The sequence below is a fragment of the Bos mutus genome, chromosome 10 (assembly GCF_027580195.1).
Source record: "Bos mutus isolate GX-2022 chromosome 10, NWIPB_WYAK_1.1, whole genome shotgun sequence".
NCBI classification, from domain to species: domain Eukaryota; kingdom Metazoa; phylum Chordata; class Mammalia; order Artiodactyla; family Bovidae; genus Bos; species Bos mutus.
In genome coordinates this window covers 38,084,305-38,195,004 of record NC_091626.1, presented here as the reverse complement: position 1 = coordinate 38,195,004, position 110,700 = coordinate 38,084,305, and the positions used below count along the sequence as shown (strand labels likewise).

General features: G+C 36.4%; 2 protein-coding genes and 1 non-coding gene across 7 annotated transcripts; 2 read left to right on the top strand and 1 right to left on the bottom strand.

Moving 5' to 3' along the window:
• Nucleotides 1–228: 228 nt before the first annotated feature.
• Nucleotides 229–301, bottom strand: TRNAK-CUU (transfer RNA lysine (anticodon CUU)). Its single transcript has one exon. It is a non-coding gene; the product is annotated as a tRNA-Lys (tRNA).
• Nucleotides 302–4,202: 3,901 nt separating this feature from the next.
• Nucleotides 4,203–29,553, top strand: PSMA3 (proteasome 20S subunit alpha 3). 2 transcript variants are annotated; one of them, XM_005900863.3, is made up of 11 exons: nucleotides 4,203–4,361; nucleotides 6,992–7,074; nucleotides 15,294–15,417; nucleotides 18,134–18,238; nucleotides 18,314–18,387; nucleotides 19,723–19,795; nucleotides 21,206–21,271; nucleotides 24,112–24,158; nucleotides 26,210–26,277; nucleotides 28,956–29,020; nucleotides 29,413–29,553. In XM_005900863.3, the coding sequence occupies exons 1-11, from the start codon at nucleotides 4,341–4,343 to the stop codon at nucleotides 29,455–29,457; spliced, it is 771 nt and encodes a 256-aa protein (XP_005900925.2). In that variant the 5' UTR covers nucleotides 4,203–4,340; the 3' UTR covers nucleotides 29,458–29,553. The 2 variants fall into 2 exon arrangements, with proteins under 2 accessions (XP_005900925.2, XP_070233877.1); XM_070377776.1 differs by lacking the exon at nucleotides 4,203–4,361 and adding an exon at nucleotides 5,001–5,069.
• A 16,367-nt stretch (nucleotides 29,554–45,920) lies between these two features.
• ARID4A (AT-rich interaction domain 4A) lies at nucleotides 45,921–109,610 on the top strand. 4 transcript variants are annotated; one of them, XM_070377771.1, is made up of 24 exons: nucleotides 45,921–46,059; nucleotides 47,162–47,218; nucleotides 49,003–49,113; nucleotides 51,375–51,440; nucleotides 52,448–52,538; nucleotides 60,184–60,263; nucleotides 60,353–60,447; nucleotides 61,891–62,023; nucleotides 65,223–65,302; nucleotides 66,221–66,297; nucleotides 66,683–66,849; nucleotides 76,906–76,978; nucleotides 78,119–78,213; nucleotides 78,367–78,464; nucleotides 79,174–79,405; nucleotides 84,041–84,291; nucleotides 86,745–86,942; nucleotides 90,772–90,856; nucleotides 91,675–91,876; nucleotides 93,954–95,096; nucleotides 95,404–95,508; nucleotides 100,416–100,622; nucleotides 101,243–101,389; nucleotides 105,977–109,609. In XM_070377771.1, the coding sequence occupies exons 2-24, from the start codon at nucleotides 47,213–47,215 to the stop codon at nucleotides 106,078–106,080; spliced, it is 3,846 nt and encodes a 1,281-aa protein (XP_070233872.1). In that variant the 5' UTR covers nucleotides 45,921–46,059; nucleotides 47,162–47,212; the 3' UTR covers nucleotides 106,081–109,609. The 4 variants fall into 4 exon arrangements, with proteins under 4 accessions (XP_070233872.1, XP_070233876.1, XP_070233873.1 ...); XM_070377775.1 differs by having other exon boundaries at nucleotides 91,675–91,816; nucleotides 105,977–109,602; XM_070377772.1 differs by having other exon boundaries at nucleotides 45,924–46,063; nucleotides 105,977–109,610.
• Nucleotides 109,611–110,700: the final 1,090 nt, after the last annotated feature.

The following is a 110,700-nucleotide window of genomic DNA, read 5'->3' as shown; positions in this document are numbered from 1 at the left end:
CAGTGAAGGAGGAGCTAGGAGAGGGATAGGAGAAAGGAATAGGAACGTGTGCTTTTAAGTACGCAAGCGCAATTTGAGAACTAATTTGCAAACTCGTCTTTTTCCCAGAGATTTGGTTAATATTGACAGTATCTAAAATCGGTTTAAAAACACAACCCTCGTGTGTTAAAATGCTGTAGAGAGAACTCGGAATGTTAAAGCAAAGTAAAAAACCGAAAATGCTACATGCGCCCAACGTGGGGCTCGAACCCACGACCCTGGGATTAAGAGTCCCATGCTCTACCGACTGAGCTAGCCGGGCACCTGGATAAGAAGGTTGATTTTTCTGCTCTTAAAGTGTCTAACTATATTTGCTTTTGTTTTCTTATACTTCTTTATTGGTATAAAAAAAAATATGCCATGCTATGAGATGTTAACTTCCAAACTGGTTTTGAAAATTCTTTAAAACAATTCTTTAACTGTACTTATATTTAGCAATTTTTAGCGTGGGCGTATCACAAGAGCACTGAAAAGCTACGTGTCTGTCATTACAGAATCACTGAATCTTTTTTCTGAAGTGTTTTAGAATATTTACTACCCGATAAGTTGTCTTCTTTACATAAACACGTATCAAGGCTGTTCACTTTCTTTAGAATGTCACAATGGATTCCTACCATTCTGGACACAGCAAAAATACAAAGTTTTTAATGAAGTTAGTTGTACGCGGAAGAACAGTGGAGCTTAGTTATTTCCCTTTAATATGATCAAGTCACGGAAAGCTAAATTGAGGAAGAGGAAACCGGTTCAGTTAAAATTAGCCCTCTTTCTCCTAATTGCTTGACAATTCAGAGATAGGACCTTCAGAGGTTCTTATTACACATCCATCCATCACAAAAGACAGGCCGAGAGGAAAGGATTGTAGAGTTTGAGTTTTATGGTAAAGAATTAATTCTAGGAGAAAAAAACTAATTTTGATCAAATTATGACAAGCTGAGATAATGGAATAATCTACAGAAATGTATATATTCTGAGATACTAGTGCAGTTCTCTAGATAAGGAAATCTGCAGATTTCTGTGATGGGAGTGGTATCTATTCTACTGCTCAGAACAGCAAAATAAAACCTTATTGTAAACCTGGGCGTCACAAAGAATTCTTAGGAATAATAATTTCTGAAACCCTAAAACACAGTATTTACAAGTTAAACACATTGGGCATCATGTTTCCAGGGCTATTTTAATTAAAACAGAGTCATAAAGTATGGCATAAATTATGTTTAGATTCCTCAAAGTGCCCTAGGATTTAAGTAGAATATTTAGAATTCTCAAGCTTGAAATATTAATGCAATTATTCACCAACAATTTTTTTTTCTTGCAGTTGCAAAGTCTGGTGTATTGTAACTATTTTATAACTTGGCAGAATGTACTTGGGGAGTGAATTTGTATTTATTTGCATTTTCAACATAATTATTAAGTACCTACCATGTGCAAAGCACTATTCCAATAGATGGAAGTATAAACAGACTCTGATAACCTCAAAAGCCTTATCACCCTATAAGAAAGATATATGCATAGATTACATACTGATTTTATATGCACTATTTCCAAAAGTAACTTAAAATACTTAAAACACATCCATACTCCATACTCACACCTTTTAAGTTTTATAATGAATCAGGCAAATAATCATGAACCTTAAGACCATAAACTCAATGCATTTTTCCAAGGTACAAGATAAATCAACAATCCAGCCCCCACATAAACAGTTCATCTGATAATGGGTTCAGAAAGAGCTCCAAATTCATAATTGTTAATGAATATACAGTAGGCCCTAGACACTCAAATTGTGTTTATCACACACAAACAGGAAAGTTAATTAAGGGTTTCACTGGATCCTTAAACAAGTTCGGAGTACTAATTTACCTTCAAGGTGAACCCTCCTAGGACTATACTCTAGCTTTCTTCAGCATTTTCTTGGCCTCAAACTTGCATCTGTCTCCTGCATTGGTAGGCGAGTTCCTTACCACTAGTAACACCTGGGAAGAAGTCCTTTCTTGGCCTACAGTGGTCTAACTCAGGACTCTTCATGAAAAAATTGCAACTAGGATATTTCAGTGAGGGTTAGGCAAATTAAACTGCTAGTCTTCCAAGTATATCCATATCCTTTTTATCCATTTATTCACGAATAAATACTTTTAATTATAATGCTTCATTAACAGGAAGAAGCAATTGAATTTCCTTTTCCCTTTACTTTCTACGTTTAATTTTTCAGCAAGCCTACATATCTAAAATCCATCCACATATTTCCACCTCCACTGCGACGATTCTACTCACTCTCCATTACTGCTTGCACACTGGACTGCAAGATTTCCAACTAGTCTCTGTATTTCTATTCTTCCCTGTATTTATCTTTCTCCACACAGAAGCAAGAGACTTCATTTAATAATCATATCATTCTGCTTAAAAAACTGCTAGTGATCTCATAGTATAATGCCAATAAAGCACGGAAGTCTCTGTGCTTCTAGTCTTTCTTCTATAGTATAATGCCAATAAAGCATAGAAGTCTTTGTGCTTCTACTCTTTCATATATTTATCATTCTCCATATAGAAGCAAGAGACTTCATTTAATAATTATATCATTCTGCTTACAAAACTGTGATGATCTCATAGTATAAAGCCAAAAGGAAAGAGAAAAATTAGAAAATCACCATTTGGAAACCATTATCATAAGAATCATCGGATACTATAATTAGTGGGTAAAAGGTGGAGGAATAGCAGGATATTTACATAGTCTCCAGGTAGTTTTGTATAAGATATTTATAAATTACAAAGGGCAAAACTGAAACTACAGTGGAGAAATCTAAAGCAAGAGATCAAAGTTAACATCACTAGTGGAACAAATTGACACAATGTGCCTCCTAACATAAGGTTTAATATGAATAGATGGTTACTTTTGTCGCATTCCTGACAAAAATGCATTTATCCAAATTGAATCATGAAAAAACATCATACAAACCTAAACTGTGGAATATCTTATAAAGTAAATGTTTTTTTTGTCAATAGTGTTAATACCATGAAATCTAAAGAAATATTAAGAAAGTATTTTCCACATTAAAAGAGACTAGAGACATGACAACTGAATACAACATGTGATCTTGTATTTTCTTTGGCTGTGAAGGGCATTATTGAGGGATTTGCCAAAATCTGTAAACAAAGTCTGTAGATTAAAAAAAAAAAAAAAAATGGTACTTTTCTGATTTTCACAGTTATAGTGTGGATATTTAAAATGATGTTCTTTTGGGGAAATACACACCGAAGTATTTAGCAGTTTAAAAAATGCTGACGGCTTTCCACTTAAAATCAGATTAAAATTCGAACTATTATGAAATCTGATTCCATATCCACCTCTGATTTCATTTCCTGTCACTCTCCCCCGCTTAAGGGCATACTGACCTGACAGTTACTATAACAAGCCAAGCTTACACTGAGATAACAATCCAAATTTCAATTTAAGTATCACCCATTCGGAAAGTCATTCCTTAAGTAACAGGATTAAAGTTCAAACTTCCATTGTCTCTTTTTTTTTACCAAAAGGTGCAACTATTTGCCTATTTACTCTCTGTTGCCTGTTTCTTCCCATTGAGTGTAAAGGATGAGGTGCTCTTTCATCGTTTCATCAGCAGGGTGTAACTTGAGTACTTGGGACATAGAGGTCAACAAATAATATTTAATCAAGCTTATCCTTAATTCTACTAGAGTTATACAAAGGGTACTAATCCTGTAAAATTCCGACCTAAGCCCAGAGGTGATACCCTTAGAATGCAAGAATGCAACTTTCTTCCTTCTTGTTAGAATAGGTGGATGATAGGGTTGCCTCAATATATTGGGTTAGAACCAGGCCGCCAATGGTGGAGGGAGACCTCTCCCTTACCGTTTTCTCTGGCCTTTGTAAGAGTATAAGAACATCTCTCCGTGTTGCTTTAAAAAAAAAAAATAAGGAAGCGAAAAAGAAGGATAAAAGATAAATAATAATTCCAGGAAAAGGACTGGCGCAGCTTCTCAAGCAACCAGAAGACAGAACGAATCTACGAACCCAAAACGAAGACGAAACAACCAGGAGCCTACCTAACCCCAGTGAGATTGCTTTTGTACATGCGCGTTACTAGCCAGGTGCATTTCCCCACCCCCCACCCCCCTTTTCCCACAATCCTCTGTTCCGTGGACCAACGCTCCAGGAACGAGCTACAGAAAAGGCTATTGGTTGGAAGAATAGTCAATAAGAGAGCTTGTTACTAGTTTCTTGCTGTGGTGCTGGGGGATCGCTTTAGGCCTGAAGCCGTAAGAGTCCCAGTGATTTTAGCACTATGAGCTCAATCGGCACCGGGGTAAGTTCTTTATTTCTCTGTGTGATAGTCTAAGGATTAGCGTAGAAGGGAACGCGGACAGACCGCGGTGGGTGCGCGGACTCGGGGTCCTCTGGGACTGCCTGGGGCAGGTGGGCCGCTTCTAGTTGTGCGGTGCCGGGAGGTCTAGGCCCGCGCCTGCGGTGACCGTGACTTGACGCTTCTCAGCTCAGGTGTAACGGGCTTGGCCGCGCAGTAGTGAGATTTGGAGCCGCTTTAGGTTGCTGAGTCACTTTCTTTAGCCACTTAGGGAAACCGAAAGTGGAAACTCTTGAGGCCTGAAATGGTGTGTGTGCACGCGCTGTGAAGGACTTGGGCAACAATTAAGCTCTTGAGCACCACTGAGGCAAGGCGGCTCGAGAGTCCAAAGTTTGTGACTCCGCTTTCCAAGAACCTCTCCCCCCCCCTCCCCACCCTTGAACTTCCTGGGGTGCTTCTGACTCCCGGGGATTCTCTGCCTTAGTTTCGAGGGTACCGATGGACCTCTCTTTATGAGTCCCTGGAACCTTCTGAGAACTGATAAGGAAAATAGTCTAAAAAGCGGAATCTGAAGAATCTTTTCCATTTTTCCGTTGTCCCAGCTTTTCTTGTAGAGAAATAACAGCAGTGTGAGGTCTCAGTACCGTCAGCGTTTTAATGATTTGCTACGGACTTAACCGCTTCTTTGAACAGACTGTCCCGGATTTTGGAGTAAGATTTGTTAACTTGTTCGGCCTACTAACTTTCCTTTGTTAAACATACTGCATATATACAATCTTCGGCTTGCTCCTTTTATGTATTTCCCCATATAGAAAACATAGTGTTTAGAAATATTTATTGATTGGTTCCACTGGAGGCATTGGGTAATGGGTTTCTCAGTTCATCTACTCCCATTGTGCATAAGATTTTGATTCTCACCATTAGGCCCAAATACTGGTTTTCCAAGTTGGATAATAGGCAATTTATACCAAGGTTGTCATCCCGTTTTTGAATTAGTTGATGCTCAGTATTGCATGTTGTAGCAAATTGACTTTGCAACTACATTAGTATTACCCTAGATTAATAGTGTTCTGAAGGGTTCTACAAACCTTTTAAAAATATTTGATAATATAAATAGGTGAGAAATTTTGAGTATTACGGTGGTAAAGATCTTCGTTTAGCAGACCAACAGACCAACTACCCTAGATTAATAGTGTTCTGAAAGGTTCTACAAACCCTTTAAAAACGTTTGATAATATAAATAGGTGAGATGTTTCGGTATTAAGCTGGTAGAGTTAAAGATCTTCCTTTAACAGACCAACAAGCTGAGAAGCAGGAAGCACCACTATTGAAGACTTAATACCTGTCTTGTCCCAAGAACTCCAGATGCGAAGACCTGTCTTGACATTTCTCTCCACTTGTTTGATAAGCGTTTCAAATGACACGTCCAGAGTAGATCTCTGGGTTTTCTTCTTCCGTTGCCATTTTGCATCTCCTACAATTTACATTTCAGTGAATGGTTCCATTTTAGTCGCTTAAATGAAAAAAAAAATCTATGATGCACTTCTGAGTTCTTTTTTACTGTACTCCTAAAGCCAATCCATTAGCAAGGTTTTTTTGACTGCGCCCTCAAAGGATAACACCTTCCATGTCTTTCTCTCTGGTCTAAGACACTCCGTTTGGAATACCCTATCTCTGCTTCCACTTTTGTTTTCTCTATAATTCATTTACCAGATGAACAGCATTTAAAAAAAAAAAATTAGAACCTCTTCCCCTCACCCCACCCAAACTCCAGTGACTTTCTATTGCATTTAGAATAAAATTTAAACTTCCTACTCCAGCCTAAAATAAAAGACTTAGCATAACTTGGCCCTTATATGCCTCTAAAATAGTTTACTCTTCTGTTTACCATTTGTGGTGCTCAAGATCTCAGTGGCATTATTTCCTTTTTCTTAATTTTGCTCCTCTTATTTCTACCCTGAGGTCTTTTATGCCAGATGCCAGGACACTCCTCCATATTCTAAATGAGTAGTTACTTGTCTTTTAGGTCTGGCTCAGTTTAAATAACATAAATATAATTTCCGTAGCAATGCCTTCCCTGATCAGGTAGTCTGTGGTATTCCCTGAGACCATAAGTTCACTTTGTCTTATTTTTCGTTGTAGAACCTTTTATCTCCAGCACCTGGATCTGTTTGAGGTCTGATTTGAAAATGAAGGACTTTAAGAATGAGTAGTCTTTGTATTTTCTCATAGTGCCTGACATATAGTAGATGCTTATTAAATATCTGAATGCTAAATGATGTATCCAAGCTCCTTTAATTCATTACTGCCACAGCTATGAGAAGCTGTGGTGCTAAAGAGAAGCCAGTGTTGTTTCTACCTTGGTAATTTTTTCAGAAATGAGCCATGTTCTGTGTGGGAAAAGTTCTGACTTTACCCAGGACTTCGTTCATTGCTTGTCAATAGCAGAAATCTAAAGTGTGTAACTTTCTCTTAGCTGCTGTTCCTGCTCTGACATGCTTTCCCTTTCTCTTCAAAGCAAAATCTTCACTGAGATTGAACACACATTTCTGATGTGTAAGCCATTTAGGAAAAAATTGTTATTACTGCCAAAGGTGCATCCTTCTAAGCTTGTTATTGCATTTTTCTTGTAGTATGATCTGTCAGCTTCAACATTCTCTCCGGATGGAAGAGTTTTTCAAGTTGAATATGCTATGAAGGCTGTGGAAAATAGTAGGTAAGAAACAATGTTTTACTTGAAATTAGTGTGTTTTAGCCAGATATTAAATGTCTCCTTCTCTTTGTTTTTGGTAATTAGGCTTTGTTATGTTACTTTGGCACAAATAATACATGCCCCAAAATAATCTCAATTTATTAGTCATTTCCAGATTTCTCTTTAGGCCAGCTCTTTCCATGTGACTATATTTCCAGTTGACTCCAGAATTACACACTTAAACATTCTACCATGTCTCAAGTGTGTAAAGCCAAATTCATCAACATCTTTGCTAGCCCCTTTTCCCTTTTTCAGATTCTTGACTTATATCGTTGGTTTCCTTGGCCAATAGGTTTGTAACTTTATTGTCTAATCTTTTATTTCCTTGTGTTTTCAGTGCCCTGTGCAGTTGGTCACATGATCATCTCAGCAGGGATATTTTTTATTTTTCTCTTCTGCTGCCATACTCCAAAAGGTGTAGGACCACCAAGATATTTTCCTGCTGGATTACTTCCTTCACTCTTTTTTTTTTTTTGGTCTTAAACAGTAATCTTTATTTTTACACAAAGCGTACAAAATGAAGCAGTTCCTTAAAGGGTGACTTGGAGCTAGAAAATCCACCCTGAGTGTGAAAGTGTTAGTGTTAGTCTCTCAGTCGTGTCCTACTCTTTGCAACCCCATGGACTGTAACCCACCAGGCTCCTCTGTCCATGGGGTTTCCCAGACAAGAATATTGCAGTGGGTTACCTACCATTTTTTTCTCCACAATCTGTCTTTTTTGTTTAGAGTAATTCACTAAAATGACCACTATAATATCTTAGTTGAATTACTGGCTTGTTGACAAATTCTGAGTCTTATATTGAACAATTTTTATAATCAATTGTATGATCATTTTAAAAAATCACTTCTAGTGGTCATTTAAAAAAATCACTTCTAATTGAATAGTCTGCCAAGACAGGTTTCATTCTTAATTTTTTTATTGAAGTATAGTTGATTTATAATGTAGTTTCAAGTGTATAGCACAGTGATTGAGTTATACATGTATCTATATAATATATATATAAGTAATCATTGTACTTTTGAATATAAAGCAGCTTTGGTATGAGATAAAAGATTTAAAAATTTTTCTTTCATGTCATTCAGATCTCTTGAAAAAATTTTTTTAGGGCTACTAAATAAGCTGTGTTGATGTTTGAGCTCAGTGTTTTGAATGTAATGAAAAGTTGCATAGTAGGAAAATGTTTTAAGAATATTAGAAAAGCCCATGTGTAGATGTAGTTTTCTCACTTTCTACTAATACCTTCAATATTCAATTATGGAATTTTCATGAGGTTATAGATAGTAACTGGTCTTTGCATGTGCTGGCGCATAGCCCTCTGTGTGTGCATACTAAGTTGCTTCAGTCGTGTCCGATTCTTTGTGATCCTATGGACTGTAGCCCGCCAGGCTCCTCCGTCCATGGGATTTTCCAGGCAAGAATACTGGAGTGGGTGGCCATGCTGTTCTCCAGGGGGATCTTCCTGACCCAGGGATTGAACTCGAGTCTCTTAGGTCTCCTGCATTGGCAGGCAATTCTTTACCACTAGTACCACCTGGGAAGCCTCATAGCCCTCAGTAGATACTGAATAAATAGATGTTCATTTTTTGTGTGCCATTTTCTTGGTGGTAGAAAGAAGATGTATAGATTTCTAATGATTTATGAAATAGTATTTTAAAATTTTTGAACAAAAATACATTGAGTCTTCTTATGGGATTTGTTAGTGAAGCTAGTTGATTTTGTGTTTAAATGTATTTTTATAGATATAAGTACTTACAAACTGTTAGTATCTGATAATACAGTAGAAGTGAGGCTGTTAAGAATTTTAGGTTGAACTGTATTTGTCATTGTGTACAAGGCCTGAAAGAGTTCAAAAGAGAGTCAAATTCAAGAAAAGTTGACATTTTTTCCCCCGTTGATGAAAGAAGATAGGCTCTTTGGCCAATGAGTTGAAGAAAGATTGAGGAAGTTTATTGTTTTTCTTTTCCTCCTTTGCGTCTTTGCATTTTCATTGGTGTAAAAAAACTGGTGGGAGATGTCTTGACTAAGAAGAACTGGAGATACATTTTGAAACCATCTGTAACTGAGAAAACTGAGATTAGGCTGTGAGATCTGTGTATTTTAGCAATTTGTTTTCTATAAATTATTTCTAAATATGACTTTAAACAGTTATATTTAATTTTGGGAAGGTCATGTGAACAGTTTCATTTAAGCAAACTTAAATATAATTTTAAAAACTGGAAACATTAAAAATGAATATTTTTTTACATAAAGAAAAACTACTTGGAAAGTTCCTTTTTTAAAGGGACATATGTCACCTGGTATGATAGAATATTGGATGAGGATCAGAAGATGTGAATTTTCCTGCTAACTGCTGCCAAATGGTAATAATATATAAGGTTCCAGTATTCAGTCCCCTGAGTGTCACTTTTTTGTCTGTAAAACTGGGGTGTGGACATCTAATCTAACTGCTTCCCATGCCTTACCAGAAAAATGAAATTGGAAAATTTTTAAGTGTTTTGTGAACTTGAAAAAGTGAATGTGAAAGTTGCTCAGTTGTGTCCGACTCTTTGCAACCCAATGGACTATACTGTCCATGGAATTCTCCAGGCCAAATACTAGAGTGGGTAGCCGTTCCCTAAGTGGAAAATAGAAAAATAAGATGTGAATCTTCTTAAGAGTGAAACATATAGACTGATGAAAACATTTAACCAAATAATTTTAAGTAAGATTCTATACCTGAATTGAAAGGAGATAAATTATTTTTTAGTTAATCATTATTTTTGCTATTTAGTTGGAGTGTAGTTTAGTGGCTTTACAATGTTGTGTTGGTTTCTGCTATACTGCAAAGTGAATCAGCCACATGTATACATATATCCTCTCTTCTTTGGATTTCCTTCCTAATTAGGTCATCACAGAGCCCTGAGTAGAGTTTTTTGGGCTGTACAATTTGTTCTTTTTTTTTTTTTTTTTTTTTTAAACTTTACAATATTGTATTAGTTTTGCCAAATATCGAAATGAATCCACCACAGACAATTTGTTCTCATTAGTTATCTATTTTATTCTTCAGTTCAGTTCAGTCGCTCAGTCATGTCTGACTCTTTGCGACCCCATGAACCACAGCATGCCAGGCCACCTTGTCCATCACCAAGTCCAGAGTCCACCCATACTCATGTCCATTGAGTCGGTGATGCCATCCAACCATGTCATTCACTGTCGTCCCCTTCTGCCTTCAATCTTTCCCAATATCAGGGTCTTTTCAAATGAGTCAGCTCTTCGCATCAGGTGGCCAAAATATTGGAGTTTCAGCTTCAACATCTGACCTTCCAATGAACACCCAAGACTGATTTCCTTTAGAATGGACTAGTTGGATCTCCTTGCAGTCCAAGGGACTTTCAAGAGTCTTCTCCAACACCACAGTTCAAAAGCATCAATTCTTCAGCGCTCAGCTCTTTATAGTCCAACTCTCACATCCATGCATGACTACTGGAAAAACCATAGCCTTGACTTAGACGGACCTTTGTTGGCAAAGTAATGTCTCTGCTTTTTAATATGCTGTCTAGGTTGGTCATAACTTTCCTTTCAAGGAATAAGTGTTTTTTAATTTCATGGCTGCAGTCACCATCTGCAGTGATTTTGGAGCCCAGAATAATAAAGCCTGACACTGTTTCCACTGTTGCCCCATCTATTTGCCATGAAGTGGTGGGACCAGATGCCATGATCTTAGTTTTCTGAATGTTGAGCTTTAAGCCAACTTTTTCACTCTCTTTCACTTTCATCAAGGGGCTCTTTAGTTCTTCTTCACTTTCTGCCATAAGGGTGGTGTCATCTCCATATCTGAGGTTATTGATATTTCTCCCGGCAGTCTTGATTCCAGCTTGTGCTTCCTCCAGCCTGGCATATCTCATGATGTACTCTGCATATAAGTTAAATAAGCAGGGTGACAACATACAGCCTTGATGTACTCCTTTCCTGGAACCAGTCTATTGTTCCATGTCCAGTTCTAACTGTTGCTTCTTGACCTGCATACAGGTTTCTCAAGAGGCAGGTCAGGTCAGGTGGTCTGGTATTCCCATCTCTTTCAGAACCTTCCACAGTTTATTGTGATCCACACAGTCAAAGGCTTTGGCGTAGTCAATAAAGCAGAAATAGATGTTTTTCTGAAACTCTGTTGCTTCTTAGTAGTGTACATATGTAAATCCTAATCCACCACATTTCCCCCTTTCCCCCCTTGATATCCATTTATTTGTACTCCATATTTGTGTCCCTATTTTTGCTTTGCAGGTAAATTCATCTATACTATTTTTCTAGCTTTTCATGGACGGGGGGCCTGGTGGGCTGCAGTCCATGCAGTTGCTAGGAGTCGGACACGACTGAGCGACTTCACTTTATTTTTTCACTTTCATGCATTGGAGAAGGAAATGGCAACCCACTCCAGTGTTCTTGCCTGGAGAATCCCAGGGACGGGGGAGCCTGGTGGGCTGCCGTCTATGGGGTCGCACAGAGTCGGACACGATTGAAGCGACTTAGCAGCAGCAGCAGCAGCAGCAGCAGCAGCTTTCACTAGAAAACATTATATGTATGCATTAATATATGATAACTTATTTTTCTCTTTCTGACTTCACTCTGTGTGACAATCTCTAGGTCCATCTATGTGTCTGCAAATGGCACAATTTCATTCCTATTTATGGCTAAGTGATATTCCATTGTATGTATGTATATACCACATTTTCTTTTTCCATTCCTCTGTTGATGGACATTTAGGTTACTTCCATGTCCTTTCTATTGTAAATAGTGCTGCCGTGAACATTGGAGTGCATGTATCTTTTTGAGTTATGATTTTCTTTAGGTATATCCCAGGAGTGGGATTGCTTAGTCATGTGGTAGTTACATTTTTAGTTTTTTAAGGCACCTCTATACTCTTCTTCTTAGTGGCTATACCAGTTTACAGTCCTATCAACAGTGTAAGAGGGTTCCCTTTTCTCCACACCTTCTCCAGCATTTACTCTTTGTGGAATTTTTGTTGATGGCCATTCTGACTGGTGTGAGGTGATATGTCATTATAGTTTTGATTTGCATTTATTTAATAACTAATGATGAACATTTTTTCATGTGTTTGTTGGCCATCTTTATGTCTCCTTTGGAGAAATTTCTATTTAGGTCTTATGCCCATTTTTTGGTTGGGTTGTTTGTTTTTTGATATTGAGCTGCATGAGTGTTTGTATAGTTTCGAGATTAATTTGTTGTCATTGCTTCCTTTGCAGATTATTTTCTCCCATTCTGAGAGTTGTCTTTTCATCTTGTTTATGGTTTCCTTTGCTGTGTAAAAGCTTTTAAGCTTCATTAGGACCCATTTGTTTATTTTTATCTTTATTTTCATTATTTATTATTATTTTTTGGCCGCATCTGTACAGCATGCGAGATCTTAGTTCCCCAACCAGGAATCAAACCTGTGTGCCCTGAAGTGTAAGTGGGAAGTCTTAACCACTGGACCACCAGGAAGTCCTAGAGATCAGTTCTTTCAAAGAAAGAAATTCAATCTTGGGGATTTAAAAGTTAAATATTTTTGAGTACCTGTTTTGTTAGGGACAGGAACTACCAAAACAAATAATTAAGAACATATAAAAGGATACTTAAAACACTATTTAAAAAAACCTATATATGATGATCATAACTATTTTATAAAAGGATGCCCCTAGAAGGTAATATGCAAAAGAAAAAAAGGAGTTAAATTATAATTTTTCGGTTTATCCTCATTGAGGGGACAAGATATGAAAGGAAGATTGTGCAACATAATTGTGAGGCTAGATTGTTTAGAACAAAAATGTACACAAAATTGTGGTCTTAGGACATCCTTATACTTGAAAAAAAATCATTAGAACCTTGATGAATATTTAATTAAGTAGGCTCTTAGGTTCTATAAGTATTTACCATAATGCTCACCCCAAAGAGCATTTATTTATGCGGTTATTGGTTCATCAGTATTTACTGTATTTGAAATTAAAACCAAAAAATAAAAAATACTTCTAAATTTATTTAAATAACAGTGATAAAATTGCATGTTAACAAATAATTACATTAACATTTATTAAAATACTTAAGTAACAATAACATTTTTAATGAAAATTACTTTTCCAAAGCATGGAAAAAAAGTGTGGTGAGAAGAATTGCGTTGTTTTACATTCTTGAAAATCTCAGTGATTAATTGAATCTTAATAAAAGGCAGAGTCTCATAGTTGCTGCTGCTTCAGTACATTGTAACTTTTGTTGAAGTTTGTGCAACACCAAATCAGGCTTCATATACATACGTGGTTGGAAAAGAGAGGAGTCATTTAATAACCTTATGCATGTTGTTTATTTATACTGTACCATACTGGACAGATTTTAGTTTCGTAAAGGTTAGTTGCAGTGTGGAGTCTGAAAACATAATAATGAACCGTTTGTACTACTATTAAAGTCTATTGCACTGTCTTGTACTTTGCATGTTTTATCCATGCATGATTTGTAACATTGTATGTTGGTCATTTGGAAAATACTGGTTCACTGAGTTATAACAAACCTTCCAAAGTAGACATATTTCATTATAAACTGTTAGAAACATCACATTTTGTAATATCACCACCAATATGTTTTCCAAAACCCCAGTTTGTGTTTGAAAACTCAGATTTTATCACTGGCAAGAAAATACTCTCTTTTGTTTTCCTTGAAGTGACAGGCTTGTTTTGTTCATTTTAGAGAAGAGTCTGCCACATACCTAAGTGGAAATAACCATAGTTATTATTCTTTGATGGTAAAAACAGATGTTCCATGAAAAACTTCACACCTGAAAGCAGTTTATCAGTGCTTTTTCCTGTAGGCAACCATCATATTTTGATGTGCAGCAGAAGAACTTTGGCTAACTTGCTTTTTGTTAGGATAATAAAAAGATACTTAAGGATTAATGTCTAATAAAATTAACTACAACTTTATCAGGGACATTCTTAACTAAAAATGTTAAAAAAACAAAACTGAGCATAGCAATAAAGAATACAACGAGTGGTATTTACTGCTACCGTTTATTGTCAGCCAGTAGCATTGGTGCAAACATCCACACAATGGAGAAAGTCAAATGATGTTTCTGTATTTTTATAAAAATAATTTTGACCTGACAGACGACACTTTGAGAACTTTTGATTTAGGGAAAGGGACATTTTAGATTCTGAAAAATGAGGAAGATGAGAAATTGTAATAACTGGGAAAGGCTGTCTGAGACTATTCAAGTAAACTTGTGAAAGTTTGTGGAAATTTATTTAAATGTGCTGTGGTGAGGAGGAAGTGTATTCTGATGCCCAGGATAACTTCAATAAAGACTGGAAAGCAAAAATGGTGTTTGAGGGACGACAATGAGGTTGAATTCAGTAGAGCACAGAATTTATAATATGAAATTGAATTAGCTAGATGGGCTTTGCAGATTCTTGGGAGTTAGGAAATTTGGACCAAGGAATTTAAACTTGAAAAGGTACCTGAAGTGTGGGGGAAGGAGTGTCTGAAATTCTTTATAAAATTTGTGCATGTGGCTCAATTCATTTTTCTGGTTGTTTCTGATAGAATTCTCTTTGTTAAAAGAATTATTAGAGTTAAAGTAATTGTTTTTTCTTGAAATGGCGGTATATAATTTCTCCACATTTTACTTGTTTTTTTGATCAATTTTGTTTTAAACAGTTGAACAGAATGTTTATTCTTTTACACTTACTGTAAGCAACACATTGTTAATGCAGAAAAAGCAAAAGGAGGGAAAATAATTATAATATTCCCACCCAGATTAGAAACTGTTAACTTTTTATTTTGTATGTAGCCTATCATTTATATGCATGTTATGTATCATTTTTAATGGACATGACTAGTCAGCATTTGTCATAAGAGAGCCAGCATATTGCTAGATACTGTGCCACTAGTTACGCATTTTGTTAGCATCTTTTTTCATTTGTGTATTATCTTTCCGTGTCATGATACGAAATTTTTTTTGTTTTGGTCACATGATTATTTGTATGGATCTAATTCATCACACTTTAGGATGTTTGCCCTTTCTAGTTTTCAAATGTATTTGCTTTAAAAACTTGATATATTCTAAGAAACAGATTTGCCTGTTTTTTGTTTTTTTAACTTGAGTTTACAAAGTTTCTTTTATTTTCAGTTTAAAAAATTGATTTTTTTCTACTTGTTTCAGTACAGCTATTGGAATCAGATGTAAAGACGGCGTTGTCTTTGGGGTAGAAAAATTAGTCCTGTCTAAACTTTATGAAGAAGGTTCCAACAAACGACTTTTTAATGTTGATCGACATGTTGGAATGGTAAGGTCACATTTAAAAATGTTCCTTTTTGCCTTGTCCAGTTTCTTGTGATGTAATTAACTGGAATATATAAAAATTTAATTATAAGAACCTATTTATTACTTTAGCATTGAGGCAAAAACAGATCAGAGAGCAGCCATAGAAATAATCAGAAAGACTGGTTTGTGAACAGTTCACTGTCTAAAAGAAAGGTGCGTGCATACATGCTCAGTTGCTCAGTCATGTCCAGCTCTTTGTGACTCCATGGACTGTAGCCCACCATGCTCCTCTGCCCATGGAATTTTCCAGGAAGAATACTGGTAGAATTCTTATAATCCAGTTGGAGATACATACGAAAAACCAAGTTGAAGAAAATGAGGAGGGGAGAGGAGTGAGAAGCTTGGGTAAAAAATCTTGGCAGCATAGATCGCCAATCAAGGCACATGCTTGAGAGGCAATAAGTCTTTAGTTTTTTGTATCCTTTCTGGGGATAACTGTCAAACTGAAGATGTTATCAGAAAGAAAATACCTTTATAGTAAGGTGGAGTATCAGGAAAGGATGTCTGACGAAAGGAAAAGTGAGCACATCTTTTTTAGTAGCTTCATAAGCATCACTATATTTATTTCATGCAGCTGGTATGGCATAAATAAGATTACTGAGGTATACTGAAGTCATCCTATATAAATATCAGACTTTATTCAGTAAGTATAACAGTCCAGAAAAAAGAGAAAAGTAATTTTAACCCTGCTTTCTGAAAAGTCAAGGAAGAAAAGGGAATACATATTCTGTGTGCTAGGTACTATGCCAGAAGTTCTTTACATCAATTATCTCATGTAATCTTGACAAACCAGTGAAAGTAATATTAATCCCATTTTTACAGATGAAGAAACACTCAGCTGGTAACGAAATGTGCTGGGATTCGTACTTGGGTCTCCATGGTCTGTGTGTTACTCTAGAGCCCATTCTTCAGGGTGAGATTCTGTAGGATCCACTCATTCTGCTGAAGTATTGGTAGCTTTGTTATTAGTATTTCTAAATAAGATGTGTTACACACAACACAGAAAGGACTAGCAAAATATAACCAGTAATCTACAAAGCTACAGATACATTTTTTTTCCTTCAGTTATTTTTCTGAATCTGTTTTCCCTCCTGAACAAATTTATTACTACCAATGAAACTGGTATGTTTTCCTGAAACTTGGCCAGATTGTAACCTAACTGATAGAAGGGAATTAGTGAATTCTGCTTTCTTTTACTTAGTAAAAAAAAATCATATATGCTTGTAGGTAGTTCAGTGGTGGAAAGATTTTCCTAGTATTTTCAAATTTGTCCCATTTGTTATTAAAAACTGATGGCATTCCTTGCAACTGGAAATTGGCAAAACATTAGACATTGAAGAAGGTTGGAGAAAAAAAGAAGGATTGATAGTCTGTCTCCACGATTGTCATCTTCAAGTAATTTGACAGATTATTAAACTTCACAGTGAGTTTTATCCAAAGCAATGGAAGATTATTTAAATCATGAAAATTACTACCTGGGTTACTCTAAACTCCAGTTTCCTCACCTGCAAAACTATGGTGGTAATAGTGCCTGTCCTCATGTGTAATTATGTAAAATGCTTAGCATGTTATGAGTGGATCAATAATGGATTAAGGATTTTCATAATCATTACTATTACTAGGTAGCAGTAGAAGAAAAGGCTGTTAAAATTTTTGATAACATTTATTCTGAAAATCTTATGTCAGTGGTTTCCAGTACTTGTAACTGTTCCAACATTTCTGTTTTCATGGCTTCCCTAGACCAAAAGAAATGCCCAGTGGTTCTGTGTATTATATATGTAGGTCTAAATAACTAGTTATGTTCTAACAACTTAGTAGCTATAAAAACAAAACCTCACCATATGACAGGAAGATAAAAATGTTTTTATTTTCAAACAACTACAACTACTAATGTGTACTCTGCAGTTTCTTAAAGTTTGGAATTGGATTCGATGCTATGCCCCACCCCACCCTGCTTCCTGTTTCACAATGATTTTTGCACAGTGCTTATTTTCTATCACGGCAGCCCCAGCTTCTCAGTGACCCGATGGCATTGAAGGGAATGTGGAATGATCTGATGTTGAAACTGAACTACTTCAATATGTGTTTCCCCCAAAACTTAAAACACCCCACAACTCTGAGTTTACTGTAGTTCCCTGGGATATCTCAGTGTGTGGTTTGGTAATTGCAGTTCTAAGCCACTAGATTTGTGGTTTGTCATGTTTTGCTTTGGCATTACAATTTATTAGTACACTGAAATAGAAAGGAGGTTTGAGGTTATGCCTTTTAAATAAAAACTTTTAATAACTTTTTAAACATAGAATGGCTTTAAATTAAAAACCAGTTCTAACCAAAACCCATGGTTTTTTTCTTCTTTGTGGTTGTTTTAGTCTTTATAATGAAGTGGGAATTAGGGAGACATGGAATTTTTTTTAATGTGGTCATTTGACAAAAGAATGAAGTCACAGTTAGGAAATTTCCAAATTGTTATCCCATACTCAAGCATCGAAATTCCAGAATGCCTTGCAAAGATGGTGGTTTAGTCACGAAGTTGTGTCTGATTCTTGCAAAGACCTTTAAGCCAAACTAATTTATTCTAATGATGATGCTTGTTAAAAATATCAAGTAAGCCTATCATAGTCACATACTTTTCCTTCATTTGTGATAGGAATGTTAATTGGTACTTTTTTTTTTTCCAGGCAGTAGCAGGTTTGTTGGCAGACGCTCGTTCTTTAGCAGCAGACATTGCAAGAGAAGAGGCTTCCAACTTTAGATCTAACTTTGGATATAACATTCCACTAAAAGTAAGTTGATAACAGTTGAGCCTCTGGAACAGCAAGAGAAGAGTCTTAATAAACTCTTCTGTTTTACCCCCACAGCATCTTGCAGATAGAGTGGCCATGTATGTACACGCGTATACACTCTACAGTGCTGTTAGACCTTTTGGCTGCAGGTATGAAATTTAGTGAGATATTCAGTAATATCTGTACTACAGTTATCTGTTTTCCCAGCATCTTATTAGCCTTTTATACCCTTAAGAAATGAACTTTCATCAAGAAGTAGTTGAACTTTTTTTATTGTATCTATGTGAGATGATGGATATTACCTAAACCTGTGGTAATCATTGCATTTCACAGTGTATATAAATCAAACCTTTATGCTGTATACCTTAATGTAGTGATGCATGTCAATTATTTATTAATAAAACTTGGGGGGGGGAGGAATCTCTGAAATTAGATCCAGACATTTTCAGGAAGTTGCAAACTGATTTTATTAAAAATTTAAAAAAATTTTTATTTTTGGGTCTTTGTTGCTGTGCAGGCTTTTCTCTAGTTGTGGAGAGCAGGGGCTACTCTCTAGTTGTGGTGCGTGGGCTTCTCACTGTGGTGGCTTCTCTTGTTGAGCACAGGCTGTACGGTGCATGGCCTTCCACAGTTGTGGATCCTGGGCTCTAGAGCACAGGTTCCATAGTTGTGGTCATGGGCTCATCTGCAGTATGTGAGATGTTCCCAGATAAGGGATCGAACCTGTGTCTCCTGCACTGGTAGGCAGACTCTTCACCACTGAGCCACCAGGGAAGCCCCGCAAACTGATTTTAAATAGAGTTCATTTGTTGTTATTACGTAGTCAACTGTACTGACATCTCAGTTTTTTCATTAGTTTCTGTCTTATCTTCTGTAAGCAACAGGTAAAATGCTCTTAATGGGAATTGGTTGTTATGGTATTCTGCCCATGAAGTAGTAATATAAGATGAGGCTGGTTTCTATTTATAATTTCAAAAAAATCAGTAATTCATATGATTGTTCAGTACCCTAATTTTAATTTTGTTGTACATAAAAAATGCATTGAATCAATTTGGGTTACTGCAGAAAAGTAATTGGAGGAATATTCGGGAATAGCCAAGAAAGAATGAAGGGTGGAACAAGAGTTTGAGGTAGCTTCAGTGTGTTCATAGCAAGAATTTTGTTCCCTTGGCTTTTTCATGTTTATGCCTTTAGCTCTTGGGCCCTCATGTTATGTCTATCTATCAGTACTCCTTTCCCTGCAGTGCTATCCTCGCAGGAAAGGTTGATTAGAAAGTTTAATACTAAACCAAGGCACATGAATTTTGAACGTTTTCAAGTATATACTAGTTTTTATCCAAACTATATTATCAAAGTGCTTACTGTCAGTTATATGGGTATTAGTCAATGTTTATCTTAGAAAGAAAATTGCATTTTTATCACTGTACTTTTTAATACTTTTCTGGTATTAAGAACCACGGTTTAAAAGTATTACTTTTGTGCAGTTTCATGTTAGGGTCTTACAGTGTGAATGACGGTGCACAGCTCTACATGATTGACCCATCGGGTGTTTCATATGTGAGTTAATTTTGAATCTTCTGAAATTCTATTCCAGTTTAATGGTCTCTCACTTAAATCATATATTCAGATTATATGATGTTTCTTTAATATTCATTTAACATTTTCTTATTTAACATTAATAACAAGAACCTTATGGGTATGAGACAGAGCGAAGATTTGTGACCTTTTTTTGGACTGTGCCACATGGCATGAGGGATCTTAGTGAACTGACTAGGGATTGAACTTGTGCCCTGTGTGTTAGGAGTGTGCATTCTTAACCACTAGACCACCAGAGAAGTCCCAGATTTGTGGCTTTTAATATGCTACTGTAGAAACTGCATGGTTTGGTCACTGAGTCATGTCCAACTCTTGTGACCCCAAGGACTGTAGCCTGCCAGGCTCCTCTGTCCCTGGGATTCTCCAGACAGGAATACTGGAGTGGGTTGCCATGCAGAAACTGCATAGTCAACATAAAATTTTGAATATGTGCTATTTTATTACCATAAATATTAGCAGTGTCTTTAAAAGGAATATAATGCCCTCCCTTTTTAAGTCTTTTGGGTTTTTTGATGATGTTTTGGGTTTTTGTTTTGTTTTTCTGGTTGCACCACATGGCTTGTGGGATCTAAGTTTCCCGAACAGGGTTCAACCAGGGATCTAACCCAGGTCCATGACAGTGAAAGCCTGTGTCCTAACTGTTGAACTGCCAGGGAATTCCCCAGTACAAAGGATTTTAAGTGGGATTTCTTGGATCTTTCTCTAATAATCTTTTCTTAAAGTGTCTTCTGAGATTTTAATGGTTTTTATACTCATTAACAAAATTAAGGCTCTTTAGGTTTTGTCATTATATACGAATATAGTTATACAAGTATGAATGGGCATACTTAATTAAAAAAAAAAAACCTTTACAATATAAATTAGAGAATTCCCTGGTGGTCCATGGGTTAGGACTCCATGCTCTCACTGCCTGCTGGTTGGGAAACTGAAAATTCCACAAGCTGCACTGGTGCTGCCAAAAAACGTGTATATATACATTAAGAAGGCTTAGAGTACTTAACTCTTAGGAATGATTTCTCTCAAAAGTCATTTCAGTTCATAAAGCTAATTTCTTTTCTATTTCCAGCCTCAGATATACCTCTAGCTCATGGTCTCTGTGTGTGTGTGTAAAATGATATAATTTGTTTTCCTTGGGATATTTCTTGAAAATAATCCAGGTTATTTTATACTTAAGTTTGATATTTTAAACTTTTTGAGTCCCTTGTTATTCATTTTAGTAAATGTCTTTTTACTGTATTTCTCCATATGTGCTTTTGAATGTCATTTAGCATCCTTTTATTAATCTTTAAATAGAAACAGTAGTCATTAATAACTTATGATAGTATATTTAATAATACTTTTTTTTTTTTGGTGTGTGTTCTTTTTAAATAGGGTTATTGGGGCTGTGCCATTGGCAAAGCAAGGCAGGCTGCAAAGACAGAAATTGAAAAGCTTCAGGTAATAATTTTTATTGTTTAAAATTCTGCTATACCATTATTCTCAAGTGATTCTGCTATACTGTTATTCTCATGTGATTCTGCTATACCATTATTCTCATGTGGTTAAGTTTCATCACCACAGACTAAAGCTTTTAGTCCAAGTGTGGTCTGCCATTTTGAGTCAAGCTTTCTGAAGCTACTAGATTAGTTGAGCAGGAAAGCTGGCAGCATATTATCTTTAGAGTTGTGTCATGGGTCCTTTTATGATTTTTATGGCTGTCTAATCTTAAAAAAAAAAAAATTTCATATAATTTCACAAAATCCTTGAGACCCATTCACCGAACCCTGTGCCCCTTAGGTTCAGAACTTTGGTCTTTTACTGTATCATTTCTTTCAACTAGAAAACAGCTTTTGTCTGAAGTCTTACACATTAAAGTCTGCGCTCCTTTGCTTCTCTTTCCTTTGTTCCCAACGTCTATTAGTGTGGAAAAAGTTTCTTAAAAATTTGCTGGCTTTCCTTTTAGCTATAAATTGATCAACTTGACATTGAAATAGTACCCACCAACTCTTCATTGCTTATCAGAAACTTCCTTAAAAGACAGGCATATGATTTAGCAGTATTTTGGTAAATTACAGTGACAAAATCTTCTTGTACATTTAATGTTAATGCTATACTGGAACCTTGCTCAACTAATTCACTTATTCAGCTTTTTTAATGCTAGGCTTTTAGTGCTTAGAATTTAACACCAAGACCTAATTTATGTTTGGTATTTTAGGATTGATAAAATTGACAAAAGGACCTTAGAGATCACTTAGCCCAAGTCCAACCCTCGGTTAAAACACACTGGCTAGAGTCATAGACTATTGCTTACAAACAATCCAAGACCTTGTAACTCTTAGACTAGTGGTCTTTTCTGTCATATATTCTTTCTACTAGGGGCTTATAGGATATTGAGTGTAGTTCATTGTGCTATACAGTAGGACCTTGTTTATCCATTCTATATATGTAATAGCTTACATCTGCTAACCCCAACGTCCTGCTCCATCCCTCCACTAGCTCCCTTCTCCCTTCTCCTTTGCAGCTACAACTCTGTTGTCTGAGAGTCTGGTTTTGTTTCATAATTAAGTTCATTTGTGTCATATATTAGATTCCACATACTTGTTTTTCTCTTTCTGACTTGACTTTGTATGATAATCCCTAGTTGCGATGCTTTTTACAGTTTTATTGGAACATAGCCATATTCAGTCGCTGGCTGCTTTTGCTCTAGTACAACAGTGGAGTTTAGTAGTTGGAATGGAGACCGAAAACCTTATCCCTATGATGAAAGTCTAAAATATTTACTACTTGGCCCTTTAACAGAGTTTGCCAGCCCCTGCTCTCAATCATTACTCTGGTCTGCTTTTCTACTTGTGTTCTGTTTACCAAGAACATAATTTTATAAAGTAAATTTTACCAACATATGTAAAAATGTATTTGACATTTAAGATGTATCGCTTCAAGTTTAAGTTTACCTTTGTATGTTACACTTAATCTACTAAATATAGAACTTAACTTGTAAGGGTAAAAATATGAATATCGGTATTTTCCTTTTCTTCACCCCCAATTTGCCATGAAAAAATTTAATCAGAAATTCAATCAGAAAAAATACCATAAAATAAACATCTCTGTCTAGATTGAACAGTTGTTGCTTTCCAGTATTTTTCCTACTTCTATCAGCTGGGGCATCAAGATTTGTAAATATTAAAAAAACACAAAAAATAAAATATTAATGAGCCCAATTTAGAGATGCAGTAGTTAAACTACCTCAAGTTTGGATTGCTGTATGACTGTTCATTATTTTTTCACTGTTTTCCATCCTCCACATATTCAGAATATGAACACCAGGTTTGCGCATTTTAAAAAATTTTGTCAAATGTGTTCAGAAACACATATACTTAAAAAAATTTCTGCACTGGTTACTTGCAGTACCTTTAGTATAACAGACTTTTCTGCCAGGCATCTAAAGGCTGTTTTTCTGCCTTGATTTCCATATGTTCACTTTTGCAGTTAATTTATCTTCCTTATAATCAAATCAGATAAATCTGTGTTCTAAGACTCTACTCAGATCTTGGTTCTTCAGAGCTTTCCCTTACATTTTGCAGTTTTGTCTTGAACAGTTTCATGAGGGATAATTTATTCCTATTTATCTAGCATATAGAAGTATTTGGGAGAAGGCAATGGCACCCCACTCCAATACTCTTGCCTGGAAAATCCCATGGATGGAGGAGCTTGGAAGGCTGCAGTCCATGGGGTCGCTGAGGGTCGGACACGACTGAGCAACTTCACTTTCACTTTTCTGCACTGGAGAAGGAAATGGCCACCCACTCCAGTGTTCTTGCCTGGAGAATCCCAGGGACGGCAGAGCCTGGTGGGCTGCCACCTATGGGGTCAAAGAGTCGGACACGACTGAAGTGACTTAGCAGCAGCAGCAGAAGTATTTGTGGTTTGTTTGCTTTTTATTATCCTGAATTCACTATAAAGAAAAAAAACATTTCTTGGTAATCTTTTAAGTGTCAGAGTCTGCCTGTGAATAAATTCATAAAGGAGTCTAGATTTTTATAAACTTTAATATATTTCACAAAATTATTGGTGCCCAAGGCTTTTTTTGAATAATCATTAAAAAACATTAAACAATAAAAAACTTAGGTTCTGGTCTTTTTGAATTTCAGGTTATTTTCCTTGGTTTTATGTTTAAGAATCTTATCTCAAGAGCATAGGTTACTGATAAAAGTTGCAAAAAGAATCTGAAAAGTTACACAAGTGGAAAGTGTTCTTCCTTTGACTCATAACATAATGAATATATATTTTATTTTCTGTAGATGAAAGAAATGACCTGCCGTGATGTTGTTAAAGAAGTTGCAAAGATGTAAGTTGCAATTTTCATTAGTACTGACAAATATTTTACTTGACCTTACCTTATACATTAATCCTAAGAGGCTGTTTTGTTTGTAAATTAGTTATTGCATTAATTTTAAGAAGGTGAATCCAACATTCTGAGAGGCTTCATTTTAAGTGACAGTGAATAGGATGGGAAAAAATAGCTTTTGATAAAATATACTCCTGTTCCATTGACAGAATTCAAGATTTGGAGGATATGGTCAACCTCTAGACTTCTTGCTAGCTCCCGACTTCTTCAATCTCACAAGTCCCAATAATATTAACCTTAGCTTACAACTTTAAGGTCTACAGCTGAAGTTCTTATAACAAGATGAATAGAGAAGTATTTCAGAACATCTAGAAATAGCTTAAGAAAGCCTGAAGTAGTTTATGTTACAGATACCTAGGGTAGAAAGCTGTGTAACAGTAGTAGTAAGCAACAACAATGCCAGTAAAATCTCAGTGACCATGCTTCAAAATACATTATTTTTTTAGATCAAAGAATGCAGGCATTTAGTATTTCAAAAAATCTAATAAAATGCTGGTTTTATAGTCAGCTTTTCAGAGTTAAAGAGTAATAAATGTAATATTCCAGAGAATTCATAACACCTCTGTTCCACATTAGAACTACGTCATCATGGTCGAGTCAGCAGGTTTTACATCTAATAATACATGCAAGGGGAAAAAATGTCCAGGATGGTCTATCATCTGATGATAAACCTATTATTTGAATGATACTCTTAATCTCTGTACTGATAGTTGTAACAAAATATTAAAATCACAAGTATTTTATAATTTTATACCAATCTATCACTCCTGCTACTGACACCCTCCTTCCCCACTGCCTTTTACCATGAGACCCTTGCCCTTTCTTGTGAAGGGGAATCCATTCCATTCTGTGATTGTCATTTATTAATAACGACAACCTAGAGGACACTGGCAACTAACATATAATAGAACTAATAAAAAGTAAATAATCATTGAATTGTGCAACAGTTTTTTTCCTTCATCGAGAACTTGTCTGGGTATCAGTTGTTATAACAGCTTTTATTTTTATATTGTTCTGTGTAGGAAAGCCATCCTTTCATCATTTAATAAAATGAAGTACTATGCATCTTTTAGTTCTGGAAAGTTTAAGATGCTTTCTTATGTTACAGCTGTTATAGCAAGGCTTTAGGAATATCCTCCAAATTACTTTTGCTACTTTGTTGTGGGAGATGGTAAAATATAAAATTTTAAAAAAAAAGCTTTGCTAATACTTGTTTTTACTTTTACTTTTTAAAAATAATTTTATTTTTGGCTGTGCTGGGTCTTTATTGCTGCTCAGGCTTTTCTCTTCTTGTGCAAAGGCTCCTCATTGTGGCCTGGTAGCTTCAGCAGTTGCAACTCCCAGGCTCTTAAGAGCACAGGTTCAGTAGTTGGGGCCCATAGTATAGTTGCTCTGCAGCAAGTGGGATCTTCTGGGATCAGGGATGAAACCCATCTGCTGCATTGGCAGGCAGATTCTTTACCACTGAGTCACGAGGGAAGCCTTGTTTTTACTTCTACTTTTAATATTGTGTGACACTGCTTCCTGGTTTGCTGCAGTTTGTCTTGTACTGTTTAAAGGCCAGGTTTAGGGACATCCAGAATAGTAAAGGGGTTTAAAAATATTCCTGCCAAGAAAATGCAGAATGAAGACTAATTGTAAACTAATAAATTAGTTTTTGTTTAAAAATCAGTTAATGAATGGAAAATACTGAATATCCTGGAAAGGCACAGATAATACCTTTCTCCCATTTGAATCTTATGAGACATCTTAGTTCTGTCTCTGAAAGAATGTATCAAAGTAAACAGCTTGGGTTGTATAAAGGTGTAAGGTATAGTGAATCCTTTGTAGTGTTTAATTTTTTATCAGTCCTAGTTAATTTTCATAATATAGACTATACTGTGTGTATAATTTTATAAATCCTTATATTAGGAAGGGGTGTTGATTTGCTGAGTGGGTGCATGAACTATGTTTGTAGATGGCCAGATGTTAATTTCTTCTTTCTTTTCTAGAATTTACATAGTACACGATGAAGTTAAGGATAAAGCTTTTGAACTAGAGCTCAGCTGGGTTGGTGAAAGTAAGTGATTACTCTGTACTTATTTGCTCTCAGAGTCATCTGTACCAAGCCTAATTTACTATAAGTGCCATTTTTTTTTCAATCTTAAAAAAGAATTAGTAATAGCCTGTACCCACAGAAAAGTACACAAACAACAAACAGCATGGATACATTAGTGTAAACTCTAATTTGGTCAACAAGTAGACCAGCCTGCCAAATTACCCTTCAGTTTTCAGTTCAGTAACTTCAGTCGTGTCTGACTCTTTGCGACCCCATGAACCACAGCACACCAGGCCTCCCTGTCCCTCACCAACTCCTGGAGTCCACCCAAACACATGTCCATTGTGTCAGTGATGCCATCCAACCATCTGATCCTCTGTCGTCCCCTTCTTCTCCTGCCCTCAATCTTTCCCAACATCAGGGTCTTTTCAAATGAGTCAGCTCTTCGCATCAGGTGGCCAAAGTATTGGAGTTTCAGCCTCAACATCAGTCCTTCCAATGAACACCCAGGACTGATCTCCTTTAGGATGGACTGGTTGAATCTCCGTGTAGTCCAAGGGACTCTCAAGAGTCTTCTCCAACACCACAGTTCAAAAGCATCAATTCTTCGGCGCTCAGCTTTCTTTATAGTCCACTCTCACATCCATACATGACTACTGGAAAAACCATAGCCTTGACTAGATGGACCTTTGTTGGCAAAGTAATGTCTCTGCTTTTTAATATGCTGTCTAGGTTGGTCATAACTTCTCTTCCAAGGAGCAAGTGTCTGTTAATTTTGTGGCTGCAATCACCATCTGCAGTGATTTTGAAACCCCCAAAATAATTCAGCCACTGTTTCCCCATCTATTTGCCATGAAGTGATGGGACCAGATGCCATGATCTTAGTTTTCCGAATGTTGAGCTTTAAGCCAACTTGTTCACTCTCCTCTTTCACTTTCATCAAGAGGCTCTTTAGTTATTCTTCCCTTTCAGCCAGAAGGGTGGTGTCATCTGCATATCTGAGGTTACTGATATTTCTCCAGGCATTCTTGATTCCAGCTTGTACTTTTTCCAGCCTAGCGTTTCTCATGCATATACGTTAAATAAGCAGGGTGACAATATACAGCCTTGAGGTACTCTTTTCCCAATTTGGAACCAGTCTATTGTTCCATGTCCAGTTCTGACTGTTGCTTCCTGACCTGCATACAGGTTTCTCAAGAGGCAGGTCAGGTGGTCTGGTATTCCCATCTCTTTTCAGAATTTTCTGCAGTTTATTGTGATCCACACAGTCAAAGGCTTTGGCATAGTCAATAAAGTCAATAGATGTTTTTCTGGAACTCTCTTTTTTGATGATCCAGCGGATGTTGGCCATTTGATTTCTGGTTCTTCTGCCTTTTCTAAACCAGCTATCTGGAAGTTCACAGTTCACGTATTGCTGAAGCCTGGCTTGGAGAATTTTGAGCATTAGTTTTACTAGCATGTGAAATGAGTGCAATTGTGTGGTAGTTTGAGCATTCTTTGGCATTGCCTTTCTTTGGGATTGGAATGAAAACTGACCTTTTCCAGTCCTATGGCCACTGCTGAGTTTTCCAAATTTGCTGACATATTGAGTGCAGCACTTTCATAGCATTATATTTTAGGATTTAAATTGCCTAACCCTTAGGCCTCTATTAAGTCAACAACCCTTACCTTCTCCACAAAGGTAAGCACTGTCTTGAATTTCAATAGACAACTGGGCCCTTTCCAGTGTTTACGGAAAGGGATAATGCAGCTGTGGATGTCCTTTACATCTACTGTGGCATGCATATGTAGTAGCATTTTAGAAATATATGTTAAGAGTGGAATTGCTGGATTATGAAATAAGCATTCATTCAATTGCAGTATTGGCCACAATGTGTTCTGACTGCTTTTCTAATACAAACAAAGCTAGAATAAATTTAGGAGGTACTGATGGAAAAATTCTGCTTAATAAGAGACTATATAAAGTTGTGAGTAGTTTACTTTGAAACATCCATTGCATACAGTATTATTGGGAAGTAACCTTTTTCTATTAAGGCAACCATAGGGCTTCAGGGACAGATTTTAAAATCTAATCATGCTGTGAATAAATTGTTCATTCGCTAACTCATGAATCTTTGCAACCCCATGGACTGCAGTATACTAGGCTCCTCTGTTCTCCACTGTCTCCTAGAATTTGCTCAAATTCATGTCCATTGAGTTAGTGATGCCTGTGCAACCATTTCATCCTCTGCTGCCCTCTTTTCATTTTGCTTTCAACCTTTCCTAGCATTAGGTCTTTTCCATGTCGTTGGCTCTTCACATCAGATAGCCAGAGTATTGGAGCTTTGGCTTTAGCATCAGTCCTTCCAATGAATATTCAGGGTTGACTTCCTTTAGGATTGAATGGTTTGATTTCCTTTAGGATTGAATGGTTTGATTTCCTTGCAGTCCAAAGGACTCTCAAGAGTCTTCTCCAGCACAATTCAAAAGCATCATCAGTTCTTTGGCACTCAGCCTTCTTTATGGTCCACCTGTAACATCGGCACGATTTCTGGAAAAACCATAGTATAATTTCTTTATTTTAAGTGCTTATGTAGGGGAAGGAAAAAGATGAGGTCAAAGAACCTGGTATTACCTATGGATTGGCTAGATTGTTTAGTCTTTTCAAATCACAGTGATTCTCATTTTTAATTCATTTAAATATATGGCTTAATTTACAGTAACTAATGGAAGACATGAAATAGTTCCTAAAGATGTAAGGGAAGAGGCAGAGAAATATGCCAAGGTAAGCCATAGCATGAAAACAGCTCAAGGTAAAAGCATCATGGTAATATGTTGAATTGTATTAAATAACACTTCTGAGTTGAGCTGAACTAAAAGAAACTTTCTAGGTTATCCTCAATGGGGATAAAGTTGCCCTGGTTCCAAAAAAACTTTTTTGTGCATGTGAAAATGGCAAGGTTTTTTGAGAACATTTAATGCTTTCATACTGTGTGTATCCTATCAAGAATATTGTCATTGATAGAGCAGGATGTACTTAAGACATTCAAGTAAAATCTAACATTCTAAACCAGCATTCCAGTTTACTTATAAAGAATTTTGAATGACAGGCACTGAGATTCAGGTTGTTATAGCAGTGCTAAAAATTGATTTTAAACACTGTTTTTCTCTTACCAGGAATCTTTGAAGGAAGAAGATGAATCAGATGATGATAACATGTAACATTTGTATATTAAATTTCTAATACAGTCCCATGTAACTATTTAGCCCCTTGGATTATTACTTACCAATTTTCATTAAATTTTTGTCTTATAACGATTCAAGTTTGGTTAATATTTGCCTGACAAAACTGGTGGGGGTAATTGAGCACTTGTTTATTCAGCATTAAGATGTAGCTTTATGCCTGTTGTAAAATTCCTTAGTTAAACTACTGTAGACAGAGGCTTTGGAATCAGATTAATTTAAAACCCCATCGCTCATCTGTATCATATCCTGCTGGACTGACATGTTTTGCATCTACCAGCTTCATAGGTAATTGATGCCACTGCTCTTTTTGTGTTTAGTGACGTAATTGTTGGTTAACAGCCACTGTTAACCTTTAGAATTTTATTTTTATTTTGAGGAGTGGATTTAAGGATTCACAAAGTCCCTATTGTGTCACTTAAAAAATTTCTTGATCTGTAAGTTCAAACTTAAAAAGCCATATTTTATGCTTAAAAATAGAATGCATATGTAAGTGCTTTGTAAACAAGCTGTTATTGAGTGGAATAATCAGTTTTGTTGCCTTCAAGGAACAGTAGCACTTGGAGGAGGAACAATCTGAACTCAGGCCAAGTATCCTAGGTATACATACACCCTAATTGGCCTCATGCCAGTATCACTCCATTCAACTGTCATACTTTCCTGAGGTCAGAGTTTGGCAGTAGGGTGTTGCTGGACTTTGAGCATTTGTATAGTTCAAACAGCAAATCATGTGAGAATAGTTAACTACTATACAAACAACTGAAAACCAATTCTCATTATCATGGCTGCTTTTATGTAAAATTATCTGCTACATTTTACAACTCATGTATTTAACTGAGAATGACCCCAGTGGCCTTGGAGAAACACCTAAAGAACATTAAATTGGGTAATAAGCTTAATAACCTAAGCCAGTGTCTGACCATTCTATACTTCCTACTTCCAAGTATGAATGGCACATGTATCTTCTATTTTCATCATACTGTTGAGTACATCTGTTCTTAAATTCACACTGGAATAGCCAATCAGATCAGTTCAGTTCAGTCACTCAGTCATGTCCAACTCTTTGCGACCCCATGAATCACAGCACGCCAGGCCTCCCTGTCCACCACCAACTCCAGGAGTTCACTCAGTGGTTCTAATGAAATTTAAATTTGAGCAGTTAAGCCACCTCAAAACATAATCAGATAAATCTAAAACCAAGCACATGTATCTAGCTATATATACTATACAGAGGATTAATAAATAATCTAGGTACAACTGCATGGGCACTTTGTAACTGAGGTATAACCAGTCTTGGGGAGAGAAAAAATGGCAGGTACATTTTGCTTTCACAAGGTTACTAATTTATTTTCAGGAATCTCGATACTGGTATTAAAAAAAAAAAAAAAAAACCGTTTTAAAGAATACAGTTTCGGTTTACAGATTACAAATACTGGATTGGCCAGAAAGGTCCTTCAATTTTTAAGTTTAAAAAAAAAAAAAGACACATTTTTTCATTTTCACCAAGAACTTTATTGAAGAATGTAGTCACTGTTTTATTCCACTATCTTCTGACATTTTTTAGGCAACTTTTTAATTCCAGCTTACGAAAACTTTTGAGCAAAGAACTGTTCACTTGCCTTTTACAGTCTTCCAGGGAATTGAAATTTTTTCCATTAAGATAATTTTTTAAAGACCAAACTAAATATAAATCTGAAGGCTTACTATCTGGAGAATATGGAAAATGAATCAACTTACCAGCCAAGCTAAGACAGTTTTTGCCTGGTCATCAAACATTGAGTCTTGTATTATCCTGACGGAAGACTGTGCTTTTTCTATTGATTAATTACAGACACTTTTCATCAAATTTTAGCTAGTTTAAGTGGGAGCATCATCCCGTGAGAAATCTCCAGTATGAAACTTTGCAAACCACTTGCAAGATGTTCAATCAGTCACAGCACCATCTCCATACACTGCACAAATCTTTGTTTCAGTAGCATTTTTACCTTTCTTGAAATAAAAAGGCACAATATACTGAAAATGTTTTTCTTCTTCCATCTTCAATATTAAAATAGCTACACAAAAATTCACCCATTTTTTTAACATTTTTTAAAGTGCATGCTGATATGCCAGCTGTCGTGATACAATGTAATAAGATTGTTTCAAATAAAGATTACTACTAGAGCCATCTTATGGAAAAAATCAAATACATTTAGACTCAAAATACACTTATCTGATAAGACTATCCATTCACTTTCATTTCTATCATTCACAAGGGAATCTGAAAAATAAGAAAAATTAAGTTGTAAATCCTCAATATATTTAACTTATTGAAACATTAGAATATTCAAGATTTGAAGAGCAAATTCAGATTACAAATTAATTCTCATTAATACATTTATCAAAATGCTGTTAAGTCAGAGGAAATCTACAATTGCAAAAAATCAAGTCTTAATGTAAAAACTCAAATATTGTTCCTCACCTTTTGAAATGAAACTCACACTGAACCTTTTTTACTTTCCTACACTGTATGACACCATATTGTATTTATCATGCCTAGGTTATTTATTAGAGAAGGCAATGGCACCCCACTCCAGTACTCTTCCCTGGAAAATCCCATGGACAGAGGAGCCTGGTAGGCTGTGGTCCATGGGGTCGATAGGAGTCAGACAAGACTGAGCAACTTCACTTTCACTTTTCGCTTTCATGCATCGGAGAAGGAAATGGCAACCCACTCCAGTGTTCTTGCCTGGAGAGTCCCGGGGACGGCAGAGCCAGGTGGGCTGCTGTCTCTGGGGTCGCACAGAGTCCGGACACGACTGAAGTGACTTAGCAGAGGTTATTTATTAACTGGTCTTTCCTAATGATTCCCCATCAAGTGTAAAAGCAATCCTTATGAAATGATTGACAGATTTCTCCCTCTCAAAGCCCTTTACATGTTTTCCACTTAATTTTCAAATTATTTTTTAAAAGGAATTCTAAAACATGAAACAAGAGTACAGCTACTCTTAATTGCAACCAAGTACAAGCTTTTGTTCCATCACTGACCATGTGTATGTATTTATTACAGTGTTTACTATAATACTACAATAAATGTATTCCTCCCCACCTAGCCTCCCATGGGAGTTGTTCAAGAAATCATCTTTGTATCTGTACTGGTGAGCACACGGTAGGCATTCAAATGCTAAGGGTATGTATTTTTAAAAATGAAATAATTCATACTAGTTAACTACAGGGTAAGATATACTTAAAAACACTAGTTCACAACTGTACTGATCAGAGGCTTCTAAATTAAGACAACCATGGTTTATGATCTGAGCAGATCTGGAAAACCTAAACTCAGGAAATCCATAAACTCTGGAGGAATCATACCTGCATGGTAATGGGGTTTTTCTTGCCATAAAACTAGGGCTTCCTCTCTGCCACCACTATAACCATGATTTCAGAATAAGCAAACCAGTATCATAATGAAAACCAGGGTAGTGGTTTATAACCTAATGTAGGTTTCATAGTGGCTTTTCCACTTCAGCTTGGGCAAGTTACTTATTCCCTCATCTATAAAATAATTATACCCACTTACAATAACATCGAAAACAGGGATACTAAGGTATAAATTTAAATTTGTACAAGATTTTGTGTTGGAAATTAAAAATGCTGGTGAGAAAATGAACTAAAGTTATGGGAAGACTCAGTATTGTCAGTTCTCTCTAAAATGATTTATAGATTTAATGTAAAACCCAATTAAATTTGCAAGTGGTTTATTTGGGGAGTGTATGTGTGGGGTGTGTGTAAAGGAATCAACAAGCTATTGCTAACATTTACTTGGGAAAAGAAATTAGAACAGCAAAAACATTTTCTAAAAAGAAAAAGTTACAAGGCCTATGCCATCTGATTTCAAGACTTACTATAAATTTAATGTAATATTATTAATGGAAAAGAAAAGTCTAAAATAGACTCATTAAATACATGGTTGATTGTGACAGAGGTGAAAAGACACATCAATGGAGAACAACAGTGCTTTTCCACAAACGGTGCTGGAGCAACGAGGACATCGGTATACAAAAAGAAACTAACACCAGAAACCAAACCACACCTTGTACCACATATGGAAATTAACTGAAAGTGATGGGAAGTCAAAATGTACCTCAAAGTCTAAAACTGCTGGATGAAAAAAAAATCTTTGTGACCCTGGTTTAAAAAAGCGTTTTCAGATACTATAATACACCAAAAGGATGAAACATAAATGAAAAAAACTGACAAACTGAATTTCACCCAAATTAAAAGCTTCTGCTCTCCTTTAAGAGGATGAAAAGGAAAAGACTCTAGAGAAAATAAATCACATCTGACAAAGGATACCTGACCACAATGTATAAAAACTCTGAAAATTTAACAACCCAATTTTAAAAAATGGGAAAAAGACTCAAATTTGTATTACAAATAAAACTGATGTTCCTTCTTTAACCATCCTAACACAAGAGGTAATCACCATATTATATATACACACACACAGACACACACCTTTCCAGTCAACAAATAACAATTCTTAAAGTAAATGCTGGTGTAATTATAAAGACTGTTACCGAGCAAGGGCCCTTGAGTTTGTGTTTGACGTGTATGATTGGAATTTGATTTTTTACTATGTGGAACCATGAAGTGGAATTTTAGGAAAAATCATTTAAATGAGTTCAACTATACAATCAATATGGAATTTAATAAAAACTTAATTTTTGGGGAAAAGTCAATAGGCTTTAAGGCTAATGTAATATGGGAAAATCTGACATAGAAAAACAATAACCCACCTTTAGTAGACTGGGTTTAAGAGTCAGCAGCAATCAAGTGACAGCACAGTAAAGATTCAATGTAAATATTTAGATGTCTACAATATATTGCCAGGAAAAATTAAAAATAAAACTAAGTATTATGCAATTCTTCCCCCTTTGGGAAAAAGACCTTTAAAAATCACTAGCAAGATATATTAGAAATACATGTGCATGTATTATTATGTCCACACAGCCAGTATGTATATACTGACCTCCAAAAGTGTGTGCTTTGGGAAGGTGAAGTGATAAATCCTGACAAATAAGGAAAGGAATCTTGGACTGTTTCCCGGATATCTGGTGGAGAAACTCTTCAATCACTGAGTTTAGGAGAAAAACTAAGGATGTCAACAATTAATAGGAAAAAACTGAGATGTCAATAATAGAAACAAAGTAAAAAGAATATTTCATGTAAGAATATGAAGAAGACATAATAAATGGTACATGCAGCAGATTACTGTTTCTCCATCTGGTTAAGAGACCACCTGCATAGTAATTCTCCAAAGAAGTGAATTCATGAAATCTGAATTGAGTCCCATGAATCTATTTTGAACAAGTACCTGATGTAATGCTACTGAATACACTAAAATGTGAGAATCATTGATTTGCATACAGCTTAAAAAAGAATATGGCAACAAATGGTTATTAAAGAGTTTTAAGAGATTAGATTTCTGATGTATAGCAAAATGGAGGATGAAGCTGTAGGGCATGATGGGTACTTGGGAAAACTTTTTTCCACTGGATTTTAAAGTAACAATTTTCAGAAATAGGAGCACCAAACTAGATGAAAAAAAGAAATATCTGGTAGAAACTTTATAATAGATGGTTTCTAATATCTCATTGATTCAACATCAGCTGAACATCTTCAACATGAAGAGGGACAGAGCCAGGTAGCTGGTAAGGAAAAAAAAAATGCGTAAGAGTTCAGAGATTAAAAAGCAACTTAAAAAAAAGAGCATCTTTTATATTTTACGAACAGGTCAAGAGAGAAAAACAGCTCTGATTTAAAACAGGCAAGGTCAATACAGTCAAAGAAAATTTTACATGTGGGCTCAGTTCTGCCGTTGCAAAGAACCTGAACACAAGACTCCCTTACCAGCAATATAAAGGGATTCAGGTTTACACTGAAAGCATCTTCTACTGACATGTTCTATTAACACCTAATTTGAAGTTCAATTCATAGGATAAAAATGTTACTGCTATTTAGTCACTAAGTCGTATCTGACTCTTTTGCAACCCTATGGACTGCAGCCCACCAGGCTCCTCTGTCCATGGAATTTCTCAGCCAAGAATACTGGAGTGGGTTGCCATTTCCTTTTCCAGGGGATCTTCCTGACCTAGGCATCAAACCTGCATCCCCTATGTTGGCAAGTGGATTCTTTACCACTGAGCTATCTGGATAAAGAATAAGTGACAGATAATTCTATTTACATAAATGTTGTTTATTATTTTAACAAGAGATTAACATCATTTTATGGCAACCTTTTCCCCAAAGATATTCAATATTCACAAGGTAGCCCATTTCAATTAATCACTGTTTGATCCTTCACCTGTCCCTACTGTAAATGGAATAAATGTGGCTGAATGCAGTTCTTACATATTTCTAGAGGAAAGGTCTACTAGAAATGAACACAGATAAAACTTCCTTCACAGGCAATACAATGAATTCACTCAACAGACTGAAACACGTTTGACATGGAAAGCCTAACAGGCAAGTCACCAGTGCTGGCAAGTTTATACTTTAGCAATTACTTCTGACAACAAAGTTTTTCTTCCTTGTTGGCAACCCTCTCATGATAAGCCAAATGAAGCTTTCTGACAAATGACTTCATGTGAAGACAGGACGTGCCATCCCCTTTCCCCCAATCTAGGTATTTGGACAGCTTTCAAAATGAGTTTCAGAAGATATGCTTTCAGGCTTGTCTACTCTAAATCCATTCTTTTCCCTAAATGGAAATCTGACAAAACAGGAAGTACTTGGCAGCATAGAGAAGCAAGTCTTGCGGCTTCAGTTTTTACTGGTAACAGACTAAGTTCTTCGTGACTGTGTAATAAAATGCAGAACTACAAATTTGAGAAGAAAACAACAAAACCCTGCCTTGGTTACCAAGCTTCCCTTGGCATTTTAAAGGTCTTAAAAAGACAGTATCACATGATACATAGAGAAATAAGAAACAGGAAGATGGTTTTCCTTTTGTTATGTTACTTCATTTAAGAATCCCCCTCCTTACCCTGTCTGACCAAAAGCTAAGCCACCAAAACTATACAAACACTGAAAGGAGTTTTATGTCTGGATCTAAAGACTAAGAAATACAAAGACTCATGCTAACTACAAATAAATATACACCCTTAAATGGGCTGTTAGGATTAGCAGAATCAATAACACACTATCAAACATACCGTAAGTAAAAAAGAATCCTCCCCCATGATTTCAAGTTGCCACCCTCTACACCCCATTTCACTGCTGCTGAAAACAACTAGAAGCATTTTCAGGTAACAGTTTGTACCTTCACTTTTAAGCTGTCACACTTAAGGGTACAGCAATATCTCAAAGTGCCTTGTAAATGTTAAAACCTACCAAATAAATGTAAACCATTGTTAGGTCCATTTTTCTACTCCTCAAAAGCAGGTTCACATCTGTAGGTTATAAAATTAATTTGCCGGTCACAACAGAGTTTTTTAAAAAGTGAACTACAGGAGAAAAAAACTAGGAGTGCACTGTACTTTCATTTGTTGGGTGTATGAGAAGTACACACACACACACAGAACAGAAACATCACTACAATGAAATTAATCAACGACCTTGCTTAGCTATAATTCCAAGAATCTGTTTTGTCAGAACACTTGTGAGATATAAAGCAGTGAAACTGGGTAAGGACATTAAAGCTTCTGTCAATTTGAACCCATTCAGCAGGAATAGCAAAATTCTTAAAGTGCTAAAATTATCAAGTCAATGTCTGATACTTCTGATTTTCAGGGGTTGTTAAGTATCAGTTAACCTTTTAGGGATATAAATACTATCTCACCCAGTTCCTATTTTCAGCCTACTCCTCCTTTCATGTCTAGAGGCATTATGGTATTATGCTAAGAAAAATGTACTTGGAGAGAGAGATTATGGGTTCAATAACTGACTGAGTCAGGTCATTTGTATATTGTTACTGGCAGCAAATGTACCCTTAATCCTGGCCAAACTTTTCACAAATTTGGACCACTGAAAATGAGGAAGATTGGTGGGCAGGCAGACCTGTGAAAATTTGGTTGTCAGAAAAACAATCCCTCTGGTGGTTAATTAGACATACTAGCCTTTATAAAGCAATAGGAAATCATTCTTACGAAAATCCTTGACCTGTGGATAGTCCCCAGAGTCATCTAGCCCACTATACATTCTGGAATCTGACCCAATTCCTAAACCTCAAGTGATCTCATTTTAAGTAACTCATCAGGCAGGTTGTTCCTAGTGTACAAAAACTGACAAAGCACATTTTTACTGGGATGCATTCTCCATTAACTATCACCTTTTACCTTGCTATATTTTTTATAAACTGTTACTCCATAAATGAGTGCCTTCTAAGTGCCAAGGCCTGTGACAGGTTCTAAACCTACAAAGGTGAATAAGGTGCAATTCTAAGATATCATAACTTATGAAGGACATTTAAGTAGACAAAAAGGTAATAAAGCAATATAGAAAGTGGTATAAATTATGCAAAAGGAAATACATGAAATTCATATGGACACATTACCTATAGCTGCAGAAATACCAAGAAAGCATCACTTAAAAAAGAAGCTTTTGAATATTTGACAATAGGGCAACACTGTAGATGGTGAGAAAAGTATGAATAAAAACAAAGAACTGGGAAAATACAGAGCTTATGTAGGATAGCCACGATAATTTTAGTGTGACTGTAGCAAGTAATACCTGAAGGGAGGAAGTATGAAGTTTTGAGAGAGGTTGATATGATCTTCAGGAAGCGGAGACAAAAGAGTCTAGATGCTTTATTTCTGTATATAAATGTAAAATTCTCTTGGAATGACAAACGTTATGTAACAGGACACACACACTACCACCACCACCTAATATCTAGCATCATTATAAGTACTTTACATCTATTAACTCATTCAATACTAATCTTAACCAAGTCAGCTCTATTACTATCCCTATCATATAGCTGAGGCAGAGGTTAAGAAATCTACTCTAAACCACCCATCCCCACAAAAAGCCTGGCCACATCTATATATTCCAAAGCTTAAGTATCTTCTTTGCTATTCCTGAATAATTTTAAAAATTGTAATTCTAGTGGGGATACTGGGGAGACCTAAATCTTCTAAGTAACTAAAGTGATTTAGTCTTTGAAATATACAAAATAAATATTTTAATTTTTTTCAAAAATGAAAACTATGATAGCTAGAATTACCAATTTTCAATGTACTCATTTTGAAATATATAGAAATATCGAATCACTATGCTGTGTACCAGAAACCAACACACAGTAGTTTGTCAATTATACTTCAAAACAAACAAAGACATCAGATTTGTGGTCACCAGAGGTGGGGAGTATGAGGAGGGGGAATTAGATAAGGGTAGTCAAAAGGCACAAACTGCCAGTTATGAGTACTTGAGATATAATGTACATGTTACCTTTCTTAGTTCAAGAATCATCCGTTTTTCCTCCGTTTATTTTACTTAATAAGCCACTTCAACTTTGCTTTCCAAGTTGTACTTTAAAACTCAGAACTAAGAAAGCCCTAATAAAAGCACCAAAACATCTAATGCAATAATGGAATTAAAAGTCAGAATACAGGGAACTCCCTGGAGGTCCAGTGGTTAGCACTCCTCACTTTCACTGGTTGGGGAAGTAAGATCCCACAGGCTGCATCACACGGCCAGAAAGTCAGAATACAGAAAACAATACAAGGTCCAGCATGTGCCTTAAAGGAAGAACACACACTTCCTGTTCAAGCTCTAACTAGCAGGTTTAAAACCGATTTCACCTTCCTTACCAACCAGTAGTCTCTTCTGCCTTTCCAAGTTTATTAACGGCACCATCTATTTCCCACTTTTTAGAATCTTGAGGTTTTTTTCCTTCTTGTTTACTTCTGTCATCAACTGGAAATCAAATGCTATCCACTCTCTTTCTCACAATCTTGTGCTCACCTATTCTTCTCTCCAGGCCCTCCTCACTCTAGTTTCACCTCATACTGACACCCCCACAAGAGTATCTTCATGGTTTCTCTACCTGCAATTCCTGTGTCACTTCTCTAGTCATACTGGATACTGTTTCCAAGTAATTTTCCAATTATACATTTTGTATCTACTCAAAAACCCTCAACAAAAATAATGAAATCAAAAGGGAAATCTTTATGCAAAAGTATCTGCAGCAACTTACTACTAAACATATAATGAAATCAAAAGAATTAGGGAACAAAATATCAAAACTCTAAAATATATAAATGAACAAAAGCCTTGAAAAGACAACTTGTCCATTGCTAATAATCAGTAAGTGAAATTATGGATAAAGGTCCCATTTCATTAGCTAACAACAAAAATATTAGAAAGAGTTCAACATATTTTGTACCTATTGAATCAGCAAAAATGATTATAATTAAAGGCAACCCACTCCAGTACTTTTGCCTGGAAAATCCCATGGACGGAGGAGCCTGGTGGGCTGCAGTCCATGGGGTTGCTAAGAGTCGGACACAACCGAGCGACTTCACTTTCACTCTTCACTTTCATGCATTGGAGAAGGAAATGGCAACCCACTCCAGTGTTCTTGCCTGGAGAATCCCAGGGACGGGGGAGCCTGGTGGGCTGTCGCCTATGGGGTCGCACAGAGTTAGACACGACTGAAGTGACTTGGCACGACTGAAGGAAATGGCAACCCACTCCAGTATTCTTGCCTGGAGAATCCCAGGGACTGGGGAGCCTGGTGGGCTGTCGCCTATGGGGTCGCACAGAGTTGGACACGACTGAAGTGACTTAGCAGCAGCAAGGCTGGTAGTTAAACTCACAGGAAAGGTGACAATGTAAATTATAACTCATTTCGGAAAACAACATGGCAACATTTCAAAGAGTCATAAAAATGTTCACACATTTTTATGCCATGAATTAAACCCTTTAAATCAATCCTAAAAGAACAGTGCAAAAGACAGAAAATACTCTATGTGCACAGATGATAATTATAGCACAATTTTTCTATGGGTAAGCAATAGAAAAATAAAGTTAGACATAAAACTGTTTGACAGAAAACTTTCAGACATTAAAATTACTGTGAAGGCTGTGCAGTCATATTGAATACCTATTACAATATTAAGGAATGAAGAAAAACAAAAATTTCTCTAAGTCTAAAAAAAATATATGCGCAAAGACTGGAAGAAGCAAATTAAAAAATCTAATGTTAGGGTGGAATTAGAAGTAATTTTTAAATTCCATCTTTATTTGTAAAATCTGAAAATAAAACAAAAACATAATCACTTTCTGCTCACGACCCAGCTCTCAAGGCCCTCTAGAAGTTTCCAAACCTATACAACACAACAAGCACTATATAAAATTCTGATGTGCAACTAATTCTAGAAACCTTGACTAGTGGGCTTCACACAATATTCCCAAGGTAATCTTTAATCAGCCATCCTTTCCAAACTGGTTTCTCGTTGTCCCAAACACAGCTTTTCTTAAGTACTGCATCCTTGTTCACAACCTTCATCAGCTTAGAAAGACTTCCTTTCTTCTAATTCTACATACTACATATCATTAACCTTGAAAAGTCTTCAATGATGGCTAAAAATATTTCTTTTTGTTCTGTACTATAAAACCAAGTTGTTGCAAAAAACAATTAGATTTAACTATACACTGAACTTTGACAAATCTATTTTTCTCATACGCCATGATTTAAATCAAAATAAGACATCTACTAGGGCAAAAGACCATATAGTTTTACGAAGGCTGCTTTGGCTGCAAATAAGCCAATTTAGTAACTTTTCAAAAAATAAGGACACCATTAGGAAAGCAGCTACACTCAACACAGCAATTTGCTCTATGACATTCAGAGATAACTGTACAGTGGAACAAATTCTATCATTTTTAAAGAGACAGATATATAATAGTAACACACCCCATCTTGATTACTAAAGAATATTTAAGTAAAATTGCATACCAGAAATATAATTTCAACAGATAGCAGATCCAGGTCTTTTAAAAACTGGAACACCTTTCCATTTTTCCAGAGTGAGGCTCCCTCTAGAAGACAAAAGGCTTTTTTGAGTATGTTATATAGCCCCCACACACAGAATAGACTGTTTTGCTTCATTTCTAAACACTTTTCCTGATGAGACCTTTGTATGTCAAGTGTTTTACCATAGGTTAAAAAAAAAAAAAAAAAACAAAACATTCACTGTGCTCTGTCATTAAAAATTCAGAAGTGGGAACACCACCAATGGGTAAAAAAAAATTCATAGGGATGTTCTAATTTTGAGATTTCAGTCTAAAATATCACATGTGCGTGCTCAGTCCCTTCAGTCGTGTCTGACTCTTTCCAACCCTACGGACTGTAGTCTGTAGCCCACCAGACTCTGTCCATGGGATTCTCCAGCCAAGAATACTGGAGTGGGTTGCCATGCCCTCCTCCAGGGGATATTTCTGACCCAGGGATATCAAACCTGCAACTCACGTGCTGCAGATGGATTCTTTACCACTGAGGCACTGGGGAAGCCCCTAAGATATCATGACCATGAAGCTGATTTTATACCCTCGTTTGAATCCTTGACCAAATAAATAAAATATTCTGCTTTCAAAATAGTTTTTCTTCATAAAACCATTATTAAAAACTTGACAATTTTGATTCTGTAGAAACATTAGTCTAACAATTTGGGCTCACTGAAATAGATTACAAAACCCAATTCTATCAAAATTAATTTTCTTTCATTTATTCCTAAGAGATAATTTGTAAGTGTTCAGTTAATATTCACCTCTAGTTACCTTCCACTAAAGTATCATAAAATCTTAAAAAAAAAAAAGACAAATGTCATGAATTTGTCTATTAAACTATTCTTAATGGTTCTCTAAATCTTTATTACATGAGCAATTACAATTCAACTCAGTACTAAATCAAGTATTTGAAACATTAAAAAAATTTGAAAGTTAAGCTGGCACTGGTGAAATACAAATTTTCAGAAGAGAATTACTGTTAAAGAAAACATAAGTCTGCTTATTTCACGTTTTCTATATAAAAGTACATAAAGATTCATAAGAAATAGTGATAGCATACATACAATATATCAGGTAGGGTAACCTAACAGTGATTAAACATGATGAGAGAGGCACACAGAGGGTCCTATGAGTACAAAAGCACCTGGGAATGACCCCAGTTCAATTCCTGGATCACGATCTCCTGGAGAAGGGATAGGCTATTCACTCCAGTAGTCTTGGGCTTCCCTGGTGGCTCAGCTGGTAAAGAATCTGCTTACAATGAGAAAGAGACCAGGGTTCAATCCCTGGGTTGGGAAGACCCCCTGGAGAAGGTAATGGCTACCCACTCCAGTATTCTGGCCTGAAGAATTCCATGCCATGGACTGTATAGTCCATGGGGTTGCAAAGAGTTGGATACAACTACGACTTTCACTTCACCTTCAGGAAGGTTACATGGAAACATAGTTAATCTCAACCAACTCTACCATAAAAATAATTTGTTTTTAGTAACTAGAAATGTCACTTTTGCCTAACAAAATGTTTCACTGTACAAACGCCTAACTGTACTGGAGCAAAAAAACAAATTTTAAGAATATACTCCTAAGGTCCAAAAAATTCTCATTTATTTTACTATATGGGTGACACAAAAGACTTGATAATTTTACCTGACTAAACAGAGACCCAGGAGATAAAGCTCAAAAATAAAGCTAAATTATATAAAGAAAAGGGGGGCAGGAGAGGAAAGAGAATAATGAAAGGAAAAAGTACAAGAAAAAAAGTAAGAGCAAACGCTTTGAAGGACAGTGGTATGGTTTCTTTGCCCTTTTATTTCCACTTCTAGAAATTTATTCTGAAGAAATAATCGGGCATGTCAGGAAATACCTAGATGCGTAGAAATTTTAGTCATAGACACCAGTTCTCAGAGAATATCTTTTGTAAAACACGCACAAGGATATTCAGACATATTATTGCTACTACAAAAATTAAGAGATCTGGTTACATAAAATATGGCATATTTATCCTACAGAACACTACGCAACCATGAACGCATATGTTCCCAGTATTTCCCACAAAGAAAAAACTTGAATGACAAAATGAGCACGACTAGAATGACCTTTATTTTGTAAAACAAAACCAGAGAAAAAGAGAAATCTCTCTGAATAATATATAAGTACAGTATAAACTGCAATCACCTCTTGGTGGTGGTGATACAAGACACTTCACTTTTTTTCCTCCTTTGTTTTTTTGGTAATTTCCAAATGCCCACTGACAGGCATTATTCGGATCAGATAATAAGTTTTAAGTCAGTGGCATTACAGGTGATTACCCCCTGGGGAAGTTGAATAGTACTACATATTCCATAATTTGCTTAAAAAAAAAAAAAAAAAAAGGTTAACTTCCAAATTCTTACTGAAACATCTTTTCTATATGCCACATTTTTAAATATGGAGAGAAAAAAATCATTAAAATTGCCATATTATTCCTTGATAAAAGTATTAAGTACTTAATATTCTAAAAATGAGAACAGCATGAGTGGGTAAACATATTCATGTGTGTCCTAACTCTAAGACTTCCTTCTAAAGTATCACTGTCAGGAAGGGAATTACAGTTTCATTTGAACCCTTGACCAAAGACTTTTTAAACTACCACTCTTTGATTTTGTTATTTATGGCTTTACTTATTGATCCATAAAAAACTTTCCAGGCACTCTCCCCAATTGCAAACATTTTTACAGACATTCGAACTCACCTCAGGAACACTTGCAGATGTCTGTCACTGAGCTGTTCTGTTTTCTTCAGACTAACTGCTAAAAAAGCCCAAATAAATCATTAAATTACTCGATCATTTTCTAGTCTGGAGCCCCACCAATACAACAATAGGGTTCAAAACAAGTATTACGAGGATCATTTTAAGCAGCTATTCAAATCAGTGTAATTAGGTGACTCAATAAAAATACTAATAAGCATTACATTTTCTTAACAAATAATTCTGAAAAAAACTATTGCGAGTGAAAAATTGATTTAGTTTTAGTAAAGATGTCCTCGAGTAAATTTAGTCAACGTGGATTACTGTCTATATTTTACATTTCCTTAATTATTTCAATCTTTAAAATAACTTAACCAATAATACTCTATTCCTACCATTTCAAATGAGAGTTTTCTGAAACAGAGCACAAGATCTTACTCATGGAGCAAAATCAATAGCTGCCCTAATAAAGTCTTATCGGGGAAGTCCTTTAATTTAATGTGTTTTCAGTCCCTGCAAATCCACTGCTCTTTCCTTTCGAAAAGCAGCGTGAGCCCCGTGCACTGTGGCACTACCATTCTTCTGTGGTTAGAGAAGCAGAGTCGTGCTAACAAGGGAATTCGAATTCCTCAGCACCCAAACTCAGCGTTTCCTTCGGTCTCCTCATTGCTTAACCTCGTGAGGAGCACGCGGAAACACCTTCCCACGCAGGATGGGACTAAGAACCCTTCCCTCCCCATCTTAACTGGTGAGGAACCTTCAGTCGGTGGCCTTGGTCGCAGAACATGACAAGCTGCCGAAACCACTTCCAAAGGGAGGACGCAATGCTCTGAGATGAGCAGAATCCCGAAAATCCCTCACCCTCCCCAAAGGAGCCCAAAGGAGTCAGTCCGGAGAAGGAGACGTGCACGTCCCCTCCGCCTCTTTCTCTGAGGCCGCGGGAGACGAAGCCTCGCCCCCTTTCAGCCCGTCCCCCGCCCCGCCCGCGACCAGCTCCCCACCCCGGCGCAGGGAGATCTCTGCTATGGCCGCCGCGCGGCCCCCTCACTTCCGGTGCCGGTGCCGCTAGAGCTGCGCCATCCCCCAGTCTACCGGACAACCACCGCTTTCAACTGACCTTTCTGAGAGATCCGGACTCCTCCGACCTTCACTAGGTGCTGTCCTGAAGGAACCGGCGGATGACTGCCGCAGTTAAATGAATTCACGGGATAAAGATTCCGCTCTCCTCTCGCCAGAAACATAAAATGCGATACAGCTGCGGCCACCTCTGCCCAGACAAAATGGCGCCGAGAAGCTGGTTCAGCGCAGGCGCCTTGAAAGACCCTGCCCCGCCCCCGTGTAAGTCCTGGCCGCAGCTCCGGGTTCGGTTTCCATGGGACACTCCACCGCCAATCCTCGTGCCGCACTGCTCTTCCTGACCCCTCAATTGACCAATCAGTGCTCAGCCGAGCACATCCGTAGTCGTCTTTACCAATCATTTTTCAGGACTTGCTTACTCAATACCTGATTCTCCAGTAACGTTAGTCTTCGGGGACAGCCAATCATAAGTGGAAGATGTCCTACCTGCTGTTTTTCGCACCAATCCGTGAAGTTTCAGAGCTACATCCAATGAGGACGGCAGGTAGCGAACTCCAATCCGAAACTCTTCGGCGTCATGAGCAGCCAATAGGAGTTCGTGTAGAAGCGAGTCTGCTCAACAGCTTGTTATTTGGTGGATTGTGGCAGTAAATCGGGCGAGTGGGGAACCCGGCGCAGGAACTGCCGCCGCGGCCGGGAGTGGTGCTTCCCGGACGGGGGCCCACGGGGGTCAGCGAGGCGGAGGACTCAGGAGCTGACAAGCGATCACTTCACTCACAGTTGGTAGGTGAGGAGAAGGGAAGCGAGGGTACTGAGTGGACGAAGCGGCACTAGCAGCTGGCGCTACTGCCCGGGGTCCCGGTGCAGTTGGAAGCTTAGGAGGTGGGGAGGGGGATGCTTGGCAAGCGGGGCGGTGAGAACCGGGGAAGGGGCAAGTCGTAGAGCAGCGGCAGCAACTGCAAGAACAGCCTCCGCAGCAACCTCCTCGGCCGCTTCCCCAGGTTCCCCGGGAAAATGGCTGTGGGGCTGGTCGCGCCGCTAAGTTTGCTTCCGCGAGGCGAGAAGCGGACTGATTAGGGGCGCCGGCCCCCAACTCCGCGGTGCGTCCTCCCGGGTGGAGTCCGTGGCAGGACCCGAGGGGCTGGTGGCTGGTACCGCTCTGGGCTGTACAAAAAGTTGAGGCGGGCGCGGGGAGGAGGCGGTGGCTGCCGCTGTGCAGCTCCCCTCCCCTCCCACACCCTGTCCGGGCCACCTCCCCTCCTCCTCTCCGCCCCCCCCCCCCGCCCCCAGCCCTCTCTCCCTCGCGGGTCTGCCCTCCCTCGCGCGCCTCCAGGCTGAAGGCCACGGCCCCTGCCCCATTGGGTGAAGAAGCGCTTCTCCTTCCTGACATGGTGCAGAGCGGAGGAAGGAGAGCAATGGCGCCGTGACACTCCGCTGCCGCCACCGCGGGCCCGGGGCGGGCCGAGGGGGCCGAGCGGCGGAGGCGGGGCGCGGGCCGAAGTCGGGGTATCCGGGGGGCGGCCGAGAGAAGGTTGGGCGACCGCGCCTGCTAGGGGCCCGGAGAAGCCCAAACGGTGCTCTGCCCTTCTCCGGAGCAACCCGTCCGGGGGCACTGAGTTGAGCATTCCGGGTCAAAGTGGCTAGCGAGGCGGGGGCGCGGTGGGCCGCTGGCGAACTCCGTGGTGGAACCCGCTGCCCTTTGGCGCCGGTGGGGTTCTCGCCGCCCTCTCGGCTCCTGCGTCCTGGGTGCCCTCGGAGGGGATCTTATCCCTTCCCTGGTGAGGGTTCTGCCCCTCCCCGCTGGCGTTTGTTTACTTTCTTTCCCCGGGTCGCTCCCCTCCGTTGACTGATTCTGTGCCTGTCTTTCTCCTCCCCTTGGTTATAGCGACGGAGAAGATAGCTCGTTGAGCTGGAACCCCACAGATCGCCAGTGAAAATGAAGGTAAGTGGAGTCGACGCTGCTCGGAACCTCGTGCCCTGCACACTGCCTGTCGTGAGGCTGGTGCTGTGGAATGTCATTTTTTTGGCTACTCAAAATTGATTCCTCTACTAAGCAGAGCTTTCTGAAAATGAGGACGTGTTGAATGGGTAAGACATGATCATCGTGTCTAAATGCGGTCAGTTTGGCCCCTCTCCGAAGCAGTTAGCACTTTGGAAAGGCTGCTGCAGCCTTTCCATTGTTGTCCATTGGGCTAGTATTTTTAAACACTTCCTGTGTTGGCAGCAACCTTTGCAGAAGTAAAGCTTTTGTCCTGCTTTGGTTCTTTGGGGGATTTTTTGAATTTTTTTTCTTCCCCAGTGCCAATGAGATTTTCTAAAGAAGAAATGTGTGTATTGTGTTAGAGACATATCATTTCTTCTGGGGATAAAGTGAAATTTTGTGGCTAGAATATATTTGAAGGTGAAGGAAAACTAAATTTTGTATATTATTATCATAACTAATAACACTTAATTTCTGTTCAGTACATATAGTAAATATTTTAAACATACACCCAACCTAAAAAAAAATTCTTCGGAAGACAACTGATATTGCAGACATCCTGTGATGTTTAAAGGGAAAGGTAGGTATATCAACCTGTAGTTCTGAGTCATTGAATGTTTCAGGTCAGATAGTTATTTGCAAAAAGTATTTCTCATCAATTTGCATTATTCATAAATGCACTAACTTTAAATTTGATTTCTTACTCATTTACTGTTTCAGTGTATTGAACTCTGAAATACAGTATTTTCCCAAACTTCCTCTTGCTTTGGTATCTCCTTCAAGTTTTGAAGTGACAGTGTACCTTCTTTAATGTTAGTTGGGAAAATGGAATGAAAAATCATTTTCTACTTGAAAGTATTTCTCTAAACTGTACACTGTCACCGTTGCACTTAGCAATGTTGAATTGAATTTGTATGCATATACTTAACTTTTGAAAAAAGTTGGTTAAGTGACAGATTGAGATAGCAATTATTCTGTTACTATCAAGATTAAAATGAATGGAGGAATGATATTTCTCACATCTTTCAATGTATCATTCTGATCATGACCATTTTCTGAAAGCAGATATTTCTTTCTGAAACTTAAAAAAAAATACCAAGATTAGTGTAATAAACTTGGTACTACTACCATCAGTTCACATCTCTGCATTAATCAGATAATTTAGACTTGAAGCTCTAAAATGCAGCACTTAGCCCTTGATTTTTCTAAATAATGCTCTCTTTGTCAAAAAGATTGGCTTCATTAATTATCTATATTGTTATAGTGTATCTAAGATGTTGCCTTTATGTAACTATATTAAACATTTAATTATGTACTTGTTAGTATTAATTTTAATAGCATATTTCTTTTGATTTGAAAATAAAATTTTCAGGAGGCCATAAGTGAATAACTTAAAATTTTATGAGACAATATAAATAGACTTTTTCTGGATTTTTAAATTTTTTCATTTCTTAAATATATTATAAAATTGTTGAATCATTTTGTACCTGGGTGAGAAAACATTGTATTTCCCTACTGATACTGAATAGTTACAATTTAAAATGTTTTATGTTATCAAGATACAGTTTATTAAGTAAAGGATCGCTAATAAAGTGCTTCAGGAATATTTTTCAAATTATTAATGATACTAATAAGCAAATAATGTTAACGTTCCTACTACTTGAAATATAGAACTTTTCAATGAGACTTGGGGTGGAGTTGGGGAAAACAGTAGTGACTTTCATCTTTCATCTTTCTTCCATCAGGCGGCGGATGAGCCTGCCTACCTGACAGTGGGAACTGATGTCAGTGCCAAGTACCGAGGTGCCTTCTGTGAGGCAAAAATTAAGACTGTGAAAAGGCTGGTAAAGGTTAAGGTAATTTTTCTTTTTAATGCAACAGCTTTATTAACTCAATTGAAGAGAATTAGGGGTAAGGAGACTGCAAATCAACACTTTATTTATTGAATCATTACTTCACTTACTAAATCATTAGTATGTTAATAACATAGATAAAACTGTAGGAAAGGCACACTAGGAACTGGGAAATAAAGAACTCAAAATGAGAAATTATTCCAAACTGCTGCTATGAAAATACTGTACTCATGGTACTTCCCATTATTTGGATCTTTCCTGTTTGTGGTGGCTATAATCTGTTGTCTTTCCTTTCTTATTATTTGGGTAGAGGCGATTTCAAGTGGTTAGAAAAAGCAATAGATTACTAAAAACAAAACCGTGGAAATTATAATTTCAAGACAGCATTAAAAATGATTTAAGAATTCTATTTTTAAGATGCTTTTATGGCCAGAAAAACACTTATTCCTGTACAGTATTTGGAAATATAGAAAAGTACCGAGGGAGTAAAACCAATAGTTTACCTCAGAAATACTAGTATCATTTTTATGTTTCCCCCAAGTAATTTTTTTATATAAATGTTTTTAATAATCTTAGTTATTTAGACTACAAAAGTAATCCATGCTTATTATAAACATTTTTAACAGTCTAGAGCTGTATAATAAAATTCATAGAAGTCCTTTTTGATAGTATGCCAAAGAGATTTGATGTGTTCTAGATTTGGGGCTGTGCCTTTCAATAACAAGTGTTGTTATTACTATTATTCATTGGATCATGCTCTACTTTCAATTTTGTGATTTGCTTTCCTACAAAAATTAAGCACTGTGAAAGGAGAAATTGTCTTGTTCTGTTTGAATACCTAGATTAGTGCCTTCTACATAGTGGGTGCTTAAAATGTGTTGAATAAATGAAATGTTGAATAATGAATGAACAGTGGGTTCAGGACCAGCATTATCAGCCTCGCCTAAGAACTTGTTTAAAATGCAAATTCTCAGGTCCCTATCCCTAACATACTGAATCGAAAACTCTGAGGGTGGGGTCCAATGATTGTGTCATAACAAGCCCCCAGGTGTTTTTGATGCATGTTAAAGTTTGAGAACCATTGAACTAGAGGAATGAGATTTGTGTGGTGGGCAAATAGATTTATCTATGATTATTATAAACTTACTGTTTAAATTTTGATCTGATGGTGAAACTTTTCTCAAATATTGTTAGGATATCATTTGACATTCATTAATTTCTTGTTTCATTATATCCTTTTTTACAATATCAGCTATCCATGATCTGCTTACCAAATATTTGCTTGGAATTCTTTTGAGAATTTTAACTTTTTGTTAGCATCATAGCTCTTTATAGATTAACTTACTGAATATAAAATCAATACCATGCTTGTTCCAGGAGGTCTTATCATACATAAATTACCTAGAATTTGAAGTTTCTCCTTATTGGGTACTTCTCCCCTTTCAGTTTCCCTCTCCCATCAACCCTCTCTGTTAATGTGCTGTGCTTAGAGGCTCAGTTGTGTCCAACTCTTTGTGACTCCATGGACTGTAGCCTGCCAGGCTACTCTGTCCAGGACATTCTCCAGGCAAGAATACTGGAGTGGGTGACCATGCCCTCCTTCAGGGACTCTTCCCAACCAAGGGATCGAACCCAGATCTCCTGCATGTCTCTCATATTGCAGGCAGATTCCTTACTGTCTGAGCCATCAGGGAAGTCCCTCTCTTAATAGAACAAGTTATATATGTAGGATGATCTGTAGTAGAAGGAAACACTTAGTTGTGACTAAATTGCTTATCATATTACTATTTAGGTTTATTTTATAAAGGACCAGAAAATGTCTGTTTTTAATTTGTTTACTTTGCATAGAAGGGATAAAATTTGATACTGTTTTTATTTTTTGGGGTAATAAACTTGGTGATATGAACTTTTATGACTTGTTGATAAAAAGAAATGAAGGCAGTTTTAAGGTTTTACTGTAATCACTACAGATTATAAATCTTGTATAGTTAATTCTGCAAATATTTATTAAGTGCTTATGATATGCATTGATACTTGCCAACTGCTGTAGATACAGTGATGAAAGAGGATTCTAGCCCTCAAGGAGCTCACGGTTAATGGGAGAGACAATAAACACAAACATGAGACAATGTGATAAGTATCATACCAGAGGTAACCACAGGATGCTAAGAAAGCATAGATTAAAGACATTTTTGTTACAGTGTTACCGTAAATACATTATTTTAAAAGTAACATGTGAACTGTTGTGCAAAAATGTTTTTTAGGTACTCCTGAAACAGGATAATACTACACAATTGGTGCAAGATGACCAAGTAAAAGGTCCTTTAAGAGTACGTATTTTGTACAGTTTAAAATCTAAAATGATTAGTCATAAATTCATACAGTGATTTATTGAATTTTACATCTGTAAATATACTTTTAAATGTTAATTAGAAAACAGCAATACAAATGAGGTGTTGTATAGTTAATATAAATTATGACATTAACAGTGTCTGTATGCTTAGCTTAAGAATGTTGAGAGTCTTTAAGAAGAGTATTTTAATACATATGAATATGAGTTTCACTGCTTTTTGTTTTGATTTCCTGGATTGAATACTTTATTTTGTTTTTCATATTGTTACCACAGAGGTTTAACTTGTTAAGTGTGCTATACTAATATAAGTCTGAATGTTCTTTTGTTCAGACTTAGCAAGTAAACTATGTTGACTTAATAATTCAATTTAATGAATGCCTACATTATGTTTTCCATCCATGTCTGGCCATTTGTTTATGTTATAAATCTTTGTTATGTCAAAGTACCACTTCAGTTAATATCTGATATACAAAGGTCTAGAAGCTGAAAGAAGTTCAACTGGTCCATCTCTCTGTATCCAGGTGAAACTTTATCTAAAAGGTCCCTTAAATATAAATGCTGAATCCAATAGTCAACATTGCTATGAAGGAAAATTGAAGTTATTTTTGTTGTCTTTATGGTTTTTGGTTCTCATACTCCACAATTTTCTTATAGGCAATATGATACAGTAAAAAAAAAGCTCTGAAATAAGACTTAAAAGACTGGGTTCTCATCCTGGATTCTTTGCAGATTATTTTCTCTTCCTGAGCCACAATTTCCAATGTATAAAATGGGGTAATAATAACTATCTTACATAAGCCTCAGTGTTTTGGGGCTGGAATTGCATGATAAATGTTAGAGCGCTATAAATGATAAAGATCTCTGGGAATGTATGGTAGACTTACCATAAACAGATATATTTTTTTACCTAGGTCATATGGTTGGTAGGAGTGATTTAGTTTATTTATTTAAATTTGATGATGAAATTTTGATTTTATGTTTTAGGTTGGAGCTATTGTTGAAACAAGGACATCTGATGGATCCTTTCAGGAAGCTGTTATCAGCAAGTTGACAGATGCTAGTTGGTATACTGTGGGTAAGTAATTAGGTAATTTAATAGAAAGGATTTAATTTGGGGGGTTTCATATATATACATCTGTTTTGTAAATACATTGAAACATTATGTTGGCAGAGAAATACGTACTTTTTCTTGTCAATTTACTTGATATAGATGGGTAAAATTTTAATGACACCTTGATGGTAATTATCAATTATCTCTTTACAGTAACTTGGCCACTTAGGGTTATTTCATCCAAGAGTGTACTCCTTTTTTAGGTTATCTTGGTATTTCCCTTCAAGAAAGTTAAATTTTATGGTTATTTTTCTTCCTTTAGAAAAGTCAGTACAACTTAGTCATCAGACTTTTAAACTGTTTCTGGAATTAAAATTGCATAGTTGCAGTCTTTTATTGTATTGCTGCCTGTTTTATATAAGGGTAATACAGATGTTACCACAGAATTCACAGATTGAAAAAGTCCTGGCCAGAGTAGATTCAAGCCTAGATGATCATAGCTTAATTTTTGATTTTCAGTGTAGTCAGAACTCTTAACACCTTTCAAAAAAGATATATATGCTGCTGGGTCATTCCCTGCCAGTAAAGAATCTGCCTGCCAGTATGGGAGACACAGGTTCGATCCCGTGGTCGGAAAGATCCCTCGAAGTAGGAAATGGCAACCCACTCTGGTATTCCTGGCTGGGAGATCCCATGGACAGAGGAGCCTGGTGGGCTACAGTCCATGGGGTCGTAAAAGAGTTGGACACAACTTAGCAACTAAACAACAACAATATATGCTGCTAATGTACATACATTCTTAACATTTCATGCTTATGCTGACTTTAAAAAAGTTGTTAGTGAGTAGCAACAAGTGTCACAATACGTATAAATGCAAACCTAAATATAGTACCTACATAGTTACTGTCATTGTGCTGATGAGAATAACAACAATTAGTATTTCCAAGTCTCCTTTCAGTACTTTGAAACTACACAGTCCTGCAGATACCATCCAATCCTTGGCTTCACACTGAACATCTATGGCATTATGTGGTTTATACATGTATGTCTTGGTATAAAAGATGTAATTACAATATTGTGGTTTCTCTGCAGAAGGAAAAGAAATGACCCTTTAGATTTATTTTTAGTTAACTTGATTTGTTGCTTTGGATAAAAATCATTCATCTCTAGTTGATGCTCAGAGATGTGAAGAACAGTCTTTACTTGCAAATTGTACTTCCTGTGTCTTATACTGTGGCTTCTATTAATAGTAGCAATCTTCTCTATGTATCTATTATTTTCTAACCATTTTTATTGTTAGACCTCCTAGAAGTTGATATTGGTTCACAATGGTGCTATTATTCTGAACTATATGTTTTTAGGAGGGTTGGTTGTGGCCATTGATAGTTGTTAGAGATTTAAAACTAAGCTTAAAGTTAACTCTTATAGATTCAGTTCAGTTCAGTCACTCAGGTAGATGCAATTTTGCTGTATTAAATAAAGCAGTGGTAAAAATTAAAGGAGTTGATATGTGCAGAAGCATGGGACATTATATGATGCATGTTCAGATACTAATATACATCCTATTTGGTAGTTAATATCAAGGTTACATTCACAGTGCTTGTGAAGTTTTAATGATATAATGCTCAGCTTTTACAGAAGCAATACTTTTTTTCCGGTTTTCGCATTTTGGACTTCTGCTCCCCAGAATAATACTTCAATTATGAATAGTTATTTCTATCCTCTACATGAATGGCATTTTAGTATTAATACTTAAAAAAACTAGTTGATACTGAGCATTCTCTGTGGTGATTTTCTATGACAGGTAATTACAGAAGAAATTATATAATTTTTTTCCTCCAAGAGCTTAGAATCTTAATTGCATATGATTCATGCATTAAATGGTGTACATAAGACTCACATGGTGCTAGTTTAAAAAAAATGAGAAGTTGAGGACCCCAGGTCTCTCCAATTTAGCAGGTCTACGATGGCAACCCAAGAATTTCTTTTATAAGTGCATTGGGTGAACCTAATGCAGGTAGTACACAGTACGAAAACAGGCCACGTTTGTTAATACAGAAACTAATTTGGGATAAAAATGCAAAATAAGATTTTTGCATCTGTGTAGTGAGAGTGATCAAAAAATTTTAGGACGATAAGAGGTACTGTTCTTTTAAGGAGACTCAGTGTAGCACTCTGCTATAAAGAGTGTTTAGATATTGAAGGATACAGACCACATAAATAAAGATCGGAGTTAGAAGATGGCAAAATAAAATGTGTGATCTCTCATGGATCACAGACTTCCTGTATTTATAATTGGGTGCCTACTTATCTGTTGGATTTAAATTCCCCTTTTGTAATTTTTCTTGATTTCTGATTCCTAGCAAAGTGTTAATGTAGGTAGAATCAGAAAGTTATACAAAAGTGTTATTAGTGTTCTCAATGATACTTTTGGTTTTAAAAGAACTTGAAATTATGTCAAACTACTAAAAAACGAAACCAAAGGGCATACCACACTACTAGTTTGGATAAAATAGGAGTTATAATCATTAGTTATCAAAAAGTTATCTGAGAAGGTAATATTAACTATATAATACAGGTATTAATTTTTCCTATTATAACAATAAATTTTTAAAGAGATTATGGATCTACCATAACTCAATTTAAAAATGTAATATTACCTTGCCCTCTAAGTGTTGAATGATGAATAACACCAGTTCATGGATTTTGGGGATGAGGGAGTTTGAGACTTGGAAATATCTCCTCTTCCTATAATAAGACACTGCCTTTATAGTATAGTTCATTCATTTGGCAGTTCTTATCCTTGCATTAAAGATGAGAAATGTATGTGATTGTACTGTTAATCTGTCCAGTCATCAAAAATCCTGCCAAATACAACTGTCAGTGAGACATTCTTTAACTGTTCCTTTGCTTTTTTAGAATATAAAAATAACACACTGTATTTGAAAAATAAGGAAAATGTGAGGGAAACAGTGAAAAATAAGGAAAATGTAAAGGAATTAGTTGCTGTTTGCTTTAATTTATATATAAATGTACGTAGGTCATATATCAAGTTTAACACTAAAGTCTTTTTAACCATATATTTTTGTAACAAATGTTTTTTGAGATTTGGGATTTTTTTGTACTTTGTACTTGTTGTTCTGCATATCAGTTTTATCATATCTCATGGAAATTCTAAGTTAAAGAAGTAGAGGAGGGTTAAGATTAAACCGGTGAATGAACTGACTTTTATAGAATGTTCTCTAGGCTTAAGAGGCTTTTAATTTGATTAGAACCTCTTATGACAAGGCTTCCTTGGTGGCTCAGCTGGAGCCTGCAATGCAGGAGACCTGGGTTCGATCCCTGGGTTAGGAAGATCCACTGGAGCAGGGAAAGGCTACCCACTCCAGTATTCTGGCGTGGAGAATTCCATGGACTGCATAGTCCATGGGGATTGCAAAGAGTCGGACACAACTGAGTGACTTTCACTTCACTTATGACAAATTTGTTACAACCAAAGTCAACAACAAAATGTTTTCAAAGCCAAGTGGTTATTTTACTGACTAGAAAAGTTTCACTAACAAAAAAAAAAGTACTAAGTAACACCTCTCTTCAGTCCTGTGATAGGCTTTAACCCATTGTTTAAATATCCTTTTCTGAGACTTAGCATTCCCATGATATTTTATTAATATAGTTATACATTTGAACATTAATATCTTAGGTTTCCAGATTCATTAATTTTTTTATATTAGCTGCTGAATGACATCTGTAGTTATCACAAATGATTTTATGAGTAATAGAACTATTGTTTTTACCAAGAATGTCCATAATTTTAAAGTATTTATTATGTGAAATGTTTTGTTAATTGTAACTGCTAAGTCTCTTCAGTTGTGTCCAACTCTGGGGACTGTAGGCTGCCCAGTTCCTCTGTCATGAGATTCTCCAGGCAAGAATACTGGAGTGGGTTGCCATGCCCTCCTCCAGGGGATTTTCCTGACCCAGGGATCAAACCTGCCTCTCTTGCATCTCCTGCATTGGCAGGTGGGTTCTTTAGCACTGTGCTACCTGGGAAGCCCATGTGTATATATATGTATATATTTTTATATTCTTCTGCATTGTGGTTTATCACAGGATATTGAACATAGTACCCAGTGCTATACAGTAGGACTTTGTTATTTATCAGAGTCAGAATTCTTAACTTCCTTCCCAGTGTTCATTTTATGCCTCTGCTTCGTACCTATTTATTATCATTTCGATCCCCTCCTTAACTAAATTGTAGCTCATAGATTAACCTTCTAATTCTCGACTTCTTTATAAAGGAAGACAGTGATGCCTACTCTGCTGAGGCTGCTGTGTGATTAGGACATAGTGAAAGATTAATAAGTAATAGCCAATTGTATCTTTGAATAGATAAAGTTAATTTACTGTTTTTGTTATCAGTTATTCTCCATCATCTAACAGTGCTGTGATAACAGGTAGATCTTTTATATTTAGTAGTTAGATTGGATCCCTGTTGCTTTTGTTTCTTTGAATTCTAACAATTTAGGGTTAGGCTTTGTATGCTTTTGCATTAGCTTTATTTTGTCTAGTGTGATTAAGGTTATCAAGTCTTAGCTTTGTTACTGTCATCAACTTAGGTTTTAGTATTTATATAAAATACACTGACATATAATTTTTGTACTGTTCTCTTGCACTCAATCATTAATATATTTGCATGCCATTTTTGGCAAGTGTAAGACATTTTGTGCCATGTGATTACTAAATCTTATACTCTTTTTTTCTCTTGGCACGCTGTAATATCCATCTCGAACCAAAAATAAACTAAATTTACTATATACACCAGTTAATTATTTCACTCTTATCAAAGTGCCAGAGTCAGTCTTTAGTGTCTTTAAATTACGTGTTCTTTTAGATGATACTTGTAACATGGAAGTTACAGAGAAAACTTCATATGGATGGAACTTCTTCATGATTTTTATAATCAAGGATGTCCTGATTAAATAGGTCCACTATATTGCTGGGTTTTCTATTTGTCTTTTAGAACATCTTGAGAAATTACGTGGCTCAACAGACTTGTATAAAGTACTCAAACACATATCTTTGTATAGTTTTATGAATTAAAAACAGTTCTTAAACTGCTTCTCTTTCTCCCTTGAAGTTGGAAGGGTTCCTAGGTAAAACCATACCCTGGTTGTTTGTAGCACTGTTGTCTTTGGTTTTTATGTCATTTCTAACCATGATAAAGTATGCTGAAGTGGAAGTAATTTTTTTTCTTTAAAAATTAGATAGATTTCAAAGTGAATATAAAAAAGAACTCATAATATTAAATTGTTAAAATTTCTCATCAGGGCATTTTGATTTGGGGCTGCTGTTGATTGATAATAAAAATTGTGAAAAAGATTTTGTTGCGTAAATTTGATATTAGTGATTGGTCTTAAACCCACATTTTCCTTCCTCACACCTCTGTGTCTTAAATGTGGTATATATTAGTGTATATGTGTGTGTCCATTGTCATCATTTTTGCTACTGTATTATATGGTTGGCATTAAGGAAAATTGGAACTTTTAGGTTTTATTCTTTAGCATACTTACATTAATAATAACATGAATTATTTTAAGTTTGATATAATTTCATGATTTTAAATTTTTAAAAGTGCAGTGGTTTATTTATCAGACTTGATACCATATGAATCATAATTGTAATATAAATGTTTAGAGCACTGTTCATCAAGTGTAGAATATTTTTTATCTTGTCATTGTATCTGCAGGCAGTCATTAATTTATGCATCATTGACAGTATATAACACAGATGATTTTATGTAATCATTGAAAGTGAAAGTGAAAGTCACTCAGTTGTGTCCGACTCTTTGCGACCCCATGGACTATACGGTCCATGGAATTCTCCAGGCCAGAATACTGGAGTGGGCAGCCGTTCCTTTCTCCAGAGGATCTTCCCAACCCAGGAATCAAACCCAGGTCTCCCACATTGCAGACGGATTCTTTACCAGTTAAGCTACAAGGGAAGCCCTTGTAATCATTATGGTTCTTTAAATATGTGTATCAGAAGTTTTTAATTTTCTTATTTTCTCCTGAGTGTAAGAGAATCTAAAACTAGGTATCTTTAGTCTAAGAGGAAGAACTGACTGAGGTAGATAAATATTAAAGAAGTTGAGCTCTCTTATATAATTATGCTTCTAGCATGAAAAAAATAAGTTTATGATTTGAAGGCAGAGTGTTTACTAATAAAACAACCCTTCAAGAAAAATTCAGGATTTCAGTTACATAGATAGCATGGTAAAGATTCTAAGATGTTATTAAATTAAGATGATGTAGAATTTTCCTTTCTTAACATTAATCTATTGTGTCAAAATAGAAAAAAATTTTTTTTTTTTTAGAAAATAGAAAAATTCTATTTTTCTAAATAGAAATTCTATTTCTATTTATCTATAATTTTATAGAATTACAAAAATTAAGATTAAATCTTAAAATTAATGATCATTTTTTGTGTATGTGTGCTTTCCTGTGTATGTGCTTTTTCCATAACATGTATAAACATTTGTTGATGTGTACATGGCATTTTAAATATCAGAGCTAAGGATTCTGTCTTCTTGTGTTTTATCTTTTCATAATGCTGGGTATCAGGTGTCTTCTGAGAACATTTTCTTTGTGAATATCAGATATTAAAATCAGTATATGTCTGAAAAATTAAACTTATAAAATTATCAAAATATGTATAGCTAGATATATGGAGAGCATGCATGCTTGCTAAGTTGCTTCAGTGTGTCTGACTCTCTGTGACCCTATAGACTGTAGCCTGCCAGGGTCCCCTGTCAATGGGATTCTCCAGGCAAGAATACTGGATGGGTTGCCATACCCTCCTCCAGGGGATCTCCTGACTCTGGGATTGAACCTGAGTCTTTTATGTCTCCTGCATTGACAGACAGGTTCTTTATCACTACCACCACCTGGGAGCTGTTATATTCCTTACCCTTATATGCTGGAAATATTTACACATACTCTACAAGTAATACGATTTCTTTTTAATGTAATAGAAGTAAAAACTTGAGAAAGTTGCTGTGCCATTGTGACTTATTTTTTAGAATTAAAAAAGTTTTTTATCTTTCTAATGTTTCCTTGATTCTTCTTTTACTTCTAAACATCTTTCACCCTCTTCTAGCAAAAGAAACAAGTTGAATCTTGTGACCTTAGAATTTGGCAGCAAGTATTTCTGTTACAGTAGGTTATCATGCAAAGAAGTAGAAGCAGTAGAGTAATCCAACAGCATTACCAGAAATTAAGCAGTTTCTGAACGTTAGAGATACTCTATTGATAACTGTTGCCAGAAAAACCTGGAATCCTTTTTTTTAAACAAGGTTTTTGCTAATTCTTCTAGGATTGAAGGTAATTTAATATCTATGCTTTGACTAGGTTGTTAATGGTTTAAGAAGGTGGTTCTGTAGTGGTAGAAATTGAGGAAGTAAATGGAGACACTTAAGCAGTTGGGGACAGCCATTAACTTGTATTTGTTTGGTATCTGTAGAATGCAAAATATGGTATGTATAATTTAAAAGATTTTGAAGCATGACTAACATAATGGTTCTTAAGCCCCAGGTAAATAGCAACAGTAGCATTCTGTGCAGTTCTAATTTTATTTAGTGTGAATAAATTCTCTGATGTCTTGTTTATCACAGTGTTTGATGATGGTGATGAGAGAACACTGAGACGTACCTCTCTTTGCCTAAAAGGAGAGAGACATTTTGCTGAGAGCGAGGTAGGGTGCCATGGATGAACATTTTGAATTGAACAGCAGCTACTAATATAGAGACAAGAAGTGATTTAATTTGTCTGTTTCTTATCCAGACACTTGACCAGCTTCCATTAACAAATCCAGAGCATTTTGGAACTCCAGTAATTGCAAAGAAGATGAACAGAGGAAGGAGGTCCTCTCTGCCTGTGTGAGTGTTTTCGTGTACATTACAGTTACCACAACATTAAACAAGTGGTTTTTCTACAGTGGCCAAATTTGTTTGTGTGACCTTTCCATAATATCTTGTGTCCTTGTTTTAGACATTTTACTTTGAGCAGACCTTTTTCTTAATTCTTGGACAAAGTAATAGAAGTAATGATCACACTCCCTTTTTAAAACAGGCTAGTTTTGTTTTGAGTTGCTTTGCCAAATTCCTTGGCATCCCTGGTGGCGCACTGGTAAAGAATCCACCTGCCAATTCAGGAGACTCAAGAGACACGGGTTCAGTCCAGGTTAGGAAGAAACCCTGGAGTAGGAAATGGCAACCCACTCCAGTATTTCTGCCTAGAAAACTTGATGGATAATAGAACCTGGCGGGCTACAGTCCATGAGGTTGCAAAGAGTTGGATGCAACTGAGCATGTGCACGCGTATACGTACGCGCACACACACATACACACAACCACAGGTGTGCTTGTGTGCGCATGCCAAATGCTTTAATTGATATGATGATTTTCCTATTTTAAGTGAGAATAATGTGTTTTTTTTAACCTATTTCAAAAACATTTCAAATTGAAAAATCATAATACAATAAACTTTCATATACTCATCATCTTAGATTCACTGAATTATTAAAACTTTTTGGCATATTTGCTTTATATTTCCTCTCTTTATATACATATATTATTATTTTTTAATAATAATAATTTTAATTGGCTGAACCATTTGAGAGGAAGTTGCAATCATCATTACTTACCCCTCGTTTGTGTAGAAATATACGGACATTCTCTTATATAACCAAAGTATGATTATCAAATTCAGAACAGGTAACACTGATAGAATGCTATTATCTAAATAACATATAGTATATATTTCTGATTTTGCCAACTGTCCCAATAATAGTCTTTATACTATCTTCCGTTTCCAGGATTCAGTCCAAGATCATGCATTGCATTTAGTTTTTGTGGTTCTTAAGTCTCCTTTAATCTAGAAGAGTTCCTTTTGAAGAGTGCAGGCCAATTGTTTTGTAGACTTTTGCTCATTGTGAGTTTATCTAATTGTTTAGTTATCCAGATAGGTTAACTAAATAAACATTCTGATGCATTTGATAAGATCTTTTCATAACCTTTTAGAAAATTAAAGTGATTATCAGGCATCTGGCATGCATAACAAATCAAAGGGCAGTCTCTTAAAATGTATTTGGCACAGTAAGTACTTGATGATGATATAGCTTTTCTGTCCCAGCCAGTGGTTGGCATGAGAGTCTTAAGTCCTGATTCTCATTGATCTAGTGGATAGCTCAGAACTACTTCTGTGGGACCAGGGAAATATCTATTCAATTCCAGTGTGGATAAAGAAGCTATTACCCTGGGGTAATAACTGTATCAAAATGGTTTATGTTAAGATCATGATAAAGTTATTCTAACTTTTAGTAACGAAGATGAAAAAGAAGAAGAAAGTAGCGAAGAGGAAGATGAAGATAAGCGACGTCTCAACGACGAATTATTAGGAAAAGTTGTAAGTGTGGTATCTACATCTGAGAAGAGTGAATGGTATCCTGCTTTGGTAAGTATAGTTTTTTTGCAAGTTAATTAGCCTTTAAAAATATTTGTTTAATATGGATTTTTAGAAACTTAAAAATATTTTGAGAGTGTTACATATATTTAGTTTGGACTTCCTTGCAAAATTAAGCATTCCTCCTCCAGTCCCACATACTTCACTGTCTTCTTTTGTTATTTCCTTTCTTTAGTTCTCTATAACCAGATATTTATTGGGGTCTTTCAGTTTTTCCTTCAAAATGTGTCCAGTGGTCTCTTTTTTACTCTGTTCCCATTACCTTTTTTTACCTGATACATACTGCTTACCTCCAGCATTGCTTAACTTGATGCCTCAATGCCTTCTTCACTAAATACAAACTAATTTTCTAGAAGTAACTTTTTATAAAGAAATTTTACAATCCTGGTTTAATCATGATAGTCCCATTCTCCAAAAAAAGAACCCTGCGCTGACTTCCATTAGGATCAATTTTGCATTCTTTAGATGGACATCTGAGGTCAGCCCTAGTTCTTATTTCGTCCCATTTGCACTGTAAGCTGGCTGCTTAAGGCTCTTTCTTAACTGTTCCCCATAGAAGACCCTTTACTCCTCCAGTCCTTTACCCCTTAAACTGATGGGTATTTACTGAGGATTTGCAGTGAGTTCAGGTTTTCTTTAAGCACCTTAGAAAATAAAGATGTATGAGACTTGTAACACATTGGCCTCATGGAATTTACTATAAACATCTAAAAGGTAATGTTGTAGTTAAATATTATGTAGTAATTTTTAAAACTTGATGTAGACAAGAGAATAGAACAAAGAGTATTAGGGAAAGGAAGGCTACACCTTCGCTTTAGAAATGGCAAATCTTGGGTAGGTTGGTAGAGAAAACTAATCTTTGCTTACTTGGGGAAGGAATGAGAAGGTATGGGCAAGAGAATAACTTCACGAGAAGAATCAGTAAACTTGGTAATACCTGTCTCCTCTTCCTTTTCCTCTCCTCTTAAATATGTCTCAAGGGTCAGCTCAAGTCCTACCTTTTCTGCAGATTCTCTCCTAACCACTTTAACATAAGTATGCTTCTTCTCTGTGTTTTGATATCATTTATATCTCTAATAATAATTTTTGCATAAAATATGTCCCAGATTAGATTAGACTCCTTTAAGAAACTGAGGGCTTTTTTTTTTTTTTTTTTTTTAGGTTTCTATGTGCATGTAAATACATGACTTACTTCCTATGTAGTACATTTACTTTATATAGGAAAAGTCTGAAAGTCCTTTGAACCTTTCAGTTGTATAGGCTGACAAGTAAATGGGCTTGGATTCCGAATACTCAGATCATAATTTGCCAAGAGATTTAAAAATAATAAATGCCTTTACTCAACAGGCTTATCATTTCTGAGGTGAAAAAAGATGAGTAAGAGTCAATCTTACATTTGATGATTTTAGTGTAATGTAGGGATAATCCAAGTAACTGTAATATAAGATAGTTTGCATTCAATATTAGGTCTTCTTGTCCCGAGACCTTGCATTTATTTGAAAGAAATCCAAAAAAAAAAGTCTTCATGAAGCTGGTGCTTTTGAGCTGAGACTTGAAGCATTTAAAGTTAGTCAGCAGAAAACTTTGCGAGAGGATTTTCTTAGAAGAAACAAAATAAGAATAACAGGAAAGAAGGGGTTTCTTCACGAAACTGTGCTCTGGGAATCCATTTTGGCTAAATATTAGATGTGAATAGGGGCATAATAGGAAATAAGACTGGGAAGGTAATTTGTATCGAGGGCAGAAGATAATTTGGATCTTCCTCCTAGTTATTTTTATTTTATCTTATGCCTAGTGGTATCACTGTCCCTCTCCTCGGTTATATTCTTCTTGTGTATCTTTTTGTATTTACCCCTCCATTTCAGTGTTAGCTCCTTGAGGGCAGACTATATTATTAGTCTAATAATTTCCAACACCAAACAAAAAAACATTTAATACCATCTGATATTAAAACAGCTGATATACCTTCCAAGACTTTTTAATTGTCTGGAGATACAATGTTTAATATGATAGCCATGAGTCCTATGTGGCTATTTAAGTTTAAACTGTTAACTAAATTAATATTAAATAGAATAAAAACTTCAGTCTTTCAGTTGTACTGGCCACATTTAAGGTGCTCACCCCCATGTGATTCATTGTTTCTGTATTGGTCAGTGCACACAGAGAACATTTCCATCTTGCATAAGGTTCTGTGGTTGGTGCTAGATTATCACAGAGGGGCTACTGTTGAGCAGGTACATTTCAGCAATTTATTAGACTTTAATTTTTTTTAATACTAAACTGCAGAAAAATAGATTGGTTAATTACTAATGTTAAGACATTTGTTATTTTTAAATGTTAAAAACTTTGAAAGTTCATTACTCAAATTTTCTCTGGTCTGTTTAATTAACTAAAAATTGTGCATGCCTTGGTAAGAATGGGAACTTAGGTGCTTATTTTAAACAGCCAGATTTCAAAATAGGTCCTAATTCAAGCATATTTTAAAAAATTATAATATGCCTTATTTTCATTATAGCTCATACATTTTGTTTTAAACAATAAATGAATTATTATTTGGCTTAGAATAAATCCTAACATTTTTAAAGTGGTCACATTATGATGTATATTCATTAATTATTCATTTTATAATATAATGGCTGGGTAAATTAAGTATATCAGTTCAGTTGAGTTGCTCAGTCATGTCCAACTCTGCAACACCATGGACTGCAGCACACCAGGCCTCCCTGTCCATCACCATCTCCCGGAGTTTACTTGAACTCATGTCCATGGAGTCAGTGATGCCATCCAACCATCTCATCCTCTGTCGTCCCCTTCTCCTCCCGCCTTCAATTTTTCCCAGCATCAGGGTCTTTTCAAATGAGTCAGTTCTTCTTCAGGTGGCCCCAAAGTATTGGAGTTTCAGCTTCAACATCAGTCCTTCCATTGAATACTAGGACTGATTTCCTTTAGGATGGACTGGTAATTAATTAATTATTTAATTAGTATAAATTAAATATATAGAAAACCAATATGCTAAAGAAAACTTATAAATTGATAGTTTGTAAGTAATTTATTATTGACAGTGTGCCTATTTCTTGTCAAATACAATCCTTTTAAAAAGTTAGGACATCCAGGATTATTATTTTAGAAAATACATTCTTTCTTTGAATAGAGAAAATAATGATGAATATGTCCTTATTTTATATTTCAGGTAATATCTCCCAGTTGTAATGATGATATCACAGTGAAAAAAGACCAGTGTTTAATTCGATCATTTATCGATTCTAAATTGTGAGTAATGAATCACTTAATAGTGTTACACTGGGAGGGAAAAAATGGAAATTAGGACTTTATTTTTAAAAGCTTAATCATTTTATGAATCTGAGAAGTTATTACCTAAAATCTTTTCGTTTTTTATAATGTAGGTAGGTTATTTTTTACTTGAAATTTTTATATAGAACTGAATGTGAGAAGAATATTTTTAAAGTTTTTAAATGAAGTACAGTATTGATTTTCTCCCTAATTGTAAGAATTCTATATTTTTATCATGTGTACCATTTCATATAATGAAAAATGCAATTTACTTTTAATGGGATTTATATTACTAGAATAATTATTTTGAGTTTTTTCTGATTAAAAGTCATATTTTGAACTCCAATAAAATTTAATTTTAAAAAAAGTCAGATTTTTTAGAAGCCTTCCTTAACCTCAACTTTGCTTGTTTTCTAAAAAAGGGTAGAATTATCTGTTTATTGAGTTGTGATTCTCTGTGAAAAATTTGATACCATAATGTATCTTACAATGATAAAATATTTTAATATTACCTTCTGTTGAATTTTTCTTACTAAATGGCATAGTAAATTTGAGAAATATGAAAGATCAAAATAGTATAAGGAAAGTACCATGCTGATTGAACCACCCCATTCTGTGTGCAAGAAGGTTGCATAAATAGAAATATTACAAATGTGAGGCTCTCAAATTAGTGTACTTTGAGTATGTGCATCTTTAGAATTAATATATTAGCTTTGCCTATATTACCTCTTGCCTTTTTTTTTAAGAATTGGGATATACATGGTCTTTTTAAAATAATTTATAGGTAAAGTAATTTTGATTTTGAGATTTATATTTTCTAGGTGTTAACATGACTATTTAAGTGATAATTCTTATTTAATAATGGTTTCCCTCCCATTTATTCTTCTCTTAAATTAGTTATTCTATAGCAAGAAAGGATATCAAGGAAGTAGACATTCTCAATCTGCCTGAATCTGAGCTCTCTGCTAAACCAGGTAAAAAAAGGATGACTCAGTCTATTATTTCATAGTGTGACACTCTAAATGGCAAATTTAGTGACTAAAACAAGACAATATTTTCTGGCACCATTTGAGCTGTTTTGAGTTGTTATCTGTTCTTCTTTGATGCCTTTTTTAGTTTCTAGATAAAGCATTTGACCTGTACTTTTTATGTTTTACCATGAACATTTCTGACAGTATTCTCTAGAGAAAAATAAACATTAATATAATACTGTAACTTATGAAATATATTTAGATTTACTGTATCATTTTAGAAGTAACAGCTGAATTTGAATCCAAATCTTCTGACTCTGAATGTCATGGCTTTCTATTCTATGATGCTAATTGCATAACAAATGCTGAAATACATTTTTACTTTTAGGGCTGCAGAAAGCAAGCATCTTCTTAAAAACTAGAGTTGTTCCTGATAATTGGAAAATGGATATAAGTGAAATCCTTGAATCATCCAGTAGTGATGATGAAGATGGCCCAGCTGAAGAAAATGAAGAAGAGAAGGAAAAGGAGGCCAAAAAGGAAGAAGAAGAGATGGTAGGTGAAATTTCATGTTTGTAACATATACAAACAGTTTAATACTCTATAAAAATAATCAGTTCAGTCACTCAGTCGTGTCCGACTCTCTGCGACCCCATGAATCGCAGCACGCCAGGCCTCCCTGTCCATCACCAACTCCTGGGGTTCACTCAGACTCACGTCCATCGAGTCAGTGATGCCATCCAGCCATCTCATCCTCTGTCGTCCCCTTCTCCTGCCCCCAATCCCTCCCAGCATCAGAGTCTTTTCCAGTGAGTAAACTCTTCGCGTGAGGTGGCCAAAGTACTGGAGTTTCAGCTTTAGCATCATTTGTTCCAAAGATATTCCAGGGCTGATCTCCTTCAGAATGGATTGGTTGGATCTTCTTGCAGTCCAAGGGACTCTCAAGAGTCTTCTCCAACACCACAGTTCAAAAGCATCAATTCTTCGGCGCTCAGCCTTCTTCACAGTCCAACTCTCACATCCATACATGACCACAGGAAAAACCATAGCCTTGACTAGATGGACCTTTGTTGGCAAAGTAATGTCTCTGCTTTTGAATATGCTATCTAGGTTGGTCATAACTTTCCTTCCAAGGAGAAAGCGTCTTTTAATTTCATGGCTGCAGTCACCAGCGATATTTTCCCTGTGGTTAGATTGTTTATTTGTTGCTGTCTTTTTCTAGCTCAGCTTTATTTGGAGGAGGAGGATCTTCATGGCTTTCAGCTTAGTAGGCAAATCAGAACTAATTTTTAGTGGGTAAGAGATTACAGGAGCTTCCCAGGTGGCGCTAGTGGTAAAGAACCTGCCTGCCAATGCAGGAGACAAGAGACATGGGTTCAATCCCTGGGTCAGGAAGATCCCCTGGGGAAGGGCACAGCAACCCACTCCAGTATTCTTGCCTAGAGAATCCCATGGACAGAGGAGCCTGGCAGGCTACAGTCCAGTCCATAGGGTCACACAGAGTTGGACACAACTGAAGCAACTTAACACACACATAAGAGATTACATAGAAGAACTTTTCAGGATAAATGAGCAACAAGTGCATTTATTAACATCTTTTCCAAATAACCGTGGAGGAAGACAGTGTACCTTTTAGGTATATTCCATGTGTTAGTTAACTCATTTAAATTACTGCTAGATGGAGTGACTGTTACTATTCTACTTTAAAGAGAAAAGTGAGAGTCAGAAAGGTTAAGTAACTTTCCCGAGATGGCAGAGCTCAAATGTGGAGAACAGAGATTTGAACCCAGGTCTGCTTTGTCTGAACTTTGAAATCTCAACTCTTTTAGACATTTCACAGTATCTCAAGGATAATGGGGATTAAAAAAATCGTATCTAAACTGAAAGAATATTTTGTTTGGCAGTTGAATAAATCATAGAGAAGATTCAGATTCTGTTTTATAAGTGTTAATGGTTTTCTTTGTAATATCACTGTGTTCTTGAGAATGTATATGTAATTGTAGGAAATCATTCATGAAGGTCCACATAATTGCTTACATGAATATTGTCGTCTATTTGTTCAACAATGTTTTGCTAAGTGATATAAACTATTCAGTATATTTTTGGCTGTTTTGAGGTAAAGGGCCTTGGTGGCAGACAAAGAGAACGAGTTTATTGAAAAAGAAGACCTATTTGAGCATCAAAAATATTTGCTTGGAAAACATGGAGTGCTCGTTTCTTTTTAGCATACACAAATATGAATTTATAAAGCAAAATGAGTATACTTTTGTGTGATATAGGGTATACGGTATTTCTTTCCTTTTACTTCCCCTGCAGTATTTGGTTTTTTGCACTCTGAAATCAGAATGGCGGTTCATACTTACAGGCTGCCTACAGAGTTGCCATAGTAACGTGCTGTTGGTTTTAAGTGAGCATGCTCGGAAAGACAGGAAGGTTTTGCAGAGGCTTGGCAGGTTGCCAATGGAGGTTTGCCAGATGCTTTGAAATGGGCTGTCTTTCTTTTCCTTTCATGTAATGTCTGATTTTTATGTGGAAGAGAATGTAAGTAGTGCTGTATAACCCTGCGGATGCTATGCCCTAAGAGGGAAAGCAAATATTTGCAAGTCAGACTGAAAGATGTTCAGACACTGTACTGATTAAGTAGAAGGAGAATCTAACCATTTTGCATGTGAAAGAAAATGCAGCATATAGGTAAGATTTTTTTTTATATGTTACCATTTTGATTGCCAAAAATGAGGTTAAATAAGAATTTTAGATATTGATGATGTGGCTGATATGGTAGGACTCGTAACTGAGCTTAATTGTTTCATGTAAAAGAGACAGTAGGAATCTATTTTTAGAATATTAGAGGATGAAGGCTATTTTTCTGAAACATAAGATAGATTTTGAAATGAAAATGCTAATGACAGTTTGGCAAAATTCAGGATTTAAAGTCTAAATATTAAATGTGATTTTTGTATTTTTATCTGTATTTATTTATAGATTATATGTTTTCAAGGTAAATAGGCCACATTTTCAGGGTGTGAACTGTTGCAGTCTGGGTTTGCCTTTTTTTTTTTTTTTTAAACATTCAAGTTAGGATCTTATATTGGAAAATACTGAAATACATTAGTCTCTTTATTTTTGTTAATACTTTTAATTGGTATCCCTTTCAAAATGCAATTTCCCTACTCCCTCCCCCTCCCCCAAAAAAACCCTGAAATTTTAAACAAAGAGGTTTAAAAAGGCTTTGTAGTAAGGTTAAAGATGATGGCCATAAAATAGTAAGTAATAAATAGTGCTCTTATTATAGCTATTAATTTCATAAAGGTCATAATGTTTTATTTAAGCTGTGAGTAAATGTTAGTAAAAAAGACTAAGAGCAGAGGCAGGCTACCTATTGTTTGCAGGTAGTAAGTAAAGAAATTTAAAAAGGTAAGGACCTTTGTAAGGAGAATGTCTTCTTAAAATCTATTACTTAAATTATGAACCTGTTAAAATTAAGTGAACCAAGATGCTTTTCGTCTACTGAAAAAGAAAAAGCAAAATCACAAAATGTGGTCACTGATTATATGATAATTTAAAACTATTTTTCATATTTTAATTTTCTTAGCATATGCTTTATTGTATTGCCTAATGAAACTAATTTCTTCATTTTCTGTGGCTATACAAGTAGATTTTCTTGTGAGATTTTGGTTGCTTTGGGAAAAAAAATCAGCTGCATTTCATGCTCTTGGATTTAAGATTTGGATGCTGAATCATTCTAACCTGTCTTGAACAGTAATTTTTAAAATTTGATGTATTGTAAAACTGAAAAGCATTTTAATCTGTATTTAGCCAAGGAAAAAAGTGGGTATGGTATGAAAGGGAATTAAAATCTGATAAGCCAGGGCCTACCTGGCTTAGTCATTATAGGCCTTTACTACATGAGTGAGGCTAGGCTGTTACATTGTATTTCATTCTTCCAAAATTTAGTTATACTGTGCTTTTCATGAAGATTTAATATTGCTTCACAATGATAAAAAGAGCTTTTATAACCACTATAACAGTACTTTAGCCTGCCATTTGGTGTTTGTAAATTTTATGCAGTAGAATCAAACAAGTGTTAGACACTTCTGCAGCGCTAATGGGCAGTGGACCTTGTTTTTATATTTGATACTTTGAGTGCCCTAACATTGCCTTAATAAGGAAATTTGAGATTTACCATGGAGGAGCATCTTTTTTACTTAATATTATTTTGAATTTCTGAGCATTAGTGGTTTAGGATTTGAGTACAAGATACATATTTCATACTTGAGGCTTGAGGAAGAGGCTTGAGAGTCTGATAGGAAGTTTTGATGACTTTAACTTATTGATAATTATATTGAAAAAGATTCTGAAGAATATTTTTGTGGGTATTATATTAGAAAAGATATTACTGAATTTCCTTTTGAATTTTGAAACTGAAAAGTCAGTGTAAACATAAACAATGATATCAGGTATTCATATACTCCTGATTTATATTCACTTTGGATCAATGTAGGACAGTTGTCTAAGAATAAAATAAATAGGTGATTGTTTAGAAGACTGAATTTGACTAGTCTTAGCTCTTTTATCCTTTTGATTTGCTATAGGTAGGCTTATATGTTGGAACCTCCCAAAAATCTTCTCTGCTTTCATACTTAGGAATGAAAATTTGAATTTAGTGAATTTTTATAAAAAATGCTCTTTTTTGTTTAGAAGTATTGATTCACATTTTTCCAATTGTTGAATTTCTAAAAATCACTGTTATTTTTAATTCCTAGGATTATATTCCGTTATTATAAAAATCATAAGTGCCTGATTTTTTTAATTCATGGAAATTTGAATACTTAAGTGTTATTTGTGTGTGTTTATGCCTTTTTTAGATAAACTGTAAAGGCATTTATTAGTGATCATTCAAGATCACTTTAGGTATAAACCTATAGTAAATGCTTGATAACTCAGAAAAATACTATTAAATCAATAAAATTGATAGAAAAATATAAAGGTAGTGTTACTATTTTAGGTATATCTAATAACTTCAGCTGTCAACTAAGTATTTTTAAGCAAGTGTTATAAAGCCAATTTTCAGTAAATAAGTGAAATTTTAGCTTGCATTCAAATATAACTTATTTGCTAAAGTTTAGCCTATTAAATAAGCAAGCAAAAATGACCTAATGTATTTAGCGAAACCTTTTTTTCACAGTGCTACTATAAAACTCTAACCAAATTAGAATCACCTAATCAGATTAATGAGGATTGCACATTTGTACACACAAATACTGCTACATTTTTATGCATTTATAAAAAAATGTGTCTTATAGTTACGGTAGTATAACTGACTTTAAAGCCTTAGATTTAATAGCATCCGAACCACAGCTTGATGACTGAAAGTAAGATGAGTGAACCTTTTCAAATAGGGTGGGAGAAATTACTAATTTGTTATATAGGCAAGTGGTTGTTAAACTGTTTTCTGAAATTATGAAACAGTGTCTTACTACATAATGAATGTATCATGCATGATATGTGGTTTTTGAAATTTTCTGTTTAAGTGTACCCTACAGAGAAGAATGATAACGACTGTAATTTATCATTAACAAATTTCCTTAGGCCTTCAACACTGTTAGTCAGTTCTCAGTTTCTATAATCATTGTCTCCTTTATGCCAACAACCCTACCCCTACTCCGGTCACTTAGGAAAGAGATTAGGAACTTCACACTGGGAGCCAGCTCTAAACCGTGCCTGCCTGCTCTTCTTTCCTTAATGTACAGTTAATAATATGTTGTCCTCTTCTGTAAGATGAGTCCCTCTTTTTATGGGATCTCATAAGAAGGGATCTCATTCCCTTCTTCCTTGTCTTAGCCTGTGATGTATCCCTTTTCTTCCCAGCATCTTTTTATCTATTCCTTTCTCTTATTCTTCTTATCAGCCTTTTAAAACGTGCTTACATCTCTTCCAGCCTTCTGGAAACTGCCCAGACTCCTTCCATCAACCCCTCCACCTTATGGCCAGATTGCTCAGAGTTATATACACTGTGCTGTTTTCCTGTAATGCCTCTTGTACTTCACCACACCTAAAACAACTTTATTGAGGTCACTAGTGACCTCCAACAAATTTTTGTGCCAAGTTCAACAAATTTTTGTGCCAAGTCCAACAAAGTTTTGTCATGATTTCATTTGACTCCTTAGTAGTATTCAGCATCTTTGACTTGCCTGCCTTCTAAAATCACCTGACATACATGATATTACATTTTTTTCTTGTTTTGTTGTTCATTGTCATTTAGTTGTTAAGTCACGTTCAACTTTGCGACCCCATGGACTGCAGCACACCAGGCTCCTCTGTCCTTCACTATCTCATGGAGTTTGCTCAAATTCTTTCATTTCTGGTTGACTTCCTAACTAAATGATGTATTGACTGCAAATCTATATGTGCATCAAAGATGTCCCATGTCCTTTTTAAAATTAATTTTTATTGGAGTGTAGTTGCTTTACAATGTTATATTAGTTTCTGCCTTTATATCTCTTCTTAGAAGCTCCAGACGTTTCTATTAAACTTTCAATGAGGATTTCTTCATATTTTGTAAGTCCTCAGACTCAATATGTGCAAGACTGTACTCATCTTTTCCCCAAAATCTATCCTTTCCCTGTTTGTTCCTAATTCATTTGAATGGAAGCACCATTCACCCAATTACTCAAGCTAGATAAATGAAAGTCACCTTAATCTTCTCACTCTTGCCTCTTTCTAGTCTGTCACCCTAGTCTAAGCCACTCTTCTCTTTCAACTTAGCTAGGCTGCTACAATAGCAACTTGTTCTTCCACATCTCTCCGTGCTTTCCCTACTCCAATCTATTCTCTGTACTGCATTGAAGTGGGTTTTTTAAAACTAAGTATATAAAAATGTGATTCCTCTTGGAATAAATTAAATTTAGGACACAAAATAATAAAACTAAATGCCAGTCATTGATGATAAAATTGTGACTAAAATCAGCTTGTCTTTAACCTCATGGAATTTATTGAGTATTTTAACACATTGAAACTTTGAGGAGTACAAACACTCAGCGTTTACACCTCTCTCTCACTCTCCTGCGTGCTCTCTTACTCTTTCTTTCAGGGGAGGGGTCATCTTTCCATCATCAGGTGGCAAGACTAATTCAGGCATTGATTTTCCTCATTGAGGACTGTGACAGTAGCTCCCGTTTCCCTTCCAATCCATCAAACTTATTCTTGGCAGAGAACTTTTAAAAATATAACTCTGACCTAATTCTTATTTAGCTCTCTCAAACCTCGTATCTACGCTCAGTGTCCAATTCTGATTCTCTAGTATATCATCTAACAAACCATATCATGACATGTCACATTTTGTTGAATTGACTGGTTTTATATTTCTCCACCTCCTGCCAGACTTGAGGCCCCAAAGTGGAAGGCCGAAAGTGCCTTCTCATTTTAATTGTGGTAGAAGTCTGTGATTCATCATGATCAAAATGTTTGAGCTGAATTTGAAGACATACTATCCAAAGTTAGAAATTTCATAAAATAATAGTAGATAGGGTTTCCCTGATGGCTCAGCAGTAAAGAATCCACCTGCAGTGTGAGAGATGACGGTCTGATCCCTGGATCAGGAAGATCCCCTAGAGGAGGAAATGGTAACCTGCTCCAGTATTCTTGCCTGAAAAATCCTATGGACAGAGTAGCCTGGCACACTACAGTCCAAAAGGTCACAAAGAGTTGGACACAACTGAGTGAGCACACATATAGATACACAGCTACCTGTAATACCAGGTAGTGGCTATTGCTACTAACTAAAATTGTAAGTTTCTGGAAATTATGAACATATTCATGCCTCTTCTATATCCTTAACTCTCTTTTGCTGACATTTTACTGGATGCATAGTTAGCTTCACATGTTTGACTAAATTAAGGGAAGAAAGCTCATCAGCAGTCTCGTGTACTCTACCTCCCATTATTACGACTCCAATTCCAAAACCCTTGAGGGATGCAGCACCCTCTGGCTCCTGACCAGGAGATAGACCCTGTAGGTGTGAGAATACTGTGAGCAGAGAAAGCACACTGTGATAGCAAACACAAGTCCTAATATTCTAGTCTTAAAGGCAGAGTCTTCTAGTTGGAGACATTGTTTTTCTACTGTATGCAATTTTACTCTAAGGTGACTAACACGATAGCTAATTTTTAAAAAGTGATTGTGTAAGAAATTACTTATTAGATTAAGAAATTTTGATTTTTGCAAAGACCCATCAGGTAAATTTAAAACTTTGTGTATAGCCTCATCTTGTATTTTTTAATTGAAATAAATTTTCTCTCAGGCAGTTGCTTTTAACTTAAGTTCTTTATTCATTTATATCTAGTTTTAGGGCCATGGTTTCTCATGGACATAAACCACTCTTGATAGTCACTAACTTTTAATTCCAATAAATTTAAATTATTGACTTTTTATCTATAAAGCTATATTCTTCAGCATTAAAAATTTATAAAATGTTTGGTAAAACCTTAATAAATGTCAAATTTGCATTTGATGGGTTCATTTTATTTACTAGCTTTTAGAAGAAACTTTGGTTTCAAATCAGTGTTTTTTTTAAAAAAAGTTTTTGCTTTTTACATGTACTGGATACAACAGTCTTTAAATTCTGTAAGATGATAAATACTAAAAATGAGGTATTAGTCTGAGGAGAGACTATTATGATTATGAGGGACAGCCAAAGCATAGAGCCAGTCTGTTATAAGTTGTTTTTGTTTTTCCCCATACCAGAATTCCTTAAAATTCACATCTGAAATAATTCATAGGCTGCCAGATTACTCAGTTGAGTTAACTCATTGGCAGTTGTTTTAATAACCTTGCAAAGGGGGCTTCCCTGGTGGTTAGTGGTGAAGAGTCCATCTGCCAATGCAGGAGACATGGGTCCAGTCCCTGATCCAGGAAGATCCCACATACTGTGGAGCAACTAAGCCCATACCCCACAAGTACTGAGTGTTTCGTGCTCTAGAGCCTGGGAGCCCCAACCGCTGAGCCCACGTGCCACGACTACTGAAGCCCGTGTGCCCTAGAACCCATGCTCTGCAACAGTAGAAGTCACTGCAATGAGAAGCTTGTGCACTGCAACTAGAGAAAAGCCTGTGTAGCAACAAAAACTTAGTACAGCCAGAAATAAATAAATTGAAAAACAAAAACTTGAAAAAGCAAAATTTTTTAATTTACTTGGGGAAAAATTGCCACCTGTTGGTTTGAGCATTTAGTATAGTAAACACCTCTGTTAACTCTGTAGTGATTTATAAAGTCTGTATATTGCTAATTTTTGAGGCTTACTAGAACTTTGACTTAAGTTTCTTTATATTTTTATTAAAGTGAAACTACTCCAATGTTAGAAATCTTTCTTAATGTAATAAAAGAAAAAAACGAGATTGTACTAAAAGATCTTACTCCCTTTCTCTTGACTGCCTGATGCTTTTTAAAAATTATATATTTTAATTGACCTAGATGGCATCATTTTTTAAAATAGATTTTAATCAACTACATATTTATTGACCTTGGCTATATTATTAGCTATTAAATTTTTTTGAAAATACATGACTTTAATGGGCTTATTGCTCTTTGAACTTGTGAAGTCTCAATGTTTATTGCTTGACACTGCCTTTGCCTTGAGTATGGCTTTGAATTCTTTTGGAACACAAAAATAGTGGTACTCTGAAATTAAATTATGATTTATATGGAAGAAATATATATATATATATTTTTCTTAATTTTCCCAAATACCAGTTTTTAAGTAGTCTATCAGAAAGGGAAATATTTTATTAAAACCCATAATCCATTTGTCTGTATAAGAAGAAATTATTAGGTTTCTATAATTAGTAAAACATAACAAACAAATAGGTATTTGTAGGAATAGTTGTTTCTGCATGAATGTTTCCATTAGTTTTTCTTTTTTTTCCATAGAGCTCAATTTTAGTATGTATTTAGTTTCTGTCCCTAAGAAATAATGTTCATTGTTCTATTTTAAGGGGTTGCAAAGTCAACTACAGAGGCCATGCATGAAAGACAAATGAGAAAAGCAGGCTACTGTGAAGCAAGAGGGGCTGGTGGAGTCTGAGACAAAATAAAATTTATGTGGCTCATTTAAGTTTCTCTAAAACATTGTGCTATCCAAACAAATAACCTTTGCCATGTGACTTTTCTGCCTCTAGTTTATATTCAACAGTAACAAGTTTAATGTATGTGGATTACTTGAAAGTATCATGTTTGTAATTATTATGCTCACCTATCAATAGATTCACTCAGAACACATGGTATTTTGAGGATTTTTTTAAAAAACAACAAATGAGGTAAAAACACTCTCAGTCCATTCCAGAACCTTTTCCGCATGGCTAACCTTAGTCCCCATGGTTATAATTGAAGGGAAGTTTCAAGTGATAGATTGGGTAAAGAGTAGAGACTGTGTATCTTGACAGTTGCATCAAACTAGCTGTATCAAAGTATGAATTAAAATCTGACATAGGATTTTGAAAAAAATTCATATTTTCTGGGTTCAGTAAAATTTGGGGTTCACAAAACAAAAAATAAAAAAGAGGACAGTATATCCTCCTTTTGTTCGTTGTTGTATATATTTATGTTTTACCTTTGCAGCCTGAGGAAGAACCTGATCCTGAAGAGAGGGACAACTTCCTCCAACAGCTTTATAAGTTTATGGAAGACAGAGGTATTTTCATGCTTATTATTTAAAAATAGACATTTCTAGGAATTCCCTGACAGTCCAGTGTTTAGGACATGGTGCTTTTGCTGTCATGGGCCCAAGTTCAATCCCTGATCTGGGAACTAGTGCAGCATCATGTCCCCCCAACCCAAAAGGTAGACTTTTTTTTTTTTTTTTTTTACTGTTTTATGTTCTATGTTTATATATCATTTTTGCTTAAAGCATGGGTATATGGATTTGTATTTTTAGCCTAAGGATCAATTATAGCTGATAATAGTAATTAAGTATTGGGAATAAAGACATCTACTTTATTACTACTACTGTTAGTGCTACTAGTATCTATTTTGAGTACAAATAGATACTACAACTACTAATATCTATTTTGAGTACAAATGTAGAGGAAAAGTAGTTGTAATGTAGTTAAATTTTATCTCCTTGAGACTTATAAAACCAGAAAATATTATAATAATAATTGAGTAATAGAAAGTGAACAATCATAATGTAAATCTATATACCCATTATTTACTAATGCTGTTTTTGTGGCAAGTAATCTAGTCTGACCCTTGGTCTCAACAAATTAAACATAATGGATTAGCTCCTATCTAAATAGAGTAGGATTTCTTCTAATAAAGTTAGAAGAAATAGAGCCTTTATAAATCATAGTTCGTGATATTACATCAGTCCTTGGAAATCCTCAGATACATTGGTCCTAGACATTTTGTGGCCTTCAGAAATGATCCTTCAGATTACTACCAACAGTCTTAACATTTGTGTTAAAGCAGTAAAAATGAAACCATGGCCTAAAATGTGCCCTTTTCATTGTGTGTGTTTTTGCCCAGGCTTCTTGAAGCAGCAGCATTATTGGCTACACCTTGCAGGCCCAAGGTTTGATTCAGTTTTATCCAAATTCAGTGGCAGTTAGAGTGATTTTACTAGTTCTGGAAGTATAATAAATCTAAAGATCACCACAATGCTGTATAAAGAATATAGAGAATATTTTGTGTTGTCTTACCTAATTTGAGCATCTTTAAAATATATACCTCTGATTAATGATATTTGGAAAATTAGAAATTGATAAGCTTTGTTTTCAACTTAGTATTTTCCATTGAAATTAACATTGTATTTTGGCTCTTCAATATTAAAAAGGTACTCCAATCAACAAACCACCTGTTTTGGGCTATAAAGATCTCAACCTCTTCAAGCTCTTCAGACTGGTTTATCATCAAGGTGGATGTGACAGTGTAAGTAAGACTGTAATGAAAATTAAAATTGTCTAGTGTTGGACTGTTATATGTACTTTAGGTAATAAACACATTTTCTTAATGAACATAGAATATTAGTATAAAGATTATTTCCCTTTGCAAACGTTAACAAATAAAAACTTAATTTTCCAGATTGATAGTGGTGCTGTATGGAAGCAAATTTATATGGACCTTGGCATTCCTATTTTGAATTCAGCTGCTTCCTACAATGTAAAAACTGCTTATAGAAAGTAAGTAGTATAGTTTATTCATCAAAGAATACATAATTACAAGGAATATTTTCCATTTAATTTGTTAACAGTTAAATAAGAACACATCAAAGAACATTAAAGTTAGAGAAAGTACATAAAAAGGTTTAGTTTAGTGGATACTGTGATTGAAAGTTCAGTTCAGTTCAGTCGCTCAGTCATGTCTGACTCTTTGCGAACCCATGAATCGCAGCACTCCAGGCCTCCCTGTCCATCACCAACTCCCGGAGTTCACCCAGACTCACATCCATCGAGTCAGTGATGCCATCCAGCCATCTCATCCTCTGTCGTCCCCTTCTCCTCCTGCCCCCAATCGCTCCAGTGCCACAAGTCTGCTTTACTCCATTTTTCATGTTTGGATTTTGTTTTCAAAATTAGAGATACAGGCAGTATCTTTAATTGTCTGAAATTACATGTTATAGAATTGTATCTTTTATAGTGAACAGCCTTCATATTAAAACTATGATAGCTGTGTTCCATTATCACAAGCTCAGATTTTTCAGGAAAGAAATTTTATTTTCTGGTCAGTATTTCTACTATCCTATATAAAACACCAAGAAACCAGTAACAGGAAAAGTACTTTGTATTAAAAGGCTTGAGTTTTACTTTTCAAAAAATATTTGTTTAATATATAGTTCTCAAGTTAAATATAATGACTAATATTTCTTAAAATGAAATATCATTTGTTTAGGTATCTCTATGGTTTTGAGGAGTACTGCCGTTCTGCAAATATTCAGTTCAGAACTATTCACCACCATGAACCAAAAGTAAAAGAGGAAAAAAAAGACTTAGAAGAATCCATGGAAGAGGCTCCAAAAGTAGATCAAGAAATGCCTTTAGTAGAAGTGAAGAGTGAACCTGAGGAAAATATTGATTCAAACAGTGAAAGTGAAAGAGAAGAAGTAGAATTAAAATCTCCAAGGGTGAGTACTTAATACTAATTTTATCTATTTTTTTAAGCATTATTTTAGTCTTTTTAATATGGGCGGTTTCAGATATATACAAAAATACTCCTATGAACCTAGTTTATTTTGTAGTATTTAGTTATGCTTCAGCCAGGCTAGCTTCACTCCCTTTCTCTAAATATATCACATATTATTTCTTTTACCTTAAAAACCATTCCTTCTCTTGTTCTCTATTTATATCTGTTCAAGCCATTCTCAAGTGAGGTCAGTCTCAAATATTCACTTCCTTTGAGTCTTTTACTAACGTGTCACCTCACTGAAGCAAATCCTGGTCAAGCATGTCTGCTCAGTCACTGAGTCGTGTCCAACTCTTTGTGATCTCATGTTTAGGTCTGCCAGGGTCCTCCTGGGTATCTTCCTCCTCCAGGGTATCTTCCCAACCCAGGGATCAAACCAGCATCTCCTCCTTTGACAGGTGTATTCTTTTACCACTGAGCCACCTGGGAAGCCCCTATCCTGTTCAATCCCTCTAATGTTGCTTTGTCTGTAATTTACTTATTTATTCTGTTTATTATTTATTGTTTCTTTTACCATACTCTGGACTAGAATCACACTCCACAACAGCAGGGATTAGTGTTATTCCATTCATTCAGAGATCCCAGGCATCTAGAATAGTGCCTTGCACATATTAAGGACTTACTAGATGGTTGAGTGAATGAATCTCCTGTTTATAATACCTGTGTCCTCAGCCAGGTGGGATCTTTGCTTTCTCTTTACTTACTCCACAACACACTGTACAGCTCTTGTGGCAGTTTTTCATGCCCTGCCTTCTTTCCTAGTCACATGCATCCTGGTTTTATCTTCTAACTCTGCTCTTCCTCTCCATTAATATATAATTCAAGTCAGGAATTGTCACCCACTGTATTGATCATTGTCTGATGATGTCTACACAGTAGGTTTTATCAAATTTTAGAAGTAGAAAAAAAAATTTACCACATTGTGAAGGGAGTTCAGTTATTGTAATCAGATTAGATCAGATCAGTCGCTCAGTCGAGTCCAACTCTTTGCGGCCCCATGAATCGCAGCACGCCAGGCCTCCCTGTCCATCACCAACTCCCAGAGTTCACTGAGACTCACGTCCATCGAGTCAGTGATGCCATCCAGCCATCTCATCCTCTGTCGTCCCCTTCTCCTCACCCCCAATCCCTCCCAGCATCAGAGTCTTTTCCAATGAGTCAACTCTTCACATGAGGTGGCCAAAGTACTGGAGTTTCAGCTTTAGCATCATTCCTTCCAAAGAACACCCAGGACTGATCTCCTTCAGAATGGACTGGTTGGATCTCCTTGCAGTCCAAGGGACTCTCAAGAGTCTTCTCCAACACCACAGTTCAAAAGCATCAATTCTTCGGTGCTCAGCCTTTTTCACAGTCCAACTCTCACATCCATACATGACCACAGGAAAAACCATAGCCTAGACTAGACGAACCTTTGTTGGCAAAGTAATGTCTCTGCTTTTGAATATGCTATCTAGGTTGGTCATAACTTTCCTTCCAAGGAGTAAGCGTCTTTTAATTTCATGGCTGCAGTCACCATCTGCAGTGATTTTGGAGCCCAAAAAAATAAAGTCTGACACTGTTTCCCCGTCTATTTCCCATGAAGTGATGGGACCGGATGCCATGATCTTCGTTTTCTGAATGTTTTAATGTTTCTGAGCTTTAAGCCAGCTTTTTCACTCTCCACTTTCACTTTCATCAAGAGGCTTTTGAGTTCCTCTTCACTTTCTGCCATAAGGGTGGTGTCATCTGCATATCTGAGGTGATTGATATTTCTCCTGGCAATCTTGATTCCAGCTTGTGTTTCTTCCAGCCCAGCTTTTCTCATGCTGTACTCTGCATATAAGTTAAATAAGCAGGGTGACAATATACAGCCTTGACGTATTCCTTTTCCTATTTGGAACCAGTCTGTTGTTCCATGTCCAGTTCTAACTGTTGCTTCCTGACCTGCATACAAATTTCTCAAGAGGCAGGTCAGGTGTTCTGGTATTCCCATCTCTTTCAGAATTTCCCACAGTTTATTGTGATCCACACAGTCAAAGGCTTTGGCATAGTCAATAAAGCAGAAATAGATGTTTTTCTGGAACTCTCTTGCTTTCTCCATGATCCAGCAGATGTTGGCAATTTGATCTCTGGTTCCTCTGCCTTTTCTAAAACCAGCTTGAACATCTGGAAGTTCACGGTTCACATATTGCTGAAGCCTGGCTTGGAGAATCTTGAGCATGACTTTACTAGCGTGTGAGATGAGAGCAATTGTTCGGTAGTTTGAGCATTCTTTGGCATTGCCTTTCTTTGGGATTGGAATGAAAACTGACCTTTTCCAGTCCTGTGGCCACTGCTGAGTTTTCCAAATTTGCTGGCATATTGAGTGCAGCACTTTCACAGCATTATCTTTCAGGATTTGGAATAGCTCAACTGGAATTCCATCACCTCCACTAGCTTTGTTCATAGTGATGCTTTCTAAGGCCCACTTGACTTCACATTCCAGGATGTCTGGCTCTAGGTCAGTGATCACACCATCATGATTATCTGGGTCATGAAGATCTTTTTTGTACTGTTCTTATGTGTGTTCTTGCCATCTCTTCTTAATATCTTCTGCTTCTGTTAGGTCCATACCATTTCTGTCCTTTATTGTGCCCATCTTTGCATGAAATGTTCCTTGGTATCTCTGATTTTCTTAAAGAGATCCCTAGTCTTTCCCATTCTGTTGTTTTCCTCTATTTCTTTGCATTGATCGCTGAGGAAGGCTTTCTTATCTCTTCTTGCTATTCTTTGGAACTCTGCATTCAGATGTTTATATCTTTCCTTTTCTCCTTTGCTTTTCGCTTCTCTTCTTTTCACAGCTATTTGTAAGTGAAATTGTATTTAATAAAAGACATGACGAAGTCATCTCTTGTATTTGCTCAGAAACCATTTTTTAAAACTGTCCATTTTACTTAGTAAGTGGCACTTTCTGGTGAATTTCATGAAACCTCCAGAGTACTTTGTTTCTTTTCTTAATTTTTAAAGATTATGGTAAAGAAACATGACATTTGTCATCTTAACCATTTTTACATGCACAGTTCAGTGGCATTAACTACATTCATATTGTCTTATAACCATCACCATCATCTATCTCCAAAACTTTTTTCATCTTGGGAAATTGAAACTCGGCCTATTGAAACTCCTCATTCTTCTCTTCCCCAGCCTCTGGTAACCATCAGTCTACTTTATGTCACTATGAGTTTGACTACTCTGGATATCTCATATAAGTGGAATTAGATAGTACTTGTCCTTTTGTGACTGGTTTATTTCATTCAGCAGAAGGTCTTCAAGGTTCATCCATGTATGGATTAGAATTTCCTTCCTTTTTAAGACTGAATAATACCCCATTCTATGTATTGTGGACATACTTGCTTGTCATTACATAAAGAGCTTCCTCATCTTATGTAAAATATCTGCAGACTATTGCATAGTATTGATGTACCATAAATTTGCCTTCCTCAAAATTTTCTCCAGTTTTTTATGATTACAGAAAGTACTGCAGTAAATATACTTACAAAAATGTCCTCCAAATTTATCTAAATATAGAGACTTGTAAAAATGTCCTCCTTATTTATCTGAATACAGACTTCTAAAAATGAGATTTCTGGGACAAAGGTACAAGTTATACAAATTTAAAATTTTATGGATAACAGATGCTTTCATTCATTTACCTACAAATTCTTAAAAGAGTACCTGCCCATGTGCCAGACACTGTTTAGATCTGAGGTTATAGACGTAAGACAAAGACCCTACCCTCATGGAACTTAAGTTCTTTTTTTTCCCCCTACTGTTGATGTTCAAATAGTACATAGTCAGGAACTAGGCAAAACATTTGTTAAACTGAGATAATAATTGTAAAGTATTCTAGTGCTCCCAAAGTTGTTGGCTCTTTTTTTCCCTTTAATCCTCACTTTATTTCAAGTAGGGGGGAATTCTGCCAGTGTGCAGATGTTGACTGGAAGGAGAATTTAGGAGAAAATGAAATGGCTCAACAGTTTCCTGGTCAGTTGAGCATGCAACTAGAGACTGGATAACAGCTGCTGAGGTTTTAACAAGTTACTGCTGGCCTAGTGAGCTGTCTAGATGCAAAGAAATAAGCTCACTTTTCGGGCATTAATACAATTCAGTTATTTTAAAATACAGTGATAATGTAAATTTTATCTTAGTAAACAATAGAGTTAGAGATGAAAGAACTTCCAGAAAATTAAGGGACTGATTTATTTTTCTTATTAACATATCATTGCCACTTAGATAATTCTTAAAAACTTTTATTGTAGTCAAGAAGTATTAAAATGAGATAAAATAATATAGTGAACACAGGAGAAAATTTTTATTTTTCATGTAGTATGTAGCCAGGGGACGTAATAGATTTGGACATAAGTAATTTACACGGGTTGATTTTTTACTTTGAGAGGAAGCAAAAAGTACACAGGAGTTGACGGGTTATCAGTATCATGTCTCAAGCTAGAAAGAAGACTAGTCATTGCCATGATGGTTTAAGAAAAAGATAACATTTTTCTATATTTTTTCCCCTTTGTAGTGATAATTCCTTTAAAGTTTTCATCCTTTCTACTAGGGACGAAGGAGAATTGCTCGAGATGCAAATTCTATTAAAAAGGAAATTGAAGAAGAAAAAACAGAAGACAAATTAAGAGAGAATGATACAGAAAATAAGGATGTAGATGATGACAGTGAAACTGCAGAGAAGAAGGAAAACGAACTACTACTGGGGAGAAAAAATACACCAAAGCAAAAGGAGAAGAAAATTAGAAAGCAGGAGGATTCTGACAAAGACTCAGAGGAAGAGGAAGAGAAAAGCCAAGAGAGGTACATTATCTTACGTTTGTTCTCCAGAAACGCCTGTCTGGGGTGCAGCAGCGCTCTGTTCCTGCTTAGAGGTTCAGGTTTGAGGGAATGCTTTCTTATTGGGACTTCCATTCCTCTTGTCTGATGAAGGTGAGACACATTGTGAAGATGATGTGTATCGCCTTTCGGAATTGGAGAATATACTGGTCGCACCATTTTAATAGCACTTGTGCCCTAAACAGTGGCCTCAAAGAAGGCTGCGCCACCCAGTCAAAAGAAAGGTCCTGCAGTTGACAGCAGGGAAGGGAGCTGGAGAAAAATGGAGGAAGTGGACAAGAGGAAACAGCGACAGCAAAAATTCCATTTTAAAAAAGGTACAATGTGGGAAAGCTAACAAACACATGGGTGCACAGTACTAGCAGATGTTTCTGTGTGTTAGCTTTATCTAAGACAGTTTTCTTTTCCAAGTTATTATATTAGAATAAGTGGCATGCACCCCTGATTCTAGTTTGGAAAATTCATTCTTGCCCCACATCACATTGAATTTTGGCTTTTTAATGTTCATCCTGTTTGCTGTTGAGTGAAAACTGTTGTTTTTTTTTCATGTATTATACACATATGGACTGAATTGACTTAAAAATAACCAGAGATTAGGCAGTCCAGCTAGATCATGGTAATGTCCAACTATGTTTAGTGGCCATTTCTTTATTGTCAAATGGATTTACTAATTTTTAGACACTACTAAAAAATGAATTTTAACTCAGCAACAGCATAACACACTTACTTGTGTAGATGCTCTCCTCCAGTTATTTTTCAATGCTAAATTTTCTAGAAATTTGAGTTATTAGGCAAAATTGAGAAAAGTGGCCTGCTGTTTCCAACTAGTGGCTGACACCCATCTGAAAATTAACCGTTGAAAAAATAACTGCAAAAATAGTAATGATTGGTGAGTGGGAGAGGTAATTTTATGATTCAGCATAAATAGGTACAGGAGCATTCACAGTCACGTGTGAATTAGAATAGTGAGTAAAGAAAGTTCTATAGTGAAATACGATTAGGATTAGGGAAAGTAGGAGGAAATAATTGGAATTGAGTATAATGATAGAGTGTAGTAATTCAAATATTTGGACAGTAAATTTAATAAGGTAAGGTAGACTATTTAAAAAGTAAGGTCTAACTATAGTTTGAAGATTTGTTAAAAATAAGCATCAAAATGTGTATGTTTTATAGTATGTATATAATACACACTATATATATATGCATATATATATATACATACACACCACGTGCTTTAAAAAGCCTTTATAATTGATATGTAAATAGAATATTTATTTTAGAGACATAAAGTTTCACAGACTTGAATATGAAGGACAATATTTCCTTTTATTAAATAAAACTGAATATACAAACAGTCTGTATTCTCATTTAATAGCAGGAATCCTGGAAATAGCCTTTTTTTTTTTTAATCTATAGAGACTTCTGTTTTAAGTAGTTTTTTATGGTGTTTTGAAATTACCTTATCAGAATATAATTGGAAGGTGCCCTTGTAAAGAAAACATTCCCACTGCTAATGAGTTGTCAAAGTTTCTTCATGTTGGGTCCCCCAGTGATCCCTAAAATAATGCCCTGTGTTTATGACAGAAGATAGTAACTCCTCTTAAGGTTTTTAAAACTCCTGTGCCACTAGAGTGATCTTTGATGCAAATCTGTTCTGAATATTTGCTGGGCTAATAAAGAATGTTTGTTTAAAAATATTACAAATACTTGGACCTCCCTATGTGAATCTCCTTTATATATGATTATCAAAACAAAAACTGATGGGAGATGTGTAAAAACAAATAGGAACCGATGTAAGATATGCAAAACCTTCGTTCTTCCGGTGCTATCCCACAGTGATGACAAAACACCTAACACCCAGATGTCTGTTGTTTCTTCGTGAGGGTGGGGAAACCTTTATAAACTAGTTTAAAAGAGTTACTAAGGTAGTTAGCCCTTGTTCATTATTTTTCCCACCAAAAAAGTCTGGGTTAAGAACCACTCTGAATTGAGCAAAAAGTACTAGTCAAGTAGACAAGACATTTCAGTTGCAGAAAGTTAAAAACTATCTTTAGGTCATTTTCACATACAAGGTGGCGCTTGAATCCTAAAGACTTCTTCAAAGCATGTTGTTGTAATTTTGTTTTATCAAAAGTGATTTATTTGATTCCACATCACCATTAACTGTGATGACTGACTTGCCTTTAAGAAGTACGGATTTACTTTTGGTACAGTGCACCTTGTCATAATAAATCAGTTCCCTACTAAGTAGTCTATGAAAATCTTCTCCTTCTCCTCCTTCTTCTCCTCCTCCACTGACATGTTATGAAGGTAATAATTAGGTTGTGACTCTTCTACATGTTGGATTCTTTTAGCATATATTATTTTGTTTTCCATTAAGTTATCAGTAGCATTATCAGTGTTATAACTTACTGCAGGGAAGAAACTGAAAGCAAATGTGACTCTGAAGGGGAGGAAGATGAGGAAGACACAGAACCCTGCCTAACAGGCACCAAAGTGAAAGTAAAATATGGACGGGGGAAAACGCAGAAGATCTACGAAGCCAGTATTAAAAGCACTGAAATTGATGATGGAGAAGTTTTATACTTGGTACATTACTATGGATGGAATGTCAGGTAAGCAAGAAATGTATTTTCTTATTTTGAAATTTGTTTTTGGTTCAGAAAGATCATTTTTAATGTTTTGAAGAACTAAAGCAAATAGTATATATGCACTTACACAGCACACCTTGCATTTGAATTTTCCAGGACTTTGAACATTCCTACTATTTTACTTCCCATGTCAGTACATCCAGCCAGAGATCACCAGGATCACATCTGTACCTGAACAAACTGGGTTTGCTACTCATCTGCAGTAAGGGAGGACACCTGACTTAGGGAACCATGTGGCATGTCAGTTAGAGGGTGGGTCATGAAAGCTCAGGGTACCACCTTTGGGAGTAGCAACAGCTCAGGGTTCTGTGGAAACATCCTTTAGAGAGCTGGACCCATGGCTCCCAACATTGCAAGTGGTTTTGCTTGTTTACTTATTAAATTTATCAGAAATCAAGCCTGTATCAAGCACTGTAATAGGTTTGAATTGGAAAATTAATAGATAAGAATGTTAGATAAGACTTAGATCTGAGCTTCTGTTAGGTGATTTTAAGAGGGTTTAGGAAATAGGGCTTTGCTCTAGACTGGATGCTGTCAAGAAGCAGAGGATAATTCTGATTGGTTATCTTAATCTTACCTGTAAGAAGGGAAGACTAAACCAAGGTTAATGCTATCTTTGGACTTCCCCCCAATGGCTCAGTGGATAAAGAATCCGTCTGCAATGCAGGAGACACAGGAGATGCAGGTTTGATCCCAGGGCCAGGAAGATCGCAAGGGAAAGGGCAACCCACTCCAGTATTCTTGCCTGGAAAATCATGGACAGAGGAGCTTGGCGGGCTATAGTCCATGGGGGTTGCAAGACTTGGACACAATTTAGAGACTAAACCACCCCCCAACTACCACCACCACCACAATGCTGTCATTGGTAAAGCAGTAGCAGTCTCTCAGGGTATAAAGGATGTTTGGTCATTTTTGTGGCCTGGACAGTGTTCCTGTTTTTTTTTTGTGTTGAGACACAACTGGGAAGTGGTCTTTTTTTTGTCTTGATACATCATGGTCATGCAACAGACCTGTCTGATATTGATGTTCTGTGAAGTTGTTTATGTGCAACAGGAGAACAACATGCCCTAGCTGTGAGGGCCAGGATGGCTCTGTAGCAACAGCAAGGCCCAGCTAATAGTACCAGGCCAGTTGCTGGATGTCAGGGACTACTTTTCTCTCTATTCTTTAGGAAGTTTTGTGTGTTCACTGTATCTGCGGGCCCTGTAGTTGCTTGGAGCCCAGATGTTCCAGAATTTCCCTACATACTCAGTTCCCTCATCTCTGAGTTGGGAAATACAGAGAATCTACTTTGTAGGGATTTTTGTGAGAAGTAGTGCTAATTATATTAACATGAAAATTCATATAGTTAGTGCCTGGCACTTAGTTAAGTGCTCAGCAAACGTTAATTGTTTTCTTTAGTGGGGGCATGTTTGGCTTCTGTCCTCTCACATCATTTTAAAAAGAATATGGATTGACTGAATAGCATATAAAACTTTAAAATTTCTTGCAAATCAAAACCACAATGAGGTACCATCTCACTCCAGTCAGAATGGCTGCTATCAAACAGTCTACAAACAATAAATGCTGGAGAGGGTGTGGAGAAAAGGGAACGCTCTTACACTGTTGGGGGGAATGCAAACTAGTACAGCCACAATGGAGAACAGTGTGGAGATTCCTTTAAGAACTGGAAATGGAACTGCCATACGATCCAGCAATCCCACTTCTGGGCATACAAACTGAGGAAACCAGAATTGAAAGAGACACATGTACCCCAATGTTCATCGCAGCACTGTTTACAATAGCTAGGACATGGAAGCAACCTACATGTTCATCGGCAGACGAATGGATAAGAAAGCTGTGGTACATTTACACAATGAAATATTACTCAGCTCTTAAAAAGAATGCATTTGAGTCAGTTCTAATGAGATGGATGAAACTGGAGCCTATTACAGAGTGAAGTAAGTCAGAAAGAAAAACACCAATACAGTATATTAACACATATATATGGAATTTAGAAAGATGGTAACAACGACCCTATATGCAGGACAGCAAAAAAGACACAGATGTAAAGAACAGACTTTGGACTCTGGGAGAAGGTGAGGATGGGATAATTTGAGAGAAGAGCATTGAAACATGTATATTACCATATGTGAAATAGATGACCATATGTAAAATAGATGACATCGAACCAGTCCAAGTTCGATGCATGAAACAGGGCACTCAAAGCTGGTGCACTGGGATGACCCATAAGGGATGGGATGGGGAGGGAGGTGGGAGTAGGGTTCAGGATGGGGGGACACAAGTACACCCGTGACTGATTCATGTTGCTGTATGGCAAAAACCACCACAATATTGTAAAGTAATTAGTCTCCAATTAAAAATAAATAATTTTAAAAGTAAAAATTAAAAAAAAAACTTTAAAATTTCTTTTCTTTTTTCTCAGGTCAGCTCTTGTACCCTTCACATTTCTGCCAACACTAAAAACAAACTTTCTTGTCCATCTCTCAGTAGTTTTGTATGTATTGAATTCAGGGATAAAGACTACACTTGACAACCTTAACACATCTCCCTACTTTGCACGTGCAGCCCAATGTAGCCTTCTTTTCTCCTCAGAGTCTACATAGTTCACAACCATCCGCTTTTACTTACCATCAGTGTGTCTGTTCTGTTGTCTAGACTATCCCCCTCCTAGCGTCCTTCTCTTTTTATCTCTTTAAATTTTTTACTGTATGACTCTTAACAGTCATTTTATTATACGATCATGTTTGTTCTAACTGGTTATCTTCCTACCTAGCTGGAATTCACATGGTTAATAGTTTTTCATTGGCCTTCCACCCTGCTAGATAGATACTGGGATAATGCATGAGAAGATCATGTTTAAACCATAGTGTAGAGTCATGGGACTGGGTCAGCTGAACTTGTGCCTATTGGAACAGGGTCCTTCTTTTGCATAGGTTAATGGTGATTGGGTTACAAAGTGAAGGTGTGGTTTGCATCACTAGGGTGCAGTTCAAAGCAAGGACTGCCTGTAGTTTTTTTCTTTTTTTTTTTTTTAGCTAAAATGTACAGATTTTAGATTTTGGTTCATCTCTATAAATACCTATAAATATACATTAAACATATAAATTATAGGTAGCTCTATAAATATATACTTATATAATGTAAAAGCTGTTATTTAGTTCTAGGAGGTTTAATTTCTTATTTGCCCCTGATTAGTAACTTGGACTGGCTATATTAAAATCTAGAAGTTATGTCAGTATTATGGGAAAGGGGAAAATGGGTTTTCAGAATAAACTTAAAATACCTCTAAAAGAAATTTCAGTTTTAGAGGTGTACAGTTCAGAATAAAATTTTTTTAGAAATACTGGAGGCTAGAGAGAGTTCTGGAGGAAAAGAGTTGAAAAGGACTTCATAAACTAATCTAGAACTCATCATACTACAAGTTTAAATTTATCTCACTTGTTTTGCATTATTTGGTTACAGAATCAGCGTATTTAATTAAGCTCAGATGAGTGGGAGTTGTGGGGAAAAAGGCAGTGCAAACAGCCTTGAATCCATTTAGTTTGCCTACCCTATTCTCCCTCTTAAACCTGTCTGCCCTGATAAACTCTTGCTGTGCCCTGTTGGTGGCAGGTACCCAAAACACCCAGTGCAGTGCCTGGCACACATACTGCCAGCAGGTGAGCACCCGTGCCCTTCACCTTTCTGCCGACATAGAACTCGGCCCTCTTCAGTCCTGTTGTTTGTACTTGGTGACTACATTTCAAATAAGGTATTCTTGTGAATTTTAAAATATATTCTTTATTTTAAGGTATGATGAATGGGTAAAGGCTGACAGGATAATCTGGCCATTGGACAAAGGTGGACCAAAGAAAAAACAGAAGAAAAAAGCTAAAGTATGTATACAGGTGCTATATCCTTTAGATAACAGTTGTTCATATTGTATTAATACTGTGTTTTTTATAAAACTTGTTTTCTCATATAATCATTTTGAGTCTTTCAAAGTAATTGTGAGTTTGCCCCTTAGGCCCAGAAGCTAAAAAGTAAAAAATATGAACACATTTCCACACTATTTCAGAAAAGGTAAAAACCAGCTTCCCTTGGGGCACAGGCTTCAAATGCAAAGGCTTACGAGGTTCTCTAGAAAAGTGGTAAAGTAGGACTGAGCCCAGCAAAGAAGAGGTTATGTCCCTCGTCTAGAGAGGATGGAACCAACCACTCTGCTGTGGGATGCAGGCTCAGGCTTGCCAGATTTTAGAATTTTTTTTTCTCTCAAGACAAGTATATTTTTTAAAAAGTAAAATCTGGTTTTTAATTGTGGAAGCTAGTACTAAGTTTTAAAGCATACATTGGCTATATGTTCTAGCCTCATCCACACCCTCAATTTTCAGCCTTTGCTGTAGAGATGATGACATACCTTTCTTTTCCTCAGGAAATAGTAAGAGACAAGGGGAGAGCTGAATAGTATATAGCTCTCTTATGTGCTGCCTCTGACCTTCACAATATAATTGCAGTGTTACCATGTTGAAGTTGTAGAACATCATACTCATTTAAGTACAAAACATTAGAAAACTATTTAATTTTAATTTTTCCATAACTACAGATTACGAGTTGATGTAACTAATCTTTTTCAGTTACAGTTTTCCTTGGCAAAGTAGAGTATTTATTTTTCATAAAGGTACTATTTCTCATACATTTTATTGTTGTAACCTAGAACAAAGAAGACAGTGAAAAGGATGAAAAGAGGGATGAGGAGAGGCAGAAGTCAAAACGGGGACGACCTCCTTTAAAATCTACGCTTTCGTCTAACATGCCATATGGTTTGTCTAAGACTGCAAACAGTGACGGAAAATCAGGTACCAGAAGTGCTCGAAGCAATAGGCCAGACAGCTCACCTCTGTCAAATGGAATGGAAGGTGCTCAATTTTGAGGATCGTTGATTTAAAAAAAAAAAATCAATCATATAAATAATAAAACCAGTTGTGTGAGAGATTCATAGGAAGTCATCTAAGTTTTTAATACATGATTTAAATTCCAAAATTTGATTTGAACAAAATATTTATTTTGCTGTACCCTATTTATTTAAAATTCAGTGATATCTTACTTAGGAGTACCTTTTCTTGACAATATCAGAGAAATATTCTATTTTAATAGAGCACGGGTTGACAAGCCAGTATGCCACCCTGTCCTACAAAGCATGTACTGGTGTCTCCTGTAATCCACTGCTGTTCTGCTGCTGCTAAGTCACTTCAGTCTTGTCTGACTCTGTGCGACCCCATAGACGGCAGCCCACTAGGCTCCTCTGTCCCTGGGATTCTCCAGGCAAGAACACTGGAGTGGGTTGCCATTTCCTTCTCCAATGCATGAAAGTGAAAAGTGAAAGTGAAGTTGCTCAGCCCCGCCCGACTCTCAGTGACCCCATGGACTGCAGCCCGCCAGGCTCCTCCGTCCATGGGATTTTCCAGGCAAGGGTACTGGAGTGGGTTGCTATCGCCTTCATCTAGGATCTTCACCATTGCTGTTCACCTAGGATCTTTCAGTAAAGCTGAGACTGTTTTCAAAGAGAGCACAAACTAAAGTGGTAGACACATGTTTTGGGATGAATATAAGTGAACATATTTTATTCTGCATTTACGTTTTTTCCAACGTTTCTACTTTTGTATAGTTTTCTATGTAATTTAAGAAATGTTAAATATAGAAAATGTTCACATAAGAATTTTCCTCCCTTGAACACTTCTGAACCACAGGATTGCCATGAATCCACCATGTGGAGCTTTTGTGCAAGTTAGAAAGGGCATCTTTCTTCCCCTTTACTGCCATCTGCTGGAAGGCTGACGTAATACACAAATGCAAGATTTCCACAAGGTTGCAAATGCTCTTAGAAGCATGCACGTGTACAGCCTACAAAATTATACATTTTTTTGCTAAACTGCTTCATAAAAGTAAAAAACTACCTTTTTAAAAAATTGAGACAAAATTCTAAATTCTGTATATGATAAAACCATAAAATAAAACTACATACCTTTTCACTTAAAAAGTACATTTAAGCTTTCCTTTTTGCACTGTAAAATATGAGCACCATGTGGGCAGAATTCTTGTATTTTACAACTTCTATATCATCTTATAACATTATTTATTATTTAAAAAATTCTCTGACTTAAAGAGAATGGTTTTTTTTTGCAGAAAGGTAACTGGCCTATACTTTCCTTTCTCTTAATCAGAGGAATATTTACATTTTTGAGAATTCAAGCTTCTCATTTTTATACATCTTTTCAGAATTAAGTAGAATGTCATACTCCTTTCTAAGGACATAAAATGGGCATTCCAGATTTTAATCAGTACCCTCTCAAATCAAACCACTTCATATGTTAACTTCATATTTCAGTACTAGTTCTTTGATTTTTCTAAGGGTTGCTGCTGCTGCTGCTGCTGCTAAGTCGCTTCAGTCGTGTCCGACTCTGTGCGACCCCATAGACGGCAGCCCACCAGGCTCCCCCGTCCCTGGGATTCTCCAGGCAAGAGTACTGGAGTGGGGTGCCATTCCCTTCTCCAGTGCATGAAAGTGAAAAGTGAAAGTGAAAATGATGTCGCTCAGTCGAGTCCGACTCTAGCGACCCCATGGACTGCGGCCCACCAGGCTCCTCCGTCCATGGGATTTTCCAGGCAAGAGTACTGGAGTAGGGTGCCATTGTCTTCTCCGTTTCTAAGGGTTACTGTAGCCTAAATATGATACTAGTAAAAATTGGAAAAGAGCTCTTTTACAGAATTGAGACAGTAATATTTTTCTATGTAATATATTTTCACATGGAGTTTATTTGAGATCTCCCCTCCCCCATTTTTGGCACAAATATATGGTTTATTTTATATGAGAAATTTCTACAAGGAGGTATTCAGAGGTACATGATTAAGAGTTTTGTCTTTGGCAGAATTTTTATTATAAATTACATTGGTAATTAAGTAGAAACTTGTGTAATATAATATTTTCTCTTGCAGACTCCTGTTCATCTGATAGTGAAACAGAAGACCTTTTAGAAAAGAATTTGATGAATGAAGAACTTTCTCCTGATATTAAAGAAGAATTAGAAAAAAATGAAAATTTAAATGATGATAAGCTAGATGAAGAAAATCCAAAGACTGCTCCACATATATTAAAAGAAAATGATAGGACTCAAATGCAGTCTTTAGAAACCTTAAAGTTAGAAGCTGGAGAGAATGAACAAATAGTACAGATTTTAGGAAATAAAGTGGAGCAAGAAGAAGTTAAGAAAGATGCAGAAAAATCTCCTAAAGGAAAGGGAAGACGAAGCAAGACAAAAGATCTTTCTTTAGAAATTATAAAAATTTCATCATTTACCCACGATGAAGCAGGAACTGAACCTCATATTGATGCTCAAAGTCCAGAATTTTCTTCTTTAGACAGTAAAAACTTTTCTTCTGCTACTGAAGATGAAACTGACCAATGTGCAAAAGAAAAAAAGTTGAAACGAAAGATCCTGGGACAGTCATCACCAGAGAAAAGAATAAGAATTGAGAATGGAATGGAAATGACAAATAGCATATCTAGCACATCTCAAGAAAGGACCAGTGATTGCACTGCATCTGAGGGAGTGAAAAACTTAAATTTTGAACAACACTTTGAAATAGAAAATGAAGGAATGCCATCATTAATAGCAGAGCCAAACCAGTGCGTTCAAGAATTGACTAATGAAAAATTCGATGGTCCAGCAGAAGAAACTGTAAATACCCCGCTAAAGGAAGAGGAGGATGCAATGCCTCTGATTGGGCCAGAAACCTTGGTTTGCCATGAAGTAGATTTGGATGATTTGGATGAAAAGGAGAAAACCAGCATTGAGGACGCAGTAGTTGAAAGCTCTGAATCTAACTCTCTTGTTTCTATTCCACCTGCCCTACCTCCTGTAGCACAGCATAACTTTTCAGTAGCGTCACCACTTACTCTCAGCCAAGATGAGTCTCGAAGTATAAAAAGTGAGAGTGACATAACTATTGAAGTTGACAGTATTGCTGAAGAATCTCAAGAAGGTCTCTGTGAGAGGGAGTCAGCAAATGGCTTTGAAGCCAGTGTTGCCTCTGGTACCTGTAGTATAATTGTTCAAGAGAGAGAGAGCAGAGAGAAGGGTAAGGACTTCCTAGGGAGAAAATCAGTCTTTATGTTAAAATTCAAAATTAGTATGCTAAGAGTTTTAGCAGCTTTGATCTGTTAAGTACCATTCTTCCCTTCCTTCTTCTTTCCCTCCCTCCTTCCTTCCTTCTCTTTTTCCCTTCCTCCTCTCCTGTGTTTCTTCTTTTTCCTTCCTTCCTTCCCCTGCTCCCTCTTTACCCCACCCTTTTTAAAAAACATATACATGGGAATTCATGTAGGCAGATGAATAAACATACTTGCTCTTGATTTTTTTTTCTAATTTTCTCTTTCCACTTATTTCAGGTCAGAAAAGGCCAAGTGATGGAACTAGTGGATTATTGGCAAAAAAGCAGAAGCGAACCCCAAAGCGAACAAGTGCTGTAGCCAAAAATGAAAAGAATGGAGCAGGTTGGTGCTTTGCAACACTGGCTTTAGTATGGTGTTAGTACTTTGAGCAGTTTTTTGGCCTGATCATCTGTGTCAGCTTAAAACTAAATTTGGTTTATTCTGTTCTGAAAAGTAGCAATTTTTCCATTAGTTTTTCATCTGAAAATTTGCTTGTCAATTTTATTTAGAGCTGAGATAGCTGTGGTTATTTTTTATGCTTATTGCATTTCTTATGTAATGCAGTTTAATATTAGAGGAATATGTTTGGAAATCTTGAAAAAAATAAGAAGAATAGAATAAAACAAATAGAATTTGAAAAACAGAAGAATTTTTTCAAATACATCTGAAAACAGATGTATGTACAATAAAGAATAAAGTTAAGTTATGGGATATAGTGGGAAAAAACATGGTTGATTTGACAAATTATAATTTTACATCCAAAACATGTCTTCCTACAAGTCTGAAATGGAAATACTAGACTACGGTAGATACATATTCCAAGGAAGGAGCATATAATTTATTTAAGACAAAGGGCATTTCAAAAAAATTCCTTTGAACCGTATTTCAAGTAGTCAGTAATCAGATGTGGCTAATGGCTGAACAAGACAGGTATGGAGTATAGAGAAAGAGTGATAGGCGATGAGACTAGAAAGATAGCAGGAATTGCAAAGGGAAAATGAATGAGTTTACAGTGGATGCATGGACAGACGTTACCTTAGTCAAAATGACCACCACCAGCAACGGGATCAAGTGAAGTGATGTGCCTCCTGATGGGATGCACCGTGAAGAGTGTCGTGCACCTCTGCGACATTCCTGTCAAAGACGTATGACCCGACTGTGATCGTGAGGACCCAGCAACAAGTTCAAACTGAAGGATACTCGGTAGAATAATTGGGCTATAATTTTAAAAATTGTCAGGGTCATGAAAGTCAAAGAGGAGCCATTCCAGATTGAAGGAGATTTATGTGACAAGTAAATGAGGTATATAATTCTCACCTGGATACTATTGGTATAAAGAACATTATTGGGTCAAACTAGAGATACTTGCGGAGAAGGCCATGGCACCCCACTCCAGGACTCTTGCCTGGGAAATCCCATGGATGGAGGAGCCTGGTAGGCTGCAGTCCATGGGGTCACTAAGAGTCGGGCACGACTGAGCGACTTCACTTTTCACTTTCATGCATTGGAGAAGGAAATGGCAACCCACTCCAGTATTCTTGCCTGGAGAATCCCAGGGACGGGGGAGCCTGGTGGGCTGCCGTCTATGGGGTCGCACAGAGTCAGACACAACTGAAGTCACTTAGCAGTAGCAGCAGCAGCAGCAGAGATACTTGTGTGGAGTCTGAGGATTAGATGACAGTAATATATCTGGTTGTTTAGGAGTGTGGTGGATTTAAAAACACATCCACAAATGTGTTGATATGCTTCTCTTCAAGAGGCAAAGCCCAGTTCCTTCATTTTGGGTATGGGCTGTATTTAGTCACTTTCTTTTAACTAGTAAAATAGAGTGGACATGATGGAGTATGACTTGAAGCTCATAAAAGGCAAAACAGATTCTTCTCTGCTTTCCTCTGGATCAGTTGCTCTGGGGAAAGTTAGCTGCCATGTTGGGAGGACAGTCAAGCAGTGTATGGAGAGGCGCACATGGTGAGGAACCAAGCATATCCTTCCTACAGCCAGCAAGAACTGAGGCTTCCTGATGCTCACTAACAGCCATGTGAGTGAGCCATCCTGGAGCATATCATTCAGCTCCAGTCAGGTCTTCAGAGACCAGAGCCTGGGCTAAAAGCTTGGCAGCAACCCCACAAGATTCCCTGAGCCAGGCCACAAAGCCACGATGCTTCCAGATTCTGACCCTCAGAAGCCATGTGAGATACTAAACATTTGTAGTTTTAAACTGCTAAGTTTTGGCTAATTTGTAGATAACTAAAACAAGGAGAATGTTCTCATTTATAAGACATAAACACTATAAGGTACTCAAATATGGCAGGGCAAGTTATCCTCAAATGGCAGAAAAACATTTTTTAGTAACCATTCTTCATCTTTTTTGTAAGTTTGAAAATTGTCTCAAAGTAAAAAGTTAAAAAAGGAAAAAAGAAAGGAGATGATCAGTTTTTCTTTGTGGAAATAATCTTTGGCTTAACTGAGGCAGTGAAAGAAGGGATGAATGAAGAGAATTAGGACATAAAGTCACTGTGTGTGTGCACTAAGTCACTTTAGTCTTGTCCAACTCTTTGTGACCCCATGGACTGTAGCCTGCCCACCTCCTCTGTCCATGGGATTCTCCAGGCAAGAATATTGGAGCAGGTTGCCATTTCTTCCTCAGAGGATGTTCCCAATACAGATATCGAACCTGTGTCTCTTATGTCTCTTGCATTGGTAGGCAGGTTCTTTACCACCAGTGCCACCTGGGAAACCCAAGAATACTGGAGTGTGTAGCCATTTCTTTCTCCAGGGGATCTTCCTGATGCAAGATCAAACCCGGGTCTCCATTGTGGGTAGATTCTTTACCATTTAAGCCGCCAGGGAAGCCCATAAAATCACTAGGACTCTATTAGTAGTAGTAAGATATGAGGAACTGGTTAACTAACATATGGCATACAGGAGTAGCAGCAGATTGTTGGAAGAGTAATTTAGGGAATGTTGTATTAGAAGTACCAAGTATTAGGGAAATAAGGCTCAGGAGCTTCGAAAAGAGTCTGGTTTTAGGAGACAGTTGTTGAAGGATTACAAGATGATAAAGCTGCTATGTGAGGGTTGTAAAATGAGAGGAAAAAGGACCAGGAGTGGAATTATGTGGCATATCCCTTTAAATGGGCCAGGAAGAGGAGAATAGAAGCAGATTAGAGATAAATGAAAATCAGTAAACAGTTGTTGGTTTGAATAGGAAAGATGGTTCAAATGCAATAGAATATTCACGTGGGATTAAAATGTATTCATTGAAGTTGGTGAATAGTGTTAGGGGCCCTAATAAGAGCATGGGAAGGAGATGGATTAGAAGGTACGGAAATCAGGATAACAACGAATTTCTCTTTCATGAAATTTGACCCTAAAGAGAAGGAAAGAGGTACCAGCCAAATGGGGAGGTTTTCCTCTCCTTCCCTCCTTCTCTCTCTAAGGGGTGGGAAAGCTTTAAGTATGTTGGTAGACTCTGATAGAAGAAGAAAAGATAAAATGACATTGAGGTGTTTCAGAGATGCTGAGAATAAATGGTTTCAAGAGTATAGCTGAAGATATTATAGTAGTTTGCCCAGAATTAACAGTCTCCTCTTTTTGAGGCTGAAAAAGTGCCAAAGGGACAGATACAGTAGGGAAGGGGCTGGGAAATATGGTGTGTAACCCACAACTTTGCCTTTTTAGTAGAAGGCAGAGTTGGATTTTGAGAGTAAATATGGTCAAGTAGGGTGTAGACTTTGAAATAAAGCAGAAAAGTTGAGAGAAAATTCTAATTTGTTATTAAATGAAAACCAAAAGCATCTCTCTCAGTGCAGATTTGGTGAGGAGGGATACAGACTTGGAACCAAATATCTGCTCACATTTTATTATACAAATGTTAACAGCTGGGTGTTTATTTTGTGCTTCTTCATATATATAGTTTGGGTTGGTCCCCTTTTGGGTTGTTTTTATGTTTTGTTTTAAACATATATAGGGCAATACTATGCTTATTGTTTAACTTTATCATTTCATAATCTGTTTTGGATATTTGGTCATTTTTGTTCCAAAAAGAGATGGGAATACCAGACTACCTTACCTGCCTCCTGAGAAACCTGTATGCAGGTCAAGAAGCAACAGTAAGAACTGGACATGGAACAACAGACTGGTTCCAAATTGGAAAAGGAGTACGTCAAGGCTGTATACTGTCACCCTGCTTATTTAACTTATAAGCAGAGTACATCATGTGAAATGCTGGGCTGGATGCAGCACAAGCTGGAATCAAGATTGCCAGAAGAAGTACCAACAACCTCAGATATGCAGATAATACCACGCTAATGGCAGAAAGCAAAGAGGAACTAAAGAGCCTCTTGATGAAGGTGAAAGAGGAAAGTGAAAAAGCCGCTTTAAAACTCACCATTCATAAAACTAAGATCCTGCCATCCGGTCCTATCATTTCATGGCAAATAGATGGGGAAAATGTGGAAGCAGTGGCAGATTTTATTTTCCCAGGCTCTGAAATCACTGCAGATGGTGACTGCAGCTATGAAATTAAAAGACGCTTGCTCCTTGGAAGAAAAGCTATGACCAACCTAGAAAACATATTAAAAATCAGAGACATCACTTTGCTGATAAAGGTCCTTCTAGTCAAAGCTATGATTTTTCTAGTAGTCATGTTTGGATGTGAGAGTTGAACCATAGAGAAGGCAGAGTGTAGAAGAATTGATGCTTTTGAACTGTGGTATGGAGAAGACTGTTGAGAGTCACCTGGACAGCAAGGAGATAAAACCAGTCAGTCCTAAAGGAAATCAACCCCGAATATTCATTGAAAAGACTGCTGCTGAAGCTAAAGCTCCAATACTTTAGCCACCTCATGTGAAGAGCTGACTCATTGGAAAAGACCCTAATGCCAGACCCTTCCCCAGCATCGGGAAGATTGAAGGCAAAAAAAGAAAGGGGTGACAGAGGATGGTATCACCGACTCAATGGGCATGAGTTTGAACAAGCTCCAGGAGATGGAAGGACAGGAAAGCCTGGCATCCTGCATCGGGTTGCAAACAGATACGACTTAGCAACTGAAAAACAACAATAATATATAATTCTTAGCCATTTCCCTTTTGGTGGGTATTTAGGTTATTTCCATCTTTTTATTGTTATAAAACTTAGCACTTTTGTGCATTTGTTTCTTTAGGATACCAAAAAGTGTAATTGCTGGGTCTGTTGCATTTTTAAAGTTTTTATCATTTATAATCTGAGTTAACTTTTTCTTCTTATAGGACAAAGCAGTGATAGTGAAGATCTTCCTGTCCTAGACAATTCAAGTAAATGTACCCCAGTAAAGCATCTTAGTGTATCTAAGCCACAGAAGCTTGCACGATCCCCTGCAAGGATATCCCCTCACATCAAAGATGGAGAAAAAGATAAACAGAAAGAAAAACATCCGAATTCATCCCCTCGGACATATAAGTGGAGCTTTCAACTCAGTAAGATGCTTATAGAAAACTTGAATGTATATCACAAAGTGATATGTCAGATGTCAAAAGTGATACGTTAAAATGTCAAAACAAGAAATAATAATTAGCAAATTCATTTATTTAGGTATCCTAAATATTGCCTTATCAATAATCATTACTTAACATAAATGAAAGAATCTGTGTCTTACATGTTAACTTCATAAACACTGGAGAAAGGTCTCTAGTTATGAAATGAGACATGTATGATTTATACAGATTGATGAAACTTAAACATCCTTTCTTGTATTGACAATTGGAAATAACTAAAACATCAATACAAAGACACTATATGGGTGAACAGCTAAAATTATAGATCAGAGATGCTGTATGTGGGATGTTTTCTTGTGCTTCTCTGATCATTTCAGTGATATATCATTAAGTAATATATGTTTAGTTAAGAAAATTTGGGATGTATATAGAAATCTTATTCCTGAATTTAATGTCTTCTCTTTTTATAAAACCTTATTTAGTGTACTGTTAGGTTTTAATAAACTAAAGCTTTTGTTGATTTATGAGTCAGAGTTTTGAAAGAACTGCCATTTTTTTTCTTATAGAATTAATTCCAAAGTAACTGTTTTTTTGCCTTTTAGATGAATTAGATAATATGAACAGTACAGAGAGAATCTCTTTTCTCCAAGAAAAACTACAGGAAATCAGAAAATATTACATGTCTTTGAAGTCTGAAGTTGCAACCATAGACAGGAGGAGAAAAAGATTAAAAAAGAAAGACAGAGAAGGTAATTTGATTATAATTTTTCTTCTCTCTATTTTTCAAATATATACCGTATCACTTTAGAAGATTTAGGCTTATCACTTTTTGAATATAGTATATAAATTATTTTTAGATTGCTAGGTTTTCTTCTTTGTTGCTGCTGTTGAAATGAGCCAACAACTGAATTAGTCAGAATGAGACTTCTGCTTTTGGTTTTTTAATGTTTTTTAAAACATTATTTATTTTTATTTTTTGGCTGTGCTGGGTCTTCTTTGCTTTGTGTGTGCTTTCTCTGACTTCCAGGAGCGGGGACCACTCTTCATCGCGATGTGCAGGCTTCTTAGTCGGGTGGCTTTTCCTGTTGTGGAGCACAGGCTGTAGGGCACATGGGCTTCAGGAGTTGCAGCTCACAGGCTCAGTAACTGTGGTGCATGGGTTTCGCTGCTCTGTGGCATGTGGAATCTTCCAGGCCAGGGTTGAACCCAACCTGTGTCCCCTTCATTGGCAGGTGGACTCCAATCCACTGCTCCACCAGGGAAGTCCAGAATGAGACTTTTGAAAGGGACTATGAGCTGTTTTACAAAATGTGTGATTTTACTAAATGTGGTGGGTTCTCAAGAAGAGCTTGCTCCCTCTGAATATCTCTCACTATTCAACAGACATTTTATTGACTGCCTATTAACAGGCATTATATATTATGGGGTTCATCAAAACAAAGAAGCATATGGCTTCTTCTCTAGGAGATTGTCTTGTTGGGATTGTAAGGCATTTCCTAAACAACTACTGCATAAGATATTTCAGCTCTACAACATTAATGCACATATACCATATGCCAGGCCTTCTTTCGTGAAAGTACAGAGATGAATGAGATACAGACCTCTATCTCAAAGTCTTACTGTCCAGTGGAACTGTGTGTTGAGAGTCCTAAGAGTGATACACAAGTATAGGTGGAAGGAGAGATGACTTTGATATAATCATAAAGACAGTAGCATCTAAGCTAAACCTTAAAAATGTATAGGATTGGCTTTAGTTAAACATTGTCATGCTCATGTCTGCCCCAAGCCCCAAGCCCAGGCCTCACTAAAATAATATAAAGAAAACTAAAAGCCCTATACACACAAGGACAAGAGAATGGGACAGCAGATTGACTGTTGCCAACAGGAAGTGTCAGCAGTATGTCAGCACATGAGAGAATGCTAAAAACCTAAGCTTGTTTATCCTTGTAGTGGGACAAAACAAGGAGAAGCTAATTCATACTACATCACCCCCCCCCGAAAAGCTCTGAAGGCAATGTAAAGTGTGAGGCTGAAAAATGGGAGACTGGTTGAAATGGAAGGAGAAATTGGATCCTTTCATCCCACCCTGTGAAGTAAACTACCTTTTCCCCTAGCTTTAGCCAAAAAAAAAAAACAAACCCAGGAGGTTACGTTATTGGAGGCTGGAAGAGATCAACAGGCTTATAGACAGACTCAGGAAACCAACCATAGCTGAAGGTGAGGGTTAAGTGGTATTAAGTGGTAAACCAAAAAGACGGAGCTTGAGTAAAAGTTGCCAGTAATGAATGATGAGACTCCTATTCCTTTTCCAAACAAAGATCTCATCTTCTTAGCCCTCTGAAAGCTGGTAACTAAGCTTATGGTTATTCCTGGAAGGAGACTGAAAGATTCCTCTAAAGAAACTGGTCAGTCCAAAAGAAATGATCTAACAGATACCAGCATTTGGAGGGTCCTGAACCAAAAAGCAAGTTCCTTGCCAATCACCACGTGTACAGTGCCCAACATTTAAAAGCCTGACATACTCATGTACAGCTTCCAATTAGCTCAATGCTCCTTCTCTTAAATATGGAAGTGAAGATCAGATGTTTGAGGAAAGCCCCTACATAAAGACAGAAACCAAAATAGAAAATGAGAACAAAAAAGAACTTGGAACATGCCATATAAAAACAACTATAATTAATATCCAGAGTTACAGGAAGGATACTGCAGTCTTGAAACAACAATGTGGTGGTGGTTTAGTCGTTAAGTTGTATCTGACTCTTGTGGTCCCATGAACTGTAGCCTGCCAGGCTCCTTTGTCCATGGGATTCTCCAGGAAAGAATACTAGAGTGGATTGCCATTTCCTTCTCCATGAAGCCAGAATATGAGACTATTAATGAAATTCAGAGAACATGAAGGATCTCTTAAACATATGGTGGTAGGAATAAAAAATAAAAAGAAGGATTAGATAACAAGGCTAGAGAAATACCAGTAAAAAGTAAAAAAGATAAAAGGAGAGAATAAGAGAAGTATAGGATCTGGCTGGAAGTACAGATTGAACTTCTGAATCATAGGCTTTATAGAAAGAGAGCACTGAATAAACATAGGAGGAAGTTGTCATCAAAGACCTAAGAAAAATTTCCAGAACTGAAGGAGATGGATTAGAAGATTGAAAGGACTCATAAAGAATGGGAGGGGTTGTGGTGGGAGGGTGAGCAGGAATCACACCAAAGCAAATCATGAAACTTCAGAACCCTTTGGATAAAGGTAAGATTCTAAAAGCTTACCATGTATGTGTTACTCTCTCAGTCATGTCTGACTCTTTGCAACCCTGTAGAACTGTAGCCCACCAGGCTTCTCTGCCCGTAGGATTTTCCAGGCAAGAATACTGGAGAGGGTAGCCATTTCCTTCTCCAGGGGATCTTCCCGACTCAGGGATTGAACCCACGTCTCGTACATCTCCTGCACTGGCAGGTGGGTTCTTTACCACTAGCACCACCTGGGAAGCCTTTTACCATATAAAGGTACATACAAAAAGATGGGCCTCAGAACAGCATCAGATTTCTCGATGGTGTCATTAAAACTAGAAGCCAAGTTATGAAAATAACATGAGATCCAGCAAAGAAGGAATCCAACAGGAAAACAATAAGGAAAATCTCAAGATGATGGTGAGGGGAAGCCCTAGAATGACTACTCCATAGCAAGCCTACAAAGTGGCTATTTCAGAAATAGGATAGAACAGTAGGGGAGGGCTCTAGGAGGGATGTCCCTAAAGAAAAAAAAAAAAAGTAAATTACCTGATAGGCTTGCCCATCTCTAGAGAAGTTTTCTATCTATGGCTCTTAAGGAATGAATTACTGATAGAATGGCCTGTATCATATGTAGTCTTGAAGCATTCAACTCCAAGTCCAGCAGTTCTCAATTCCTGGAAATACAGTGGAGCAAAAGGAAAGAGACTGACTTTCTTTGTTTGTCCTTTTGAAAAACTAAATAGCAAGAAGTCTTTACAGAATTTTTAAACACAAGAAGAACAAATCAACAAATGGAACTTTCTTTAGAGAACTTTCAGTTGCTTTGAGTTTCCTAAAGGTCATATAAGTTTCAGACAACCAAGAATATAATTTTCTTACGGTCTTCTTCCCTTTTTTGATTTTTTTAATTTGTGTGTGTGTGAAGTGAGTTATTAAAGTGAGACATTGACTTCTAGCATACATATTGGAATTTGTAGTAATGAGTTAAATATATTGACAGTACACACACTGAGGGAGGTATATAAAAAAAATAAATAATAAAATAAATAAATAAATACCTAATAAATAATTAAATAAATAAAAAATAAAATAAATAAAAATTAAATAATAAATAAAATAAAAATTAAAACTTCAAGTGAAATAGGAATAATTGAGCAAAGATTTGCAAAAGATAGAGCTCTGCAAAGAAGTGTAAACTAAAAAATGGCAAAGCAGCTGATGCATAGAATAGTGATCTCTAATCCATGCTTCTGGAGTGTTATGTCAAAGTCACTTGGGGCACTTTTTCTAGTCACTCAGCCACAGTTCCATCCTGATCCCATGATTCTGATACCTGATCTAGATTACTGCTCTTTGCTTCCATCTGGTATATTGGGACAGGATAAAGATAGGAAGCCAATGGTTAGCTGGTTACAAGGTATTTTCTAGGATGGGGAATTCTTTTAGGGTCCTTTAACCCAGAGACAGGCAGGAATTTGCTACAGTGAAAACTTAACCTCAGGTTGATCTTGTTTCTGATTTGGAGACAAAGGTGATTTTCTTTCAGGGATCTTTCAAGTAGGGATTTAAGAGTTTATACCTAGTCTTTATATTTTATGGTGCCTTTTTGAACTCAGTTACTTAGTGATTAGAGACTGATTCGGAGAAGGCAATGACATCCCACTCCAGTGCTCTTGCCTGGCAAATCCCATGGACAGGAGAGCTTGGAAGGCTGCAGTCCATGGGGTCGCTGAGGGTCGGACACGACTGAGCGACTTTACTTTCACTTTTCACTTTCGTGCATTGGAGAAGGAAATGGCAACCCACTCCAGGGTTCTTGCCTGGAGAATCCCAGGGACGGGGGAGCCTCGTGGGCTGCCGTCTCTGGGGTCGCACAGAGTCGGACATGACTGAAGCGACTTAGCAGCAGCAGCAGCAGCAGCAGAGACTGATTCCACTCAGTTAAGCCAAACAAAATTTTTGCTGCTGTTAATTCCTTCATGCATCATTTGAGAGGACTATAATGGAAGTGAATAATGTTTAAGAAATTTATTTCTAATTTGCCAGTGGTTGGGTATCTGTGTGTGATAGTTTTCCAGTCTAATGTAACTTGTTTGATTCCACAGTGTCTCATGCCGGAGCCTCCATGTCATCTGCTTCATCGGACACTGGAATGAGTCCCTCTTCCTCATCTCCCCCACAAAACGTACTTGCTGTAGAATGCAGGTGATAAACGTTTTCTCTGCCTTCCCAGCAGTTTGCTGCCATGGACATAAATCCCCAAACCCCGAAATACAACCACAGAAAGCACTCAACTGGTTTGACATTGCTAAGTATATCCTGTACACTTTTCAAGGCTGGATTGTATCTACTCCCTTCTCTTTTCTTTTTTTCTGTTGCAAAAAAGAAGCTGATTAGTAACTGAAGTTTAGGCAGCCTGCCACATTTGTCATAATTTTTCCTCTATAATTTTTTTTTTCATTTTTTCTTGTGAAGATAGAAAAAGGGCACTTAGCAAATTTGAAATTGTATAATAAAGCTTTCAGGTGTTACAGAAATCATAGACAAGCAAGTGCACATGATAAACATCAAAATATTATCCAGCTAAATAGTTACTGCTGCACTTTCACTGAGATGTATTTGAACACTTGGTGAGTAGGGGGTTTATGTTGTGTTCTTTTTAATTGTTGTTGTTGGTTTTATTATTTTTGTGGAAGCACTTGCTATTTAGAACTGCCAAAGTATATGTTCAGCAGTGTGCCCAGGTTTAAGGTGTAAATGGGACAAAATAAATTGTGAAAGGAAGTGTAGTTGACTGAAAACTACAGTTGTAATAAGTCTTCCACTTTTTATAGGATTTTTGAGCACACAATTATGCAAATATTTTAATGTTTATTAATGTTTACAGTGGAATTGTGAATAAGTTTTCAGTGGACTATCTTATCCCTTGACAAAAATATTTTGTCTTTTTTCTATGTAATTTCAGAGTTTTTATTTTGTTACAAAAAACAAAAATGAAATATATAACAACAATGAAGTTATTTAACAAGATTTCTAAAGCTGAAAATTTTGTGTAAAATAAGGTATTATCTTGCAACTTGTTAAATATATTTATTCAGACATTGGATGTTGTATTTTTATGTATTTTTTAAAATATTAATAAAATTGAAAAAAAGAAAATTCTAGGTTAATTCACTCTTCAAATGACAATAGCTCTCAGCTGTCCCTTTTACAGGAGGTTGCATCCAGCAGCTTTGCCTGTATTGAAGGGAATCTGTCTCAGTCCTTCAAACAGTGTAGAACTATATAAATGGGCATCTGGATCATTAAAGTATGTCCTTGTTTAGAAACTTTGGCAGTCCTAGTATTTAAACCATTTTGAGGATCAAATTTTTGGTTGCCCTTAAAATATTTTGTCACCGTTTTTATGTTTGCTATACTGCCGAATAAATTTATATCTCCCAAAGTTGAGATGCAACAACTAAGTAAAGCAATTATGTATGCTTTGTTTGTGAATTGTTTCACAGACTGATACATTTTGTAAATAATTCTTCCAAAATCATGTACTTAAAGCATTTTTGCCATATACATTATGTAAAAAGGTGATTTTTTAAAATCAGTTTTTAAATTCATGTTTGTACATTGAAAGGGGTTTTTTTTAAACCCCCTTTTCTGTGTTTAATATGCTGTAGAGTAATAACCTAGATGCTCTAGACTGTATATCAGGATCTGATTTACAAGAACAAAGTCAGAGCCAGACACTAGTGATGGCATAGCATTACTGAAATCATTGTTTCTTAATTTCATTTTACCACATTGTGAACTTGTGATTCAGATTCCTTCCATTTTCGCAGAGAATTAAAAACAAAAAAGTACTCTTGTAAAATGCACTTTTCTGTCTTTTCTTTGCAAAGCAGAAGTATTTCAATGTAAAATAAAAATGGAGCTCAGTGGGCAGTATTAATAAAGGCCATGTTTTAAACATAGGCTTTATATTTTCAGTTTTCATTTAAGTGATTGTTTTTTTTCTCCAAGTGCCAGTAACTCACAGTTGGAAAGTCAGACTTCACAAAACAAAGCATATTCAATATATTCTATATATTCTTCAGTCTCTACAATTAAATATTTCTAGTACTTAATTATAAAAATCTTAAAACTGTGTCATTCTAATACAGTTGGAACCAAGAGGCAACCTTATATTCATACATTAGATATTTTAATGATTTATCAGCTTGAATATTGTCCTTTCTAATCATTATAAATCTGGTAATGAAGTATTGAGACCTTGCTACAGAGAGCAAAATTATATATTCAACTGAATGGGTACATGAACACTGTTAAAATCTTTTTATTGGGGCCAGTGGCCGGAAAGGACTATGAAAGTAATTGAATTTTGAAAGAGTATTGATGAGGTATTAAATTCACACATTCACCATATTTTGAAATTAGCTAACCTTTGAGTAGATAGCTCTTCTACATGACTAAAAAAATAAAGCTACTCTTTAATATGTAAAGTGAAAGGTGCTATCTATAAAATCAACTTTTTTGAAGATTATGGAGATTTCTGTTTTAATATTCCAGGTGTGCTTTTACTGTAAAATTTCTGGTTTTCCTGTTCTTCACTAAGATATTTGTATTTATCACATTACATGCTCTGTCTTCTACAGATCTACTTAAAATTGGAAATCTTTATGCATTGTGCTATTAATTTCTTTATATACCTTTCTTATAAGCCCTGTAGTATAACATAGCTATCAGCATCATGTAAGCATTTTGAAGCTCTGAATTCAACCACACATAAAAACAATTATTTGAATTCATTCATCAACAATTTATTGGGTATCTTTGATGTCCCAGGAATTGTGCTAAGGCCCAGGAGACAAAACAGTGAACATGACAGAAAAAGGCCCTGTGTTTGTGGACTGCATAATCTAATGAGCTCTATGTTAAACAGTTAGGCTATGTAATTCTTATCTATTGGCCTGATTATCATATGAAGTTATGACGTGCCATCAGAAAAATGATACAGAGTCCAACTAGTGTGAACGTCATCTGGGGAGGCTTTGCAGAGAAAGCAAACTGAGCCCCAGTGAGGATTATAAATTGGTTAGACAAATGGGAGGAGAAATATGGAAAGTAAAATGCTCAGGCACATTGAGGAGAAGTTGGTGCTAAGAACAGAGCTGAAGCAGAAGAGGCAGGAGCCAGGTCAAGCAGAGGTATTTAGGCACTGCCCAAGTCTTATATACTTGCCCATCTCTGCCTCTTGCTGCTTCTGTTCCCCCCACAACTCTCATCCCTACATATTCAGAACTATTTTAAAAGCCACTTTTGCAGGAAGCCTTTGCTGACTTCTTAACCACCCCCAGAATATCACTGTCCTTTATGCTCTTATAACATATTCAATCTTTAGTATTTTCTTGACAACTTATCTTGTACATTACATTTGTTTATGCGTGTGTCTTTCTACCTTACTAGATGTGTAGTTCCCTAAGGACTCCTCAGTCACAGGGGTATCCCACAAAGTACCTGGTCCAGCACCTAATATGTAGTAAAATGGTCAAAACTGTGTTTACTTAAGATTTGAATTGCCATTGTATTTTTACTAATGATGCTTATGCACAAAGTCAGACATTTAAAAGTTGTCTTTGGTGTTCTTTTCATAAAGTGATTTAAAAATAATATTTGAGAAGTGTAAAACTTGTTCAGCAGTCTAATCTCCAAAAAATAACCTTAAGCTGATGAATTCTTTTTCCTCTTCTCCTTGTTTCGTCTTTCCTTTTCCACTACTCTCATATAGTTACCAATTTTTATGCCATTACAGGAAAACTACAGTATGTCATAGCATTCATCATTAGTAAATACTGAAAGATTTTAAACAGAATAAGAAGAGCAGTGTTTCTAATTTTGGAATTTGTAATTAACATAATTATGAAGTCATCATCATTCTATAATTTGTACCACACAAAATTCACCTTGAAATGTTCTACTTTTGAAAAACTTAAGAAGCTTCCATGTAGATAGAATAAATGAGTACTCTACATAATAAATAACTGGATTTCTTCTCAAGGATAAGTTACATTAAATCAGACAATCTGATTCAAATCACTTTTTAGTACATCTCATGGGCTTCCCTAGTGGTTCAGTCAGTAAAGAATTCGCCTGCAATGTGGGAGACCTGGGTTCGATCCCTGGGTTGGGAAGATCCTCTGGAGAAGGGCATGGCAACCCACTCCAGTATTCTTGCCTGGAGAATCCCTATGGACAGAGGAGCCTGGCGAGCTGCAGTCCATAGGGTTGCAAAGAGACTTAGCGACTACACACAGCACACGTAAAAATTATGTTTGTTTATCTGAAATTCAAATGAACAGTTTCAGTGATGCAGTCATTATCTCCACAATTAGCCCTATAATAGAGCTAGTTTAAGGCAGTTATGAACACAGACTTAACTGGTAGTATTCCTTTGATAGGACACCTTTACCATCAACAGTTAACTGCTCTTAGAAATTCTCTTTGATCCTTATCCAAACCTGCACTCAAAAAACTGCATTAAAATTAAAAACTTCTCTATGACAAGACATTGAATAATTATGAATAAAGCCACTATAAATATACACATACAGGTTTTTGTTTGAGCATAAGTTTTCATTTCTCTTGGGTAAGCACCTAAGAGTAAGTTTTGTATGACTACCATTTTGCATTTCCACCAGCAACACACAAATTTCAGTTGCACTAAATCCTTGCCAGTACTGGATATTGTCAGGTGTTTTGGTTTTTTAGCAGTTCTAATAGTTGTGATATTTAGAAAGGTAAAGTGATTTGCCCATCCTCAGCTTATAAATCTTATTAA

What these genes read in the sequence shown, in the direction of transcription:
- PSMA3 (XM_070377776.1), top strand. Translation starts at nt 5,016, where the DNA reads ATGATTTGCTACGGACTTAACCGCTTCTTTGAACAGACTGTCCCGGAT. An exon ending in AAGGCTGTGGAAAATAGTAG is followed by an intron (nt 7,075 to 15,293) that starts GTAAGAAACAAT and finishes TACTTGTTTCAG; the next exon opens with TACAGCTATTGGAATCAGAT. An exon ending in AGGCAGAGAAATATGCCAAG is followed by an intron (nt 29,021 to 29,412) that starts GTAAGCCATAGC and finishes TTCTCTTACCAG; the next exon opens with GAATCTTTGAAGGAAGAAGA.
- ARID4A (XM_070377772.1), top strand. An exon ending in AAAAGGAAGAAGAAGAGATG is followed by an intron (nt 66,850 to 76,905) that starts GTAGGTGAAATT and finishes TTACCTTTGCAG; the next exon opens with CCTGAGGAAGAACCTGATCC. An exon ending in TAGAATTAAAATCTCCAAGG is followed by an intron (nt 79,406 to 84,040) that starts GTGAGTACTTAA and finishes CCTTTCTACTAG; the next exon opens with GGACGAAGGAGAATTGCTCG.